Genomic DNA, 126,051 nt, shown 5'->3' on the forward strand with positions numbered 1-126,051 from the left:
TGAGCATGCGTGGGACGTGCTGGGTCGATGTGTTTATTAGTGAAATCCACAACCAATGACCGTTGCGTAGCGGCAGGCTGATCCAGGAATGGTCAGCAATTCTTCAACAACAGATGCGGTCCGTGTGCAGATGGGCAACAGCTTGCATCTGCAGAGGAGGCTATACCTCGTACTAAATGATTGGCTATAAAATCTATTTAAAACACAAAACTTGCTTCTTGTTTGTTTTTTGTTTTTTTACTATTTTAAAATTAAAGCTTGAGGAGAAATTCATTAAATGCCAGAGACCTTGATTAAAGAGGACCTACCATGCTGTTCCATATTTTTATCTTATATATACACCGCTACAGTCATGAAACGTCATGGTAAAAATGGCCAATATTTTAAATAAGGAGATCGGTTTATCTGTAATTCCCGTGAAACCTTCCAGACTTCTCTGGTGCCCATTTCTGGGAAGTTTCTTCTGTCGTCGGCTGTTTATGATGTCAGGCAGAAGACAGCCAATCAGAAGAAAGTTAGCTGGAAGGCAGGCTGGCTATAAAGGGGAAGGACCTAGATAGTAATGTCTCTGAATCACTGACTGTGCTCATGACTCAATCCCAAACTATCTCCCGGTGTCTGCACCCACACCCTACAGGATCTGTAAACTATCTGGCTCAGGGTTTCATCCCGTTTATAGTCTTTAAGCGCCAACTTGTCTATCCGGTTAATGATATGTAGGTTTGAGGGGGAAGGGGCACTTAAGCCCACCCACAAATTAGTGTGATGTGATGCCACGATCACATAAAATAATAAATGTTCAGACTACATCCCTCAGCTGCAAACTGAAATTCTTCACGAGATGTTTGGTCCCTGCTTTGAATGCTTGAATAAATTCGATTTTAAAGAAAGTACAGCAATAGAAGAAAAACATGTTTTTACTTATTATCAGCTCTCAGCAGATCTTCACTCTCTTTTCTGAACAGTTTGATGTTCCTGTCAAACGACCACGATCAGCACCGCATAGAAAGTCAGGCAGTGAGATCACGCTGCATTTGTTTACTCATTTTAATTTGTTTGACAGTTTTTCCAAAGATACGTGCCCTGTGTGATGTGGAAAACACTTGCGTTTGCTTGCAGGTGATGTACTTCAGCTCCCTCTTCCCGTACGTTGTGCTGGTTTGCTTCCTGGTTCGGTCGCTCCTCCTGAAGGGCTCCATGGATGGGATCCGTCACATGTTCACACCCAAGGTAAAGATCCTCTCAAGTGTAGGATTACCTTTTTGTTATTATGATGTTTGGACTTGATGATGCTGTATAATTAAAGTATCATATATTTAAAAATACATCATTTCGAGCTAATTTTCCCTTTAATACTACACTTCAGAATGAAAGTATTTTACTTTATACTACAAAATCACCTTTTCACACATCACAAATGTTCTTATTGACAACATTAGCTTCTTCACTAACACAATGGTGTTTAAATATTAAATGCTCCTTATTTGTGTTCCTTGACTTCAGTAGTCGTTTGACTTCTGACAGCAAACAGAAAAAGAAGTAGAAAAGAAGTTTGAAACGCAGTGTTTGGAGCAGTATGTAGTACATTTTTTTCACATGAATATGACAGAAAATAAGGAAAAATATAATAGGTCTCCTTTAATGGATCGTATGATAGAACCATATAATACTGAACAGGACTGTAGAGGATTGTTCGCATCATGAGTACTTTCATACTTTAATCCATTTAGATGATAGTACTGGCTTTATACTTAGACATGAGTTGAATAGTGCTCAGGTCAGAATGCCCTTATTTCTGCTTCTGTTTATTCACTGTTGAAATCGCTGTTGAATTAAACTGTGTCTGAACTCAAAAAGAACTCCGCACTGTGATAGGCTGGCTCCTCAGCAGCAACTGGCCAATGGCATGTCAGGCTGCAGATGAATGTCACCATGGAAACAGGAGTTACTGAGTTTTTACGTAACCATCCAAGTGCAGACACTGGCAGCAGTGCATGTCTGTGTTGCATGTCTTCTCGCCTCGTCGCTGACACTTGCGTTCTGCCACCATCTTTCATGTACCTGATACGTGTGCTCATGAATAAATATGTAAAAGGAATATTATGCAATTAATAAAACAAACACTGTTGGCTGTCAGCGAGAAGCTGTTGCGTTTGAATCGGCTGGCTTTCTGTGCAGAGATTGTGTCGTTATGGTTACATAGGTTCTCTCCAGGTGCAAAGAGGTGCATGTTTGGTTAATTGGTTATTCCAAATTGGCTGCAGCTGTTGATGTGAATGGTTAGCCCTTCAATAGACCGACAACCTCTCCAAGGATTACCTGGTCTCAGCTGAGATGGTCTCCAGCCTATCAGCAGAGTTGAAAACTTTAAAACATAACTTATGGTAGATGACAGTGATGTGGTGTTTTATGACACTCATCAGTCTGTTCTCCTCCCAGAAAAATTGCCAAAATGACTGAACATTTCTTTCACCAATATATATTATTTCCACGAGAAAGCAGTACAATCAGGTTTTTACAGAAATCACAAATATATGACTAAGAACTACATTAATCTTTCATTTACTTTGACAACATGTCAGCTATCATTGCCAGTTATTGCAAATGCTTGATTGAAGCTTCATCATTTGGTATATTTTGTGACGTTACATTGGGGATGTCATTGCACATCCATTTATATTGTAATAGGTGTTTAGAGCTAAGACTTAATTCAAATCTGTTCGTTTTCAGCTGGAGATCATGCTGGAGGCCAAGGTCTGGCGTGAGGCAGCCACGCAGGTCTTTTTCGCGCTGGGTCTCGGGTTCGGTGGCGTCATTGCCTTCTCCAGCTACAACAAGCGCGACAACAACTGCCACTTTGATGCCGTCTTGGTGTCTTTTATCAATTTCTTCACTTCTGTGCTGGCCACCCTGGTGGTGTTTGCCGTGTTGGGCTTCAAAGCCAATATCATGAACAGCAAATGTGTTGCAATGTGAGTATAAGACTCTAACACCAACAGCAACGAGTCCATTGGTCCACTTGTTTCAGACAATACTTTTTCATACTTCAGTCTTTGAATGTGGTATTTCTGAAGATTGTTCAAGGATGATTGATGTTTAGCTTTTTGACCACCGTTTAAATCTCTTGAGAATTTAACAATCAGCAACTTTTTTTCTTTTTTTTTAGGAACACCAACAAGATTTTAACATTGTTGGGGAGCGGCATCCTTGAGCAAAACCTTATTCCCCACCCCATGAACCTTACTCAGGTTAATCAAGTCAGTGGTGAGGACTACCATAAGATGATAGATCACATCAAAGGGGTTAAGCAGGATAAGTTCGAGTCACTGGGACTGGAAGCCTGCAGCATCGAAGACGAGCTGAATAAGGTACATGGGGATAAAAGTTGTAAATGACTCCGTATTCAAGTCATTCCACGTGGCCGTATGTTATTTTAAAAGTCTATAACATTTTATTGAAGATGTTTATTTTCTTTCTTGTCAAGTGTTACCCACTTTGTGAGTGTTCAGAAAGATGGGTTTATTTGAAATTACATAAGTAAATAATTTAAGCTAACGGCTGCAAACAGAGCAAGTGGTATTCTTCCCAAGCCAACCTCAAACTTGCCTTTACCCACACCTTATCAGGTATAGACTATTAGCAGTTAAACCAAGACAACATCCAAAGACTCGAGAATTGACAAGGCAAGGAGGGTAAGGGTTGCAGAAGACAAAGAGTTAGACGTCTTTTACATATGTGGAATATGTGTAAAGACTGGAAAAAGGGATTGAAATAGGGAATGACCGAAGTACTTCTGGTAAGTATACTTGAACTCCAGAATTCATAAAAGTGGCAACACTTTGGGAAAGTTATCTTGCTGAAAACATTGGTATTATTTTTTTCACCATGGACCTTATACCTACAGTATTCCAAAACCTAATGGAAAAGCCCCCTTAGATTTTTGTTGGACCTCGTGGAAACCAGGATTGTGCTAACTTTTGGATCACCTACTGTAAAAGAAAAGCACATATTTCTGGCAACTCTGGTCAGGTTGGCAGTCTGTTTAGTCTTCATTAAAGACAACAAAAAGAACAAATTCAAAGCAACGAGGCCTCTAAAAGTAGCTAGTGCTACACTAGCTAGCTAGGACTTTGGTGCTGTGTTTTAACCTTTCCTTCTTTTCTCCCTGACAGGCAGTACAAGGCACAGGCTTGGCTTTCATTGCCTTTACAGAGGCCATGACCCACTTCCCAGCCTCACCCTTCTGGTCCGTCATGTTCTTCCTAATGCTGGTTAACCTCGGCCTCGGCAGCATGTTTGGCACCATTGAGGGTATCCTCACCCCGCTGATAGACACATTCAAAGTCCGAAAGGAGTTTCTTACAGGTTAGAAAGATCACATGACCTGTGTTTTATCCTAATGACCATATTTAAATCAGTCCAGCTCTGTAAAAGGAAATGTTTAGACATGCTGTGTATGAAGGATAAATGGAGGCAGTAATTCAGTCTTGCAAAAGTGGATGGAAGACGATTGCAGAAGACCCGTGCAGACTTGTTTTACTCAGACGTACATCTTGTAGGAAGCAGACTGTGGCTGACTATAGCTTTGAGTTACAACTGTCCCAAATAAACCATTGCCATTAAAAACACATTGATTTTATAATGCTTTATGTTTTCTTTCTACGAGAGAAGAGCTGCTATTTAAAGCTAAATGAGTTTGACTTTACCCAAAACCAAGCTACACCCTCAAAAATATAGTTTCAGAGAGATAAGTAATAATGTAAAAACACAAATTCGATTAATAACACATGGTGGCAAAGTGGCTGTCACACTCTCAGTGAAAAGATGTAGGTTGCTGAGCCGGTCTTTTTGAGTCAGATAGCTTAGAATGGATCCCGTTCCACTTATATATACTCCACTCCAAACTCTTCTTGTAAACTGGGGAATGATGACAGTATTGAGTTTAAGCTCCATCACACATGTAATATTTATGGAGTTTTCATTTGAGACCTTTAATGTATGTCAGTATGCACAGTGACGAACTACCTGCGATCTCTCCTGCAGTGGGATGTTGCGTGTTGGCCTTCTCCATCGGTCTCCTCTTTGTTCAGCGCTCAGGGAACTACTTTGTGACCATGTTTGATGACTACTCGGCTACTTTGCCTCTGCTCATAGTGGTCATACTGGAAAACGTGGCGATCGCCTGGTTCTATGGGATCGATAAGTAAGTTCACAATATACATCATCTCCATGTTTCCTTAATATTTACTCACTTACTGCTTATGCAGAAAAAAGCTTTTTAATGGCTCTTTAAGCCATTCATTTATAGTTTTTTCTTAATGTATTTTTTTCTGCCTAAGGCAAATGGCTGTAACAAAGACTACCTACCTACAGGGCTACAGACTGTACTTGTTCCTTACATAACTTCCACATTGTCTATTTTTGTGACACTTTTTTGTTTTAAACATAATTGTTTGAATGCAACTTTAATGGCAAAAATAAGAACCACATATATAAAGCCATCCGGTGTATAAAGCGAAAACAGGAAACTATTGTGAATTCTTCATCTGATCTCACCTCCTGCTGCTTTGCTCTGTTTTCAGATTCTTTGAAGACTTGAAGGACATGCTGGGCTTTACGCCGTACCGTTTCTACTATTACATGTGGAAGTACATCACACCCATCCTGCTAATGGTCCTCCTGTGCTCCAGCTTCATTCAGCTGATAATGACGCCGCCCAGCTATAGTGCCTGGATCCAGGAAGAGGTGAGTTAATGTCTCCGGCTGGGCTTCTGAAATCAGGGATCAATGTGGGTGGAAGTTTTCCTAAATAGTAAACCTGGAACGAGTAAAAAGCAAATTCAAGAGTTCAAAGAAATGGCAAGAAAGTAGAAAACGAGCCAGGCTTTTTGGCTGATAAACAGAGGTTTAGATATCCTTTAATCTGAGGAAAATCAACAGGATACATGTCTGCCACATAGACCTTCAAGCACCAGTGCTATTAGCTTGAAACCGCTATAAAGTGGAGCACAGGTCATACTAGACAAAGTGCATCCACAAGTATTATTGCTTTAGTTAGAAAAATAGCCTTCTATTAAAAATTATGTTAATAGAGTATTGATTGTCTAAAAAAGTATATATTCTACCAATCTAGTATCACATTACTTACATTACTTCTTCTGCTAACTTCTTTCACTATAACTCGTTGCTTTTCTTGTGTTTGCCCTCCAGGCCATAGAGAAAACCTTGCGCTTCCCTCCGTGGGGCATTGTGGTCTGCATCTCTCTGGTGGTGATGGCCATCCTGCCCGTGCCCGTGGTCTTTGGCCTACGCTACTTCAACATCATCAGTGAGAACACGAGTGGCCTTTCCACTGTTTCTTACAAGAAAGGCCGCATCATCAAGGAGACCGCCCGGCCAGAGGAAGACGACGACGCTAGCCTTATTCATGGAAAGTCTCCCAGCGAGGCTCCCTCGCCGATGCCTGGCAACAGCATCTACCGCAAGCAGAGCGGCAGCGGCGGCACTGATGTGGACACCGCACCTAATGGCCGTTATGGTATCGGTTACCTGATGGCTGACATGCCAGATATGCCTGAGTCAGACTTATAGACTGACAGTGATAGTATGCCCTTCCGCAGCCATAACGGGGGGCCACTTCTCCCGCCTCAACTCTCTGCGTGCGTTTAGTTAGCTGTATTGTCGCTGTACATTTCTCTTGTACCGTATTTTCTTTGTATATATTGTAACTGCTCTCTTATTTGTTGTCTCTGAACCTTATCTGCCAGTTTCAGAGTTTTGAACTAAGTCTAATTCTGTACTAAAAGAACCTAAAAAAATCTCCATGGGGAAAACGTTACTCTGAGGCCAGGCTCATCTCATGTCTGTGAAACTGCACTAGTACAACTGTATCCCTTAAAAGAAGGTCTAGGAATAAACACCATCCTTGTCGAATCCTTCACCGATTTGCTTGTGTGCTTCCCAAACTCATCTCCATTTCCCTCCAGTCTTTGCTCCCTTTCTTTTTGGAGAGCCAAAGAGGCCTGCTTGAATACGAATCTCCAAGAGTCAGCCAGTTCAGGTGAGAGATGTAAGAGGTGGTCAGAAAGTACCAAGCTTAGCTGCAGTGTCAATGATGAAGTAATGTCGCGAGATTAGTTTTTCTTGGCACGAGTTTGGGTCGAAAGGATGGCCTTTGAAAGCCACTCCCTTGATTGTCTGCAAGAAAAGTGTGCCTAAGTTATTTATATTTGTTTATAGAATACACGATGGCCGTTGTATATTTAAAGTATTCTGTAAATATAATATAAATATTTTAAATATATTTATCTTGTTAGTTTGGATATCAAAACAGTGTTTTTAAGGTTCAGAAGTACTCTAATTCTTTAACCCATCTTTGTTTTTTTACTCTGTAAATATTTTCTTTTCCATCAAAAAGCTTCAATTTTAATGTCTTTTCCCTCTGATTAAAGCTTAAACATAACCACACACTAGAAATCAGTTTGTTGCTTTTATTCTTGCAGTGCAATTTGAGATTATTCCCAGTATGTACAGTATCCCACTACTCAGAAAAACACATTGTTCAATGTACAACATGCGACTGGAAAATGAGAAAAAAGTGCAAATTAACACCAAATCATTCAAATTTTCTCTACATTTCCTTCTTATAAAAAATACATTTTTCTCATCTTCTGTCTTTTTGTGAACATACTCCGTAAAGCGACACAACAAAGAGCCATCACAGTACATAAAACTGTAGTTACTTGTGTTTGGCACAATCACATTCACTTTAAACAACAGGAAATATAAATTTGAGAAAAGCAGGCAGCATTATGAGATGTTCATTTCCTGTTTACTGATGTGGCGTGATGGAGCTCAATGGTAAACATATAAAATAAATAGTCAAATGTACACTTTGAGGGCTTTTTTTCCTTCCTTTGGCTTTCTAGTTATCTATCAGGAGCAGGTTTAGTACATATGCTCTGAAAACACAAATGAAACCTTTTGTGTCCCTTCTGACAAAGTAATTAAAGGTTCTCTTCATCTGATAAAAAGTGGTGCAAATGTGCATCATCAAGAACATCGAGAAACATTTGTTGAATTAGATTCTTTTGACCAGTTCATTACAAAGTCGTCCCCTTATTAGTGCTCTTCCAGGGTCAGTGTGCTGGAAAGTTTGAATGGCTATTAGAAACTGAGGTAACGCGCCCCTTTCAGCGTGCACTGCCGAGATACTCCTGCAGTGGGAAGTTGATCCCTTTTCAACAAACATTCTGCAAAAAAAAAAAAAAAAAAAGGATTAACACAATAATCAAAACAGTTCAAAGAAAGTCTTTGAATCCTTTAAAGTGTTTCGTATTTTTGGATGACCTAAAGCATCATTAGAGATTCCAGTTAAGCCATCTGTACATCTGGTTTTTTCTTGCTTATCCAACTCTGACTGAAGGCTGTCCCAGCTGTGACAGGGCGAGAGGCGGGGCTACACCCTGGACATCTCGACAATCTGTCACAGTCTAACAGATGGACAATCATTTACACCTAGAGCCAATTCAGAAGTTTAACCTAGCATGCATGTCGCTGGGCTGTGTGAGAACACACTCAAACACCACACAGGCAAGTGGATCTGGAGCCTACACCTTGTTGCTATGAGGCCATGGTGCTAACCACCATGCTGTCCCCCGATTCTCCTGTGTGTTTGTGGGTTCTCTCTGGCATCCTCCCATAGTCCTTTTTTAATTGAGATTTTCATAAAAGTAAAAATGAAGCAATGACAGTAGCATAAAAACAAATCCATATATGAGCTGAGAAGCAGGATGTAAAAAAGTGAAAACATACAAAGTCAGTGTGCTCATTGGTGGAGCTGCTCTCTCATTTTGGCTGCGATCTGCTCTCTCTTCTCGCAGTGCTTTCTCAGGTCTTTGACCTCCACCGGGAGCATGCTGTTCCACATCGTAAGCACAGACTCTTCATCTGACAGCCGAGACAAACAAACACTTTGAACAGATGAAGAAAAAAAAACCTGCACAGCAGGATCGCCGCTTTCAAGGTCGTGTGAGAAACAATGAACCGTCGGACTCACCATTTTGATTCTTGTGCTGAGTTTGTCTTCGGCCCAACACCAGCACCACATTCTCCCTGTTAAGTGTTTCTATTAAAAAAAACAGAAAAACAGAAAACTGCAACGTTTTCACACCGACTGACACAAACAAAGAATCAATGAACTTGGTCATCAATTTTTAATTTCTTCTTTAATTCAACTCTTATTTTTTGGGGGGGCAAAATAATGTTGATGTGATATTTTTACTTTAAGCAATCTTCAATATGAACATGAAACGGCAGTGTGTGCAGGAAACACAATTTCAATCACATGTAATGTTTTAAGAGGTACTTCAACTGCCTAGTGTCCTGTTATCTGTTATCTCACAGTAACCATCAGCAGTAAGAAGATATTGGACCGCAGACGCCCTGCACATGAGCACATATCTGTGCACTGATGAGGGAGCTGTTCCACAAAATATTTTTCCACTTTTAATATACAATTTTAGACAACAACATCGAGCGACATCAGCAAGTATATAAGGTGCATAAATGTATGACGCTTCTGTTCCATTAAATGAATGCTGTGGTTGGCTTTATTATTATTACTGTAACAATACATCCACACCAACCAGGAACCGTGCGGATCTGCTAATCTGCCAGGAGAGTGGCATGAAATTAAAGGTCAAACTAAAAACAAAAAGGACCCACGTATGAGTGCAGATGCCATACAGCGGAGAGAATCACAGTGGGGCTCCATGACCTGCAGAATTTGGTGTTTGGGGAGCTCCAGTAGCAGCAGGTGGCCCCTTCTAGTGCCGATCCAGAGCATGGCGGCGCTTGGCAAGAGCAGGGCCTTCACTGTGGCCAAGGAGGGCGACGCCTCAGAGGGCAGCTCAGCTTCTCTGCCGTGCCCGCCTCTGTCACGTCTGCGGGGAACGGATGGCATTAGCATGCAGCTGCTGTTGTGTGGAAAACTATCTGAATTTTGAAAAACAGACTGACAACAGTCACCTGCAGTTTTCCTGCTCAGTTAATGTTCTTGCTAAGTGCTCGGTAATGTTTGGTGTCTTTTCAAAATCGCACGTTAATTTCAAACCGTGGGCTGCTCTGCATCATCTTTTACCTTTTGTTTCTGATCCCTGTGTTCTCATTCTCACTGTTTATTCAGTCAGTGTCTGCAGCTAATAATGCAAGAGATCTGCCTCTGCTGTTCCCTCTGGTTGGAGGGGGCCTGCTGTATGTCTGTATGCACTACATTCATACTCCAAAGACATGGAGTAGAAAAATAGTTTTATTTAGTGGAAGTTAACAGTCACTGCGACTTTGTAACTGCAGAAAAATTTCCGTATGTCAGTGTGTGTCACGTGCGAGCGTACCTAATAATCTGAGCACAGTCAATACAGTCCACCATCCTCTCGCTCCTCTTGTCCCAAACCTCAACAGTTGTTGTCCTGGCTTTGCTGAGGTACACGTATTTATCCACAACCATACGATACACACACGCCTCGCTCCCCAGTGACCGCTGCTGGCTGAAGGGCGTACGCGCACACACGAACACACAAAGACACAGAATTTTGCTGTTACGCAATCAGTTGTAAAGAAGTCCAGATGAGACATTCACATGACCATTTCCAAGTGTTTTGTGTCTTTTTAAAAGACAACTCCTGAAACATTTTGATCACACTTCATACTTTCTAATCTTCATAGCACCTTGAAAACGACACTCCATTCATATATTATGTAAATGGAGCTGGAATATATCATATATATGCATTTGTTTACAGAACGAGCTGCCTGACATTCCCACACAGACTTACTGAGAAAAGAGGTTCGGTCTTGTGTCGATGGACTTGCAGACATCATAGTCAGTGGTGAAGGAAAGGATCTTGGATCCGCAGCCGGCCCACACAGACCTGCTGTCCAGTGAATGCACCGACTGGCCCAAACACATGACCGGAGTGTTGACGTGGCCCACACTGAGCGTTTTAACCGGTTGGCCGTTCTCCTGCTAAAAAACAAGAATTCCAGCTGATAAATGTGCACAATTAGCATGTATCAGAATATCATCCGTTAAACAATCAAAAAAGGGCTTTTTCTTTATCCTTGAATACTTACCTTGAGCACAGAGTCCTCATAAATGCTAAGAATTCCATCTGCTGTCCCAACCAGCAAATAATTCTTTCTTTGACTAAAAACAAACAAATTTTAAAAAAGAGATCAACAGGGAACATATAGAAGTGGTTATAATACGACCTAAACCGGAACTGCAGCAGTTCACAGTGCACTTTTTCACATGCTTACGTGCGTCGAGGGTGTACGTGGAAGTACAGTGATGTGACGGCGTCGGTGACCCTTTGCAGGTGGTGCCAAGTCGACGTGTCTCGACTGTTGATGACCACTAAAGAGCCAGACTGGGTGCCTGCCACCAGCCAATCGCTGTCCTCGTTTGGGATTTGGACAGTCACGAGGCACAGGACGGGACTGGTGTCGACCTCGAATGAACCAGCCTGTGAATGCAAATTATAATTCCATGATAAGAGAATCAGTTTTACAGGGATTATAATGTATGAGATCTCAAAGAAGATGTAAAGAAACAAGACGCTAAATGAATTAAATTGCATCAAACGTGTGAAATCAAAAACTTTCAATTCAGTTTCATTTATATAGCACCAAATCACAGTAACAGTTGCTTCAAGGTGTTTTATATTGTTTTTGTTTCTTTTTTTCGCCTGTCCCGTTTGGTTCTTTTGCCATCAGAATTATTGTCTAAAGGCAAAGAAAGATGCCCAACGGAAAGGTGTTTTATATTGTAAAGCAAACACCCTACACTAATACAGAGAAAACCCCAACAATCAGCTGACCCTCCTTCTGAGCAAGCACTTGATAACAGTGGGAAGGAAAAACTTCTTTTTAACAAGAAGAAACCTCCAGCAGAACAAGGTTCAGGGAGGGGCAGCCCTCTGCCACATTAACATTGTGTATCAGTACCTGTGTAGCGACCGTGTTGGTGTTCAGGTCCACAGCTGTGATGGATCCCTTCTTCTGGGTCCTGCTTCCTCCACCAAGCCAGACCCGGTGGCTGGAAGAATTGCTGTCGGCGGTGCGAGAGCTCAGAATGAAGCACTCGGCACTCAAAACCCCGGGAACCACAAGCTCCCTCATAAGACACAGCATTTCACCTGAATTCAACCTGTCAAACACCTCCACCCATAACACACACACACACACACAGACACACACACAAAAGCCTCTTAATTGTGTATCACTCAAGTAGGACTAAAAATCATAATCGAGTTAAATTTAAATCTGCTGCTTGCACTTCTGCATTTCTGTTACATAGTATCCACTTTAATGCCACTAGGGGGCGGTGGCACCACCACCATCACCTTTCTCAGATAGAAAAGGTGAACAAGCTGGTTACACAGTCTGCGGGTCCTAACCTGAGCAGAAGTGGGTCGATCCTGTGGGCTCTCCCTCAGACATTCCTTTATTAGAACCTGAAAGCTGGGCCAAGGTGAGCAACCGTAGTGTTTTACTGGATCTGTAGAAGAAGTAATGCACACTTCAGTGAATTCTCTTTAACTTGTGAAATATATAAAACAACACATATAATGCAAATCCAATTCAAATATACTAGTATAGAAACTGAGTACTACTTTGCCTTCTTTTAAATTAATGTGGCTTTAATGTCAAGCATTTAGTTACTTGTACGTGGTCATTATTAGTACCATGTCTGAGGTGGCTCTCTTTTTCTTAACATTCACTGTCAGTGATTATAGGTGAACTGTCGCATTCCCACCTGGCAGCTTTCCCTGAACTGCAATTTCATCAAACTCGCTGGGAAACTTCATGCCGTCTAAAATGCGCTCGCCACGGGTCATCAGGTCGTAGAGCAGCAGGCCGAACGAGAACACGTCAGCCTGCTGATTATAAATCACATTACCTCGGGCGACCTCTGGAGCTCGGAAACCTGTAATCAGTTGATAACAGTATAACATCATAAAGCAGTCCAATCAAAGTGGACAAAAAAACAACAACACAAAGACAAATATGTCTTCAAAATCTGATTTTAAAAATAATTTAATATTCTGATCGCATGATCAATGAAATAATAATTGAAAAAAAAAAACCCCAAAAAACAGGCACTTTGGACTCTGACCTGCTGTCCCCTCAGAGCTTCTTACTCCCATGCTGCAGCAGTACTGAGCGATGCCGTAGTCTGTGATCTTGGCGATGATGTCAGAGTCGGTCTTCAGGTTGAACAGGAGGATGTTGTGAGGCTTCAGATCCCGATAGATGATCATGGCTGAGTGAAGGTACCTGATCACACAGGTTTGACAAAGAAACAGCAGGTAAGTCGATTTCTGTACTTTACACGAGCATTTAAATCTGATTTAGAGATATTTAAAGTTATTATGGTGGTTAAAATCTAAAACACAATCTTAAAATTAGTTGATGATTATGTGAAGAATTTCTTGATGCTGGGTTAAGATAACATGTCAACAGCTCTTCGTTCTACCTGAGCCCATCAGCCACCTGCAGGGCAATCCTGTGCTGGAGCTTTTGGTTGAAGCTAACGTTCTTGTTTTCGAAAAGGGAATCCAGAGAGCTGCGCAGAGCCAGCTCCATCACCAGGACCTGAGGAGTCGAGCCGGCTGCCAGCAGGGTCACCAGGCTGGGGTGACGGAGGCGGCCCAAAACGACTAATTCCTGAAAAACAGGGAGAAATGTGAATCGATGAAGGCAAAATGCATCAAAAGTTTAGCTCTGAAATGGCTGGTGACATTTGTCATTTCTTAAAGATACAAAAGACACAGAGGTCAGGTAGATGTGCAACTCTTCCTGCTGAAACAATGTATGATGTCTAATCACTGCTGAGCCACAAGGACAGTGAAAACACAGGTGTCTGGGACACAGAGATGTTAGGAAGAGGAATGTTGGGACTTTGGTAAGCAAAGTTTCAGTGGTACCTGTCTGAGGAGTCTGTAGATGTAAAGCTCAGAAGCATGCTTGTTGAATATCTTCACAGCTACGTCTTCGTTCTTATAGACGCCTCGATAGACAGTTCCAAAGCCACCGTCCCCTGTTAACAAAACCAATATGAAAGAATTAAGAAACAAAAATGAAACTAAAACAAGAAGGTTCAAAATTAAAAATGGTGCTTTTAACAATCTGCTTTTTCATAAAAAACAGAAATTATCGGGACATTACACAGCCGTACCCAGTCTGTTCTCTAAAGACAGATCTACATCCAGTTCTTCACTGTCAAGTGTTGTTCCTGCAGGCTGGTCACTCAATAACAGATCAGGGGCTGTTTGAAAGACGGGAAGAGTGCAGGGCCGATTTTCTGCGCTCGCTCGCAAGAAATCTACAATCAACAAAGTTATCATTTTAGACTTCTTGAATCCATGACAGTAATACAAAACTGACCTGACTAAGGAAACAATACAAGTGCTGATGTTTTAGTGCACACACCTGTTAAAATGTCTTCCAGGGGAATCTTCCTCCACTCCTGCCCATCCTCTGGGCTGTACAGAGCCCACTTCTTCAGCAGAGCTTCTCCACTGCCGTGCATGTCGGTGTTTAGCAGGCCGGGAAACCATTCCTCCAGCAGGGAGTCAATATGATCCACCACCTGACCCAGCAGCAGCCGGCCTGGGGGAATGCAAATGAGGGCTTACAAAGGAGTGAAAACTGTTAAGACAACAATCGCAGACACCTCCACAACTCATAGTAATAATTATCAGTACTGTAATGCATTTTCAGCCCTGGATGTCATAGTGTTGGTAATGCCGATAATGTGTGTTTTTTTAAGCCATTTTTATGAAGGTTCATTGTAACTAACCCACAAATGGAAGTTTCATTTAACTGTAACACCACCATAGAGTTACACCACCCTGAGCTCGTCCGATCTCGCCTCAGCTCTCTGTGGTCATTGTCTTTTTATTGCTTTCAAACACTGGATATTTCAGGATAATTATCATCCTTAAATACTACAGCACCTTTGCATGATGCGGGCACGGTTATTCTGACACAGCTGGAGGGATTTTCCTCCACCAGACAGTACGCCTCCTGGGACCAGTTCAGGTAAATTCCTCTCCTCCAGTAGATCCGGTTGGGTCGGACCATTTTTTCTGGATAGCACAGAGTGTGAAATGCATTCAGTTAACAATTGGCTTCTTTAAATATTGCACTGAAGAAGTCAACTGATGTACTGGTGTATGTTTAATTTACCCCTTCCACAAAGCAAGTAGGAGGATGTTTCTAGCAGGCGGCTGATCTGCCGAGACCAGTAATCCATGGGGAAGTACGGCATCTCATACAGTCGGACGATCACCTCAGAGTTCTCACAGTGAGGCAGTTCTATGACGGGTCTGTGTTTGGACAAGCTGTGGATTATGGGTTGAGTGGTTAGCGTGTGTGAAGCAGTTATTTGTTGCTTGTATTTCCACAAAGACACAGCCTACCTGCTGGGTACCAGCAGCTGGTCCTCGCCAAACGGAAGAGCAATCTGAAACTTCTCCAGCAGCTTCAAGAACTGTGTCAGGTGACTCTTCGGGAAACACTTCGTCTCAGACAGAAACTTTTCCACGACAGAGCGCTGGACCACTCCTTTAGGATGCTCCCAGTAGCCACAGCTCTTTAAGGTCAGTTTCTGCACAGAGGAAAGATAACACAAGCATCTGTGCATTCAACAATTCTCACACGGCCATCCTCCAAGTTCCAAACCTCTCTCTAACTCCTCATCATCATCATCATTGTCGTCATATTATGATGCTAGAAGGACAAATACAGAAAGTCTTTACCACCTTAAGGTTCAAGATTGAATCCCTTTATTGGGTCATATTTAGATTGTAAAGTTCTAATTAAGCTCATTTTAGGGTAATTTTCAACTGTGGTTTGTCTCTGTTCTTGCTGCTTTAACACAGTAATTTCCAACTTTTGGGATGAATAAACTATTTTCTTTTTCTCAAAAACCTAAAAAAAAAACCTAAAAAAAACAACACAAAACCAAATGCATGTGATTCATAACAAGAAGGGCTACCTGTGAGATGACACTGCATAGCCACTGTGGGTCAATAAAGTAAAGCTCCTGAAGCTCAAGTGCAGGATCATCGAAGTGCAATAGAACACCTGCAGTGACAAAGATGCAACAAAACTTGTCAGATGGAGACGCAAAGTGAAAACACACTCAAGCTGGATATCCAAGCTACTCTGCAGGATATCACTGTGTGAGTGTGAAAGTGCTGAGGCAAAGCTGCTATTTTATTTTCAAAACTAAAAATTCAGTTGAAAAGTGCTTGCTTTATTAGCCTAATTCAGACTGACCGACTTCGCTGAGGAAGTGGATGGCATGAGGGAGCTCAGCTTCCTCCAGCTGCAGCTGACTGTCTTGGATGAGCTGCAGGAGCTCATGGTGCCTGAGGACAGGGAACTCTGGAGGAACCCTGGCTCTTTCCTGAAGAATCCGGCGCTCCAGCTCCACGTAGCTGTCTGGCACCAGCTGACCCATCACAGGCTGGTCTTGTATCTATGAGGGGAACAGGATATGAATGCCTTCATTACCTCCCTTGGCACAGAATAAACTGGAGTATGTATATGAAATGAGATGAGATAATGTCATCCCACAGTTCGTAGTCAGACCATCCAGTCATTCGTGAAATCCCTTTAACATAATTGACAAAGTGGTGCAGATCATGTAAATGATAATTAGAAGTGTGTTTTTAATTTCATTGCATAACTTACTGTTGCACAGCTAAACTATGACCATTAATCTGCAGTAATAAGATCTGGTTTTTCTCAACTTGTTGCATTATTTAAAGAAATTATTAGAATATACGCTCTCTAAATGAGGATTATGAGCTTTACTGATTGAACGGAGAGTATTTAAGGTTCTGTACAATTAAGTCCATTCATTTTTTGCAGCCTTTAGGAATATTATTTAATTAGTTAGTTCAAGAGATGAATTGAGGGAATTTTACATTTCATATAGATTGTGGGGGAAATTAGTGTGAATTTGCAGGGCAATCTACTCCCTATGTGCCAGTTCACATACAAAGACCCAAGCAGTGTTTTCAATAATGACAAGTAAGAGCAGTGCAAACTTCCAGTTTAAACACTGGGTACAGCTGCTGACTGTGTGGCTTTCAAGAGACTTGAGAGACTCCAGAGGACTCTCCAGAGGAGAGTTACGCAATTACAAACTGCTCCACCATGGAAACGTGTAAAGAGCTGACCAATAGCTTATTCCAGGAAGCAGGTTTAGCTAACAACTCAGTCACCGTGAACTTCACCTGCTCCCCGGCAGGTTTTCTTCAACAAACTCTGAGTGTCTCTCTAACTGGTTCCCTCCTGCACCTGAACCAGCAGACAGACACCTCCGATTCACTTCCTCATGCTTAAAGTCACAGCTCAAAGACCTGACAAATTAATTCATTTGATGAAGCTTATGTATTGTTTTTGTCTTTTCACACACACAGAAATCCCAGTTAGGCATGAGTTTGCTATGCCTAACCTCTGCACCTTTCCCTGACCTAATGATGATTTCCATCGAGGTCAAAGAGAAGCAGTTAGGAAAGGATGATATGAGATCATCTTTTTGAATTATTCCAAAAAGATGATCTCCTTAGTCTCCTTATGTTTCCTTTTACCTTGAAGCTGGTGACCTCCCGGACAATGGCCTTGCGGAGTCTGGCGATGGCATCTGAGTCCTCACAGACTGAGACCATGTAATAATCCCTGATAATAGGGAAGCCTTGGTGGGTCAGGAGCTCCTGTCTGATTTTGCTCAGGCAGTTCTGCAGCTGTGAGTCCTCACTCACATCTGTATGGGTTCCCACTAGAATGACTGGAGACAGCGGTGCTACTGCCTGAAGAAAATAAACAAATGAATAGAAGATACATTAAAATATCCAGATGAACTGTTAACTTACAGTGGGGCAAAAAAGTATTTAGTCAGCCACCGATTGTGCAAGTTCCCCCACCTAAAATGATGACAGAGGTCAGTAATTTGTACCAGAGGTACACTTCAACTGTGAGAGACAGAATGTGAAAAAAAAAAATCCATGAATCCACATGGTAGGATTTGTAAAGAATTTATTCGTAAATCAGGGTGGAAAATAAGTATTTGGTCACCTCAAACAAGGAAAATCTCTGGCTCTCACAGACCTGTAACGTCTTCTGTAAGAAGCTTTTCTGTCCCCCACTCGTTACCTGTATGAATGGCACCTGTTTGAACTCATCATCTGTATAAAAGACAGCTGTCCACAGCCTCAAACAGTCAGACTCCAAACTCCGCCATGGCCAAGACCAAAGAGCTTTCGAAGGACACCAGGAAAAGTATTGTAGACCTGCACCAGACAGGGAAGAGTGAATCTACAATAGGCAAGCAGCTTGGTGTGAAAAAAATCAACTGTGGGAGCAATCATCAGAAAATGGAAGACATACAAGACCACTGATAATCTCCCTCGATCTGGGGCTCCACGCAAGATCTCATCCCGTGGGGTCAAAATGATCATGAGAACGGTGAGCAAAGATCCCAGAACCACACGGGGGGACCTGGTGAATGACCTGCAGAGAGCTGGGACCAAAGTAACAAAGGTCACCATCAGTAACACACTACAACAGAAGGGAATCAAATCCCGCAGTGCCAGACGTGTTCCGCTGCTGAAGCCAGTGCATGTCCAGGCCCGTCTGAAGTTTGCCAGAGAGCACATGGATGATACAGCAGAGGATTGGGAGAATGTCATGTGGTCAGATGAAACCAAAGTAGAACTTTTTGGTATAAACTCAACTCGTCGTGTTTGGAGGACGAAGAATACTGAGTTGCATCCCAAGAACACCATACCTACTGTGAAGCATGGGGGTGGAAACATCATGCTATGGGGCTGTTTTTCTGCCAAGGGGACAGGACGACTGATCCGTGTTAAGGACAGAATGAATGGGGCCATGTATCGTGAGATTTTGAGCCAAAACCTCCTTCCATCAGTGAGAACTTTGAAGATGAAACGAGGCTGGGTCTTCCAACATGACAATGATCCAAAACACACCGCCCGGGCAACAAAGGAGTGGCTCCGTAAGAAGCATTTGAAAGTCCTGGAGTGGCCTAGCCAGTCTCCAGACCTCAACCCCATAGAAAATCTGTGGCGGGAGTTGAAAGTCCGTGTTGCTCGGCGACAGCCCCAAAACATCACTGCTCTCGAGAAGATCTGCATGGAGGAATGGGCCAAAATACCAGCTACTGTGTGTGCAAACCTGGTAAAGACCTATAGTAAACGTTTGACCTCTGTTATTGCCAACAAAGGTTATGTTACAAAGTATTGAGTTGTATTTTTGTTATTGACCAAATACTTATTTTCCACCCTGATTTACGAATAAATTCTTTACAAATCCTACCATGTGGATTCATGGATTTTTTTTTTTTCATATTCTGTCTCTCACAGTTGAAGTGTACCTCTGGTGCAAATTACTGACCTCTGTGCAAGTTCCCCCACCTAAAATGATGACAATCGGTGGCTGACTAAATACTTTTTTGCCCCACTGTAAATGCTGCCCTACTGCAGACTCAGCTCAGATCAGGCCAGGAGAATGATTACAAGTTCACAGACTTTTATTTCTTATGACTAGATTTACTTTGATGTTGAAGAGCCAAGGTTTGAGAGCATCCACTTGACTAGTTCCCTTGCTGATGTTGTAAACTACCAGGTAAAGAGCTCTGGACGTCAGGAAGTGAGGGTGAGAACCACTGAACTCCTCTCCACCTGTGGGGTAAACATACGGGTAGGGCCTCAAAATCACAGCTGGTGTAATAAGATATCCAAATGTCAATTTATCTTTTCAGATTTTACAAGAGGGCCAACCTGAAAAGTCCCAGACATTCAACACCATTTTCTTCTTGTCTCTTTCCCTGACGGTCCAGTCGCGGACGTCAATGCCAAAAGACGTCTGTTTTGAGTTCAGCTGAGAGCGTTTTAGCTTCATCAGCTGCTGGATCAGGCTGGTCTTTCCACTTCCTGCGTTCCCCACCACGATGAGCTTCATCCGATAGTATGGCACCGCCTTCTTCAGCCGCTGCTGAAGGAACCTGACAGGAGAGTATATATGGTTCTTTATACAAGGTAACATAAAAAACAAACAAACAAAAACAGCAGCAGAATGTCAACCCCGCCTGACCTGACTATGTCTTTTGTCTTGCTGCCAATGAGTTTGAGATCCAGCTGCAGCTGAAGGCCATCTAGTGGCAGGTCCCACAGTCTGCTCAGTTTTCCCATTTCATCTGGGAATGAGCGCAGGTTAGTGTTATGACTCACATCCAGGGAAGTCAGGCCTTCCAGCAAGCCAATCTGGGGGGGGATCTGAATGCAAACAGCACAACCCTCAAAGACAACCCTTTACAACAATGTGTTGTTTACATTCTAGAAAGTGCTGTATACGCTCTCTTTTACCTCAGTGAGCCTATTGGCACTTAGGTGGAGTTTCTCCAGTCTGGTCCATTTGTGGATAGGTCCACTGAGATCCAGAGTCTGTATGCAGTTCTGACTGAACATCAGCTCTCTGATGATGCTGGACACCCAGGACGCCGGGCCAGGCAGGACAACGATGCTGTTGGTTCTCATATCGACTGACCGTAACCTAACAGGACGGATCGTGCAAGTAGAGAATCAGAATCTTTGAGGCTTTTTACAATTTTATTACTGATAGAACTTTTGAATTAAAATATAAGAACAGAAGGTGAGGATCTCGCTTACACTGGAAGTTCAAGTACAGCCTCGGGGATTGATGCAAAGCTATTGTTTGCAAGTTTTAGTGTCATAACCTTAGCTGGCAGACGGGACAGGGAACCTGGAGAACACAAAATAATGTTTCTACTTTAAAAAATATGATATAAATACAAATCAATCATTCTTGAATAACTCTAAATTAAAAACGTCTGATGAAACCTGTAGCATGAAGCTCTTTTTTCACAGTATGTTTAGATAGTAAAATACTACCCAGACTGAACTGATGGTGAAAGAATTAGTGTGGAATTTATCAGTCAGTTGGTAATACTCACGGAGTTTGTTCATAGAGACATTAAAGGTTTCCAGTTTGGGGCAGCTGCTCAGAAAATCTGCAGAAATATTCTCCACGCTGTTCTTGCTCACATCAAGCAACTTAATCTCAGGCAGACAAAGAGGTGTGCACAGCTCAGTGATACAGTTTCTGAAAAGAAAAGAAAAAATCGTCTTTACAATTCTGCAAATGACGTTTGTGGATCCACGATAAGATTGTTTGATGTAAAACTATCAATTTCCTTAAAAACCCTACCCTTCCATATAAAGCTCCTCCAGCGTATGCAGGTTGCGGCCCAGCTCGAAAGGGAATGTGGTGATTTTGTTGAATGAAAGGTTGAGCTGCTTCAGTGATGGACAGGTAACAGCAGGGTCAAAGGTCAGCTGGGGGCCAACGCAGTTACGAGAGGCGTTCAGCATGCTCAGCGAGGGCAGAGACAGCAGCTCCTGTGGCAGCGACTGGAGCTGATTCCCCTGCAGGTCTAGTCGAGTCAAATTCTTCAAACTCTGAGTCAAAAAACAGAAAGAAAAAAAAATGTAGCCCATATTTTTATCTTTTAGTTCTTTTTATTAGTGCAGATCGAATGCAGACCTTACCAAGCAGAGTTCAGAGGGAAACTTGAGCAGACAATTATAGCTCAGGTCCAGACGGTGGATATGCCACAGCTGCTGCTGGACAAAGCCATCGTTGAGACAGGACAGGGAGTCCAGCTCATTCCCAGATAAGTCCAGCAGGTGGATCCTCTCTTTCTCTTTCGGCAGAGCAGCAGAGTTCTCGGCAGACCCCAGCACTGACAAGGCGATAACAAGAGCAAAAGCAATAGTTTCATTACTTAGATACCTTTTATCCAATTAAAACCAATACACAAGAGCACCAGATCCACTGCAGGTATGATAGAGAGCTGGAAAAACACACTTGAAAAAAGTAGCTAGGTGTGGACCAGGAGTCATGCCTGTTGACCTGTCACAGCGCCACCATTGCACTCAGTAAGTCTTTTACAGTGTGGACAAACAAAAACACAACAGCGTGTGAAAGACAAACTGCTGCAACACAAAACATAGCAGCAGCACGCTGTGGTTTTATAGTTACAGAAATAATCTTTGGTCAGTGATGACGGGGGCAGTCCCTTCACGACATTTCGTGACTAAGACCATAAGCTCGTGGGACTGTTGCTCTTCAAGTGGTGGGTTAGAACTGATGCTATCGTTATTGCGTGTTACTGTGTTTCTCAGAACAGTGTCGAGTTTAGCAAACGTCCACAGTGTCTGAGGCTACTGTGGTAAAGCGGGCACCTAAGGACAGCGTGTATTAAGTTCAAATTAAACGGCATTCCAGGATATGGAGCCAGTTTTTACAATTCAAAGCTGCCACAGTCTTTAAGAATCTCATTTACAAAAACAAGCATTGTTAAATTTTGAATATTCCTTATTTTACGTGATGTCTTTAAGAAGGAGGTGTACATGCTTCCAGCATCCTTTCAAATGTGGATATCTTAGTGTCACAAACGGAAGTGTTATCCAAAAAAATAAGATGAATTCATGGAATAAGTTGCTGTTGTCCATGTAACAACTAGCGATATGATTTTATATCATTAAAAACAGGATCAGTTATCGAAGAAAAGAAGAGGCAAAGAAGAAAAACAAAGGAGAGACAAATATCAAAGATCACAGATCAGATTTTTCAGATACCTTTCTGACTCGAGCTATTCCGTCCATATCTTCTGCGAAGAGGCTCAGTGTGCTCAGTCTCAGTCTGACCACTCTGGACATACGAGCACAAGAAAGCTTCATATCAGAGTTATAGCAGAGACTGTTACAAAAGAAGGGACTGCTTAGGGAAGTAAATCTCAGAGTCCAAGAAAAGACATTTTTAGGATCATACTTTTTTTTTTTTTTTCTTTTTTTTTCCCTTTTTCCCTTTTATTTTCACAAATAGTACATACGGTAATTACATAACATAATACAGTGTACAATTCAAAACCAAAAAAATAAACAAACAGACAAACAAACATAAAACAAACAAACTGATAACTAAACACACACACAAAAAAAAAAAAACCCAGCTCAGTTCCATTACAGTGGTAGAACTTAAAACAAAAGAAAGGACTTATGCTGACTCCCCAACCCCAGCTTTACTACAAGAGATATCTGCAGTCAGATCAACTTTAGATAGCCTTTTTACGCAAGATGAAGAGCTTAACCTTACGTTTACTAGACAAAGATTTTATGAACATGGAAACAAACCTGGAAAATACTTGGCATGCCTTATCAAGAAAAGATCTCAAACACAATTTATTACAGTTATTTGTGATGCTCAGAATGAGCGCGTATATGATAGTAAAACTATAAATAGCATTTTTAAAGAATTTTATTGTAGACTATATACATCTGAACAATCAGTTAATGCACTGGAATTAATGGAGGATTTCTTTTCCAGGCTTAGTCTGCCTACTATAACAAATAAACAATAGACTACCCTTAATGCTCCCATTTCTAGAGAGGAAGTACTAAATGCTATAAAAACTTTAAAGAACGGCAAAGCCCCAGGACCTGATGGTTTTTGTAGTGAATTCTATAAAGAATTTAGTGAGCTGTTAATAGACCCGTTACTTAATATGTTTAATTACTCGTTCTTGCATAATAGATTACCTCAGACTCTAAGGGAAGCTAATATCTCTCTTATTTTGAAGAAGGGGAAGTGCGCAGAGTCTTGCTCCTCTTATAGACCGATAGCTCTTCTAAATGTGGACCGGAAGATACTTTCTAAAATATTAGCTACTCGACTCGAAATTCTTTTGCCTGTAATTATTAAAGAAGATCAAACAGGCTTTATAAAAGGCCGTAATTCTCGTAATAATGTCAGACGCCTTCTCAATCTAATTCAGGCTGCTCAGCAAAGGAACATAGGCGGTTTGGTGCTCTCTCTGGATGCTGAAAAGGCTTTCGACCGGATAGAATGGACCTACTTATTTTATACTTTAAATAAATTCAGTCTTGGTGATAATTTCATTAAGTGGGTAAAAATTTTGTATGATAATCCCCAGGCGTCCATCTTGTCTAATGGATTGAAATCAGATAGTTTCCCATTGTATAGAGGAACGAGGCAAGGCTGCCCACTGTCACCTCTTTTGTTTGCCATGGCTATCGAACCATTAGCCGAGGCTATAAGGACGACATCTGATGTACGGGGTTTGCAAATCGATTATGAGCATAAGATCAGTTTATATGCAGACGATGTTTTAATATTTATTTCTGATCCAGAGACATCAGTACCGGCTTTACTTAACATTATTGATACATTTAGTCAATTTTCTGGCTATAAAGTAAATTTGACTAAGTCAGAGGCTATGCCAATTGGGAGCTTTAATTCAGTGCCAACTAGACCGTTTTCTTTCCCCTTCAAATGGTCCCCCACAGGTTTTGTATACTTAGGGATATTTATAATTCCAGAATTTAAAGAAATGTATAAAGCAAATTTTTCCCCTCTGTTCGAGAAGGTAAAGCAAGATTTGGAGAGATGGAATTCCCTACCTGTTTCTTGGCTAGGACGTATAGCTTTGATTAAGATGAATATTTTACCTCGATTGTTATATCCTGTCCAAATGATTCCGGTTATATTTTCAAAGCTCTTTTATATGGAGCAAACGTAGACCAAAACTTAAGATGGCTACACTGCAGCTCCCAGGTTCAGTAGGAGGTCTAGATTTACCAAATATTAGAACATATCAATTGAGTACTCACATGAGTTATATTCATGACTGGGTCACAAATAATTCACACTCTATCTGGTTGGGGATTGAAACCTCTCTTTCAAAGTATCCATTAAGGGACCTATTGTTTTTCAAGAACTTTAAAGATATTAGATTGAGCTGTGATAATCCAGTCACACTTAATACACTTAAGGCCTGGCGGTCAGTATGTCGAATTGAGGAAAGGTTGAAGCTAACATCTATGTTTACTCCTATTGTGAGTAATCTTGACTTTCAACCGGGGATGTTTGATATAGGATTTAAGGAATGGAAGAACAAAGGAATTCAGAGACTGAGGGACTTATTCTCCGATAATGTAGTTATGCCATTTGACCAAATGGTTGAGAAATATTCTCTCCCCAAGCATGACTTTTTCCGTTACTTACAGATAAGGCATTATATTTTGCATAGTACTAACTTTAGTGAGAGTCATGAAGTCTCTCCTGTTGAAAAATTATTATTTTTAACAGACAAAGAGGTACCTGTGAAGATATTTTATAAGGCTTTATATTCTGTACTCTCAGGGACGTCACAGAGGCTTAAAGGCAAATGGGAAAAGGAATTAGGTATAGTAATTGATGATGAGGAGTGGGAAGATGTCTGGAGTTACGCCAAATCAATATCAGTTTGTAATCGTACCAAAGCAATACAGTTAAAAATTATACATAGAATGCACATATCTATGTTTCGCAGACATCAATATAATCCTACCCTTTCACCCATGTGCCTTAAATGTAAGACAGTAATTGGTACCCTAACTCGCTGTGAGTTAGGGTACCAATTACTGTCTGGTCATGTTTGAAATTGCAAGAATATTGGTCTAATGTGCTATTTGAAATGGAGAAGATTTTCGGTTGTGAATTGGAGATGGACCCTCTGTCTCTCATACTGGGCCTCCCCAGCCGGCGATTAATATCCAAGAATAATAGGAGATTGTACTGTGTTCTCACCTATGCGGCAAGGAAGAATATACTACTCCAATGGATTTATGAAAAAGTACCAACTATTAAAGGTTGGAAAAGAGTAGTGTTGGATTTAGTGCCACTGGAATATCTTACATGTATATTGCATTCAAAAACAGATCAATTCTTTAAGGTGTGGGAACCATACTTGAACTATGTGGAACCTGATGTTTCTAATATTATGTTACAAGGATTCTCTTGAGTGTTTAAACTGTAATGGAACTTTAGGATCATACTTTAAAAAGCGATTAAAAAAAACAAAAAAAAAAACGGCGATGACAAGTTAAATTTTAGGGCCAAAGCATAAAATACCAAATGTCTTTTAACAGCTCTTACCTCTGCGCTGGCATGTCTGCGGCGGCCCTGCTTCCTCCTTAAGGATTCCCCCCTCAGCTCCTCTGATGAATTGTTGTACGGCTTTGGAGAAAGAGCGCCAGACAGCGAATCGCTTCCTATAAAAAAAGATACACGCAGTAAAACATGAGTGCTTATTCAATACACTTGCAGTATATTTGAACCCTAATCGTTTTTACAGGGTACCAATCGTCATGCGATATGAAATTGTTGCCAACTAGAAGCCGTATTCTCTTGCTGCTGTCACCAAGGAGGTTGTGTTTTTGGTCGGGTTTGTGTCTCGTTCTGTCTGCAGACACTGTAGCTCAAAAAAGGTTTCTAAGAAACTGTAATTCTTACAAGTGTGGTGTGCATTTTACTGTATTAGTATTGTATAAATATCCAAAATATAATGTCACATTTGACCTCTGACCTCTCCTTCAAGGTCGATAGATTGATCTGAAGGTTAAAGTAACAATAATGCTATACAGAGCTGTTTCTGTGTGCTGCCCCTGAATCACATGAAAGATTGAAATTGTTTGACTGAACCATATTAGCTTGTTGCATCTTAAACTGTCAGGGAACAAAGCAGCACACTCCATGCATTCATTAAACATGCCCATGTGCTCATAGTGTGAGACACTGGTGATCATTTACAGATGTGCTTTTAATGTGTAGTTCTTAATCGAGTCCATGTGAGACCTCCTTTTGAGGCAAAAGGTCACTGCAAACTGAACGAATGGGTCACTGAGACACCGCCACTTCACTACAAATAGGCCGAGTCTAATCGCAAGTAAAAACATACATGTACAATGAATTACTCTGGCAGTGGAAAATGAAGGATTTCCATGTACAGAATGTTCAGCTGTAGTTCTGAGAAAACAACAACGCTGCTGGAGAACAATGCCACTACAGTGCAACCGATTACTGCTACTTAGAGCAATGTTAGAATTATACAGTCTCTCTGAACAGCATGCAAATCTAATAATCAAGTGTCAGTTACGTGTCTTGTTTGTTGCCCGTGCTGGAAGTTATCTAAAAGAGAAGTACAAGTAGTGCTCCAAGTCCGTTTTAGATAATATTAGGATAATATTTTCTACTCTTGGCTCTGTATAATGTTACTGGAATAGATAACCCAGGCACAAAACTCTGGCTGTGAGCACAGCAGCCCACACACAATGTTGTTGACAACTCTGGTTTATGAGGAGCACTAATCAGACAAAACTAGGTTATGGGCAGTGGGAATGGGAGAAGCTACAGTGTTATATAGCTACAGAGTTCAAGAATATGAAGCTGAAATGCCCTCTTTAAGAAAGGCAGGTGAAAATCAGCATCCCTTTACCATCACTCTCCATGTCATCGTTGAAAAACAGGCCGTCTTCCAAAGAGGTAAAGCTGAAGCTGGAGTCGTCGCTCTCATCAGAAATGTAGCCAGAGGTCAAACATGGGTCAGTCACTGACCGAGGGGGACAGCTCACACTTTTGGACCTCTGGAGAAACTGGATGTACTTTGCCAGACTCGTGCCCTTAGCTTGAAGACACAAAGATATTCAAATTAGAGCTGCTAATTGAATCGATTTCCTCTGCAGCTTTTTTCCCATCATCCAATAAAATCCTCATCAGAGTTTCCAAGAACAGAGAGCATCCTTAGTGTGTCAGATATGTTGTTATGGTTCTGTTATGGTTCTGTGCGAGTGCTGCTACTTTTCACTTTATACTTATTCCCTTAGGTAGTAATATTTAAAAAAAACACTGCAAATATTTCTCTTGCTGTGGATTATGCACAGCTACATGGAATCACATGACATCTGGATAACCTGCGAGCATATCCAGGCTTTTATGTCGTCAAGATAAGTGATCTTATCATAGTGGAATGAAAAAGCATCAAAACCAGTGTCTCTAAGCAGACAGCGCGGGGGTGGTCTTTGTTGGGATTTGGCTCTATATAAATGATTACATTCAAACTCCTTGTTTTATCTAAAAAACAAACAAACATAAAATTGTGATATAAAATTTAAAAACTCAGCAGTTCTTCCTCACTGTTGTTGTAGCGTAGACTGGAAGTTCTGCTTCTTTCGGCCAGCAGGGGGCTCAGACAGGCAGCATCCAGACGGCCTAGCCTGAAGCCGCCCAGGCACAGGGCATTGTTGTTGAGGTCCAGACCCAGACGGCCAAGTAACTGGATGACTGTGGGCCCGTCACCCCTCTTCACGCTCACGGCCAGAGCCCTGCGGAGGTGCTGCTCGTGGCAGCCTCGGCTTAACAAGAGTTCCACCAGTTCCAGAGGTCCACCTCTCTCACAGACCTGAAAAAGACAGGCCATGATCGAGACTGAACTGATTGTCTTATTACAGATTATTCGAGCATGACTGGGAATTGAAAAACACATGAGTGCTAGTATTATTAGTAATGAAGCTTAACTATCATCAAACACTGTACCAAAAAATTCTTTAGTAACTCCAGTCTTATCCATGTCTCAACCCCTTACTCTAAGAATGATATCACGAATGCAAGTCACCGAAAAAAGTTTCCTCCATAAGATCAGCTCAGCCTTTTAGAAAGGGCGACGAGCCTGGACATCCAGAAGGAGCTCACAGTGGACTTCCTGCTCCTTTGTGTTAAAATGAGCTAATTGAAAAGGTTCAGGCACACAGACAGGATTCCTCCTGGGCACCTCCCTTTGTAGGTTTTGTAGGAATATCCGACTGAAAGGAGAACCTGATGGTTGCCCCACAGATTGCTGGAGAGATTACAGAGATTACATCCTGTCATGCCTGGGAACACCTAGCGTTCCAACATGGGACAAGCACCGCTAAGGAGAAGGACAGAATATCCTGCTACTGTGACGTGTCTTTGGAGAAACAGAAGAGGATTAATGGATGGATGGATGGATGGATGGATGGATGGATGGATGGATGGACGGACGTACATAATATGTAGTGCTGAACAAAAAAGTAAAGCTGAGGCCTGTCAGAAAAATCAGGGTACTCCTTATGTACGACGTCGATCATGATTGGGACATACACATGTGGGGTTCATCCTCTGGGGAAAATGAATGTCTCCTCTAGGTTCAAAGTCACAGTTATTAATCTTTAAAGCAATGGAAGAGCCACTGTCTATTGAGACAAAATTAAATGGGGACCACTGAGGCTCAGGCAGAGCGGGTCACTACCAATGAGACGGTCTGTGCATCAATCCCTCGGCTCTTATGGTCCATGTGTCGAAGTATCCTTGGACAAAATGCATCCATAGGAGAGTAAGTGTGCATGTGTGAATGTCAGATAAAAGTGCTTAGTCATGGGTAAAAGCACTGTATGCCTGTGTGTGACTGAGTGAACGAGTCAAATCACTCTGAAACCATCGTGACCTCTGACCTGGTAAATGAGAGACTCATTTTTGGTCTTCTTGTTGATGTCAGCTCCCAGCTCAATCAGACACTCAGTCATTGTTGTATCTCCATCCATGCAGGCCTTTTCCAGCATGCTGTAGTGCAGCTCTGAGTCGCACCACATTTTAGACAGAGCCAGGCACACCGACTTCCGCAGCTGATCGCAGACAGACAGAGAGACTAGGAGTCAGAAAGGGCAGCAAGTCTGCTTTCTAGGAAAGCATGTCACAGGAAATATTAAACCAGCAGACAATGGCTTAAACGATTAACGTAATGCGTGGTCATTTGTGTTCACAGAGTAGCCTGTGTTTCAACACAACTGCTTCCTGATATTGGGATAGAGACTATTACCCTTGATCTTGCAACACAGGAAATAATAATCATGAGTAAGGAAGTAATTTTTTTCAAATTACTGGTCAAGTTTAAGTGTCTAAATAAAAAAGGTCAGATATTTGGAATCAATATCTGTATCTGATGATGCCTAGTAGAAAACATTTATGATCAAACTGATCACAAGGATGTGAACAGGTGTGTTGAATTTTAAAGAAATTCATTCAGTTGTTGTTGCTGCGGTGGTCTAACTTACTGGGCTGATGCTCTGGTCAGTCTCTTCTCTAAGGCACTGGAAGATGTGCCTGTCAAAGTCTTCTTTCTGCAGTTCAGCAGCTGCTCCTGAACAGGCGTCCAGCATCCTCAATGCCACCTGTAAACACTGCAAACCAGACAGGAGGAGAAAGTTTACGAGGGCAACACTGTCAGTACTGCCTTTAACAAGACACACAGGGTAGAAATTAGCCTCAAAGGGCACAGCATCCTGCCTTTGAAGGCTTGATTTAAGATCAGATCTACAATTCTGTGACTGTATCACTGTATCCAGACGGCTAGCAACCAATTACATCATAGCATGTGTAATGGCTATTAGCTGAGCTGTCATCCAAATGTGAAAAGTAGGGATTTAAATATACATAAAAATTGGTTATTAGCGTTTTTTTTTTTTAAATTGGTTATGTCTTTAATCGTATAGGATAGGATGAGATAACATTATGAAAAGAAGAACTCCGTAATTTACATTCTGTTCAAATGGGAGCTCTAAGATTTTTTTCTTCAACCCAATAATGTAATTTTTTTATTTTTAATGAAACTACAGGGCGGGTTTATTACGTCATGGCGTTATATCAGAGTAGTAACACTTGGGTCACCTTTAGCAGCATCTCAGAGTCTTCTCTGTACTGAATGAGAGCGGTAACCACAACGGAGGCCAGTACAGGTACGATCATCCTCGAGAGCTTCTTCTTGGACACAACGTAGGTAAGCAGGGTCAGCCCCCAGTAGTGTATCTCTGGAGAGGGCAGGAAATTTAGTGCGAGTGTAGTTATTTGCCTTTAATAAAGTTCTGTTGAGAAAAAGCTTTGTGTTTTTTTTTTTTTTTTCTTCAGGCAGCTAAAGGCAGTAAACACAGATTTAATGAAGTGAACAAAGGGATTAGTTCAGCTATTCCTAAGTGAAAAACTACACCCCGGATCTCCCTGCAAATCATGTTAAGAGAAAGTTTGGCATTTTTTACAGTAACAAATGTGTACCTCGTTCCTGCGGGAACATTTGTAGTGTATGCAGCACTGTGTCTATCGCCCCCTGCTGGCACAGAAGATCCACTGCACCAGAGCAGTCAGCCAGAGCAGACAGCACCTTCAAACCACATGTTTGAATGGCTGAGCTGCTGATGAACTGTACGCACGTGCATGCATAGAAAGGGAAGAGAGACCAAAATGAATTACAGATAATGCTGCATTAAGTGTTTCTCAAGTGTTGCACACATCTGCATCAGCAGAACGTTAGTAACAAATATAAATGTGGTTATGTACTACTGGCATGGATGAAACATTAATTAGAATAAAAGTTAATGGATATATATCATTTTAGCACACCGTGTAATATATAATGACATAAAACAACTTTCATTAATCTGAGCTTTACTCTTATTCTCTTTTGTCCTTTAGAGTACACTGAAATGCTCAACAGCAGACAGGTTCATGATCTGGGACTCAGTCTACTAAGACTAAGAGAAGTTTCTTGGGTTGTAAAACAAATAAAAATCACATTATCCTTAACATATTTGTCTCAAACGTGAAAGAGCCCCAGTTTGTGAAGAGGAATAGACACAAATCCAGCCTAAGCCATAATCTAGTGTACTTTCTGCGCATCCTAAACACAGACAAATAGGAGGCTTGTGTCAGGAAGCACATCCAGCATAAAAACCGTCATAAATCCAATATACGGATAAAGCCACTGTGGTGACCCCTTGGAAATAAAACAACAGCCAAAAGTGCCCTGTTTGAATGCTCATTTTGAATGATTATGCCTTCTTTAGCACTCTGGGTTTCAAATGCACAAATTATTACGTTAAATAAACTGCTATTCAGACATTATTCTGCCACAGATGTCACGGCCTTTGGCAACAGAGTTTTTGCTGTTTGTGTTCTTTTAAAACATAATGAAGCACAAAAAACGTATTCAGTTATTAGTCATTGTGTGAAGTCGCGACTTCTTTATCATAAAATACTAAATATGAGACAAATGACTGTTTAGACTTGACAGACGTTCACTTCCTCGATGACATGTGGTGTCTTTTTTCTGGTTTTTACTCTTTTCCGAGGCTGATTCAGTCAGTGTTTATCATCCACACTCAAGCATAAAGACGGACATTTTCAACGTCCATACCAATATGAAAACTGAGAACAGTGTGTGAATGTGAGAGTGAGTGAATAGTGGCTTTGGGTGCCTTGAAAAGTGCTATATAAATCCAATCTATTATTGTTATTAAATCTTTTCAGAAATGCAATCACAATCCTTCTGATCTTCTAGTTGCAGAACAGGCTACGATGCAGTTTATAAAACGAATGGGTGAACTGTCGTTTCATTCAGGCGCTCTGCAGCCTGAATAATTTTCTCTTTATTGAAAAAAAATCTCTTAAAAATAAAACCCGATTAGAATCTCCAATTGGGCATTTCAAAACAAAACCAAAATGCTCAAAATGTTGAAAAAGTGTGTGTTGCCCATACCCTGTTGAGAGCTTCCAGGTAGAGGATGTGAGCTCCTTCCACCACACACTGGTTTTTCAGGACCTTCAGAGACACGTCGGCCATGTCGGGATCTGCGACTGAGTTGCCGTGCTCCCTTAAACTCCTGTCTGAGAAGGAAACGAGTGAGGACAAGGACATGAGTAAACACGGACCCTCAGACACAACCGAAAGAGTTTGTTTTTTTTTAAATATCACAGGGCATAAGGATTACAAAGAATCTGTCTATTGTTTTTTCTCGTATTCATACAAACTGAGCCAGGCTACTTGCCAAAAAGGACTTACAATAGATACACACTTGTTTGCCAAGCAATCAAATACAATGAACCATGCACGTTCGTCATATAAAGGTCTTACCGCCTTTGCATAACTGCAATGTGAAACCAAAATGAACTGGATCAGATATACACAAGAGAACAAAAACAGGAACCGTGGTTTAGACTCTCAGATGTGAAAAGTCCCTTAAATTAAAGAGCACATGTAGCAAAATTCCATAACAAAAATAGCTGATATGCTCTGAGGGCTGCAAAATTAGCGAATAGATGCGATTTCCTCATTATGAGCAGCTCATTTCACATTACACTGTGACTTAGTACTAGTCAAAATAATACTCATAAATTATATTCTCCATCTTCCTCTGGGACGAAGCTTAGTGCGGTAAATAAGCTGCCCTGTTGGAGAAGATGGGAAAAAAAACTTTACTTGTGCGACCATTAACTTTTGTTTGGCAGGTCACCTCTGCGCACAAACACCACACAAAGAACACGTAGCTGCTGGGAACGGAAGTGAGAAAAGAAAACAAGAGCGTACCCGGGCAAAGGAAGACCAAGCTGGCTTGCAGAGCCTCCAGCTGAACCTCGGGATTAAAGTTATGAAACTTCATGGTGCTGAGGATCTGGTTCATGGCCATGGTCAACTCATCCAGACTGGCGGCCCTACAAATACAGGGAGACTAGTTTCAAAGCTTGTGAGAAACACTAAATGCTCTCCTCAGTGTGTCTGAATTTTTTCATCGTAGAATGTGAACCGTCTTCGTTCGCACCTTCCCTGGAACAGCAGGTTTAACAGTTTGCAGGCACTGATGGAAACCTCGGCTGAGTCTGAATGTCTCTTCATCATCTCCACCAAATTCACATGAAGGCCACTTGACAGCAGCAAAGAGCGCATCTTACCTGCAAACAAAGCAAGCCGGTTACCGTGGCAACAGCCAAAACAGCAGTGTTTTTATATTATATAGAGATATATACATAGCATCTGTAGCATAAGCTTTTATTACAGGCTGCAGGCGGCAGTTTCAGCACAGACAAACAAACAGATGTTGATCATAACTGCATCTCTGCACACCGTGTGGAAACGTGAGACTCACTGTTGTTTGCGATGAGTGTGGCGATGGCGCTGGTAGCAGCGTTAAACACATTGGGAGACGCAAAGTGAAGCAGCATGGCCGCCATCAGCTGTCTATAAACAGGAGTCCTGTGGAGCAAATACCCAAACGCCATCATTACATTCAGTTCTCGCACAGATCCAACGGCTATGAACGCACGTGTGGAGATGTCACTGTGTCACCTTTCATCCTGCTCTTCTTCTAGATGGTTCAGTGCAGCTCCGTGCAGAAACAGACTGTGAATGGCCCAGCACGCAGCTTCCTGAGACGGTACAAGTGATTTTTAAATAAGTTCAAGTCTTCAGGAGTACCATGTAAAACTCGAAAGCCAAACGTTAGACAGACCTGAACATCTGGCTCATCTGCGTGGAGCTCCAGTGCAGTAAAGCATTCCCTCATCCAGCTCAGCTCCATGTCCTCCACCTGCCCGTTACCCCTGTTCTCCTCCTCCTCTCCTTCCTCCAGACCCTGCTCGGCCACCGCCTTGTTCTGCACGATGGTTGCAGCTAACAAAAAGGACAAAGTCTGTGTCAATCACTGTGTCATTTTTGCAGAATGGAGAAAGGTCAAGAGACAGTTGCATTTTAGTATCATCTGGTTTTTACCACAAAGCTTGGCAACTGCTTTGGGTTATTCGTCTGCGTCTACATCTGCTTAAAAACAGATGCAGGGCTTGAAGACTTTAGTGAAATAACTAAGCAAACATCACGGTTATATGGAAAATGTGCTGCTTCTGAACTCCAATATTTCAAAAAATGTGCAACATCACTATATATTGATGTTGAGTTTAAGACCATCACACGTCCATTAAATATAGTTTGTGAATGTGGGTCCTCACTGAGGTTAGCCAGGCAGGACAGAGCAGCGGCTTGCAGCTTGGGGTTGTTAGGGAAAGTCTGACAGGCTCTGACTGCGACTCTGTGGACACCATTCCTCACCAGGATGTCGTTGTAACTCTCTGCAAGACACCATAAGCCGAGCACCCAGAATTAATACTCTGATTACTTTGATAACTCTCCTCAATCTTCATCTGTCATCTGAAAAAACACGTTAGTTTATCCGAACGAATGAAATCCAAACACTGCTGTGTTGACAGTGAGGATTCAACAAACAGTGTTATCATTACTAGTGTTATTCATGAGTTATTTATTAACTGTACATCTGAGAGCTGGACCCATTTAACACTGTTTTTTGAATTTTATTTAGTTTGTATAGTTAACAACAATGATACTTAATAATGTTCACTGTTGGCTCAGAAATTGAGATAGATAGATAGATAGATAGATAGATAGATAGATAGATAGATAGATAGATAGATAGATAGATAGATAGATAGATAGATAGATAGATAGATAGATAGATAGATAGATAGATAGATAGATAGATAGATAGATAGATAGATAGATAGATAGATAGATAGATAGATAGATAGATAGATAGATAGATAGATAGATAGATAGATAGATAATGTTTCTACAGTCGGCAGGTGGGACAGTGGAAGTTCCAGATGCTTGAGTTACCACTCTGTTTAGTTCTGCTCTCACTCTTCATTTACTTTTACTTTCACTTTCGTCAGCTGTGCCATTTAATTGAGGCACAAAAACTGCTGATAAAACAACAGCAAACAAAACAGTGAGTGGGAGAATGAGCTCAGCGATCACTGAGAAATGTTACTGAAAGACTAATTTACCTAATTAACCAGTATATAATATAGTATGTAAAATGTCTACGTGGATGTAATTCAAAAGTCTTATGAGTCTAATTCAATAGCTCTTATCAGCTATGATAATACACAAATTAATATTCTGCATTTGAAGTGAAACACAAAAGTGCACAAAACAAATCTGCATCCACAAAAACAATGTCAGTACTAAATTACATTAGAGGAAGAAGAAGGCCATAAAAATATGATTAAAATATGATTCTTCTCCTTTTCCACTCGCTCTGACCTGAAGTAAACCTTTTGAACAGGCAGCAGGCCTTCTCCTGCAGCTCCTCCACCTCAGGGAAAGCATCCATGGCAGCGATGATGGTGCTGTAGCACCGAGTGCCCCCTGACATCAACACCTCCACGTTACTGCCTGCAAAAGACAAGTACGCAACTCCACCTGAGTCTTTGAGTACTGCTGAATTACAAATAGCACAAAACTGTAATGAGTAGTATAAGACACTTACATACTAGCTATAAATAAGATTTACATACTCGACCAACAACAAAATTATTTAAATTTTTTTTACATATTCCATACAGAAATCATTCAGATCTGAATCAGCTCAAAATTAGATTATGCATAAAAGTAACGCACCATCTTCTGTACAGTCCTGCGTATTTCAGAGAACATCTCTGAAGTGCGATCGGTTCATTTCTCTCTCAAAAATATTAACTGCAGCTTCTCAATACAAGCCAAGAATAACTGAAATGGCTGAGATGGGAGCATAGCTGATCCATCTTCCACTTCACTCTAAGAGTAGTAGATGGAGTAGCTTAAAGTACATCTACTTATAAGTCATATTTATAAAAGGTACTGAATGAGTTACGGCCCTTCCAGGCTCATTTGTGATGTTGCCTAATCTCCCCTGCCTTACAGCAGGTACGACAATTTGCAGCTGACTCCACTTAATCAGGTTAAGGATTATTTAAGTTTAATCATTAATATATATTTTGTTCCTATTTTCAGCTCTCTGTCCTTTTTTTTGACTCACTCGGACTGTTACTGGTACTTTCCACCATTCTCCTGGACTTCCTGGCAGCATAACAAAAGTCTCTTTTAAACAGTGTTATCTTTGCAGAACTTGCTCTCCAGGCAGCAGTGAGTGCCTGCTTTTAAAGAGTGCAACCTCTGGGTTTATTGCAATGACCAAAATAAAAGGAATCCCAATTAGAAGCTACTGTTAATGTTAAGTGCTTTTTAAGTTGAAGATAAAGTAAAATATCTCATCAATATCAGAGAAAATACCAAAATAGTGATCAACTTTAAAATCCTTTGGTAAATTGTCATTGATGATCGTTTTCATTTTAAATTAAATATATCGACTTCCCGTATAAGACACAATACATGATCGTTAATTCTTGGTGTTACAGATTAAACAGATAAGGGGCCGTAATAAAGTTGGACAGCAAATGCCCTCGATCTGTTCTGGCCTCCTAACTCACACCATTTTAAATTATGGATAACTCTTTGGAAGATGCCATAAGAAATAACAATAATAATAATAATGCAATCTTTGTAATCCTAAAAACAGGATTCGGACTTCCCACATCCTGATAATTAAAATACATTTCATGGAACTGTAGGAAGTCTCCAATTCAATTATCTGCTGCATTCGTAACATGTTTGACTGGGAAATATACTTCAGAGAGTCTTCACTGAATGAGCTGCTATGTTTTCTCACAATGACAATTTGATGTTTTTCTTTCCAAACATGCACGGCTATCCTGTCCCACAAGTTCTCAGAAGGACACTTATTTTACTCCTATTTAATGGCATTAGAGGGATAATGGAAATTAAATCAAGAGTCCCTAAAAAGCATTGCAGTGACATCACGGTCTGATGGTCCATCTACAAATGGACCATGCGAGGTTTTATGAGCTTGTTTCATAACCTGTGTTTGTTACCACTGTGACTTCAGCAAAGCAAAAAGAAGATGACATTAGCCGAGGGAAACCACACAGCCACACACAAAGGACAACTACACCAAATCTCTCTATTCAAACTAAGACTCAGCTACACAGATCAGGCATAACGTTTTATAAGAACCAACACACAGCACTTTTTTTGGATTGTGCAGTAAGAATAACACGGGTTTTTTTTTCTTTACTCTATGGCCATCATAAAGATCACTGTGATGTCATCAGGACTTACCAGGGTGAGTCAGAGGAAGCAGCACTTTTAAAGCCTGCAGCTGCATCTCCCAGTAGTCCGGAAACCTCTGGAGAGCTGCCAGAACCACAGCGTGATCCTGGTTCTCCACAAACTCCACAAGGTGCTCATCGCTGACTGCAAACACAGACGCAGTAAAGATATACGGCTGCTGTTCACCAACACACAGAAGAAAATGTTAATGTGAAGCTAACAAAAAGCTCAATTAGACATGCTGCATCGATGACTATATGCCAAAAGTTGTGTTCCAAATGTACACAAGCTAATCTTCAGTAACATTCGACATTAAAATAGAAGTACATAGATGTATCTGTATGTTCTTTTTCTTTTTTTGTTAACTTTATTCAAGGTTTTATTCTTCTGTGCACCATGTTTCTCTTTTGTCATGTCTCCATTAATATGTATAAACAAGCTAACATGTCAACATCCTCACATTAGCACATTAGTAATTGAATACGGTGACATTATGTGATTGAAACTGCAGGATGTGTGCTCTTCTGCATTGATTATTAGATTAATAAGTAGCTGAACAGGTGTACCTTAAGAAGTGTAGACTGACTAAAAGTAAACAAATTCTGGTAAGAATTCAGAAAAAGTCATTACAGACTGGAAACACTGCAAGAAATACACACAAATGCAAAATCACAGTGAGATTTATGAAAGGTGTGTCCCAAAAAGCAGTGACGATGATGATGTAAGAGAGAAGCCTGCATCACTAAGGCAAATAAGAACGAGAAAGTCCAACTGAAGAAACGTAAGCAGGAAGACAGGAAAGGCACAACTTTACAAAGTGTTTCCTCGAGAATTTAACGGGTTAAAATAGCAAATGTTAAATACCATTCCCCCCAGGACTCTCGCTGCGGCTCTTTATTTCACTTTTCTTTAGGCATTCACATTCCGACTTGGAACCACCCTCAGGTCACAAAGACAATGACTGCACGCTGTATTTAACAAGCATTACACTCGCATGACGTAGAGCATAGTTGTTAAATTAGTTTAATCTCTTTTCTAAAATAAAAGTCAGGCAGTGTCACTGATCAGTGTAAGACACATACCAAGCTAGAAACACAAAGACAGTGTAGACTACACATTTAAGTTCATAATAAATCCACACGCTACGAGGTTGGAGTGTGTATCTACCCACCTTCCTCCAGAAGCAGCTGCAGAGCTGTGCAGCCTTGGAGTTGCACTTCTTCGCTTGTAGGAAACGCCTTCATGGCGTACACCACAAGGCCAAACACGTCCTCCTCCTCATCCAGTAGCAGCAGAGGAATCTTGGCTATGTATGAGAGATAAAATGTCAAGTACAATGAATATCTGTTTGCAGCCAGTCACCAAACTGAGATTATTTTCTGCTTCGATTATCTTATCCGAGCCTCTCGTTAAACTCCCCGTCTTGTTTTATACCCAACCAGCTCAAACAAAAAGCAAAAACCCTAAACCTGCAGATTAAAAACATTTCAGAATTTTTACTCTATTGACCGCTCCTCTTATTACAATGTATGGGTTAGCTATGTTATCAGAAAATGTTTTTTTTCATGAATGCATGTTGGATAAGTGGTGAAATTCTTCTGACAAGCACAGATATTATTATTAGATTATACAAACATTTTTAGAAGCAGGAAATATTTGTTCCATTGTTGCTGGGTATGCAAATGCTTGAATTAGCTGAAACTCTGCATTTCTAAGAAGCCTCAAATCACTCAGCTACACATCAGAGTAGAAAGGAGTGTGACCGTGCAGGCAAACAAATCACTGAAAGAAAAACAAGGTGGTTAACTTGCTCACATTAAAGAGTCTTAAATGACAAATAAGGCTTTTGCAGTGCCATCTGTAGCAGGAAGGATCTTCGGTGTATTCATACCTGATCTGAGCAGCAGGGCCAAGGCTCTGAGTGCAACCATGGCCACTCGACAATCTGCGCTGTACTGAGATAGCACCTTAAGGATCTGCCTGAAAAACATACAACAAGCAAAAACTTCACCAAAGCTGTCGCCAAATAGATTTGGTCATTTTTTTCATCTCCATTGAAAGACCAAACCTTTGCAAAAATTAACTGAATTAAAACTTATTTTATGATATATATTGTTTTAACTACTTCACCCTAAATACTAACTTGATCATTTGATTATTAAATGAAAAATGGCTGTCTGTTGTGTTATTCTAAAATTGTGTAAGCATTGCCGCTAACACAAATGCCTGACATGGAGAATTAATTAATTAATAGAAATTGGCACGTGTAAATAGGGTCATAGCAGCTAAAGCTGGTGTCAAATAATCTGAATCAAATTCTATAAACTTGATTCTATAAACCTAAAAGGAAATGTGCCTCAGATTCAAAGAAATTCAATTCAGTATGGTCCACATTCATTTTTCTAAAATCAGAATTGAGAATTTTACTAAAGTGGAGTAAAAATTGAAGGGGTTAGTCTCCTTTTTGCCTCGAGATTTACCATGACTCGAATCTCCTATTCGACCACATCCCAGAGGAGCCCTACCAGACTGAGAACTGGTGACTGTGGAGGTCATTTAAAGGTCAGCATAGGCATTGTCATGTTCAAGAAACCAGATTGGGATGATGATCTTATACATGGTGCACAGTTGTGTTAAAAATGATGGATACACTGGTCATAAAGGGATGAACATGATCAGCAACTATACTCTGTTACGCTGTGGCTTTTTAATGACGTTTAAGTGGTTCTGTTGGTACCATTTCGTCACTATCAGCCTGAACACTTGCTACAAGGCAGGATGGATCCATGCATTCATGCAGTTTATCCCAAACTCTGACCCTCACATTTGAACATCACAACAGAAATCAAGCCACATGAGAGCAGGTAACGTTTTTCCAGTTTTTCTGTCGTCCAATTTTGACGAGACTGTTTGAACCGTAGCATTAGTTTCCTGTTCTTGGTTGACAGGAGTGACACCCAGTGTGGTCTGCTGCCCCTGTAGCTGTTTCAATGATCAACATGTTGTGCATCTCTGCTGTGCATATCAGAGGAACATTCAGAGATGTTCTACTGCAAAACTTGATAGTGACAAGTGGTTATTGGAGTTACTGTTGCCTTACTATAAAGTCTGACTATTGTCCTCTGACCTCTGGTATCAACAAGGGGTTTTTGCCCACAGAACTGCCGTTCACTGGACATTTTCTCTTTGAACCACACTCTGTAAACCCTAGAGATTGTTCTGAGGGGAAAAACCCAGCAGTTTATGAATTACTCAGCCCAGCCCATCTGGAACCAACAGCAACAACATGCAACGTTCAAAGTCACTCCAATCACCTTTCCTCCCAAAATTAATGCTTGGTTTGAACTTGAGCAGGTTGTCTTGACCACGCCTATATATTTCATGTACCTTCGTGTGGCATGAGCCATCATGATAGTCATTCATTTAAATGAGTGGTGCTGCATAAAGCCCACAGCTGCCAGAGAGTCTTCACTTACTGGTGCACTCCCTCTACCTCCCACTCTTGGGCTTCATCCAAAGGTCTGGTTAGCTGGTCCAGTGTAGTGGGGCATATTTCAATCAGCTGACACAGCAATGACCAGCCAACCTGTGAAAAGGAAGAACAAACAATTTATTAAAATGACGGGAATGAGTCATTACAATAAACCAATGAAAAGTAATGATTCTGATCTCAAGCATACACATTACAGTACTGAGAAAATATGAATCTTACAATCTCACTTTCAGTTTGCTTCAATATGTAGTCTTACCTCTGATAATTAGCATTACACAGCAGTCACAAGACATGCTAGATTTTGTGTAGGCGCGTCAGTCCACAGATGATTTTGTCAACAACAAAGAGCGAGTGATGCTGCTGAACACACCTCACCTTACCTCACACAGATAGCACCACCTGCCATTATAATGGCTAATTTTCGTTGTGTCATTCATTACCTGCTGGACTCCTCTGCTGCTGATGTGGGTAGACAGAACCAGCACGAGGGGCACGTGGACATCTTTGTCTTCAAACAGTTCAGCTGCTGCAGCATGGAACAAGAGATAAGAAGACACGATGAGTCCCATTAGTTTTGAATAAAGTGACTGGGTCTTTTACCCTCATTCCTGTTTTTAAATGTGCATAACAAGGCAGCATTACAGCAGGACTTTACTGTGCAGGTACAAGTCTGTGCTTAAAATCTACTAATCTAAGTAAATCTCATTTTAAATTTGATTTCAGGTAACTTGAATGTGTTTTCACGCCTAGTCTTAAGTAAACTATAATGGCCTTAGTATGACCCCAAAGACATTATGTTTTGTATTTAAGATAAGATATGCTTTATTTATCGCCAAAACTGGGAAATTACTCTGTAAAAACAGCTAAATCATTAACCTGCTCTATAACAAACCTTAAAGTAGGACATATGAACAAAGAAATACAGCATCAATAGACTAGAAGATGGAAGGATGGAAGGGAAAAAATGCACAAAAGGAGCAGAGTTTGTTTGTTTTTGTTTTTTTTAAAGAGCTCAGTGAATTACATTGTGGTCTGAAATAAATAAAACCATAAAAACGATCATGCAAAATTATTGAATGCCATATCACATTTCACACTGGGCAAATACTACTTGATTTTTTTTAATCTGACCTAATTCTCATAAGGCAATGCAAAAATGCCAAAAGGAAATGATGGCTGTTTATGAGCAGCGTGATGATGCACACGCTGAAACAATGTGCTTCCTACCATAGTCGGTGTGCGCCAGGAAAAGCAGATCCTGGATGATTTGAATCAGCGTGCACAGTTGCCTGTCTTCCTGGGGAGTTTTCAGCCTCACCAAAAGTTTTTTCAGCCTTTCTTCCAGCTCCTCTTTGTTAACCATGGTCTTTAAAGCGCCCTGTTCCAGCTGACGACGACTTGACGTGCATTGAAATCAATCACTGCGCTCTCTCTGAACCGACAACGGCCTTCGAGCGGCCACACTGAGCGCAGCGTTAGCGTATAAATAACTCACTGAAAATCCACTGTAGTTACTCATGTCTTTACAAATCATTACTGAATTGCTGTGTTGCATAATAATACAGTAGCTACAGAAAGCTATAAGTGGCTGTTGCTACAAGGGAAGCGGTCAGTGTCGCGGAGTTTCGGTTCCGACATCACAGTCCTCGGCTAACTTTCCTGTGGCAGAGAATAAGTTCCTCTTTGCGGAGTCGGTGACTTTATGTTGCTTGGATGTGAAAACGAAGCGAGTCCTCTCTGAAAGGCGTGTTCCTGCTTTCCTACGATCGCATCATATGACTGCAGGCAGTAAAAACTCCCCGCTTACAGAAGAGGAAGCTGAAAATAGAGTCAGAGAGAATCCGACTTTCTCTCTGACAGGGGAAGCGAGTCAGACAGAGAGCCAAGTCAACGGCACTTACGTTACCCCCCAACGGGTTTTTTGTTGTTTACTTCAAGCTACACTTTTACAAGCTAACGAGTGGCTTGAGTTAGCCCTCCCACTCTGCGTCTAATGCCAGTTGCTGATTTACAGATTTACAACAATGCAGCTTGACCTGGTACTGACATTTGCTGTGTATGATGGAGGAAAATTCCCACACTAAAGCAAACTCTAAAATAGTTTTTAAATTATTTCAGTTAATCTCTAAATTAGGTGTCCTCCCAAAGTAATCACCCCTGTATACTAGAAGTGGCGGATCGATACCAAAGCTTGTATTGGTATTGAATCGATGATAGGTAATATGATCGATATTTTGTTTTTCTAATGCTGTGTTCCTGAATAAGTCGGAAGTTCCGAGCTCCCGGTCAGAAATATTTTGTGGAATGCCCCCCCTCAACTCAAAAATCCCACCACAGCAGCAGCCTCACATAGAATTAACAATACTAGATGGCATCACTGAACGTAAACAACAGTAAAACTGTGTACTTTTAATCTGTACTGCCACTGTTGTCTAGTTGTGACTCAATAAAGTCATAGTAGAGAAATTCCTACAGGCATTGCTGTTTGCAGTGTTTTCATTTACAGCTATAAATATCTGGACACCAGGTGCACCTAAGTCATGTGACTCCACAGCAACAAACCACAGGGAGGAGGAGGTGAGGGTGGAGCAAAGGGTGGCTGAAAGGACCGGTGTTTGCACAGACGTGGCTGCTTTTTCATGAAACAGGAGCAATATCAATGCTGGGATCAGTACTTTCAATATTTGTATCAATGCACACATCCCCACTTGTTAGAGTTACACTGTATTGCTGGTTTTTTTGCAATATGATTTGGCTTCCAAAGTAAAAACTTTCTCAGTGTTGCTTTGTACCTAATGTGCAAAATTGGAAACAGTTTGGTCAGAATATTTTAGCATCCGCTTGGCTTGCTGCCTATAAGTTGGAGTTTTTCCTGGGTTTGTTCCCTGCACCTTTGAATTGGAGAATGGGTCCTGGCTGTCGTCTGCGCCCGTGCACCAAACGATGGTTCAGAGTACCTGGCCTTCTTGGAGCCTCTAGGTGGTGTACCTGAGGATGCTGTCGTCTTACTGGGAGACTTCAACGCTCATGTGAGCAACAACAGTGAGACCCGCAGGCGCGTGATTGGGAGGAACAGCCTGCCAGATGTGAACCAAAGCAATGTTCTATTACTAGACTTCTGTGCAAACCACAAATTGTCCATAACAAACACCATGTTCAAACAAAAGGGCGTCTATAATTGCACATGGCAATAAGAGACCCTAGGCTGCAGGTCGATGATCAATTTTGTATCATCAGATCTGCGGCCATATGTTCTGGATACTTGTGTGAAGAGAGGTGCTGAGCTCTCAACTGATCACCTGATCCAAGTCATGTGGCGGGGTTGGATGCTGGACAGACTTGGGGCGCCTAAAGGTATAGTAAGGCGGCGACCTCCAGCTCGCACTGTAGCAGTTCGCAGCTGAGTGTAAAGTGGCAGGAATGAGAATCGGCTCCAAGTCTGAGGCCATGGTCCTCAGCTGGAAAAGGATGTTGTGCCCACTCCGGGTCAGGGATGAGTTACGGTCCCAAGTGGAGGAGTTTAAGCAGCTCAGAGTCTTGTTGATGACTGCTGGGTGTGGAAGATAAACAGACAGATTTATGCTGTGGCTACAATGATGCGGTTGCTGCTGAGTGTAAAAGCAAAGTTCTTGATTTAGCTGGTTGAGCTACGTCCTTACTCTCACCTATGGTCCTGAGCTTTGGGTAGTGACCAAAAGATTGAGATCACAGATACAAGAGGCAGAAATTAGCTTTCTCTGAAGGGTGGCTGGCCTGCGAATGCCTTGGTGTTCCTTGGGATAAGCTGGAGGAGAAGGCTGGTGAGAGGGAAGTCAAGGCTTCTCTCCTTAGGCTGCTGCCCCTGCAACCTGGCCCCAAATAAGGAGAAGAAGATGGATGGATGGGTAGACTGATGGATGGATATGGGATCATTTCAACAGGTTGCTCTCCAGTGAATTCTATTGAAAATGTAGCTGCATGGAACAGACTGCAGCATTGTAAATAATAATTTCTTTATGCAGTTTAACTTACCAATGCAAATGATATTGTGGGATTAGTTTCTGATCATGATAATATAATAATAAAAGCAGCTATGAAAAATATATAGATATATAGTGTTAGGGAAAATATTCTAAAACACTTCTTCAGTAAAGACTCAGAGAAGAGAAACACACAGAACTTCTTGCTAGCAAGGGCAGCCTCCAGACTGAGACTCGCACTAAGAAACTGCCCCGGTCTTTATTTATACTTCAGTGTGTGTGTGTGTGTGTGTGTGTGTGTGTGTGTGTGTGTGTGTGTGTGTGTGTGTGTGTGTGTGTGTCCTGCTGATCAAAGGGTCATAAAACATGAAAGCACAAAAGGTACATCCTTGGTCATAAAGAGGGTAGTCTCCCCCACCCTAGATGGCACGGTGAGGAAGTCCAGCAGTTAAGGCACTTAGACTAAAACAGACATAGCTACGTTAAAACAATAAAACAAGGTACGACCTCTCCCATGCTCCCAGGATGTGGGGGTGAACCAAGCCTGCTAAAAATCACACATCCTGTCACTACCAAATAACTACAAACAGCATCCTACCATAAGCAAACTTATATCACTAAAAGATTATACTGACTACTAAATACAATTTTCCATTGACATATAGAATAAAATATATATTGTTTACCATACTATGCTGTCTACCTTTGCACTTTTTTTGAGATATTGGGTGGACCCTTTTCTCCCACAGAGAGGAAAGTAAATGAGTGTGAGGCTTAAAACAAGAAATCATTGAAAACTATGTTGTTTAAGTTGTATAGCATAAGTACAAAGTATGTTATAGTGTAGGTACTTCCAGTGTCCCTAGAAGCTGTGGTTCAGGTCCAGCTGTTCCCTGGCAAGGAGAGCACCATCTGATTTGAGGATTGGATGACAGTCGGTGAGCACAGAATATCAGCTTGACATAGTGGTCATATCTTATTTTTCCTGTATTCAGCATTGGGTACAACCCCCCAACCACCAGTGATATGCCTAAATATCTTCACTTTTCAGCCGTTTTTTTTTTTTTAATCATTCAGAACTATTCCTGAAGACTACTTAAATAAAGAAAGAAAAAAAAACTCCGGTTTACTTGTTGTTTAAAGATTGTAGTCATGGAATTTTATTTTAGGACACAAGAATGCTTTATGCGTTTTAAAGTATACATTAGACCACGGTTTAGATGGGTTTTGCTTTTTGGCCTGTATTTGTATAGCGCTTTACTAGTCCCTAAGGACACCGGGCACACTGGCGCCACCGGGCCCTCTGACCACCACCAGTAGGGAACAGGTGAAGTGTCTTGCCCAAGGACACAATGACCGAGACTGTCCGAGCCGGGGCTCGAACCGGTAACCTTCCGATTACAAGGCGAACGCCCAACTCTTGAGCCACGATCACCCAACTTTGCACAATTTATATGTAGGAAAGCCCAGTGGAAAACGTGTCTTTATCTGTCAAGTGTCTGTTTGATTAAAAAAAGAATGTTAATCATATTTTGGGGGGTAAAAATAAACAAAAACGAAAGTAGCTAAGCAACAGTTAATATTTACCTTCGCGAAACGTATCCATCTAAATCTGCCCAAACTTACTGATAGCGCATAAAAAAGTGCTCACAGTTGAAATCTTTGCCATGTTTTGTGGCCAGTGCAAATTCCTGCTGTGTTGGCTCATTAATCACGACTACCATAAAAAGAACCAGTTGGGTTACATTTTACAGTTCAAATGGGCGTGTTTACTTTTTTTTTTTCAGGGATAATATCATATGATCCACATAACAGACTTCCTGTTTGTTGAAGAACACATCCACAGCAGCACTGTGCGCTGGAGGAAAGCAGCCTTTTTAGAGGTATGGGTTTTTTTTTTCACAGATAGTTAAGGTGACCTGACAGGCTAAAGTCCAGTAATGCGACTTATTTGACTTTATTGCAAACAGATGACTTATGGGGACAAGGGGCATAAGGGTCACTTACCATTCCGTACTTTTAGCATTATAAGAATAAATGAAGTAGAAGTTACATTCGGAAATACTCATGAAAATAATGAAAAATAGATGGGGTAAAGTGATCTGAATGAAAATTGTTCACTCACATCTCTGCCGAATTTTCGAGTAGACAATACATGTGCTGTCAACTCTGGTTTTACGTGCACAAAAGTCTCCGCTGAGCACAAATTCGTTAAAAATGACATTTTGGATGGAGTTTGGCACGGTGCTGTAGGAAGATCGTAAACTCTCTGTTTGAAAAAAAAAGAAACAACATTGTTTTTGTAGCCGGGTGGGCACGTGACCTCACGCACAAACATGGCTGCACGCAGAGCAAAGCAGTAGCGCTGTCAGTGGTGAACAAAACATCTAAAGTCAGCTTAAAGTCATCAACCTACACTGTTTAAGCAGCTTTCCCACGACGCGACTCCGAAATATGCGACACAGCAGAATCTGGCGCTCGGTTAACCACAGGAATTAGTCACGACATGTCGTCATCAAAGTTAGCTAGTATAGCTGCTAAAATCACGACGTGGTGCTTTCTTTCCTGTTGCTTTTTCGAGCTGGACACCTAAAAACACACCCAAGGTTTGGAATTTAACTTAGAGGTTAGCTGAACGTCTTGCACTGAAAATACTGCTATTATTTTGTTGAGGGGAAAACGACAACAACAAAAAATGATTATGATTTGTAATCTGCTTTAATGGGACATGACTGCATCCATGTACACGTCACCGCCACTTCCTCACAGAAGTATCTCACCTGGCTGATTTAATAAAGTGGTGACCTGCAACCCCTGGTTAGCTTAACCTCTGGTTTCTCCTATGTCCAGCAGCTATGATGAGTACAGCTTGGAGCACATGAGCAACCTCATGGCCAGCAGGAGACAGAAAGCCGGGGACGATGGAGAGCGGAGTCTCATAGGACCTCCATCTAGGCATGTGGATGAGAATCTCCCAGACCGGGATGCCCCCAAGCCGCTTTTTGTCTATTTGTTGGCGTTTTTCTCTGCCTTGGGGGGATTCCTCTTTGGGTATGACACTGGAGTGGTTTCTGGAGCCATGATTCTCCTCAAGAAGGAGATGAACCTGAATGCTCTGTGGCAGGAGCTGCTGGTTTCCAGTACTGTGGGAGCTGCGGCGCTCTCTGCCCTGAGTGGAGGCTACCTGAACGGGTGGCTGGGCCGCAGGATCTGTATCCTTGTGGCCAGCTTTATCTTCACTGTCGGTGGCATCATCTTGAGTCTTGCCCCAGACAAGGTGGTCCTCCTTGTTGGCAGAATTACAGTTGGTTTGGGCATAGGTAAGTTATTTTTATTTAACACTACAGCTTGTATCAAGGTAAAGTCACCATTATGATTTTGCTCCTTATAAGGAACCCTTTGTTTGACTCTCATTATTCAATATTTGCCTTATTCAAACACAGAGCTCTGAATTATACGGCAGAGTTAGGATGTAATATGAATTGTCTGTGGGAATGCATCTGTTGTGCATTAGCATGAAACTGTTCCTCTCCTTGCCTTTAGGCATTGCTTCCATGACTGTTCCTGTGTACATCGCAGAAGTTTCCCCTCCTCACCTGCGAGGTCAGCTGGTCACTATCAATTCCCTTTTTATCACTGGTGGCCAGTTCATTGCCAGTGTGATTGATGGGGCTTTCAGCTACGTGAGACAAGACGGCTGGAGGTACGCAGCTTTGATGCTCTCTCACCTGTGCTAAGGGCTTTAGTTTAGTTTGGTTAAATTTGATTTATCCCTTTTTTACCATTATTTGGATCTTTGCCGTGAATGCCAATAAGGGCACCAGAGTTTTCAGATTCCAAGAAGCTGCATCTTCTCCATGCTTTAGGTACATGTTGGGCCTTTCCTGCCTTCCTTCTGTGCTGCAGTTCTTCGGCTTTATTTTTCTGCCCGAGAGCCCCCGTTGGCTCCTCCAAAAAGGCCGAAGCCTAGAGGCTCATCAGGTTCTCAGCCAGATCAGAGGAGGCCAGAACATTGATGAGGAGTATGACACCATCAGAGCCAGCATTGAGGAAGAAGAGAAAGATTTAAATGGAGGTAAACGATGTCTAGGAAAAGGGAAACATAGCAGGTGTTATGTGCGCGTGCTTAATCACACTGTGTTTTCTTTTTTTTCCCTGGTTATTTTTAGGTGGGCCTGTTATTTTCCGTATCCTCAGGCACTCGCCGACTCGTAGGGCTCTCATCGTTGGTTGTGGGCTCCAGATGTTTCAGCAGTTGTCTGGGATAAACACCGTCATGTAGGCCGACTTTTTGTTTTGTTCAGTTTCAGACCGCATGACAATGCTAACCATTGCTGTAAAACCTCAAGCGCTACATCAGAGCAAGTGTGTTTTCTGTAAATCTGTCCTGTGCTGTATCCTAGGTACTACAGTGCAACCATTGTGCAGATGGCTGGGGTGCGTGATGATAAACAGGCAATATGGTTGGCCGCAGCAACTTCAGCTACCAACTTCGTGTTCACCTTGTTGGGAGTCTGGCTTGTTGAGAAAGTGGGTCGCAGGAAGCTGACCCTGGGCAGTCTTTTAGGTTTGTAATTATAGAGATTACTTGATTGATAGATGCATTTTTTTTTTAAGTTTGGGGGGGGTGTTTGTGTTAAGTTAATTTAACACAATTTGTCACAAATCAAAAATAAAAATATAGAAATGTGTTCTTACTGTAGCTAAGGCCAAAAGTGTTTACAGTGGGCAGGACTGGGATCATTTTCATGTAAACATCTCTGGGACTTTTGCAACCAGACTGACTTCTAAAGTAAAACTAATGTGTTTTTATGGTAATAGTATTATATTTGGTCAATGATATTATTCAGGTATATGAAAATGAACTGCTTGTTTCTGCAGACACCCCTGCCGTCTTTCTCAGTGTGTTTGTCTCATTATGTTTCCGATGCAGGAACTGGTCTGAGTCTGGCTCTGTTGGCAGTTGGGTTCTTGTTATCTGCCCAGAACTCTCCTCCTATAACCCTCCACCCATTAGACCCCCAAAACTCAACCTGCAGGACATATGGGTAAGAAGAAAAAAAAAATCACACTGCACTAATTTTTATTTGTTTTTGTATTGCAACATAGCATGCAGGCAGTTCGACTTCCTGTCAGTTTACACTATGTTGTCGTTCAACATTTGGTTGTATTATGTATTTTGTGGCTCAGTGGTGATGCTTATCTTGGTATTTCTTCACTGTTGTGACAATGATTTCGCTAACTTTCATTCTTGGAGTGCGTGTATGCATCCTCTGGTGATTTTTAACCCCTCACTCTTCCTCCTACCTCCAACAATAGCTGTATTTGCTTAATCTTTAAAGGCCTGATCTCTGCCGCTCAGTAGATTTGGTGGTGTCTTTTGTGAAAGCTTTTGCATTCATCTCTGTCCTGCAGGTCTTGTGAAGGCTGCATGCTGGATCCAGATTGTGGATTTTGTTTCCTTGAAAATGGCACCAACGTGTACGACTCTTCCTGTGTTCCTGTCAATCAGTCATCCACGGATCATGCAGCCTGGGGAAGGTCAGATATTTGGGGTCTTTTGTTTTTGTATAAAGGGAAGGTGTATGCATTAGCTCACAAAAAATGTAAAGGTCCGAAAAGATGTTCCAGTGATTTCTTTCTTGGATATGACTGCTAAGTGGATGGATGGAAATATGGATGATATCAAAAGTGCATAAAGAAGTAGTGAAATAATAGTGCTAACAAACTCATGGAAAACCTGCATAATATCATCTCAACTTATTCACTAATGCAATCATTTTCAAGGTAAAAAACCACAGGGATGTCTTGCAATGCCATCAACAGACATCTTTTACATATATAATGTTAACAAAACACAGAACAGATGCAGATAAAACTCTCCATTATTAACTTGAATGATCCTCTTTGTTGTAAGACAATTGTTAGAAGGAACAGAAGGGTGGAGTTTTATAGCTTCCTGTCTGTGTCACATTAACAGGATCCAGTGTTACGTCATAGGTGTGGTGATGTGTTGTGTGTTTTAAGCTTGAGTTGCGTATCTGAGAGTGTGAGAGCACGTCTCTTCCTGACCTTCCGTTCATGTGTCTGTGAACATTATTTGAAGGTCCAGTTTTAAAATACTACTAAAAGTAGTGCTTGAAATATTACAATGCTGTCTATGACCTGCACTGTAATAGATTGTTTTTCAAATACTTTTAAGCTAATCTGTGTTATTTACCCCCAAAGTTGAGATGATTAGCTCAATAAAAGGAAAATGAAACAAGTATTCAATCCCAAAATTTAGTAAATCAAAGAAGCAAAATAAGTAAAAATCTAAATGCAATGCAATGAAAATAAAATAAGTAAAACATTTGATAACATTATGTTTAATTAAATAAAGTCTAAATGTAAAACAGTAGGGTGGCTTTATGAAGTACAATATGGTTTCTGTTTTTTATTATTATTATTTTTGTTTTTAATCCAGGTGTTCCAATGGAACAGAAGCAAGCGACAATCCAATTTGGGCGTACAACTACTGTCCTTCGTCTTACTCCTGGATTGTTCTTTTTGGCCTCATCCTCTACCTTGCGTTCTTTGCTCCAGGTTTAAAATTAATTTCTTCTTGTTTTTTTTTGTATTTGTTTTTATTTTGTTGTTTAAATTATTATTTCTCAGTTCATAGCCATCCCCATCTTATTGCAGCTGAACCTAAACGTGCTGAGTCTATTCCCCTAATTTAGTTTGACTGTGAGGTAACTTGGACAGTATAAATGATGGATATGGCTACTGTGTGACAGTCAGTGAAGTGGCATTATAAAGCTGAGGAGTGAGCACTAGGCCTGACTGTTGCATTGCTGTCTTATTGGCTGAAAACTTGTGATGAACAGCCTGTCGTTCGAATAATAAACCATCTACCGATGAGTCGCCCCATCTGAAAATGACTTTTCTGAAAACACATGATCTCATTTAAAAGTTGCCTTATAAATTCCTTCCTTATAAAAGGCGCTTCCACCTTAGCATCACTTTTCAAACAGTCTGGGTCCATCTTTTATACCAAATCATGTCTATTCAAACATTTGCAAATTCGAAAACAAAATCATCACTTTTTAATGCGTTGTAATGTGACACTAAGAAACGAGTTATGGAAATAGAACAAATTTTCAAGATGTAGGAAAATGCTTCTTCATACTCAACCTCTTTGAATGTTATCAGTGTTATCCTAATCATGAAGGCTAACCAACAGCTAATATGTCGTTGACACATGTCTAATGTGATAAAATAATGCATACAATACACGTTACAGGTATGGGCCCCATGCCTTGGACAGTGAACTCTGAGATCTACCCACTTTGGGCGCGCAGTACTGGCAACGCCTGTTCAGCTGGAGTGAACTGGATCTTCAATGTCTTGGTGTCTCTGACGTTTCTCCATGTTGCAGAGTTTCTTACTTATTATGGTAAGACGGCATTAAGATAGCAGCTAAAGTGTTTTAGGGTATTAAGTAACTGGAAACGCTAAAAGTATAAAACTTGGCAAAAAAAAGAAAGGGACAGACATTTTTATTGCTGGTTGAGTTGTGGTTAATTGGGTTAAATACTTCTTTAAAAAAAGTTAAAGGATCAGACCTCCAAGGAAAAAATGATATGGACTGGGTAATGTGTTTGGAACGTAAGCATCCCGAGTTGTTTGATGGAAATGAAAATTATTCAAAGACACCTCCTGAAAAAGTGAAAAAAATGATGCGGCAGCCTGGTCCATTTTCCCGATCTTCATTCCAGCTATTTCGCCTGCAGTGTGAAAGTAGCCTTAGACTCCATGGTACCAGACAGTGAGCACAGCGCCCACTAGAGGACATTGGGCCTTCAGGCCACCCTCATAAGGTCTGTTTCTGGTTGTTTGGTCAGACATTTACACCAGTGATTGGCTGGTGGTCATTTTGTAGCTCTGGCAGTTTCCATCCCGCCAGGAACAAATAGTGGTCCTGCTGATGGGTCCTACTGAAGGACCTTCTCAGCCTTGTCCAGCTCTTTTAGAGTAACTGCCTGACTCCTGGAATCTCCTCTGTGCTCTCGAGACTGCTGTGAGACACAGCAAACCTTCCGCATTAGCACGTATTGATTTGCCATCCTAGAGGAGCTAGACTACCTCTTGCAACCTCTATAGGGTCCAGATATGATCTCATGCTGCCAGTAGTGATGCTGACCCTGGCCAAATGCAAAACAAGTGAAAAAACAGTCAGAAAAGATGAGGAGGGAAAATGTCAGTGGTCTCTACTTGTAAAACCATTCCTGTTTTGGGGGTAGTCTCATTGTTGCCCCTCTAGTGCACCTGATGTTAATTTTATTAACCCCAAAGAAGCTGAAACTGATGAATAACCCCCTCTGCTACTTAACTGACCACATCAATATCCTGCAAGCTTAACTTGATGCTGTGTTGAAGTTTTCTGAGCAGTGTGCATAGCTTTTTAAGGTTATTTTAAGGTTATTTAGAGGAATTGAATTTGTTTATTAGGTGTTTTTTCCTATTTAAATATTTAAATAAACAATTCACACAACTTTATCAAGTTTAATTTACAGCCAAGAACTTCATAGTTTTGAGCCTAATTTCCAAAATCCCTGTATTCCAGGTGCGTTCTTCTTGTACACGGGCCTGGCCATGCTGGGTCTCATCTTTGTACTGGGCTGCCTCCCAGAGACAAAGGGCCTACAGCTGGAAGAGATTGAGAACCTGTTCGCAGGTCAGCTCTGCTCCTGTGGAGAGCCTTCACCCAACAGCAATCGTCATGTCCAATACATCCGGGTAAAAGGCAGCAACTACCTCCCCTCTGACAACGACGCCTCAGATGTAGAGTAGACTGGGATGATTTCGCTTTCCACTCTGTCCTTTGGTTTTCCTGGGATGGCTGCTCTTGCGGGGAGGAAAAGGTATTCACGGTTCCCTCTGGTGGGTGTGATCGAATGGGACCAAACGCAGGCTAGAGCTCCCCTGGGGTTGACTTTAACTGGTGCTTTCTTTCATTTAAGCAACTTTTTCAAATTTCTTTTTAGTTCTGCCTTTATCTCACCTGGAAATCGTGTTGCTTTGCATTTCTTACTTTTGAATATCCTCCTTATTTCTCATCGTCATTTATGCACTAATAAAAAGGGAATACTGACTGGTGTCTACGCAGTATTGCTGTGGGCACAGTTAATCTGTGACAGTGTTGCTGGGATCAGAAAATCCTTGTTTTACAAACTGATCAGACCACAATGAAAATGAGTGAAATATTTCCATTTTCTTGTTGAGAAACCTTTTAGAAACAAGCCTTTTGTTGTTGTTGTTTTAACCACACAGTTGGTTGCTGACTCATCGTTTACCCTCACATATTTAATTCCATTAAGTTGCGTGATTTCCGTCTGACCATCCATCTTTTATAAACTACAAAAACGAGATACGGGCAGAAATCTGATTGTGGTGAAATGATAAGGATTTGAGAATTTGAAGATCTGTGAAACTGCTTTCACTGATTTCTGCCATACTTGGACGTTTGCACATCTTTTCGAAATCATTAACATGGGGTTAGTCCTCCAATCAAAGCTGGTGTCAAAAATACTAATCACGTGTTTCTGTTGTCAACTAGAAAGTGGGTGAGTTTGCACTTTAAAGTCTTTTATTTTTTCAATAAATAATAAAATTAAGTGATAAATAAAATGTTTCCTACGTGCCAGATTGCTATAGCAAGTTGTTGTTTTTTTAGCATGATTTGGAATTCAGCCAAGCAAACTATGGAGCCGTGGAGTCAGACAGTGCCATAGCCTATATAACTGTAAGTAATGCATCGAGGTATTAAAGTGCTACAAACTTTGATGTTATGTTACTGTACAAAGAAAAATGCCTTTTTGATGTTCAAAATGTTCAATTTCATATCTTTGTTGTTGCAGCTGAGATAATGGTGACCAAGAACAACGTCCCACAGAGGGCTTTTGTACAGAATGTCCTTTTTACACTGGGATACTTTGATAAGTACCAGTTTGCTTTATTGGCACTGCTGGCATTTACAAATATTGATTTTTCATTAAATATTTTTCATGCGGCCTTATTTTTATTTTTTTTTGTACATCAAGCACAGGCTAAGATGTATTTGGAAATTGTACAAAACCTCCACATGGAAACATGAAAGTGCTTGATACCTAAAACTACGTGATCTGTAGTTACAGGTCCATTCTGCTTTTGTTTGAAATGAATGGATTTCCCTCTTGTGCTGGGGGAAAAGAATAGACTCATGACACTACCACCTTTATATGAGACAGAGTTTTTCCTCAGGTGAACAGAGCTGATTGTCTTGACAGCTTCGAGGGGAAAGCATTTCAGGTTAAAAGGCCATAAATGAATTTTATGGATAAATGGATCAGCATTTTGTATATGAAAAGTTAACTGTTTGCAAAGTTACAATATATGTGTGTTTTGTTTTCTTTTCACCAATGTCATATTTGATAAATAAACTTGTCAAAAGAGCCTGATCTGTGAAGTCAGTCAGTTTTTGTGTGAAAAGGTCATTTGAGTGTTGCTCAAATGTAATTGAAGATGGTAACATGACATCATTTCTAAGAGTCTAAGACGGCATGAAAAATTGTTGAAGTGCTCACAACACTGAAACAAAGAATAACAGAGACTTTCCCAAAGATCCTGAGGAAGAACATCTCCCAGAGGCTGTTGGTGTCCTACTGCTGCTCCACAGAGTATTTTAATATATTACTTCTGTGTGTGGTTTTCCTCTTGTACAGTGGCACAAAACAAGGCGCTCCCGAGGGTGGCCCAGAAAACCATGGGATGCCCCCTACCTACTCTAGAGGACCTACATAGTTAAAGCTAATAATATAAAAGATCCTTCTGACTGTCCATGTCCACATGAATGTGCTCTGTGTAATTTGGGAGAGTGGGGAAAGGCAGCTTTGGTCTTTTTATGTGTTTCTTGTACGGTTTTATATAGTTTATAGTTTTTATTACTGTTGTGAGTGATCTTTGAACTGTTCAGAGTCCATTTGACATTAGTGTACACGTTGCATTATGTCATATGGTCCCCTGCTCATCCCAGTGAACTAAACCGGCACCCACAGTCTTAAAGTGTGTGTGCACTCCTGCTTTAAATCTCAGGCCACTTTAATGTTGGCAAAGGAGAATCACATATGATTTTTAACATAATAACAGTGGTTGATTTCTAGCCCATTTTTAGGTGAAATACTTAATGCAAAGTTGGGATGGTGTTTTGGTGTTTTTGGTCACAAGGAGACCCTGATCATGAAACTGCTGGTAAATGTTGAGTTGATGGAAAAAATCAGTAGTCACTGGGTCATTTCTGTTTTGTGGCAAACCAGGTGATGAACATTCAGGATGTTTTGTATTTAATTGGTTGTGTTAAAAGTCTTCACTTATCCCAGGTAAACTAAAACATTTGGAACAATCCAGATTTTGGTCGGGTAAAGACAATTTTTCGTTATGGCATGAGAAAGGGATAAAAACTAGAACATGTTGTAGATAAGATGGGAAGTTTATTTCAATTAAAGAACTTGTAAATATATAAATATAAAATATGTAATAGAGTAACTATATAATACTTTTACAGGTGTTTGTGGGGTGGGAAGGTGGCATTAAATTCATTAGGATGAGTTTTTGTAAACAATCTGACACTGTAGAAAAAATAAAAATGTATGAAAAAAAAGACTTGCATATGATCCAAAATCTAACAATGCAGCCACGGGATATCGAATCCTGACCTGGTCTTAAGGTTTGCTGAGTCACAGTTTTGGCTCTGTAGACGTCAGGTTATGTTTATATTAGAGAAGGGGTGCAAATTACACATCAGGTCAGTTATTTCTGTGCAGTCGTAGGATTTGATTTCCATTGTGACCAGATGTGTTCCACTCTTTCTAAGAAACATAAATGCAGTGTTGGCCCCTACAGTTCCTTCGTGTGGCACTGTGATTATCCAATCCACAAGATGGCAGTAAAAAACAACTAAAGAGAATAAATAGTCGCGATGAACGTTAGCAGGGAGCAAAAGAAAAACAAAAGAAAAAAACAACAAAAAACCCTTTATTTTATATGTGAGCTTAAAAAATAGATTATCTGCCAGTGCAATTTTAGTGACTTTTTTATATTTATTGCTACTGGGAACATGGATTCATATATTTGTTATCTGTAAACTAAATGATTGCTTTTTTTTTTTAATGGGATGATTACAGAGTATATTAAATAATAAACAATAGAATATTGCCATTTATTTATTTGGTAATTTAAATGATATTGTAAAATTGCTTAAAACAAACGTTTTGATATGGTATTAAATTGAATTCGAAATATGTACTGATGTCATTTAGGATTTCTTATAGATACTCGTGTTTGCCCATCTTTTGTAGTCACATGAAAGTCCAACTATCTACCTGCTAAGCTATCGAAACTTTCATTTGTGTAAAAGAAGCTTGTGGTAGTCCAAGGTTACTGCTATCAGAAGGCTGCTGGTAGATTCTCTGCCGTTGCTGACATGACTTCATGCCTGAAAGCCAAATGGCTGATGCTGTAAAGCGGTTCATGGTGCTGTGATTTCTCTAAGACGCACAGAAAAAAAATGTTTTAAAATTAAATTAATATTGTCCCAACATTTTCTATCATAAAACGATGATAACTGTCTGGAAAATGTACATTTTGGGCTACAGATTCATTCTGGACTGTGTCACGAGCGCTTTTTATTAATGTGGAAATGCAGATTTTGGTACTCCTCCAATATACTGGGGGGAAAAATAATACAGTGATTCTTACTATCGCCTCACTCCCCGGAGAGGGCGTGGCTTGCTGACGCACTGCGGATCCCTCCCAGTGTCTAAACGGAGCGGAGAGAGGAACGGCGAGGCACCGAGGGGCGCGCGCACATGTGCGAGTGTGTTTGAACCAATGAACGCGTACGCGCGCGCCATTGGCTCACCAGCAGCCGGAGTGGCAGTGTGCAGACGGGCTCGAGTCGGAGCATCAGGGCCAAGTTGCGCAGAGATGCAGCGTACGTAGACGCAGCACGCGGGCACACCACCGCGGCTCTTCCCCGATATCATGGTTTAAACACCGTTAAGATAGGTTGTTGTGGGTTTTATTTTTTAATGGCGGCGCTGAAGTCGAGGTGATCCGCTCGCCAGCGGGAGTATAGTGCGCACTCCTTTTTTTTGCCGGGGCTAGTAGCCAACGCAGATAAATCCGCACTATTATTATTATTTTTTCTTCTACCTGCTGTTGCATAAGGAATCATGACAACGGGACAGGATGAAAGCTCTGTCCGTGTGGCATTGAGGTAAGGCGACTATTTAAATGTTTCCATTAACTCCCAAATGCGTAGCAACATTAATTGCCCGGTGCCACCTGTCAGTCAGTGCAGCCGGCCTCGCAAACACCTGCAGGTCATCAGCATCATCTTGTGTTCACCAAACACTCTTTGACCTGGAAAATATTCCGCGTCGTGACGTTGCTGTCACCGGCTTTCAGGACATGTTTGCGGCGCAATTGTTTCTCACCTCAGTTTGAATGAGCAGGTTTTGTGTTGGGGGCTCACAAACATAGAGCATCACGCCCATTGCACAGGTACGCGCACGCGCGCACACATTCACGGGCCATCCTCTGTAGCGTGCATGCTGGGAGGAGTGACGATATCTTTTTGCAGCGGCTCTCTCTATCATAGAAAAGGAAACAGATGGAGAAGGTGGGAGAGAGCCAGTCGGCCTGTCTTCGTCCAACGGTCTGGCGTCTCATCAAAGCCTCCTGCAGAGACAGTGGATCGATGAAAGAAGAGCTTCACTGACAGTCAGGTTCCAAGGAAAAGGGCAGTGGGCCTATAACGCTGTCAAGCCTGCTCTTTGTTTGTAGACATTCAGTGGACAGCTCAGTCACGGCTCTCAGCGATTCAGTACTGTTCCAATCAATTCACCAAACGGACAGGCTGCTTCACCTCTAATTTCATGCACTTGATGTGGGCGGCTGTATTCATGCTGAAGAAGGCCGCTCACACCCAGATGGTGAAGTGGCACTGACAGTGACATAATGGGGAAACCAATCTCTTTCTCTCCCCTCCAGTCTGTCCGTATCCATAGTAATTATAAAAATGACTCATAATGGCAGTATAGTTTCTCATATCTGTTTTTTCTTTTTTTTTTTGGTATCCTCATATTCAGCTGCTCGCCTGTGTTCCTTGTTCAACCTTAAAGACACACAAGTGCCTCGTCATTATTTGTGATGATTATGTTTGTGCTGAGCTTCCGGATACCATTCCCCAGTATCCCATTTATGAGGGGAATAATTTATTTTATGCTGTTGCTACTCCATGTAAAACAGGGGTTGAATTGGTCTCAAGTGTTGGTTTCGAACACAGTTTTTATGGTAGGACATTTTCCAACAGAAACTAGTGATTCTGGAGATGTTCTGTTTTGTACCGCCTGTTATTTGTTGCCAAATAACTCCTGAAAAATTTGCCTTTGCAAAGATAGACATTTAGTGGTTTTAATGGAAGGATGAAAGCAAAACAGGCAACTGCCTGGACCTGCCCAGTTAATTACAAAACAGTTCCCAGAACAAGCAGCATGTTGCCGTCCCAGTCTAAGTGGATCGAGTGCCACTTCTCCCCTGTGGAGCCTGTAATGCGGTCAGTTGTCTCTCCCCACCTGGAGTCTACTCTGCTGGGGCTTTCCTGTTTGTCCCTCTGGGGTTGCACAGTTGGTTGCACTAAGTAATATAACGGCCCTGCGCTGCCTTACTGTAAAGTTTTGCTGTTTGTCTCGATTCTGTGGTGTGATTTGTAGTGTTGTTTTGCTGCAGGCACTTTGGGTTTTTGTTAAGAGTTTTAGAAATGTTTTGATTACCTTTGATGTTTGCAGGGATGTAAGGTTAGGAATGGAGCAGCTCCTATAATGCTACCACTATAATGACAGTATGGTTATACAGTGATACGTTGTGAGACTGTGTGATGCAATAGCCAAACAGTCCTGAAGAAATCAAAAGTCCGGAAATATGCATCTAGGAATGAACGAACTGTGGTGTCAGTTGTGTGCGTGTCAGTTAGGTCAAAGGTCAGTGGAGGTAATGGTCATCATTAATCAATTTTAATAATGCATTTCTTTTAAATCTGATTAGCTTTTTTCCGCTGAACACTATTTTACCTCTTAAGAGTGTTTAATATTCTTCTCTGCAAGTTGGTTAACTTCTGTTCACCCTACACTCTTTCAGTTAATTATCACCATCACAAATCATAAAGTAGCGACTGTTTTTTTTGCCAAATTGTTATCCGAACCATAATCTACTTTGATGATGACAATAAATTACCCCACAAGATGAAATGGAGGGGGTCTACATAGAATAGAAAACCCTTTCTCCTATTAGCGTACACATGAAGTCAACGTATCTGATTACAAAAAATCACCTGTCTAATGTAATAATTCATATTGATTCACACCTCATACATGAGTGTAAGGTAGCAGAATTATGATATGCCAGTTTCATATGAAAGTAAAACGCACGCCTGTCCAAATTGGATGCAAGTGTATTTTTAAAATGATTTGCATTGTCAGAGAGAGTCGCTATAGGAGCATGCAAATTGCAGTGAAAGTGTAGACAACCATTCACTTAGGAAGAGGTGAATGTTTTGTGTTGTGGTTCCACCAGCTAAAATTACAGCTCTGATCTTAGTAAACTGTACTTCAGTTTGCCATATGTGAGACTGGTTATTTGGTAAATGTACCCTGAAAAGCATAATTGAGCTTTCTCATAATGATGCCTCTAAATGTAATTCTGTTACCACAGAGTTTTAGTGAAGATCAGTTTTCATCTGTAATGGGTTTTCTAGTGACAAATGCATGTGCATAGATGCTTCAAATTGGGCATGACGGTTTCGTTTTTGTTTTTTCTCTCTGCTAAACCCAACAAGCCTATGGATATTTGGTTAGGTGTGTGTCAACAAAAACGCCTCATATGTAGACATCATGGAAAAATAGCTGAACTCATCTTGCAGACCAACAGTTTTCATGGTTCTGTTTTATACAGGGTTGGTTTTAAGGACTAAAAGGACTTCTTAAGGTCATTTAACAGTTTAAGGCCAAAACTTTATGTTTATATAAAAAAGGCCATCTTGCTCTGTCAGACTTCTACAAAGGAACTCAAAGCCGAGAACATTTGCTTGTCAGTGTTTACTCGTGCAGAAAAATGGTGGCAGTAGAGGGTGTATTGTGAAACAGTTGCACAGTCGTATCCCTCCCTGACTACATTATATTAATTGTACTGTACCTGGTTTATTTGAACAGCCCATTATGTCATAACAGTCTGTTTTAAATGGTAGGTGTGCATTGATGGGAGGGGCCGAAAGGCTTGCAGTGAGGACTTGCTGAACCTGCCTGCTGTGGTTGTTATTAGTGTATGTAGCAGAATCATTGTTTTTAATGTGCTGACAGCTTAGCACTGGGGATCAAAGTGAGAGAGAAGTATCTTTGACTTTGTTTATATCTGCTGTAAGAGCTTAGCTTGTGCATTAACCACTTAATAACATAAAGTGGAGGAGCTTGCAAAATCAAAAGCCATGCCACATCTCACCTTGAAATTTACCTCCTCATTTCCCCTGTAAAGACTTGTTGTCTCTGATGCTCAGCTGAAGGCCATAACAATGACGATAATGAAATTAAATGGGTCCCTAAACCTCTTAAGACTTAAGTTACAGCCATGCTTTAATGTAATCAAGTGTAGGCATGCAGCAACTGGTATAAGTGGGTAAGGCTAAGCCTCAGGTTGTGGCTCACAAGCCAGCTGTAGAGACAGGACTAACTGTGGTGGAACAATCTTGTTAAAATGAGCTGCACGATTAGAGCAGATATCTTATATTATTGACCAGAATGGGCTTCAGCTCAGCTGACAAAAGCTGTGTGAGCCGAGGTTTACAATGCAAATAGAGATTAGTGTCTTTCATCGGAGAGGGGGGGAAAAGGGCTCAGTCGAAAAATTGTAAAAAAAAAACAACAAAGGGGGAAAAGCATGTAGCTACATGTAAAATATCAATTTGTGTCTGTTGTTAAACAGTTAGCTGAAGCATTAGTTGGCTAACCTTAACATACCTATTTTCTGTGTTTAAAAGCAACTCATGTTTTTGTATGCTACATAAAAGCTAAAGGTTTATCTGTCCAAAAGTTTATAGTTGAAGTGCAAAGACATGAATTTTTTGAGTGAAGTTTTAACAGGTTTTTGGACACTGTAACAAGGGCAGGGCCAGTAGGTTACTGGCAGAGGACCAGTTGGCGCTCAGGACATTTAGATTCGTGTTCGTCGCCCATGGCAGCACCAACTAAACACAGCCCCTCAGTTTAAAGCCTCTGCAGACCTCGCGCTTTGTTCACATCCACTGAACTGTGAGAGTCTGTCAGGATGTAGCTGTTGACCCACAGTCGTTTAGATGTGTTTGTGTGTGGGTTTAAGAGTGTGTTGGTCTTTACCTGCGTTCTTTTTTTCTCCCATTCTAGTAAATTGTCCAGTGTAACTTTTTTTTTTTTTTTAACCCATCACTGCTGGTTAAGTTTCAAATGTTAACCCTGGGACTGGGTGATCAGTACAGATCTTAAGTCCAATGGAAGTTTTATAGCTTTTGAGCTACAATCTCAAAAGCACAATTTCCCTCCGTCTCTAACCTGGACTGAGGTTCTATGAACAGCATTAATCAGTTCACCTCAGAGACACTGTAATTACGTACAGATTTAAAAGTTAAAAAAAATAGGAAACCATCTGACCATGATGAGCTCTGAAAGCTATTACCTAAAACTTTAAATTGAACTTTAAAATTTATGAGGGAGCCTGTACAAACATTTTAATTTCATCTTTAAATTAAATGTATGTATTTTATTCTGCAGATGATTAAAAACCAGTTTGACAATGTGTTTATTAAAATTTTAAACCAAAAGTATCACCTACATTTCTCCCATTTGTAAGATCATAAAAGGGTATGAACTGTGATACATATAAAACTAGAATTGATCCTCTGCTATAACTATAATAGTAGCTTAACTTTAAGTAAAAGTGGCAGTATATTTGTCTTGTGCATTAATAGACTGACTCAGAAAGAGAAAGCAATTCGAAGCCACTGCCTCAGGCTTCAGGGAAGTGTGAGGGAAATATTTATTCATGGCCATTCTTTTTGTCTTGTTGTTGTTGTTGTTGTTGTTGTTGTTTTCATTTTCAAAAATGTTAAAAATGACTTTACTAAACAACTTATTCAGTAGACTGTGAAACTGAGAATGGTGGCAAAATGAAAGTTTGCCTCAATATTTTACTGTTGCTGAATAACCATTGCAAGCCGAATATTGAGCTGTATCACTGAATGAAGCAGTCCTGATGCACACTTCTTGCTGCACTCCGTTTACATCAGAAGTTGGATGTCGGAGATACAAGTGACATCACTCCTGAAGTGACCATGTTGCAGTAACAGTATTAATACCCCCAAAACAGGTTTTCTACCTTGCTAGGGAGAAATTCATCAATCACCTTTTTCCCTTCACTTAAACACAGTTGCAGCACATCCACAGGTCAGTGCTCTGTGTATAGGTTAGTAATTAGTAAATGCACAATAGTGGTGTTACATCTTACAAGATTTAAAGCTTTACTATTGTTTATGTGCACTGCTACCAGGTTGGAATGTGAAGTTGGGGTCTGGTGGGTAATCTGAGTTGAGGAGGCATTCCAGTGGAAGATTCCGACTCAGGATTTCTGACTTTCAACTGAAAACGGAATACAGCAAGAACCTTTTCATATTACTTGATTTAACAAAACACAAAATGTCAGTAACATTTACAACAGGCACATGTCATAGAAAACAGTATTTCTTGGTACAGTGATGTGATTCAATTTGTTATTTACACAGTATTCCACAAACAAGGGAAGAATAGTGTTTATTGCTGAGATTAACAACTGTAGGAGATTAATATCCGTCTGGAGGACCTGGTTTACTTTTTTGGCTCTGTCTAGATCAAAGAGTTCTTCTTTTGCCTTGTGTGGATTCCGCACACTTTTTCATTGTCATTCTATTTAAATGCTTTTATTAAAGAAAGGGCTTGATGGAGGCTTTCATAGGACTGTATTACATCTCTGCACATGCCTCTTGTCTTTTTAAGCAGTAGCCAAAATGTGTAAATACTGGCCAAGTTACGCTATGAATAACACCTACTTGGCCTGCAGCATTAGATGGGAAGAGGTATGTGATCCCAACAAGAGACAGAGGCAAGCTTTGGATAGACTCAATTCATTATCATGTAACATAAGTGACCTTCATCATTTGTACTTCATGATCTTACTGTATAAAAATTACTCGAGCTGACAGCCTGCATGACTTTATAGTGGTGCCATTTAGGTTATCACAAAGCACTTAATCCTGTGTGATAAAGTGCTGTGATAACAGACTGTTAAAAGTGCTGCACTTCACTAAGATTATAGTCCTTGGTTAGTATCTACAATGTCAAAAAATAATGACAAAATGCCTTCTGCAAGTTCCAAACTAGAAGTGATATATTTGGTATGCTGTGTCAAAAAACTATTTGAGTATTTTAGCTTCACAAATGTCAGTAAATGTTTTGTATTGTAAGTTTGTAAATTGAATATCTTAGGATTTTGGTTGGAGAAACGAGCAGTTTGAAGACATAGAATTAGATTTTAAGGCACATTTTACTTAAAATACATAGCTCTATGTATTTGTTAGGAAAAGTTCCACAGCAGGCCTTACATGCTCACTGCAGCAGGACCACAATATCAGGAAGTCAAATTATCTTTAGTAACTGACTTTGTCGTGGTGACGGACTGCCCTGTATCACACTAATTTGAGTGTAGCCCAGATAACACTTCCAGTGTTTGGCCATCATGACCTCCTTCTAGACAGAAGGCTCTTCCATTCCAAGGCTATGCTAAGCATAGCCTACACTTAAGCTCAACTTGCCTCAAAATAGATTCCTGACTGGCCGCAGCACTCCTGGAAGACCTCAGTTATCTATATCACAACCTCAGGAGTCAGCACATTTCTGCCAGATGCATCTGCACCGATGCAAAGAGCCTTGTGCTGTGCAGTCTGCATGCACCACATGTCAACATGTTTTTTTTTTTTTGTTTGTTTTTTTTAAACAAGAACCGGATTTCCCAAATTCTCCTTCTCCTCCTCCATTATACAGCATAAAAATTAGATGGTTACACAGAATAAATTGGATGTAATCATAGAGTAGCTTACATGCAAACCACACCCTTAGAAAAATGTTATTGGCTCAGTTGTTGGCACTGTCTTGCTCTGGCGCACTTTGCATTGCTCCTTTTTTTTCCCCCCTAGGTAGTTTTCTTTCCCAGTCCTTTAATTTTACCAGCAGTGTACCACTGCTTGATATGTATGCCTTTTCCTGTTCACTGTACAGATCTGTCCAGTTAAGGACTCAGCCAAAAATGAATGAAGTCTAAATGTAGAACAGAAGCCACAAATAGGATGTGGATGTAACTTAACTTCTATCATCCAACTGCCTGCATAATCACAAATAGGACTCAGACAGTCACAAATAGCTCTGTTTGCATAGCAAGCTGCCACCTTATTTATGTCAAGAGACTCTCTATAGTTAATGGGGACAGATGTTTTTTCTATGAAGTGATCTGTTTTTATTTGTGAATCAGATTTTGTTTTAAGGTTATGTTGAAATGTATAGATGTTGCTGTGCTGATATGGAAGATGCATGTTTAGCTTGCAGTCACCACGTTAGGGACCCATGACTATGTTAGCACTGGAATCCATTCATCTGGCACTTCATGTTTGTTTGTTTTTTCTCTAATCTAAAAAGTGTGACGCATGTTTTAATATTATAGTTAGAGAGACATTAAGGATGGTGATTTTCAGTTTTACTTCACTTTACATGTCAGCTTAGCAGGGGTGTTTTTTTTTTTGTTTGTTTTTTTACCTAAACCAAAGTGAGGTTTGTGTATTCCACCACAGTAATGTGATGGCATTGAATTTGGGTCGCAGTGTTATCTTTGGTTACAACACTGCAACTGAAGATAGGGTTATTTGCCCTTAACGTACAATACCACATTTGGTGAAAGCCAAACATGACACATATTAGCTTATCAAAGACCTCATACCGTCTGTGGTGAAGGAGTGGTAATTTGGTCTCGTTTTGGAGCCACTAGACATGGACACTTAGTCTCTGAACTCTGCTTTATACCTATAACTACTGACAGTTATTGATGAGAATTGGCTCATGCAACAGGACAGTGATCCTACACACAGCAAATCTATAACAGAATCGCTGAAAAAGAAAGGAATGAGGGTGTTGCAATGGTCCAAAGGTACATTATCAATCGTTGTTCAGCTTTGGATTGGATAGTCTTTATTTTCGCTGGAAGCAATTTTGATAACAAACTGTCATCAGCTATGCCAGTACATACCACAAATAGTTGCCTTTGAAGCAAAATACATGATACTCGAATGAGTATTTGTTGAAAAATAACCGTTAGCTTTATACATTTTCATTAAATCCTTTGAGGATGTCATTATGTACCCTTACCCTATCCTATCTGATTAATCGCAAAAAAATGCATCAGCAGATGAAAATGCAAAACAAAAAACTGAAAAACTGAAATTCTAGCTGTTATGATATCTAATTGCTGGAGGAGTAGTGGCTCACCTCTGCATCACATCTTCAATTTGGATGAGGAGTAGCAGGCAGTTACTTGAACAATAAAACAGCTTCTTTGCTTGTCAAACACCCCTCCTGTGTTTAGATGTCTTGCACCTAAAGTGCAGCCTTGGATTAAATCCTGCTGAAGGCACCAAAGTGCAAATGAAGTTCCACCACCTGCTGGCATCATATGGCAGCTGTTTGACTCAATCTGCATATTCATGAGGTGTTAGTCTTTCACTTTTTTTTGCTGCAGATTTAAACACTAAACGTGGACAATGCCTTTGTTAAATCTTTCTGTGTTGATTGGTCACCCACTGTGAAATAAAGTCTTGTATTTGAGAGCTGTAAATAGTTAAGTGCAGAGTCAAAGTGCCTTCCACTCTGTATTGAATGGTGTGTTTACCTAACCTGTTATCTTCTATCTGGCCTAAAAACTGCAGATGGTGGCTGGCTGTAACACACACAGTTTTTAGGGCTAGCCTTTGTGTCGCTGACCCATGTTTGACACAGAAATGAGATTCCTATGTCAACAACACATGGTTCAGTGACACTGCAGTCTAGGCCTAACTCTGCCTCTATCACAGAGGAGTGTGCTATCTCAGGGTACATTTTCTCCTTATTTTGTTGGTTAATTGGACGAAATCATATCTTTTGTTTTTCTTCTATGCACTGCAAAAAAGACAAAGATGTTTTCATAAAGGCTTTTAACAATGTCTGCAATATTTATTTGTTGTTGTTTGGGAAGTTGCATATAGGAAAACAAAGAAATAGACCTGCAGCCACATTAATAAAAAAAGGGGGCAAACACTGGGCAGAAAACACATGCATTAAAAAACAAGAAGCACTTTGTGAGCACAAACTTTCACCAAGTTAGCTTACTCTCTGGGCAGTTTTTACTTTTGAGTGAATTATATTGTATTTTTTAAATATTCATTTTGTTTTTATTTATTTTTGAAGATATTTAAAATGTTTGTAGTGAAGTAAAAACAAGTGTAAAGTACATGCTTTTGTTATTTTCCTGTTGAAACACATTTAATATATTTGACATAATTATGAGTGCAGTGATAATTGTTTTGTTTTTTTAAATTTATGTGGCTCTAATTCATGTGTAGCATTCATTTCAACGTTTGAGTTTAAAATTTTTAGATTTTTTTTTTTTTTTTGGGGGGGGTAAAACATTTTTAATCACAAGTTTTTGTTTAACAAAAAATACAAAAAAATTATTGTGTGTTTAAACCTGTTTTAACAGACTCGTATTAAAATAATGTGATGTGTAGAATCCTTGTCTGCTTTCCCTGTATGCTGATATGTTGTCAGTACAAACAATGGCAACAATAACATGGGCCTGGATTCTGGAGCATGGACCTTAGATTCCATATTTAATATTTAATTAGCGTAATTTCGTCTTCTGATTGTAAGTTATCTTTTTTAGAATCTGTTATGAGATGTTTGCGGTCATTACTTAACCAGACCCACATTAATGATGTCAGAGTTTATTTGCTGTGTGTGATGATCCACATTGAATTAGACACCTCGTATTAGATTCAGCATGTCTGTTGTGTCAGTGTTTCCAGTCCTGAAAAGGATGACTCATTCAAAGCAACACCGGAATATCTACAAATAAAGCCTGACAACCAGATTAGAAGAAGAGGCTTTAAAATTACTCCTGTGCCATCATTTCTTTTTTTAAATTAAAGCAGTAATTAAAAGGGAACATTTCTCTGGCTATGCTCTCACCACATATAGTTTGACACATTTTGCACTTCAGTAAGATCTGTCGTGGTAGGTGTGAATGGAGCAATTCAAAAGTATCAGCAGAGAGGAGAGGTGACTGAAGATTTTGTGCCTTGGCCCTTGGACCAGTGATTAGTTTTTGGAAAATCTGTGTTATGCTAGATGCCGGTGATGTGTATAACATAATTCTCCATAATCTTTGGCTAACTTTGGCTAAAATTTGCTGGAAATTCACTGAAATTAGTCTAAAGGTTGTTAGATGGAACTGAGAGTTAAATTACTTTACAATATATTTAACCATTGCAATTCCCTAGCTGAGGCCTTCTGTTTCCTAACCTTTCCCTCTGGTTACGATGGGGCAGTCTGCTGTCTGACCCTTGACCTGCAGGAAGCAGCAAAGTTGTTATCAGCATGCCACAGGGATTTGGCATGCCCTCATTTGTTTTCATAAGCACGGTTTCTGAAAAATGAGTGGGATATCAACACATATCCAAAACCTTATTAGAGGAATCATGATAATAAAGGAAAATTGGGAGCAGGGCAAGGTCAGATTTCACACGTCACGCAGACTGTAAACCAGTCAATGTGCCCCGACAGAGGCATGGGCGTGTGCCTTGTTTTTGCAAGTGCTGACCTTGTGCAAAGTATGTGGTGAATTTGTTTTTTCTTGCTTTACAGCATGCTTAAAAGTGTATCAACACAAGCCAGCAGCTTCATTATAAATATCGTAAACATTTCAAAATTAGATCAGTTGTATGTTTTGTGAATCACTATGGCAAAGAGCTTTATATTTTTTTATTCCTCATAGTCCTAAGATGGCATTTGCAGCAGTTGGTATCAAAAGCATTGTTTGTGTATGTTTGTGCATTTATCTATAATTTCAGTCCAGAATCAATCCAATTCTATCTTTTTATTAAAGTTTTTAGCATTTGTGCAAAAGATTTGTGAAGCTGGAAGCTGGGGTGTGATCATTCTCATGTCTCTTTTACCTGTTCCAGGATTAAGTTGCACCATGAGGTGAGAAGTCTGTTGCCAAAATAAGCTTTGTTTATGTTGAAGTGATTAGGAAAAAATTAAGGGCTTTTCCACGGGTTGTGAGAACCTTGCCCTTCCTTTAGGGTTTGTGCAGCCCTACCTCTAAATAAACAATGTGAAAAAGTTGGATGTGCACTTACTCTTTATTGGAATTCATATGATCATTTCAGTATCAAACAAATATTGAGATGTGCGCATATTAGCATCTCTTTCTTCTCTTTGAATAGATCTGTGATCCTAAATAACCAAATATTGAAATGAAGAAACTAATTTGTTTTCATTAGAAGAGATCAAAAGCTCAGATACTAAGCGTTTGGTGTTTGTTAAAATTGTCTTACATTGTGATTTAATCTTTCTTCTGTAAGTGTTTCTTATGCCTGATTTTATTGTGATGGCAAGTTTCATTTATCTGTAAAAATTCCTTCCTTTCCTAAATTGAGAAATGTGTTTTACTGATTACCAAAGCTATTAGTACTTAAACTGAATCTAGAAAAGATGTATGTAGAGGTGTGGAAAAACTTGTTTCAAATTGTTATATTGAATGTTCATTTGCTCTGACTGATATGTAACCGGTCTGTATAAGAATACATTTATGTAGAGTTTGTAAATATTTTTTTATGTGTGCAAGTATCAGTGAAGCACATGGTACTAAGATAAACCTGGTAGTACTTTACCTGTTTGAACTACATCACAGTGGATTGTATTGGAAATAGTTGGGCCTTTTTTATAGTATGTCTGTATAGTGTGTGTGGGTATGACTTTGGAAACATGGTGGAGGACAAGGGAGTCCTCCACCATGGGACTCTTCAAAAAACGTTACAATTATCGTACTACTGTAGTACGATAATTGTAACGCTTTTTGAAAAATGAAAATTCCTTATTTTATTATTTTCTGTTTTTATCCTCATAAACATATTTAGATAAAATGTAGGAGTCAGGCCAGTAAATTTAAACAGAAGCCAGCCTTTTGTCTCAACTTAGCTTTGGGCTAATTCATGCATCACACCATAATAAAATACACTTAATTTCCCATCAGCAACTCCTTGTGGAATTAATGCTTTCTTACTTTGGGCTTGGCTGAGTTTTAAAAGTTGAAATAGGGAAAATGATCCCAGTGGTCGGTAGACTGGTATTTCTCATGCTTGGGCTACAGTGGTGAGGATGAATAGGACTTAACTAATGTGTCACAAAATCAAGAAAACTCAAATGTACCAATTTGTAATTTCTTAATATCTTTCTAAAAATAATTTTTTGCTTTTCTAGTTTTACCCCTTTCAGTGTAACAGTACATTTTAAATGTATTTGGTAGCATTAAAGATAAAAATATATTTTAGTATGAAAAATATAATTCCATTTAAAGAGCTTGCATATACTGGTGGATTAACAATTACAGGTATGTATGTATGTATGTATGTATAATTTTTTTTTTTTTTTTTAAATTAACAGTACTGTTAAATTAGGGCAGTTGTGTCATAAACCTTATATTTGGTGGTGGCCTAATAAATTTCTTGAGCACTGTAGACAGAGAAAATATTCTTGCCTAATTTCTTGGGCCGGTAGCAATTTAACCTCATCCTCAAGTCTTTGATGACTGCCACGAGATGCTGAGTCTCTTTCTGTTGCCCCTCCTCCTGGCATCTTTCGGTCGACCAGACCAGCATTATATCCTGCTGTGATCGGATTATGACTTTAATTCTTTGCCTCTATTACTGGTCACCATGGCAACCCCCACCACCCACCAGCCCTTTATTGTCATGCGTAGTCCAGAATGTATATGTGAGTGTGTGTGTGTATATATATATAAAAATAACATTGCTAGTGATGGATTTGTGTCTTGCTGTAAGATGTCAAAAATTTATATATATATATATATATATATATATATATATATATATATATATATATATATATATATATCGGAGCACTAGGTGCGGTGACTCCCAAGCTAGGCGAGTGGCTCCAGCAGATCCCGGGAATAACATCGGAGATCTCTGTCCAGAAGAGCGCAGTCCTGGGAACAGCTAAGATACTGCGCAGGACCCTCAAGCTCCCAGGCCTCTGGTAGAGGACCCGAGCTTGAAGGATAAACCGCCCGCAGGGGCGTGCTGGGTGTTTTTTATATATAAATAAAATTTTTTTAATTTTTTCCCCCTCCTCTCTGGCCTAGTATTATGTCTAAAGTAGATGCTGCTCTCAGCTCTTTGTCTGGTGCTGTAGGTGGTCCCGTCAGGCTGAATGGGCAGAGCATGAAAGCACTTCTGGAGTTTTTTGATGGTAAAAATGCACTTTCTCATTGTACTGTGGGACTCTTTAAAACGATTCTCCAAATAGAAGCTGCCCAGGACCTTTTTCAAGCATTTATCGTGCATTGTTACGGTAGTTTTCTTTAAATGCTTTGTTTGGTTACCACCTCCTTCATTTGAGGTGGTAAGTCAACATGCCTACAGTAGGCATAAAGTGAAAAAGATGGAATGTAACATCCACTGCTGCCTACCAATGTCTCATTTCTGCAGTGAAGTCTCTCTCGCAGGTTTTTAATTTTGGTGAAGGCCAGATATAATTGCTGCTCCAGCTGCGTTAAAAATATCTTTAAATATGTAGTCAGCCTCTCAATTTCCCTGCACAAACCAGCAGAGCTTTAGCTTTAATCCCTGTACTGCAGAGTTGATTACTTGCATGTAAGTGTAATAATATGCAACCTCTGCCAGCATGCAGCATGTTTACACGGAGAAAATGCTTGTAGCTAACTCAAATGGTAAGATTTAATTGATAACAACGTCATTGTGGATTGGTTCATTTGTTTAGCTGTCCATGTGCAAAAAGTTAGGCCTACACAGGTTTTCAGCATCATCATCTTTTAGTTTACACACAATATAGAAACGGTTAACTGATGAACTTTAAAATTGCTGGTAGGCTTTTTGAATTGTACAAAATATCTGGTTTGGTAAGAGCTTCACCATGAAACCCTTTTCTATAAAGTAGAAGGAAAGTAACATAAATCTGCACAAGCACGAAACAAAGAGCTTTACACACATCTCCACCTAAAGCAAGACAATGCATGAAAGGTAGTGTATTTGCAGATTTTGAGAATTACCTGGTTTGCTTTAAATCTTTGGGTTCAGGTGATTTTTGCTATTGTCATAGAAAGGCCTACACACATACAAGTGTATTTCTAAATGACAGCAAAGAGCTTCAAAGGAATTCAATTTGTGTTCCTGTTATTTTCAACTTGCCTGGCTAGTTCTGAGCTTGCTTAGAGAAGGTGAACCCCACCCTGGTGGTGCAGGAGTGATATTTCAGAGCTGATAAAGGAAGCTAATGAAAACTGTCTCAAAGCAATTCAATGTTAAACTAACCAGTGCTTCATTACTCTGTTTACAACCATAAGAAGGCATGTAGCCACCAGCCTGCAGCGGCTTGAAGCAATCAAAGTGTGTGACAAAGACAGTCTCCCCCCCCCGCTACCACTTTTGTCCTCTGCACGTCCTGCTTTTCCCAGCCATTCACACAGGCATAATTGTCTCCTCTGTGAAGGACATGGAAGCTTTGACGAGCCCAGTTGCAGGTGACATCATCTGAAGCAGCTACGCTGCTGTCCTCAGCAAATCTCCATATAAAATTCTGGCCTGTTCACTCACCCATCTACAACAACCATTGTGAGGGTGTTTTAGTTTTATCTTAGCTTTGACCTTTGTCTGTGTTTGAATTACTAAGGATTACTGTGTTTTTCCTCAAAAACTAAGATGGAGTGTGCATTTGAGAAATAAGATTACTAAAAGGAAATGGGACCATTAAAAAATGACCACTAATCCTTGCATAAAGTTGTGCAGGAATTGCATGAATTTAATACCATTTATCTCATTTAAACTTTTTTTTTCAGACAGCCAAAATTAAAACTTAAGGTTTTGGTGAAAGTGAAATGACTTTGTGGAGTCCTACACAGGCAGACAATTACACATTTATGCACTCCATCCCTCCTTTTAAAGAAAGGTGATATGCAGCACCTTTAATGATTTATTAAGTAGCAGTGAAAATGTGATTTGGTGGCAGTTCCAGGGATTCGGGGTGTGGTAGCAGGTTTGGGCGTGATCCAGTATTCATAGCTGAATGCTGGCAGCGTGTGAATGTGTGGAAGTATAAATGTAATCATTCAGTCATACAGTTCAGTATACGTTAGTGAAGCTGTCTTTCAGGTGGATCCAACTGTCATATTGAAGTCTAATACTTGCCAAATAAACTCATATGATCTAAGAATTTAATCAAACTGTTTGCCAGAGAGAGTGTGATTTGTATGTGATCCTTGAATTAGAATAACTTATAAGGCATACTTTTATGTTTGTGGCTGATCTCAAGCCACATACATAAAACACGTTTAGGTAAAATGACAGTCCCCATCCTGGCCACTGTATTCAAGACAGTGGTCTAGGTGAGTGACATGGCAGCTTCCACAAACCAGTGCCTGCTCCTGTATATTTTTAAAGGATGAATGTGTAATCAGTGCTTAGTGTATATTTATTAGTCCAACATTTTTTTTCTATTAAATATCCTCAGAAATTAATGCAGAAGCATGGTGTGAAAAACTAAATACAGACTGTGATTCAGTAGCTTGCAGGACCTTTAGCAGCAATAATATGATGTAAATTGCTGTAAGACTATCAGTCTGTTATCTGTGGAGGCCTTTTGGGCCACTCATCTTTATATCTTCAGATCTCAGCTGCAGGCATTCTTTTATGCTCAGCTCTCAAGGTCTATAGTAGTTTAGTTGGGTTTTTAAGTGGACCTTTGAAAAACCTTGGTGGTCACCGCAACGATTGGGGGACATGTGACTACAAAATAAGTTCAAATCATCACCCTTCTACCACTGTGCTTGATATGTTGGTGGGTATGAGGTGTTTGTGCTGATGTGCTGTGTTTGGTTTTCTCTAAATGTCCCGCTGTGCATCATGGTCAAACATCGCCACTTTGGTGTCTTTTATCCGAAGGACAAATTTCCAAAAGTCTTGGGGTTTAAGGTGCAACTTTGCAAACTGCAGCTGACTTTTCTCCAAGCAATATTTCCAAAAAAGCAATACTTGTTCAGTCTTTTGTAAATTGTACTCTCTCCAACTTTAACATTTTAAATGTTAACTGAAGTCTGAAGAATCTGATCTGGAGCTCTTGGGTTTTTGGTCATTCTGTGAGCACTGAGCTTATGATGATTTTCCTGGGACACCTCTCCTGAATATTTACCGCTTTTAAATCCTCTTTCTTGCTGCAGAATAATAGACTTCAGATTGGTGGAAATGGCTTTAATAACTATTCCCAGATTTATGGGCAGCAACAGAAGCATCTTTAAGATCATTGCTGGTGTCTTGTGATTAGGGTTGCAAAGGGGCGTAAAATTTCCGGTAAATTTCCGAAAAGTTTCTGGTAAATTTCCATGGTAAGTTAAGCTTGGGAATTTTGGAAATATTCCATATTGGAAACTTTCCATGGAAATAATGGGAATTATGGAAATTAATGGGAATTTAGGAGAACTAACTGGGAATATATTATTTCCAAGCATAAATATAAACAGAAATCATAAGAAAACCTCCATGCAAAATGTTTTCAACAGATATTTCAACAGATTTATTTGTAAGTACAGTAGAATAGAACACGTTTCAATAACTTGTTTCATGGATGAATAAAAACAGAAATGTTGAGTTCAATATTACCATCCCCTAACCCCGCTCATTCAAAAATGCCCCCTGTCCAAAAATCTCCGCAAAGTCCCATACAAAAGGTTAAATGAAAAATGTCACTTATCCTCCAAAACGTTCCATTAAACATGCAAATCTTCCTTCAAGCAATCCTCTTTTCTCATTTTTGCTCAGTCAATAGACTCTTCCTGGACCTCATCATCATCCAACAACATGTCCACTTCCTCAGCATCCAACTCTGAGTCTTCCTCTTCAGTGTCACTTTCCAGCCTTGTTGAGGATGGCTCTGTGTCAGGCTCAAAGAGCCGTAGGTTTGCCCGAATGCCGACCAGCTTTTCCACTCTCACATTTGTGAGCCTGTTGCGAACCTTTGTGTGGGTGTTGCCAAACAGTGACCAGTTGCGCTCGGAGGCAGCTGATGATGGTGGGATTTGGAAGAGGATGGAGGCTACAGGTGCAAGGGCCTCAGATTCACATAGTCCCTTCCACCAGGTGGCTGCAGATATGTGCTGGCATGACTGCCATATTCCATCCCCTTTCCAAAGGCCTTGCTTTGTTCGATACTTTGCCAAACTGCCTAGAACTTTGCCTTTATCGAGACCCAGGTGGTCAGACATGGCTGTAATGACCGCATAGGCACCGTTGATCTCTTCCCCAGAAAGTATGCCCTTGTCATATTTGGGGTCCAGCATGTATGCTGCTGCATGCACTGGCTGCATGAAGCCAGTGCATGCTCCCTCCGCTGTTCCAATGACTTGACCACAGCCGTTTCCTCTGCTTTCAGTAGTGGGGAAGTGGGCAGAATTGTCTGGATTTCCTCTGAGTTCTGCAAAAAGGCACTGGACATCTGACAAGATGGCACCATCCCCATCTATCTTCGCTATTGCTGCTGCAATAGGTTTGAGGATTTTCCGACTGCTAGATACTCATTCCCAGAACACATCATCCAAGATGACCTTCTTGATGTCACTGTCGATGCCTACAGACTGGGATATGGCCATCTCTTGCAGAGATTCCTTTCCCTCCAGAAGGCTGTCAAACATGATAACAACACCACCCCATCGCGTTATGCTGGGAAGCTTCAGTGTAGTACTCTTGTTCTTTTCCTTTTGCTTTGACAGAAATGTAGCGGATGTTACTTGCTTGCCTTTAACATATTTCAGAACTTGCTTCACTCTCTTATTCAGAGTGTCCATTGTTTTTAGTGCCATTATGTCTTTTAGGAGAAGGTTTAGTGTATGGGCAGCACAGCCAATAGTAGTTATATGAGGGTAGGTCTCCTCCACATGTGCCCAGGCAACCTTCATGTTGGCTGCGTTGTCAGTGACCAGTGCAAAAACCTTATCTAGTCCAAGGTCATTGATGATCACTTTTAGCTCATCTGCAATGTATTGGCTTGTGTGTCTGTTTTCCTTTGTGTCTACACTCTTGTAGAACACAGGCTGAGGAGTGGTGATTATGTAGTTAATAATTCCTTGTCCCCTGATATTGGACCATCCATCAGAGATGACTGAAATACAGTCAGCTTGGTCAATGGTCTGTTTCACCTTTGCTTGAGCTCGACTGAACTCTTCCTCCAGTAGATGAGTAGACAATGCATGTCTGGTTGGGGGAATGTATGCTGGTCGGAGAACATTCAAAAATCTCTTCCAGTACACATTGGATGTCAGCATCAGGGGTGAGCCAGCTGCATAGACTGCACGAGCGAAACACTCATCTGCGTTTTTCTGGCTAGTGTCATCCATAAAATCAAAGAATCCTCCGATGCCAGAGGGACCAGGAGCTGATGAGTGGGTATCTGACTCTGATACAGCTGAAACAGATTCATTTTCCCCTTGAGTGGAACTCCTGGCTGCTGCATGTGTTGGGCCTTGAGGAATTTTTTTGCACTTTGCAATGTGCTGCTGCATTTTTGTGGCATTCTTCACGTACGTCTTATCACAATACTTACACATATATACAGATTTCCCTTGTACATTAGCTGGTGTAAAATGTCTCCACACATCAGATAGCGCACGTGGCATTTTTCTGTAAAATAAAACAAGAGCTTGTAAAAATGCTAATGCAATGCAAGAGATCGTAATAATACAATTGCAATATGATAATAAACAGATATAAATAGTAAGGCTAGCTAAACAACTGGAATGATCTTCAAAACAAAACAGCCAAATGAGGAAGCTAGCATCTTCTTTATGTTATACTAGCTATGGCTTATTTAGCATCTAACAGATGCTAGCATTTTATTTAGCATCTTATCAGATTGCTATCTACCAGATTAATACATTTTATGTGATATTCACAATTTAAACATTTAATGAATATATTTTCCCATAATATCATCAAAACTTACCTCACTTGTTAAGTCCACAGGCTCAAATGTGTGCCTTCAATACTCTTTGTCCTTCAGGCTCAAAAGTGTGGTCCATGTGTACATGTGATGGAGGCATGCACAGTGCCAGTAGGTGGTCTCAATAGCCATGCAGCAAGCTTGTGCTCTGTACATGTGATTAAGGAATGGCATGGATATTCAAGTGTATTTGAATTGCATTTGTTTGTTTTTGTCAATATTATGCTAAAATATACTTTGCTCAACTATATTTAAGTTCCCTAAGAAGAGCCATCCTTCAATTTTGAAAATTCCCAGTTTATTCCCATAAATTCCCGTTAATTCCCGTTTATTCCCATGGAAAATTTCCATCTTTGAAAATTCCGGGAATTTTGCAACCCTACTTGTGATAACATGCAACCGAGTGCTCCACACGAGCAAACTGCCAAAACATCTGCTTTCACAGAAGAGGTCACACTTGCTGATCTCTTGATTAAGTGCGTTTAATGAGAAACAATCTAGAGCTACCCTCTTAACTCCTATTGAAGCAGTAAGGTTAATAAGTTCTTAATGTCAAATTCACCTACACAAAAATAGCACAATCACAGTAATATACTGTATATCTGGGACTATAAGCAGTAAAACAACAAAAAAGTTCTTTTTTTGTTTTAATTACCTGTTATTGCTAAGATGGTGGCTAGTTATTTGTTCTAATACACAAGTTTGAATATAATTCTGAAAAAAAATTGAACATAACTGTGTATAATATTAATGCTGAAATCCTGATGGCGCAGATGAAATGCAGAGTTAATTTAGGAAATGTCATCAGATTCCCAGGGTATTCAGAGAGACAGGATTACACACCCAATTAGTGAGTTAAATTATCTGCAACAAAGATACCCCCCACCCACCCCGTGTGGCCTTGGAAACATGTAATTGGTTAAATACGGTAAATTTGACACGGAATTTAATCGATTTTCTGACTAGGATTACATATTGTGCATTAAGACAGCAACATGACATGAATACAATAGAGCACGAGCTTTAACTCTGAAAGGTAGCATGGGCTGGTGCACTCTTGCTTACACAGGGTTTGTATTTTGAGCATGGATGACATGCAGCAACACCAGCTTCTGTATCTCAGTTGCTCTTCTGAGGCAGATTTTTAAAAACATATTTACACTTAGGCTAACTGGGACAATTACATATCTATAGAGTAAATAGGATTTGCAACTTTCAGGCTACGTTACAGTTACTTACTATGTGGATCCATGACAGTTCTGTTTTAACCGCTTGGGTTTGTGACGTACAATGGATCCTCCTCTACTGCGTCAAATGGTGACCAGAGGAGAAGACAAAGTGCAGCCAAAACTGTCTGCTGAGGCTTTTTTGGTGTTCCCAAAATACCTCTGCACGTCAGTGCACTCTCAGCAGACACACAATGGCACGTGTCACAAAACGGTGAATGTGACACTGATCTGAGGCACCACACTCAGGCTTGACTGTTGTGGACTCTTCCACAAAAACGCTGTTTGGTCTGTGGGTTGTAGAAGGAGCATTTTTCATGCAGCTTATTGAAATTCAGAGTACTCACAGATTTTTTTTAAGTCTTTTTTCATGTATTTCAGTGCTATGCACTAGGATCTCAAAAAAATTCTGTGGCTACAAACAAAATCAGTCGCCTGAAAACTGATGCAGTAAGAAATCTGAGAACCTGAGAAGCTTTAATCAACAGTCAAATGAAAAAGCGTCCCAGCAAGCGAAGCATCTTTTGCCTGTGTACACATCTGTGACCATTTTGTTCATTATTCACCAACATTGCATGACCTTCTTACAGGACATTACCTCTCCTCCCTCGCCTCCATCTGGCCGTGTAATCCTGCAGCCGTGGCGTTGGTGTCAGTGCTGGGATCCACTGTCACACAGGCGGACACAATGGTTGCACTGTAGTCCCTTCACAGTATTGTTTTCCCCCAAACTCAGAGGCACAATAAGGCCCTTATCCACTCAGGACTGGCAAGCCTGCTGTCAGGTGCTTTTCTCCCAAGCTTGTTCGTGAGCTGAACCCATGAAGAGAATTTGTCTAAAGAACCGCTTGGAAAAAGTGTCTCTTTTGGTCCATATTGAACATGCGCAGAACATAGACTGAAATTACTTGGGTTTTTTTATGTTGTAGAAGCTGAAACCTTACATAAGAACATCAGATTCTGACTGATAAGCCCAGAAATTATTTAGTGAAAAATATGAGCATGTTAAAAGGAGACGTCTGGTAGAGCCTTACTCATATAATGTGAAACGTGTGTATATATGAAACATAAACAGGTTTGCCAAACATTTCAACTTTCATTTCTCATGTATTTATTTACTCTTGCAGTTGAAGAGCATTTCCCTTAAACCTTCTTCTTTTCTTTTTACATTTTTATTATCAGCCATTAAAAAGTTGTCTGAAATGGAAAAATGGCAAACATATCAGATTTAGGGATCACATTTGGAGGGTTGTCTTTAATCCTATTTTCATCTATCTATCATTTATCCACAAAACATTTCACTGCATGTTGTATGTGTGTGTAATCATTGTGTATGTGACGAATAAAGCTTGGTTGTTGTTGTTTTTAATTCATAATTATAGTTATTTTTTTCAGTAAAATAGCCCTATTTCTTAGAATTGTCTCAAAACCAATGGAAGAAAGTTTCTCCAAGATTAGATGGTCAAGATCAGTACTTATTCTATGTTGGGCTGTAAGTAACAGTTTCCCACTACGATGGTTTAAAAGAGAAATTCCTCTCTCGCCTTGCGAGGCGGTTTTTATCCTTCAAGCTCGGGTCCTCTACCCAGAGGCCTCGGAGCTTGAGGGTCCTGTGCAGTATCTTTGCGATTCCTAGAACTGCCACTTGCCCTGCTCAGGTCCTCCACTGCACCGAGGGCTCCGAATACCGCTTGGACCACGGTTGCCTTCACCTTCCACATCTTGAGTTCTTCTCTCAGCCCTTGACATTTCTTTAGCTTCTCCTGTTCGTTCTTCTTGATGTTGCTGTCATTCGGTATAGCTTCTTTGCTTAGCATTTTAACAGCGCCCTGTTATCAATCAACCGACCTGCCTGCCTACATACCAAACTGACTGACTGACCAACCATTAAATAAGTGCTGCCGTTTGTGTTTGTCCTTGAATTCACGCCCTCTGTGGATATGTGGTGTGTGTGCTGTACTGTTCTTTCAACAAAGAAAGAAATGCTCATTTTAAATGCACAATGAGCACACACAGTGCTACTGTCTACCTTGTCTTACTCCTCCACACTCGCATTACTCTAGTTGATCCCTGCCAGATTTCAGTTGGCCAAAACCACAGCAGTTCTGTCATGCGCTCACACAGACACACTAAAGCACAGATTCACCCAGCTGGCATATTTTACAGATCAAAATACTGGGTCACAATAGGATCCAGAGTGTTGACCCTGTCCCTGCAGATCCACACATCTATCGCTGATGTGATTATGTTTAATCCACTATGTCCCTGTGATCTACCTATTGAAAAAGAACAACGTGTGGCTTGTGCACAGATTTAAGATGAATTTTGGTTAAGATGAACAGTTTGAACCACAGCTTTTGCATGCCTTTTTTTAATGTCATGCAGATGTATGTTGTTAATGAGAAGGTGCCATAATATCCCTGTACAGCACTTTGATCTTCTGTTTACTTTCTTGTGTAGCATGATTGTGCTAACCTATGCAGAAGTGCAGAACTAATTACTCTCTTCAACCTCAAGTGGTCTTGGCAGATGGCTGCCCTGAGGCTGGTTCTGCATAAAGGAGAGATGGTTTTCTGGAGACATCTCTCCTTCTGGAGATTTGTGATGAATGTTTTTCTAATTGGTCATATTACAGTGACCTGCAACCCAGGTGAGACATGGTGCTGAAAGAATCCTGGCCTAGAAGGGTCAGAATTTGTGTGACGATGTAATGCATCCCTTTCACATTTCTGATGGCTTTTTTTTTCTCTTTGTATTAACTGAAAGGAGCATTTTGCCTGAGTCATATAGAACTTTTAGCACTATTGTACACAGAAACAAGGAAACCTGGCAGAGCCTAATCACTGTTTCTGGATTTTCTGCAGGATTCGTCCTCAGCTGGCCAGGGAGAAGATTGAGGGATGTCACATCTGTACGTATGTGATGCCTGGAGAGCCTCAGGTGATCCTGGGGAAAGACAAGGCCTTCACCTATGACTTTGTGTTTGACATGGACTCGCAGCAGGAGACCATCTACGGTACCTGCACAGAGAAGCTGATCGAAGGCTGTTTCGAGGGCTACAATGCCACTGTGTTTGCATATGGACAGGCAAGTCTTTGTCCTTGGTGTCAAAACTGCAGCACTGCTGGTGTTCCTGGTCCCTGGTCTTTTATGCACAATACTCTCTTGTTAACTAATATATTTGGCTGTTAAAATCTGCATTTGAAATCATGTGAGCTCCTCTGACCCTCTTTATCTGACTTATAATCTTGCAAGTTGATACTCAGAAAAAAAAAAAGGCCTGTTTCCACTGCTCAAAAACTGATTTGTGCTCATTTGTGCGTCTGCATCATAACTGGAAAAAGTGCAGTAAAATAGACATTTTTCTATGATTTGCAGTTAAAAAAAAAATCTTATTCATCTTATACTGGTTCTTTACGCTGGTCTTTTTATTTAAAGATTTGGCCATGTTTACTGTTTACATTCATCACAAATGACAAACTAAGAAAAAGAAAAGCAGAATATTTCCATTGCATTGAGTATTTGCCACTGATGTTTACATAATCACTGCCAGCGATACTGCCATTATAAAGCTTTGTAAGGTATTGATAACTTTGTTTTATTCCTTAGCCATAAAAGGCTGATGGGGGTATTGTTGTCACCCCGCTGGCAGGCAGGTGGCAGGGACACCCAAATTTGCAAAGTGCAATAACTGGAGAATCTGCGAATATGGGATTTTGAAATTGATACCATAGGAGCATCTGCTAAAAGTGTTGGACAAGATTAAATCCCAGTGGCCTTGACAACAAGGTCAAATATCAAGTTTTCTGAAAATCTTGTGAATGCAATAAAACGAGAACATGGTGACGAAGGATTTTGAAATTGATGCCATGGGTATATGTGCTAGGAGGCTGAGTGGTAGCACCGACGGCAACCAGTTGCATCGTCAGCTGTAAAATCAAACACTGAAAAAAAATTAGTGGTGATGGCTATGTATTCTTGTCGTTAAATCTATCCACAAAGTACCAAGAAATCTAACCCGAAAAGTCACAATTTGGCTAGTTACTTTTTAACAAAGGAAGCTTTACGCACAATAAATTGAAATTTTGTAGACAAAGCTTGATGTTTTGATGTTGTTTTTTTTCCTTGTCTTTTTAAACGGTTACATAAAGCACAATCATTTTTAACTTTGTGCCAAATATTTGTTGTCTACCTCAAAACCTTTCAGATATTAGATTGTTGTTGGACTTTTTATTTTAACATGCTGGGGTTGGTGAAATTGTTTTTGTAAATTTTTACTGTTTTAAAAATTTATTTTTAAAATTTTACCTGAAGTAAGTAGTTCTCACTTTCACTCATTTTCAATATCATGTTTAATTAATACTAAAAACGAGTTCCAGCCTTTTAAAAATGTTTTTCTTTTTCAGCATTTCCATTACATGGAAATAACCTGTAGTTTCTGGTCCCCCTTCATCCCCCCTACAACTCGGGTTTCTTTAGCAGCAGAGCTCCTGCTGCATACGATTCAGTAGAGAAGTGAAGCGCACACACCTTGTAGACAGATATACATCTTTAATGTGTGTCCATATTAACCTGGATCTCCCTAGTAACAGCTTCTCTCAATGTTGGCCTACTTCTCAAAGCACATCCACACATTAAGCGCACACAGCGGTTGGTTTGTCCCAGATCAGATCTGCTTGCCTCTTAGGCTTTAGAGGCACTAATCTAGATTTAGACCGACCCACTCGGCTGCATCACAAGAACTCAGCTAGACTGGGTTACAGAAATAAACAGACGGCATTGATGTTGAGGAAAGAGAATAAATCAGTGATATTTAAAGCACTTTTGAATCTTCAGTGCCCTGGCTTAGTTTTAAGAAACTGTGTGAAATACAGCAGAATGTTTTATGTTTTTGTCAGTAGGATTGTAAAACTCACTGAGCAAATGCAGCCACAAGATGGCACTTTTCAGAGTTGCAAAGTTTACTTGGACTAGAACCTGCTTCATTTATAGCTCCAATGTAAATACACTGCTCATTTTGTAGTGTAAAACGTAATGGATTTTTTCCAGTGCTTTCAGAATTAGTTAACAGACACTGTGCAAACTGAGCTCTGCTAACACTGAATCTTTGCAAGCATCTACAGAGGCACCATGCTAATGCAAAGCCAAAAAGGTTTCTATTGTTAACTGATAATTATGCTGCAGTGCAATTCAGGTCATTTTACAGAGTGACAGGTTACTTTAAATAAAGAACTGAGTAATGTGTAATACATTAGTTTTTGAGGGCCATCCTTACCATGGTTACCACTTATGATGATTTGGTCCTCAGAGGTTTAAAAATATGAACAGAGCAAGATTTCTTTTCTTATTTGTTTTTGTTTTTTCGAGTTTCTTTTTTTTTCTTTTTTTTCATTGGGCTCATCCATTATCGATGCTCACACTTGAATATTTAATGTTAATTTCAGCATTCTGGTAAATGTCCAGAAAGAGGAAACACCAGTGGAAAACATGACATGTGCACAAAAAAGCTCCCTACTGTTTAAAGAAATCAGCCAAAGTGCTCTGTGAGCTCAAAGTAAAAACTGCTAAACAGATATGTGAAGTTAACAGTTATTGGAGATGCTTTACTTCTGCTTTACTAAGTAGCAAGTAGTAACAGCTCTTTATCACACAACATAATACGTTACTACTAGCAGTACAGAAGGAAAATGAAACTGATCGCAGCTGACAGCTTTACAAGTTTAAAACAGGACACACTGTAATAAAATAAAAGCGATAAATCAGTCTAGTAAAAATGTTTCTCAGAACTAAAAGTTCTGCAAATTTTGACGTTTGAAAGCTTTCCGTGGTCATCAGGAAGGCCAGTCTGAATGCCATGTGTGCGGTTATTATATTTATTCTTCCCTTTCCATCCAGACTGGTTCAGGGAAGACGTACACCATGGGGACTGGCTTCGATGTCAACATAGCAGACGAAGAGCTGGGTATCATCCCCCGTGCTGTCCACCACCTCTTCAAGGGCATTGAAGAGCGCCGGCGGACCGCTCAGGAGCAGGGACGTCCTGTACCAGAGTTTAAAATCAACGCACAGTTCCTCGAGGTACACACCCACTTTCCAGCTTTTTTTTTTTTTTTTTTTAACCTGTTTTTTGTTGTTGTCAAAATTTAACCCAGTAAATGAAAACACACATTTCTTAAACTTTCCAGTGTCATGGGTCAGGCTAATATTGTTGACACCGCTGGTTTAACAGGCTTTGACATGGTGCTCAGTCATTTGAAAATATCCACACTGCCACTGCAGCAGCTGTCGTCGGTGGGATTAGGAGGTGTTATGGGGCAGGTAGGGGGTGATAGAAGGTCTGTCTCTGGATAGAGAGAGTTAATAGGGATGATGTGACTTGACAGTTGTGCTAGGCCATCAGGCTCATCTTGAGCTGGGGAGGCAGTATAATGGTGATGGTCACACATGGCAAATAAGATGTCGTTTTAGATCTAAGGCTTCAAAAGTTACTAGATGGTGCAGATTACCTTAAAACTACTGGTAGCTGCTTTAAGTTTAACAAAAAAGAGAGAGAATGAAAGCTCCAAGCTGTTTGGCAGTGGATGAGATGTCTATATATCATTTAGACCCAATATTGTGAAACGTATACTGCTTTTTTTCTCAGTCGTTTAGTGGTTCAAGAGATATTTTCTAAAAACGTTTTAATATGTAGCTAATGAAACGCTCTGTTTTACTGCCATAATCAAAATGAGAGCAGAGTTGATTTAAAATAGCTGATTCTGTTATTTGACTCACCTTCAGTGATCACAGTGTGCTAAAAGCAGTGACCTTAATGAGCAGTGAGTCTTTCACTGTACACTCATTGCTTTCACCTCTCAGGGCTGTTTACTGTACGGGCTGCTGTAACTTATTGTTTGGCCTGTACACAGTATGAAAGACATAACACCCACTGGCATTTTTGCAATTTGTAAGTTATTCAACTTTTCCGTTCTGATTTTTACATAATGAGACGCTTGATCTCAGAATCTCTTCAAGAGATCTGAGAACAGCAAACATTGATAATAATATAGGGTAGTAGACAGAAACGACACAGCAATCACAGAATAATCTTTTGTTCCTACTAGTTTGAAATATTTTCTTGCGTCTTCCTGCAGCTTTACAACGAGGAAGTTCTGGACCTCTTTGACTCAACTCGAGACATGAAGCAGAAATCTCACATTAAGATCCATGAAGATGCCAACGGTGGAATCTACACAGTGGGAGTGACCACACGGACGGTGTCCTCCGAGGCTGAGGTAACACAGATTATGTGTTGCACTGTTATGCAGGTGTTCAGCGCGACATCATTGATTTCCCTTTAAGCATCAGTTTATTCTAAAACAAAACATCCCCAAGACAAAATGTGTGTAGGTTGGTATCAAAGATTTACTCAGTACTCTTGGGTATAAACCTTTGCACTGCTACAAGCGTTACTGGAGTAAAGCTTCATATATTCAGTATAAATATATTTTTAGCACTGCACTTTGTTTTGTGACTTTGCTGTTGTTTTTTGCACCAAATGTTTCAAAGTGGGTTCAACCATTGTATTAATATTTAATGCTCTGCCTGACTCTGTAGATGATGCAGTGCCTGAAACTGGGGGCTCTGTCTCGCACCACAGCCAGCACTCAGATGAACGTCCAAAGCTCCCGATCTCATGCCATCTTCACCATCCACCTGTGCCAAGTCCGCGTCTGTGCCTCTGACAATGTACGTCAATAAATCACTGCAAATCATGTCTGTTAGATCTTATCAATAATATCATTTCTTTCCTTTTTTTTTCTCCTTTTTATTATCAATGATTGTTGGGGGTAAAAAAATCTGTGTGTACATGCTGCTGTCACTGAGTGCATTTACATGCATGATTTTTACACAGCAAGAAAATGACACTGATAATCGAGTCACCAACGGTAACTCTGAGATGGACGAGTATGAGACACTGACGGCCAAGTTTCACTTTGTGGACTTGGCCGGTTCGGAGCGGCTGAAAAGAACCGGAGCGACGGGTGATCGAGCCAAAGAGGGCATCTCCATTAACTGTGGACTGGTGAGTCTGCCTGTTCTTGCACCAGGATTTGTGAGGCAGCAAAGACTTCAAAGTCTAATGATATACTGCCATCTGGTGGCAGACTTTACAAATATACTTAAATTCAAAAATGAATGCATTATGAAGTATTTCCAGCTGAACAAAGTCAGCACAGTTAGAGTGACCAGGGATCCCACGTTGTTCCACACAAACATGCTGTTTCTGGGATGTGGCCACCCAAATCGCAACTAAAAAAAAAGTAGTGCTAAAAGTGTTAACTGTAACTCTACAAATGGACTGATAGCAAATTGTTGCCCCTCTATGACATCCTGTCTCCCTTTGTCTCCTGTCTTTTTGACCAGCTCGCCCTGGGGAATGTAATCAGTGCTCTGGGTGACCGGAGCAAGCGGGCCTCACATGTGCCTTACAGAGACTCCAAACTCACCCGACTCCTGCAGGACTCATTAGGAGGAAACAGGTCAGAGGACCACAGATTTTTAGCTTTTTCCTCATAAAAACATTTTGTCTTGATTTGTTTCTGATACGGCAACGATTTCAACCGAATATCATCAAACAACAGTATAAGATGATGAGAACCAGTGCTGTTACAGTATATTTAATTAAAACTGAACTAAAAGTAGATGTGGGGGAAAAGCAATTAAAATAAAAGCTAGACTTGTTTAAAAGAATTGAAACTACCTGGAACAATTTTGAGAACTTGGAAATAAAAATAAAGATATAGAGAAAATATCATTAGTTTTAGTGTTTGTTAGTTTGGAAAAAAAATTCTTAGAGCTTGCCTGAGTCAGTGATGAATGTGTGCATGCAATAATGATTAAAGCCACTAAAAACTAACACTGAAACAAATAAAAACTAAACTAAAACAAGATAATCCACCATGGAAACTAACTAAAACTAAATTGAAGATGAAAAGTCAAAATGGAAAAAAACCCACCCCAGCTAATTAGATGGATACAAAACTGTTAACTGTGGGAGATGCCTGGGTGTGGATACCCACACACTAGATTTTTCTGCATAATTTCCTTCTCTGACCTCACCAAACAATTTCCATTAGTGAGAACATCTCAAACATTTTATCTCTTATGTTAATGTAAGAAATAACTACTAGGTGCAGTGTCCCACAGTGTCATAATTCCAATACTGTGTGGAGATCATGTGTGAAAATAAATTATGAAATGTCACTTTCTTCTTTCTCAGCCAAACAGTGATGATTGCATGCATCAGTCCATCTGACCGTGACTTCATGGAAACTTTGAACACATTAAAGTACGCGAACAGAGCGCGGAACATCAAGAACAAGGTGATGGTGAACCAGGACAAGGCCAGCCAGCAGATCAGCGCTCTGAGGACGGAAATAGCTCGACTGCAGATGGAGCTCATGGAGTACAAGACGGTGAGAAGACGGGAGGAATTTAAAGGACAGGGATGAGCCTTATGTAAAATGGAAGGAGAAAAAACCCACGTGGCATGTCAAAAAAATTAAACTTTTTACAACAAACTATATTGTTTTTGCCCCCCCTGCAGGGTAAACGTTTGGTGGGTGAGGACGGTGTGGAAAGCTTGAGTGACATGTTCCACGAAAACTCCATGCTGCAGACAGAGAACAGCAACCTGAGGGTGAGGGTGAAGGCCATGCAGGAGACCATCGATGCCCAGCGGGCACGACTCACCCAGCTGCTCAGTGACCAGGCCAACCAGACCCTCGCCCGTGCAGGTATGCATCAAACTTATGAATTAGTTTAAGCAGAGAGTTGTTGGGTTTTTGTTTTTATATTGTGCCGCTCTAGTCAGAGTTAATGCATGATGTGCCTTTTTTCCCTTCATTACTCTTATCATGTTTCTCTTACAGGTGAAGGAGGCACAGAGGAAATTGGAAACATGATTCAGAGTTACATTAAAGAGATTGAAGACCTTCGGTAAACGAATTCCGATTTATTCCCTTGTTCATTTTTGACCTTTTCCTGTATGTTTTCGCCTCCTGTACTCATAAACATTAAGACTACCTCATTCTTTTAACAGTCACTACCCTGAAATGTTTGATGACATGTGAGATCACAGTTCAAGTGTTTTGGTCTGGACTTTTGATCCCAGTCAATATAACACCTGTGAAACCTTCCCAGGATCTCAGTGCGGACCAAACTCCAGAGCTTTTTCTGATCTCAGTCTGGATGAAACTAAACCGTCATTTCTTTTTCTGCAACAAAAACAGACTTGGGATGGTTCAAACATTTAGACTAAATACTAAAATACAGTAGACACGGATAAAATGAAAAGGTAGAGATGAAATTAGCACGGGAGAAGAGAACTTTTTATTGAAATATTTTGTAACGATGTTATAAATAGTAGGCTGGAAAAAATAGAATTAGCCACACTGGTGACACGGTATCTTCAGAGGGGAAAGCAATGTTGTCTGAAACTGCAGCAGTGCACAAACGGTGCACACAGTTGTAATAAAATCATTCTGTTCATTGATTTAAATGGCGATAAAAATACTTCTTTAAACAACCTGTTTAAAAAGATTCAACCTGATTATATGAAATATGAAGTGTTTTAGTGGACTTTCATAATTGGCAATGAGACTGAACATTGTTATTTCGGCTGCTCTCTTTAGGGGGCACCACAGTGGGGTTGAATATCTACAGTGTTAAACACAAGCCTTGTTTTAAGCCTTTAAACACATTTATATTACAGATGAAATTCATTTGTGAGGGACCAAATCTAGAGACACAGTGAAGGCTCTGTATTACAATCTGTCGGTGTCTTGATGCTATCCTCAGGGCAAAACTCCTGGAGAGCGAGGCTGTCAGTGAGAATTTGAGGAAGAATCTGTCCCGTGCCTCCAACCGTCAGTCGTTCTTTGGAGGGTCCAGCTCCTTTTCCTCCACTCTTCTGGCCCCCGAGAAGGAGACTGCTGACATTATCGAACTCGCTAAGAAAGATCTGGAGAAACTGAAGAAACGAGAAAAGAAGAAGAAGAAAAGGTAACTGTGACAGTGAACAGAGCGAAGTTCTTGTTGTTTTTAAATGGTTTTGAGGATTGGCTCTGTTGAATGTTTTACTACAGTCGTGCATATATTTGAGTGAGTTTCATACTGGAATGGCATTTTTATTTATCCTAAACCATTCATAATTTTCCAAAGGCATGATTGCTTTACCCAGAGGTCAGTTTGACTTGTTTCAAAGGTTCGTCTTTGTATATTGGAACGAGGACACTTAAAAGCCACAAATAACTTATTGAATAATTTATAAACATTTGACTTCATTTATACACATAAACACATCAGCTTTATGTTTTCAGTCGTTAGTTCTCTGGTAGTGCTGTACTGTCGCTGCACTGTAAATTTCAGTGCAAGCAAACACAGCAGATTGATCGCAGGCTCAGGTTTTATTTTATTTTTTTAACTCAGAGCTGCCCCGGGGGCACTTTGGGGGCTGAAAGGTGGATTAAAGGTGTGGTTTTCAGTGCAGAGCTTCCTCTGACCAGTCTTCCCTCCATTCTTCCTTTGTTCATCTCTTGCTTCCTTCTCTCGTTTGACCCTTTGACCCTCCCTGAAGACTCCAGCTGCTGTTGGAGGAGAGAGAGAGGGAGGAAAGGGAGGAGGTGGTGGTGGAAGAGGTTGAGGATGCCAGGTTTGTCAGAGCTTCCACCCTCCTGTTGCCATTCCCATGCTTCCCCATAATTCAGCACTTTATTTTAATTTTATTGTTTATGTTTGGGCAGGTATTTCCCTGCTCTGACGTGAAACATACTACTGTCAAAGCACATCACCTCCCTGAAACACAGTTTTGCCACTTAATAAGCTTTAATCTCCTATTTTCAAACAATCTAAGGCTGGATGACAAAAAATCTGTATTAATCTTTTATTTTCTTTTTGATCACTTTACCCAGGTGTTTTTTGTGTGAAATGCTACCTTAGCATTGCTAACCCCCCGAGTTTGGATAAAATATTTATCCAACAGATCTGCTTCATGAATTTGGTTAAAACATTTATTTTTCGTACTGCATTTTCCTTCCATGCTTCTTTACTTTGCCAGTTTTGACCAGCCTGATGAGATGCCTCCCTTCTTTTGTTTAAAAATACTGTCTTTTGCACAATCAAGCTTATAAAATTGGAGCAATCCCAACTTATATTTTGTGGTCTTATCTAAGTCTCACTGTGTAAGACTTGTTTATGTTTTCTCACAGAGACGAGTGTCTGCAGCAATCGAGTCATTGGAAACTAAACCTTGCATTGTGGTGAAACCAGTCAAAAAGCTTCTTTGCCAAAAAGACAGTGTTTTCCCTGATGTTAAAGATGCCATGCACAGATATGTTACTTACTACTGCGTTTATCCAGAAAATGAACGTTTCTTTATTGCCAGCAGATTAACGTGCAATCCACTTCCTGCAGAAAAAGCTTCCAAGTTCTCTTCTTACATTACAAATGGAAAACTGATTACAACGTCTTTTAAATCTTTCAGCGTCAACAAAGAAGAAGTTCCTGACAATGAGCAAGAAAAGGGTACAGAGAAGGAAATGACAGAGAGGGCCAGTGAGGACACGGAAATGGTATGACGGACTTCATTATGTTCCTCCATTATTTATATAATCAACCTCGTATATACAGTGTACTAACTAGTACTTTGAAATAAAAAGGTATTTGTTTTATGCTGTAGGAGGTCCAGGATGGCAGTGACCATGAGGAGGGAGAGGAAGAGGAAGAAGAGGAGGAGGAAGAGATGGATGTAGAGGAGAGCTCTGATGACTCTGACTCAGAGTCAGATGAAAAAGGTATCCTGCATGAATTTTTCTTTTTATTGATTTAATGAAACTGTCTTTAAAGTGTCACTTGTAAGCTTCGACCCCCTTTTTCCCCCCATTCAGATGGAAGATTTTGAGCCAGCTGGTTACACGAGATCTCGTTTAAATTCAGTACATTAGCAACTGAAAACAGACATGTTATGAACCCTGTTTAAATGTGTTTGAAGTTCTCTTTATACTTGTGACCCTCACTCATAGGCCGGCCATCTAAATCATTAAACCTTTGAGAACCCACTGTTCATGTGATAGTTTTCTTCTGAGTGACCTGAGAATTTTCTCTCATTCTGTTCATTCTCATTGAGGTGCTTATTACCTTTACCAAGAAAGTGACGTTTTTGGTGGCATTTGCACGTGCCTATACACACAGTAGCTCAAGGTTTTGAATGAATTTTGATCAAACTTTGTTGGGATAGAGTAGGGTCATGTTAACTATCCACTGAAACTTGCCTTACATCCACCAAGGTCTTTAAAGTCAGCTTAGGGCTGTGCGATATGACCAAAATCTTATATCCCAATATAAGAATTCTATCATCCCGATAACGATACAAATCACAAAAATGTAAAATTTTCTGTAAATTCTGTGAATCTCAGAAAGTGTGTACATTATTGTACTTTATTGAGCCCCGTGGGGAAATTGCTCTCTGCATTTAACCCATTCACTCAGTGAAGCAGTGGGCAGCCATTGGGCGCCCGGGGAGCAGTGTGTAGGGACGGTACCTTGCTCAGGGGTACCTCAGGGTAGCTGTTAAGGGGAATCGAACCCCCGACCTTCTGATCAGGCAGCTCGTCTTGCAGGAAGTGTTTCCAGCTGCGAGTCATGTAGCTGGACTCCAGTGTTTTAACAGATGCATGAAACTATACATTTTTAGACATAAGTTGTAAAGGCCGCCGTTTTCTCTGTGAGTATTTATTACACGGCGTGCTGCGGGGAAAAGCCTGTTCTAATGTTTGAGTCTAAGGTTTATTTTTTACCACCTGGCGGCTCTTTTTTAATTCTCATCCGTAAATAATCTGCTCTTTCACGTGATTCCGTTTATTTTGAAAAGTCTCAACAGGATCTTGAGCTTTATTGTGAAAGGTTTATGTGAAACATAAACAAGCAGACACGCGATGCTGTTACCATCGCTGTTGCCAACCACAACGCATAAAAACAGGCGCTTGTCCGTCGGTAGTGTGGTTATATTAAATATAAGAGAAAGAGAGAACTTTAAGAAATTAATAAAGCCACTACAGTGACCATCACATCGATGAAAAAATATTGCCGTGAACAGTTTATTTTGCGACACCACGAAACAAACGATAGCGTAAAATGAAACGATAGACGTTTTTATATCGTCATCCGATATATATCGTTATATCGAACAGCCCTAAGTCAGCTTAATGATTTGTTGGCCTTACAAAGTGTGTTTTTACAGGCGTGATCTGTATTGTGAACATACAAAATGTACTGTATAAAGATTTAAAATATCATGCCACATTTGACCTCTGACCTCTCTTTCAAGGTCAATCATTTATTTTAAAATCATAGTGATAATAATGCTACATAGAGCTGTGTAAAACTCTTTCATACTGTCATTGTTTGTATTGACAACATAAAGGAATATTGGGAAGAACATCTGGGAATTCTAAATCTCGCGTTATAGTTTGTATCCAAATATCATGTCACATTTGACCTCTGACCTCACTTTTACATTACACATCTGCTTTTCTTTCAAGTTGAAGAAAGTATTTCCAAGTCAATGAATCCATGTAAATGAAAAATTGTACTGAGAATTATGTCAGGTTTATTAAAGTGAGCTTCAACAGGACAAATACCATTTTAAAAAGGCTGCACTTTGTAGTGCAGTAAAAACAGCTGCAAACTTTTTAATCTATGTTTAAAAAGAACAAACCAAATTGAATATAAAGAAAATACAATGCTATTCCCTTAAAAGTAAACATTGTGCAGACAATGAACTGCCTTGGTGGGGGTTTGTGCTCACAGTGCTTCTTGTAAGGAGCATTTTTTGTTTTTAGGCTTCCAAACAGATACAAATTGTAATATTAGACAGTGTAAAAATTCAAGTACAAACTCCTGGTTACGTCCTGTTTTTCTGGGTTTTACATGGCTCATTATAGAATATACTGCCCTTCATGCATATACTCACTCCCAGACTTTGAGGGGTATATGCATGAAGGGCAGTGAGCAAAACAAAAATGTCTGCTTACATAAATTAAGACCCAATTACTCAATTAACAAAACTGGTTTACAAAAACATAATTTGATGTAATTGCTTGTGATGGTCTTTAGGCTCTGCCTAAAACTTTTTTAGGTTTAGCATTTCATGTTTTCAGGTGGGCAAAAACACCTTTTCTAAGATAAAATATGAAGTAGTACAAATTAATTTTCTTTCACTTCTTTTCAGTTTTCAAGTTGAACTTGGGACTAAACAAATGAAACCTGACTATGTGTAATCCAAGATTATTTAAATGGATCTTCTAACAACAATATACAAGAACTGCTTGAGATTTATGCCTGTACCTGTGGATGTCGATACTTAATCAGCTCGTCGGTGTCTCACAGAGAATTACCAGGCAGATCTGGCCAACATCACCTGTGAGATTGCCATCAAGCAGAAGCTGATTGATGAACTGGAGAACAGCCAGCGGCGTCTACACACACTGAAACAGCAGTACGAACAGAAGCTGATGATGCTGCAGTGCAAGATCCGAGACACCCAGCTGGAGAGAGACCGCGTCCTCCAAAACATGAGTAAGACGGCGAGGGAAGTGGGAGGTCACATATCAGTCAGAGGGGAGAGCACTGCAGTGTGTGACATAATTTATTTACATGTGCTCTGACAGTTTGGATAAAATCATCCACCAGGAGGCACTTGTGGGTTTGGTTCATCATATCTCTGCCTCTGATCATCTTATTTCAATCTCAAACAGAAAGTATATACTTATTTGATCTGAGCCTTTGTTTTTCTTTAGTAATGAAAAACCTGTTTATGAACGTGTGCTGGCAGATGGGGACAGTTAATACATCAACGTTTGTCTGAGACGGATTTTAAAAGTATGGATTTTAAAGCCAGACTTATTAGTTTTGTTAAAAAGCACACGCGCACACACACACACACACACTAGTTGACCAACTGTGTGTAAAACATGTTGTCTGCAAAGTTAAAGTGTGATTCTGTTCACGAACACTTTCTCCAGGTAGGTTTCCACGAAACAAAATCTGTTTTGTATTTTTAATTAATTAATTTTTATTTTTAGTAGCCTAATGTTGAGATTTCAGTTAGTCCACCTGCAGATAGCCAGGCACACACAGCTGGGGGAGCATGTCCCACAGCAGTGTTGGATTTAAAAAATGTTATAGTATTATATTTTTTCTGAATATTTTCAGGTTCAGTAGAAACTGGTACAGAGGATAAGGCTCGCAAAATCAAGGCTGAATATGAGAAGAAGCTGAGCATCATGAACAAGGAGCTTCAAAAGCTCCAGTCGGCCCAGAAGGAGCATGCCCGCCTACTCAAGAACCAATCACAGTACGAGAAACAGCTGAAGAAGCTTCAGATGGATGTGGCAGAAATGAAGAGGACTAAGGTATGGACTAAGGAGATATTTCAATCTTTTAAATCACGGCTTAAAACATATCTGTTTGAACTTGCTTTTTCTACCAGTTAAATCCTGGCCTTGTTTGCAGTGAGTTATTCTATTAATTTTTCTGTTTGTCTTGCGTTGTCTATGTTCTCTATCACTGTGTTGATGGTACAGCTTTACTTTGCTATAGCTATGTGCTATAGTTTACTCTTATTAGTGGTTTTTACCTGTGAACATAATTCCACACTTATATGACTCTGATGTTATAGTGTTAATTGTTTTATTCTTTTATGTAAAGCACTTTGGCATGCCCTTGGCTTTTAAATGTGCTCTATAAATAAAGATTGTTGTTGTATATAACTGTACCAGATATGACACTCATGTAATCTGGAGATGCGGGCTCTCTAGTTTACATGTGTGCTGTTACTAAGCCCAATATTGTTTAATATGATCTATCCAGGTCCGTCTTATGAAGCAGATGAAGGAGCAACAGGAGAAGAACAGGATGAACGAGTCTCGCAGAAACCGAGAAATAGCTTCTTTGAAGAAGGACCAGCGCAAGCAGGAGGTTAGTAACAGTCAGTTTATAAACTTCTGCAGTTATATCACGCTCTGTGCCACGAGTTTCATTACTTTCTTTGATGATACTATATTCATGTTTCCTCCTCAGCATCAGCTGAAGTTATTGGAAGCTCAGAAAAGACAGCAGGAACTTATTCTGAGGAGGAAGACTGAGGAGGTGAGAGGCATCAAAAAATATTTCTGACAGAGGAAGCAGATTGAACTTTTTTAATTGTACTTGTGAGACTGTAGATGCAAGCATATGTCCGGTATATGTTGTGTTTACACACTTTTTGGTGTGACAAGTAAGCTCTGTGTGTCAGGTGACAGCTCTGAGGAGGCAGGTCAGGCCTACCTCGGGTAAGGTGATCCGAAAGGTCAATCTTCCAGAACCAGTCCAGGACTCCTCACACAGACCCCCCTCTGGACGCATGTACTCCTCCAGCAACAGTGCTCCCAATGGCACTTGGTGAGTCTGTGTGCACGCAAATGTTTGCTTGAGTGCATAATTTTTTACTTTTTTAAAGAGGCCGGCTGGAAGGAAGGTTCTGAGATGTACACATTGCAGAAATTTTCAGGAAATAGTGAACACCCTACCTGCCTCATTTCATAAAATGAAACCTAAATCTCTTCTTCAGTTATTTGCATCTGTGATTAGTACCCCAGGAGATTGCTGCAGGGAAAGATCATCTAATCTAAACAAGACTTTAAACTTCAAAAATGTCCCTGGATGGCACGACCGTGCTGCCCAAAGATCTAGGCAAAACTGTGGCTAGCAGTTGAAATTCTTATTAACAGTATAGCTTTAGAGTTGAATTGGTGGATAAAAGTATGGATAAACGGTTACAAGTATAAGCTGACCGCATGAAATGAAAGATAAACAGATGAATGTTATTAGGTAAAACATACGGTTAGTAGTTTAAAGTATTAACACACGGATGGCTATTATGTAAAACTTTTAGCTGTCAGAATGAATAAAAAAATCTATATATTTGATAAATTCTTAAAATGTGTACTAATTAAATATCCTAAAAGGATAAATAGTTGAAACACTTCACTAATCCTAAATTATGTTAAGCTAAAAGTCCAAATCCACTTTAAAATGCACACAATGTGAACATTTGAGTTGTTGTCGATGGAGGGTTTCTTAATCACTTTCTACATTCTCCCTGGATTTGTACATTTAGGTGTTAAATAAGTGGCTGTATTAATCGGACAGTTTACTGATGAGTGATGCTGCATGTACAGGTCTTCTTACAGGCGCACAGGAAGTGTTTACAGCACCAGAATGGCTCGCAACAAATGGCAGTCCCTGGAGCGGCGTATCTCTGATGTCATCATGCAGAGGATGACCATCTCTAACATGGAAACCGACATGAACCGCCTTCTCAAGGTAAAAACCTAAAGCAGGACAGTTGTATAGATTTTGAATGTTAGCAGATCAGGAGAAAGACCTAAAAGATATCTTGCTAGACGCCTGGAAGACATTAAATTGTTCTTTTATTTTCAGTAGGGAAATTTTAAAATCTATGACCTTGTGGCTGTTGTTAAGCGTAATGCAGCAAAAACAGTTGTTTCATTTAATATTGCTCTGCATCCTTGTGTGTTTCCTTATCAATGAGCTTCAAAGAACATGTCATTGCTTTAGGTTAATTTAATCATCGTCTGTGACTTTTCCCATATTCAGAAATGACTCAGTGATTGAAAATATATAAGAATTTGTTTCATTTTTAACACACAGCAAAGGGAGGAGCTCACCAAGCGCAAGGAGAAGGTCCTCAGGAAGAGGGACCGGCTGCTCAGAGAGGGGCCAGAGGCAGAGAAGACTGTTCTTCCCATCAATGAGGAAGTGGAAGCATTGACAGCCAACATTGATTATATTAATGACAGTATTGCAGATTGTCAGGCCAACATCATGCAGATGGAGGAAACCAAGGTGAGAGAGCCTGCTGATTCTGGAAATTGGCAGCCAGATATTGAAAACCTCAGACGGGTTGTTTAGCTTGTTTTAAGCCTTTTTTTCCTGAACTGAGATGTTTTCAGGCCTGCTTCCAGAATAAAACGACCGGGTGTGAATCAGCAGTTAGTGATGGTGATCTCTGCCTATACAGATTAATAGGACGACCCTCGGGAAAAACCTGGAAACTGTTCAAACTGGTCGTCAAATTGCATCTTTGTTGATTATATAGTGAGGTGTCAAAACTTGGGCAGAGGGGAGGTCGCCAGATACCATCTATATAAAAGAAATGGATAGACTGTGGAACGTGAATGACCTTCATTATGTCACAATCAGCTGAAATTCAGCGTTCTTAGCACTTGCTGACTGAAGAGTAAATTTGAAAGAATATATCTTTGATTTAAAATAGTTTCTTCTTTTGTATTTCTTCTTTTTTAAGCTGTATAAAGGGTGTTTCACTCTAACTCAGGAGAGCCCATACACATTTTTACTGTCAGGAAAACTATGAGAGAGTCAATACTGAAACTGTAACAACAACTTCATAGCACAAACACAGTGCCTGAAGTACCGTGGACTCCAGTTCCAAGAGAAAAAGTTGGCTTTCTCTGATTATTTTGCTAAAAATATGCGTTGTAGCACATAATAAACAACATATGGGCATGTTAACAAGGTTGGAAATTAAATTTCATTTCTGTTAACTATGGTCTTCAAATGTTACTTTTTCTTTCTCCCAGGAGGAGGGTGATTCTGTGGACGTCTCTGCTGTGATTGGTTCTTGTACACTGACAGAGGCTCGTTTTCTCCTTGATCACTTCATGTCAATGGCAATTAACAAGGTACCCTCCTTCAGAAAGAGAAATCACACCTGTTCAGTGAAAACATCACCATTTCCTCTCCTTATGAATAACATACAACAAACATGATTATACATAGATGTTATTTAGCTTACGTGTCTTTTATGTGCAAAATAGTAGAAACCTCTGTATGTAGAAAGAAATGCAGTTGTATAGTAACAGAAACTGTAGGACACCAGTTGACTGTAGGTGGGTTGTAAGCGACCAGGGGGAGAAGATGATGATAATAATAATAATAATTATACATTTTATTTGAAATGCGCCTTTCAAAACACTCAAGGTCGCTGTACACAGTAGAATAAAAGCAACATAAAAGCAAGAAGTTTACAGAATCATAAAAGCATAAGACATAAACAAATAAAAATAGGAGAGTGGAAAGGTTATGTGGGATAAGCTATTTTGTACAAGTGGGTTTTGAGTTTGGACTTAAAGAGAGAGAAGGAAGAGATGTTTCTTAAATCAGGAGGTAGGGAATTCCAGAGTCATGGAGCAGAGCAGCTGAAAGCCTTGCTCCCCATGGTTGCAAGACGGGGGGAAGGGACGGAGAGTGAAAGGGAAGAAGATCTGAGACAACATCTCATGTTGTTGTTGTTTGTTGTTCCTTCACTGTTGATCTTTTATTTAACCAGAATTCAACTTGGATAATTTTTTTTATTAATAACTGATAAAAATTGCCACTGCTGTACAGTAGTCATACAGCCCAAGTATCAGCAATATGACATGCAAGCTCATTTGCATATGTGCACGATATTAAGTTGTAGCATCTGTTCCATGCTTTAACTCAGAAACTTCCAACTCTAACCAAAAAATGAAATGAAATGCAGATGAAATGGCCTGACACTGTGGTCTGACCTCTTCAGGGCCTGCAGGCAGCTCAGAGGGAGTCTCAGGTGAAGGTGATGGAGGGCAGATTGAAGCAGACTGAAATTACCAGCGCCACACAGAACCAGCTGCTCTTTCACATGCTGAAGGAGAAGGCAGAGTTTAACCCAGAGCTGGACGCGCTGCTGGGGAATGCTTTGCAAGGTAGAATAAAAAAAATGAAAAGATACAATAAAATAAAAACGTATCCAGTTTGGACCAGGCCCTGCCCACCCACTGAAAGTGTCACTGATATCATGCTAGGCAAAGCTGAGATTAGAATTTAATTCTGGGATGTTTTAGATCTATTTCTCTCCCTGAGTGTACGTGTTTAAATTTAGCAGCATAAATGTTGCTTTCATACTCTTGTTAGAAATGATTTTGCTGTCAGGAGGTGCACTGGGTAACTGGTCAGTTGCATGATTGGGCCTTTTGAGGTGATATTGCTTGTTGCCTTCTGCCGAATAGAAGCTGGCGTCCCTGTTGTACAACCGACAGTTAATTCCATGGTTACATTTTGGTGCTGTGTACACAAGTATATACGATCACATTAGTATAATACTGTTTCTATTTACATGCTTGTAATTAAAGCTGATTACTTCTTTTTGTTTTGATATTGAATTTGCCAGCCTCTGTTCGGTAGGATGCTCTGACAGTTGGTGCATTTTATTTTATTTTTATATCTTTTTTTTATCGATTTATTCATTTATTTATTTATTTATTTCGAATTTTGGGGGATGGTTTTTGATTTGTGCGTTGCCTTTTTCTGTTCCCCCATCTTTTCTTTTCCCTTTTTTTGTTTTCTTATGTGTTTACAGAGCTAGGTAACATCCCGCCTGGTAAGTGAAACCCTATTGGACTCTAATCGGTTATGAATGCATGGTTCCTTCCCTTTGCACTTTGAGAACTAACTGAACATAACATAAACAGGTGCATGAGGTGCAGTGCAACCAGGCTCCCCTCCATGTGTTGGCTGAAGCTTTCCCCTCTCCTTATCTGGATACACTCCTCCTACCCTCTGTCCTCCCCCTCCTCCTTGCAGCTCACATGTGCTACAGCCTCCATGTTTTAGCACCTGCTAACCCCAGACTCTTCTACAGGAACCATATAACGTGGATATTTTGCTCTGTTAGACCTTGTAGGTCAGCTGACCCATCAGGACCAGCAGACTAATGATTTCTTGCACTCGTCCACCCTGTTATCTCATGTTGGTTCTTTTACATTCATATCAGCTCCCTTACATGTCTCTTTAAAATCTTCCCAATATGACCTCTCTCTGACTTTGAACCTCATCTGTTTTTGAGCCATCTGGTATTAATGAGCTCGGCGAGGGCCAGGTTTATCAATTAAACAGCATGGCGCTGTGCTGACATCACCCCTCATCTGCTTCATCTGTTCATTTTTCTACATGTTATACAAAAGAAATCAAAATTGCAAAGGTTAAAATAAAGAAGTTAAATTATTTAAGTCTCTAGCAAAGTATACCTACTAAGAACCATTTTAGCTGACCAGTCATCTCAGCTAAATCACTCCATCTAATATTCTCTGTTCACGGATCTCATCTGACAGAAAACGGGGACGATAGCAGCAGTGACGAATCTGCCCAGAGCCCCTCTGCAGAGGGAAAGTAAGTCTGTTATAGTGCTTAAAAAGTACTATAACAATGTATTTGTAGATTTAAAATATTATCTTGTGGCATATTTTGTCACATTTATGTTAAGTTGCTTCAGTAGTTCATGAATTGTTATATTATTGCATTATATACATATGATGTTTTATTGTATCTTTTAATGAAATTGCATTTTGTCTTTTATGTTCACATTAATGTTTATACTATTCTTATAATTAACTTGTTAATTATGAGAAGTATTGTTTAATTATACTGCAAAGCAGTAAAGCAGAGAGGAGCAGTGTAGTCCAAGCACATTCTATAATGAGTGTTTGCATTAAAAAACTTGTCTGTATTTCCTCCAGCACTCTGGCTACAGATTTCATGAAACTTTGTGGAGAGACCAAAACAAGAAATAAGGTATTGTAGAGTTTGTTGCACATGTTTGATGCCTTATCCTAAAACCATTTCTGTATTTTTAATTGTTCACTTATCTGTGCTGTACAGGCTCGCAGGAGGACGACCACTCAGATGGAGTTGCTCTACGCTAACAGTGACTCTGCCCCTGATGCACCTACTGTCGACTTTTCTAGTCCGATGTTGCCGTTAGCTGAAACACCCGATGCGGGCGGAGACATGGACTTGTCAGGCTCAGTCAGGGACTACGCAGCTCTCTCCCCTGGCTTTTCCTCTAAAATGGGCAGCATGTAAGTTCAGGCCCTGCACTCTTACTAACAGATTCATTCCTCCTTCTCTTTTTCCTGCATGTTGTTGCTGCGCTTCTTTGCTTTATTTGGTTATATATTGTTTACAAGCACCTTCACATTTTGCTATACCTTACAGCAATTGATGAATCTATTTGAGAAAAGCATGTAGAGACGAGCAAATATTTTGTATTGCTTGATTATTACTGTGCCCTGCAAAAGTCTCCCTTGCCGTTCCTCATTCCAGGTCAGTTGCACACTAATAAAAGAAATACTAACCAGGCTGCATTAAATGTCTCGTGACAAGCAGTGCTTTAAAATGGAGCCAGTTGCTTTATGTAAGAATAAACCTTAGCTGATAATAATCCATCAAAAATGATACAGTTAGAATTATATTTGTGGATGTGCAGCACACACTGCACTCATTGTTAAACATGAGCTTGACGAAGAACCATCACTGTTTTGGAACTGTAACATCAGGTAACTGTATTTCTGTGTGTACTGCATGCTCATCTCGTCATTGTTGCCATTATTTTGTATTGGTTTCATTTCCATTTGTTTTAAAAATCTTTTTTTTGTTATATTATCTGTGTTGTTTGTGGATAAATCGGTAAAACTGAACATTCAGTTCTGGCTCCAGAAATCTGCCAGGCGTGGAAAAGCGAGCTCCTGAGCCTTCCCCGCTCTCGCGCAGGAAGACCTATGACAAGGCACAAGCAGCGGCTGAAAGGGCAAAGGTCAAGGACATTAAACAGTAAGAGCTTGATGCCATCATCCTGGCTACAGAGCTTAAAGACAAAACTACTTCACTTTGACCCTACTAATACTCCTCCTTCTGGTTTCCTGGTTTGGAAAAGCATGTGGTGTCACCTACATAATGCTCTGCATCTTGTTTGATGACCGTCACATGCCAAGCTCTATGCTTCATTTGAAGTAATTTTTTCCCAACTTAAATAACACGTATCTTCTCTGAGCTCTAATGTTGAAAGCTGGTGATTACTGTATTTTTGATAGTTTGGGATCAAATTCATTGTTTGCTTGCTAATTGATTCGCTTGCTCCTGATGTCCTGTTCAGAAATCGCTCTCTTTACTTTTCTTTATCTCACCAGTAAGTTTTCCAGCGTAAGATTCAAATAGAAAGATTGAACAGTGAGCAAACAGTTATTATAAAACTGGCTGTGCATCAACTGAAAAATACTGACAGCAGTTTTTGATTATATCTTAAGAATTCTTCTTCATTGCCTGTCGTCCTGTTTTAGAATATGAGCAACTTCAAAAATATTAGTGCTGTGAAAGTGGTCAAGATGTATTTGTAGTACAGACTTGCAGATTAAATCTAAGTGGTTTGTCAAAGTAATGAAAAATAACAATTGCATTAACTATTTAGGAATCATAATTATTACATGTGAGCATTATGTCAGTATCTGTAATTATACCCAAGAGTCTTGATTGCAGTGGTTTTGAGGGTTACTGTTTAAAGGTAGTGTATAAAAGCTCATGACTAGATGTCAGTAGATTGCAGTCAACTGAATTCTATTCTTACCCTTCCTAATTTTAAGCACCTAGTCCTAGATACAGTGGTCTGTTAAGGACAAACAATGCTGGCCGTCGAGTGTAGACTGCCAATCTGCCGTTTACCTCATCAGTATGCTGCTTGTTTACATCCATTTAATCTGGAGGAGGCTGTAAACCTTCTGAGTCTGATACGAGTTTATGAATCAGTGAAGCTCACTGATGTCTAATGACAATACTGAGGTTAGTTGTTGAGTTTTAGTGGATTTTGTTGCACTTAGCTACTCTTAGCTGGTGTCACTGAAACTTTCTTTGCAGTCGCTGTAACGTTGTTGGACTCGGACACTTGGTGAATAAACTCAGAGGGAAAGTGAGATTTTTATTTTTTTATTTTATTTTTTAAAAACATTTGAGTCCAACATTAGTTGGAATAATGTTAGCTTATAACCAGCAAGGCTCTGGTTTAGTTTTATTGTCTAATCTGCTGACAATAAGTAATTGTGACAATATTCAAAATAATTAAACATGTTTATGCGCATTTTTGTTTATTAGAGCCCTGATATCATTTCAGGAGGTGACGCTTGAGGTGAGGAGGATAAGGTGGAAATGAAGAAGAGAGAGATAAAAATATACATGTACAAATATTAAATTGTTTGTGGTCTTTTACAAGTTTATGGATGCGTTTTTATGACATGGCAGGAAAATGCCAGCAACAAGCCGCCTTGTATGGGAAGCATCCTGGGTTGCTGCATTTAAATTGTTTGTGTTTTGACCATTAGGCAAGGACACCCAACAGGATAAACTCTCTAGGCTACAGCATGGCATTTACTCTGCCACCACCCTCAGGCTAAACATGACATTTTTGTTAAAACGAGTCTCTTCATTTTTCTCCTTCTTTTTTTCATCCACCATCCACCAATTTCTTTCTGGTGTGCAGTGTAGTCACACACATGCTCAGCTATTGTTAGATTTAAGCAGTCATTAAAAGCTGTTTTGACACAAGATGAATCATTTTTCTTTAAATATATTCCAAAAATTACAGTGTTCAGATTTTTCTCCCAGAGCTCTAATTTGACCTCATTAAAGATGGATTTGGGGGGAAAAGTGTTGCGTATGCTGGGAAGATGGTAAAACCTGTTGAACTGGGGGATTTAGGACTGCATATAAATAAGGTTTTCAGTGAAACAAGGATAATAAATGCCTGAGGTCTGCCAGGCTTTTTGTGTAAAAAGAGAATAAATTGTTGCTCTAAAACAGGAACTTTAATGGCATGATGATTTGTTGACAGAATGATAGTTGCTTACACTGTCAACCAACTGGTAATCTTAAGACACCAGACTGAGCAGCAAACATTTCAGTAATCCTTATTAGCTTCAGATGAGTGTGAACAAGTGACAACGCCTTACTGCCAAAACCATCCTGCTGGTGGCTTCGATGACATAAATGCAGCATGTGCATCTGCTCTCTTCATGCAGTCCTGCCACACTCCTGCCAGCAGTGTTTTAACAGCTTAGTCCACAGTTTAATTATGCAGTAGCTTAATTGGAAGTGATTCTGCCTACCTTCAGAAACCTGAAGAGCTGCCTGCCATTTCCTGTCTCTCCCCTACTGCTTTTCTCAATAGCCACTTAAGCCGTATGACAGGTTACCTAAGGCATACTGCAAATGTTGTGCAGGATCAGATGGGCTTTCTGAAATGTTATTTTGTTAAATGCTGGCCAAATGCTTACTCTGTCCCAAGTAACTGCAATGATGTTTTGGTTAATACATGTGGATTTTGTACATAAATATAATAAAAGACAATGTCAGACATTCAAAGTTTATAAAAGCATATTGTACCATTGTAAAGTGGAGCCTGTATGCGTGCAGAAACATTTAAGACCATATTGTTTTTGATTCTTTGGCTAAAAGACTGCAGAAGAGATAGGTAGCCACTGTGACATCTATTTAGTTTCAGATTTTGTATTTTAAAGGCTCAAACTTTTAGTCCAGCAATGTTTGTAGCCCAGAGACATTGACATCTCTCAATTAGTGCGAACGCTTAAAATACATGGTATAAAACATAGTCGTGGCTTCTGTAATGGAAAAAAGAAGCCAGTGTGAAAATACCTTAAATCTATACGCTGAAAGCTGTGAGGTGTTGTTTACAAAATATGTCTGGTGCTACTGAAGTCTCTGGGAAAATGGCTTTGATTTGACCTCTGTAAACACTGTCCTGTTGAGTTTATAGGCTCAGTCACTCATTAAAAAAAAAAAGTCTGTTTCCAAAGAGATTTATCTGTGGTATTAAAACCACATGCTCATTGGATAGCTTGTCACTCACTAATTATTGGCAAGTTTTAGAGTCAGAACTGCACCACCTCATCACATCAAGCTTTTTTCAACCAAGATGGCTGTGATGGAAACACTCAGGTCGAGGACTCAAAATGCACAAGCTCCTTAGACCATATCGATAGCAAACAGAAAATGTTTGTCATCTGATTCCTCTGAACTGGAGAGATCCACTTCAGTGACTTCAGTTAGCTGAGATGAGGCAGAGAAGAGGCCTTTCAGCCACAGTTGTCACACTTATTAATCAAAGTTGCAGCTCCTCTAACAAACTAATAAAGCGCTTACAAATTCTAAAAGGCACTCCTACTTCTCCATCCACAATCCATAGTCATGTTATATTAGCTGCTACACTCTGCTTAATGGAAAGTACATTCTCAGTGTGTGTGCAACGTCATTATGTATGTGAAGACATAATTTATCAGATTTGGAAGTAAAAGCTTTGGAAAACTATTACTAAATCGCTTTGGTAAAAATCTGTATAATTCCAATCGCTTTATGGAAGGTAGAAGTAATTGATGGGTATGGAAAATATAGATGCTCAGTATATTACACTAAAATGTATTCCTCCCATGTGTTATGTTTTTAAAATGCCTTTTTATTCATGGGTACACACTCACACTACAATTAGCTCTTCTCGAGGTTGCACTGCAGATAACAACTCAGGAATAGGAAGCAGTTAGTTTTATAATCAGTAGCTAATCAGCCCCCAGGAATATCAGAATATCATCCCCTCAGGGATGCCTGCACCTGTCCTTCAGCTTCCTCCTACAGTAGCTTTGCTCCACTCTCTGATTTCAAACAAGTATGAATACTTTATTTTTGGGCTGTTGCTGATTTGCCATACCTATCCATCTGTTTTCTTCCCCTTAGCCAGTTCATGGTGAGAGTCTGGCTGGAGCTTGTTCCTGGAGCATGCCAGTCTGTTGCAGGCTGCAGGGCTGTTCTTTGGTTTTGTTCTCTCTGGGGTTTCTTCCCCCACTGCTTTGGCAACTTTGTGCGAGAGTTACCCAGGAAAAAAACAAACATGTTAAAACATGATTAAAATCAATGAATGGATGTCTTCTCCAAGACCATAAGATAATTGGAACAAAGCCAAACAGCGTCACTGTGTTTAGTGCATTGTTGGTATTGAACCTGAACCCTCTGCAGTCCTCTCCTGTGACTTCTGTGGAAGACTACAAAGCTCTCCAGAAATATGAAAAAGAGAAAACAGAAAAACAGATGTTTTTTCTCACATCTGTGAAGTTTTTCAGGCTTCAAGCCTGAAGAACAAAAACCTACTAATGATAAGTGTCATCGTTTGGATAGCTCATGCTGCAGATTCGCTGGTTATGAAATTTTACAATTACACTATCACAGCCAGCCAATTAGTGATCAACCAGGCTTACTGAGATGCTGCAGAATTCTCAGTCCCCGATAAGAAGACTCCATGGGTTTCCAGTGATCACCTGTCTTCGGCTCTTTGGGTGTTTCAATCAATTATAGGCTGCAAAAGAAATCATCTCGATTATTTATAGGTTCTTGGCTTGTCTTTCCTTTCTTTCAACACAAGGGTGACTCCTTTCACAGCTGTCTCATCATTTTTCTCTTATTTTCATCTCTTTCTATTTTTGGTTTGCATCACTGAGAGAGCTGCATGAGTCTGTTGTGTGAATTTGTTGGAGTTTTTTTTCTTCTTTTTTTACTTTGCCATGTGTGATGCTGCCCTTTATGATGGTGGTTTGTTTGTTTTCCAGGGGCGTCATTAACCCGGTCCCACCCACCAAGAGCAGCCGGTCGTCGACATTACAGTGTGTTCATGTGGCGGAGGGACACAGTAAAGCTGTTTTATGTGTTGACTGCACTGACGACCTGCTGTTCACAGGATCCAAAGGTTAATGCTCACAATCCTCCCTCCTTCCTTCCTTCTTTCACCTCCTGACTCTAATCTTACACCTCTAATCAGTATTCTTCAGATGCCTTCTTGTTACAGCTATGGTAATTTATTACACTTGGACATGGTGTTGTGTTATTATATAACAGCATAACACCACATATAAAAGCCAATAAGGATTAATTAGGATTGTCATATGGTGGATAAATGAGGTGATGGAACATAAATGACATTGTCCAAGCCACAACATTGTTATGGTGATGGAGCTTTTAAGCATAACAAATGGATTTTAATGTGCAGGAAATCGGCTAGAGTGCCAATTTATCCCAGCAGGATTAATTGTGCATTCCAAGTGCAAGAAGGTGCTGTCCAGCTCTGTTTAGTTTTGCTGTCAGTTAAAATGGATTTTGTTTTGTATCCCTTGCACCGTGATAAATTTTATCCAATCAGTTTTGTTGTGGCGCTCTTCAGTTTTGACATCCCGTTCTCAGAAATGTTCTCTGTATTTTAATATTGTCATAAATCACAGTGAAAATGACAAAATGGTGTTTTAATTTGCAGACCGGACCTGTAAGGTGTGGAATCTGGTGACGGGTCAGGAGATAATGTCTCTAGCGGGTCACCCCAACAATGTTGTGTCAGTCCGTTATAGCTCTAGTTTGGTCTTTACCGTCTCTACCTCCTACATCAAAGTCTGGGACATTCGGGACTCGGCCAAATGCATCCGCACACTAACGTGAGTAAGACTATTTATTATGGACTGATGAACATTATGTTCACTTTCCTGGCACACACTTTCTGTATAGTTTCTATATAGCAAACTTACAACCCCGTCAGTTGGTATAGTTAAGCTTTATGTACTTAATATGGATAAAATAATAAGCACTTTAGTTTTCACACTTTTCTCTTGTTTCCCAAATATTTTTCTTTCCAAATCATTGAAAATGTTAAGTTGTACAGTCTATGGATTTGTTATTGTTTTAGCAGTATTTCTTTAGCTTTAAAGAAAATGAACATCAATTTGAGTTATACCCTTTAAAGCAGGAGTCCTGCAGGTTTTAGATATCACCCTGGCTCAGCACACCTGAATCAAATGATTAGTTCATTACCAGGCCTCCGGAGAACTTCAAGACATCTTGAGGTGGTAGCTGCCATTTAAATCAGCTCTGTCTGTGAATCGCTACCTTATCGTGGTGGAGGGGTTTGTGTATCCCTTCGGATATGTTGTCTGGGGGCTTTTGCCCCCAGGAAGGAGCCTGAGTTAGTGCGTGAGGTTGAGAGGTACCAGCTAGATATTGTCGGGCTCACCTCTACGCATAGCTTGGGCTCTGGAACCAGTCTCCTGGAGAGGGGCTGGACTCTGTCTCAGTCTGGAGTTGCCCCTGGTGAGAGGCGGCGGGCTGGGGTGGGTATTCTAATATCCCCTCGGCTTGCTGGCGGTACGTTGGGGTTTTTCCCGGTGGATGAGAGGGTTTGTTCCCTGCGCCTTAGGGTCGGGGAACGGGTCCTGACTGTCATCTGCGCTTATGCGCCGAGTGGCAGATCAGAGTACCCAGCCTTCTTAGAGTCCCTGGGTGGGGTGCTGGAAAGTGCTCCACCTGGAGACTCTGTTGTCCTGCTGGGAGACTTCAGTGCTCACGTGGGTAACGACAGTGAGACCCGGAGGGGCGTGATTGGGAGGAACGGCCTTCCTGATCTGAACCTGAGCGGTGTTTTGTTATTGGACTTCTGTGCAAATCACAGTTTAGCCATAACGAACACCTTGTTCGAACATAAGAGTGTCCATAAGTGCACGTGGCACCAGGACGCTCTAGGCCACAGGTCGATGATCGATTTTGTAATCGTATCACCAGACCTGTGACCATATGTTCTAGACACTCAGGTAAAGAGAGGGGCTGAGCTGTCAACTGATCACCACCTGGTGGTGAGTTGGATCAGGCGGCGGGAGAGGATGCTGGACAGACCCGGTGCACCTAAACACGTAGTGAGGGTGTGCTGGGGACGTCTAGCAGAGGCCCCAGTCGGCAAGATCTTCAACGCACACCTCCGGCAGAGCTTCAACAGCATTCCGAGGGAGACTGGGGACATTGAGTCCGAATGGACCATGTTCAGCGTCTCCATTGCCGAAGCTGCTGCATTGAGCTGCGTCCGCAAGGTGGTTGGTGCCTGCTGTGGTGGTAAGCTCCGAACCAAATGGTGGACACCAGAGGTGAAAGGAGCCACCAGGCTGAAGGAGTCCTATCGGGCTTGGTTACCCTGTGGGACTCCGGAGGCAGCTGACAGGTATTGACAGGCCAAGCGAAATGTGGCTTGGGCAGTGGCTGAAGCAAAAACTCGGGTGTGGGAGGAGTTTGGAGAGGCTATGGAAAAAGACTTTCGGACTGCCTCGAAGAGCTTCTGGCAAACCGTCAGACGTCTCAGGAGGGGAAAGCGGTGCTCTACCTGCACTGTGTATAGTGCTGGCGGAGCGCTGCTGACGTCGACTGAGAAAATTGTCAGGCGGTGGAAGGAATACTTCGAGGACCTCCTTAATCCCACTGACACGTCTTCCAAGGAGGAAGCAGAGTCTGGGGATGAGGGGAATGACCCGCCAATTTCCGGAGGCGCGGTCACTGAGGCAGTTAAACAACTCCTTGGTGGCAGAGCCCCTGGTGTTGATGAGGTCCGCCCCGAGTTCCTGAAGGCTCTGGACGTTGTAGGGCTGTCCTGGTTGACACGCCTCTGCAATGTTGCATGGAGATCAGGGGCAGTACCCCTGGACTGGCAGACCGGAGTGGTGGGCCTCATCTTTAAGAAGGGGGACCGCAGGGTGTGTTCCAACTACAGGGGGATCACACTCCTAAGCCTCCCTGGGAAAGTCTATGCCAGGGTGCTGGAAAGGAGAGTTCGTCCGCTAGTCGAACCTCGGATACAGGAGGAACAATGCGGTTTTCGTCCTGGTCGCGGAACACTGGACCAGCTCTTTATCCTCTCCAGGATACTTGAGGGTGCATGGGAGTTTGCCCAACCAGTCTACATGTGTTTTGTGGACTTGGAGAAGGCATTCGACCGTGTCCCTCGGGGTGTCCTGTGGGAGGTGCTGCGGGAGTATGGGGTGTCTGGCCCATTGCTACGGGCCATTCGATCCCTATACAACCGTTGCAAGAGCTTGGTTCGCATTGCCGGCAATAAGTCGGACTCGTTCCTGGTGGGTGATGGGCTCCGCTAGGGCTGCCCTTTGTCACCAATTCTGTTCATAATTTTCATGGACAGGATTTCTAGGCGCAGCCAAGTGGCGGAGGGCTTTCGCTTTGGTGGCCTCAGAATCTCATCTCTGCTTTTCACGGATGATGTGGTTCTGTTGGCTTCATCGGGTGGGGGCCTCCAGCTCGCACTGGAACGGTTCGCAGCCAGTGTGAAGCAGCGGGAATAAAGATCAGCACCTCCAAATCTGAGGCCATGGTTCTCAGCCAGAAAAGGGTGGAGTGCCCACTCCGGGTCGGGGATGAGTTCCTGCCCCAAGTGGAGGAGTTCAAGTATCTCGGGGTCTTGTTCGCGAGTGATGGGAGAAGGGAGCCGGAGATCGACAGACGGATTGGTGCTGCAGCTGCAGTAATGCAGACGCTGCACCGGTCCGTCGTGGTGAAGAGGGAGCTGAGTGTAAAAGCGAAGCTCTCAATTTACCGGTCGATCTACGTCCCTACCCTCACCTATGGCCACGAGCTGTGGGTAGTGACCGAAAGAACAAGATCGCGGATACAAGCGGCGGAAATTAGCTTCCTCCAAGGGTGGCTGGCCTCTCCCTTAGGGTGAGAAGTTTGGCCATCTGGGAGGCGCTCAGAGTAGAGCCGCTGCTCCTCCACATTGAAAGGAGCCAGCTGAGGTGGTTCAGGAATCTGACAAGGATGCCTCCTGGGTGCCTCCTGGGTGAGGTGTTCCAGGCATGTCCCACCGGGAGGAGGCCATGGGGCAGACACAGGACACGCTGGAGAGATTATATCTCTTGGCTGGCCTGGGAACGCCTCGGTGTTCCCCCGGATAAGCTGGAGGAGGTGGCTGGGGAGAGGGAGGTCTGGGCTTCTCTGCTTAGGCTGCTTCCCCCGCGACCCGGCCCTGGATAAAGCGGATGAAGATGGATGGATGGTGTTGGATCAAGGACACGTCTAAAACCTGCAGGACACCGGCCCTTGAGGCCTGGAGTTGGACACTCCTGTTTTTAAAGTTACACCTCCTGTAATGCTAATTATGCCTAATTGTTGCATATTTGTACATATTTTATTCATATATCTTCAGGTCTTCTGGTCAAGTTAATGTTGGGGATGTCTGTGCGTCCAACACCAGCCGGACAGTCACCATCCCTGCAGGAGAGAATCAGATCAACCAGATTGCGCTCAACCCCAATGGCACAGTCCTGTACGCTGCTGCTGGAAACTCTGTCAGGGTCTGGGACCTGAGAAGGTAAGCAGAGATACTCAAAATGAATGCAAAAGTAATATCCAGACAGTGGGTTAGCAGGGTGGCAGTCAGTCTGATTTAACAATCTGAGGGATTTTTCTTAAGTGAAATATCGTACTTTTTGTGTGGATTGTTTGGAGTTTGGTACAGATTATCGTGACACTTCGTTTTTATTTCCCTCTGCCAGCACAGTTGTTTTTGTTAACCTTATTTTGCTTGTCATTCTGTCTGTAAATATAACGTCACACAACAGCTTGAAAAGTTTTAAATGAATACTGATAAAAGTTAAAACCCCATTCTACACCACTACAATCTCTAAAATATGTCTTACATCCACCAATGTCTTCAAAATTGACTTAATGAATTATTATAAACTATGTGCATTACAGTAAGAAGTTATAACTCTCATAATTATAACTCATAACAAAAAACATTTCAGTAGATGCAGAAAGTTCCTCAATATGCTTTTTATTTTGTTAAAAAAAAACAACCTTCGATCAAAAATGGGCACTGCCTTAATTTGTTTTTATATTTTAACTAACCAAGATTCAAACATTTTTGGATGTATCTGGTCTTGATTTCAAAATGCAAAACGGCATGGTGGAAGTGGGTCAACAGACCAATTTTCAGATAAATGGTCTTTAAAGTATTTCCTTAAAAAGGTAACATCAGTAACAGCAGTTTGTATGCATGTAAGGTTTTTAGGCAAAGTGAAGATTGTTGAGGAGAAAAGGTTTTGAGAGGGAGATGTGACCCAGCTGAGAAATGGTCAGACCCTTGTGTAACAGGAGCATTTGAAGAAGTCTAGAGTTTTAAAAGGAGGACGCCAAATTCACGTCTGGGATTTACTTTTTATAGGCGTAGATGAAAGTTTGATCAAAACCTTTTTCCTTTATTTTTTTTTTCTAAAACGTGTTGTATGGAGGTATTGATAAACACATGCACATCAATAACACTGACCGTGTGTTTATGATTTCCCCTGACATTTTCAGATGCATGACATGCACACTTCATTAGATAGTACAAACTCCAATTTCATTGTGTTGCCTTGGAACTTAATTGTGTATGAAAACCTGACAAGCATCCATTTCAAAGCTGTCACGCCTTTTTGACAGCTGCCTGATATTAGCTGTGATGAATTGCCTCTTTGTTCATCTTACGAACGTAACAGTCAGTAAGTGGTACTTTGGATGATTAAACTAACTGTGAATCAATATTCTGTATAAGAACGGTCCCATTTTCTCTGAGACAGAACTCAGCAAACCTCATTTTTACATATTTTCACGAGTGATATATTAAGTATATCATTACTTTAGTAATATCTTCTCTTTGTACTTTGATTTGATACATGTATTTAAGTTTTATTTTGGCATTTCCCCTGTGGTATTGGCTTGACAGTTTAACAAAAGACTCATTAACATTTCCTTTCCTGCATTAGGTTTGCCTCTACTGGAAAGCTTACTGGTCACCTTGGTCCAGTTATGTGCTTGACTGTGGATCAGTCTGGAAACAGCCAAGACCTGGTTATCACTGGCTCCAAGGACCATTACATTAAGGTGTGTTTCAGGCTTTCAAACTGCTGCTCTTCACATCTCTGTTGTTCACTTGTTTCTTGAGGCAGATGATAAAGTGAGATTCTTTGTGCAGCTGAGTCATCCAGTAATGCAATATAAGGACAGCTTAGGTTAGACATGCTACATAACCCATGTTTAACTGATTTTATTTATCTTTTGTTATAATAATCCTTATGTTCAGATGCATATCATCCCTTTTAACATGTATTGTTTTTGCTGTTGCAGCTGTTTGACGTGACTGAAGGCTCTCTGGGAAGCATCAGCCCTACACACAACTTTGAACCACCACATTACGACGGTATCGAGTCTCTGGTAATCCAAGGGGACATTTTCTTCAGCGGCTCCCGAGACAATGGCATCAAAAAGTGGGACCTAGACCGTAAAGACCTACTGCAGGTACTGGATGATCAATGCAAAAAGAAATATGGATAGGAGACATTCAGATGTTTGTTCCATTTGATGCAATATAGATTTTTTTTTTTTCATTTTGATTTTATAACTGTCAAAAGTAGCCTAAAATATTTTTATTTCCTCTTTTTTTATCACCATTATTGTCTTTCCAGAGATTTTTCTCCTGGAAAACCTGCTGTAAATCAATGTGCAGAAAACTGCCCTTTCTGTCACATTCTTTGTCACATAATGGCCGATAGTAAAGTAAAAGTACAGTTTTCACATGACTGTACATTAAGAAAAAGATGTCTTTCCATATGATACCCTCAAGTTACTGTAGCGATTGCATCATTATGATCATAATCTTTCAGTAAGTTACAAAAACATCAACCATTCATGACATTCTCACTATTAACCATACTGCTATACATCTCTGTGCTCAGCAAGTCCCAAATGCTCACCGTGACTGGGTTTGTGCACTTGGTGTCGTCCCCGGATCACCAACCTTGCTGAGTGGATGCAGAGGCGGGGTGCTCAAGCTGTGGCACACAGACACTCTAGGGACACTGGGGGAGCTCAAGGGTCACGAGAGCCCCATCAACAGCATCTCTGCCAACAGCAGCCACCTGTTCACCGCCTCAGAGTGAGTTTTCCACACACACTGACACACATGCTTAGGCTCTCTGTTTGTCTCCAGAGAGGGAGACAAACAACTGTTTGTTTGTGTCTCTCTGGATATGAGGGAAAACAACTTCACCTGAGGCTCATATACACATGGGTAACAAATTAAAGTAAAAACATGAGCATTGACCCTGTGGTGAGTGGGTTCCATTGGGTCTGTTACGCTGCGAGCGACATTCTGCCAGCAGAGTTTAGATCCACTTGTCCTTATAAAGCAGGGTTTCCCAGAGTTTTGATGACTGAGTGACACTTTAGGGAGTGAGATGGATTCAGAGTTGTACAAGGAAAAATGAATACAAATGTCATGTACCATTATTGTTTCGAGGGAGGGAGATGAGGCTTTATGTTGATGATAACCCTTATTTTGCTCTTTCCCCCCCCCCCTTAAACTATCAGTGAATTGGCTGTTAAATTTTTTCTTCTTGGCTGTATTAGTTTATATTAGGTTTGGTCTGGTCTGCTAAGACAACCAAGAACAGAAGTCAAACTGGAGAGAAATGCTTCATTGGTCTTTGTTCTGTTAAATCATAGTATGACAAAACTGTAGTGCAATCTTTAGGTAAATGGTAATGGTAAATGGCCTGTATTTGTATAGCGCTTTTACTAGTCCCGCCTAGGGACCCCAAAGTGCTTTACACATCCAGTCGTCCACCCATTCACACACACATTCACACACTGGTGGAGGCAAGCTACAGTTGTAGCCACAGCTGTCCTGGGGCGCACTGACAGAAGCGAGGCTGCCATATCGCGCCATCGGCCCTTCTGGCCAACACAATTAGGCGGTAGGTGAAGTGTCTTTCCCAACGACACAACGACCGAGACTGTCCGAGCCGGGGCTCGAACTTTCCGATTACAAGGCGAACTCTCAACTCTTGAGCCACGATCGCCCTAGGTAACACACAAATGTTAAAAACACCTCCAGCTCATGTTTCATGCTGTGAGAGAGCTGGCCTTAGGAAAGGGTTGCTGCAAATTCACACACATTTTCTCTTCTGGGTGATCTTTTGTCCTCTGATGAAACATTTCTTTCTGATCGGAGTGTTCTTTTCCTAGATGACAGATTTCCATCCAACCAGTAGTTTCAGTGAGCCTTTCTAGTGGCTCATAATGGATCAGGAGTTCACTGAAATACCTTATATTGGCTTTCCCCTTTAATTTGGCACCCCTCTACACGTATTTATGTATGTGATCAGCAAATTACATATACATATTGGTAATTTTATACGTAAATTCCAAGTAAAAAGTCTTCAAATCAGTGAAAATGTAAAGACATTAAGAGGATATGGAATATATTATAACTTTTGTGTCTTTGTGTCTTGCAGTGATCGGACTGTGAAGATCTGGCGTGCACGTGGTGGACTGGATGGCACCTTGGAAGTGGTTGACAGTGTAGACGAGGTTGCAAGTAACTGAACACGGTACCACTTGCCTGGTTTGACTCTAGAAGGACGTAAAGGCACTCCTGCCCTGCACTTTGACCCCTTAACTATCAAGCCTAAACGACGCACCTTCCATATCATGTGACGTTCATGACTGAGCCAACAGGAAACGGTAATCTCATCACAGTGGAAGCTAACGCATTAGTTCTTTTCTTTGACTCTGTATGCTTAGAGGATTTTGCTAATCAGGATTTAGTTAACTGTATTGTTAATGACTTCTATTTCTCTCTTCTTGCGCTTTAGACGGTTTGTCATTATTGTCATTGTTATAAGAACTTATATTCACAAGATACTATAGGATGTGGTGAACACACAGTAGACACTATCAGTGCAGCTCGGCTTACACGCAGCACAGTGCAACGATACAACACAGGCAACCCTGCCAAAAAAGGAAGTGGTGTTTTGTTGTCAGAGTACAGAAATACATACGTGCAGCAGAGCTAATGGGTTGGTAGCTGGTCTTCACAACCCACTTCTCTACTTTGTTGAGATTGTTTCTCTGCACTTGAAACAGAAGTGTTATTCCATCAGTCCTGTTTCCAAGAGCAAGAAAAGTGGCTGTGTGAGAAAGAAATCATTCTACCCCTTAACATCCTGCTCTAGCTTCTGTGCTCCCTTCAGTTTCTGCAGCAGCTTTAGATCAGTGACCAAAAATGTGTAACGTGTTCTTATTGCTGTCCTCAGCTGGACTTGTAAACAGAACACACTTTAGAGTAGCTAAAGTTTGACATTTAGGGAAATAAGCTCACTTGCTTTATACACTGCATGTCTTTTGACTGTGGGAGGAATCCAGAGTACCTGGGTTTTCAGATACAACCCAGAGCTTGAACGGCAGTTTAGTGAAGGAGTCTTCAGTGTCAAGTTAAGAAGCATGATCATCATTACCCTTCAGTCATAAAAGGCGGATGGGGTACTGTTGTCACCCTGTCAGAGGGGCACCATGGACAGCCATTATAACTTCAGAACAAGATGACATAGGATTTCAAATTGATACCATACGTGTAGCTACTAAAAATCTCAGATGAGTTGAAATCTAGTTGACAAGGATTTTGAAATTTATACAATAGGTGCATCTACTGGACGTCTGTAGGGTAGTTTTATTCTGCATTCACTGGGCTGTGCGCGCCAAGAATTCATCTTCTGGGGGTCAGGCTGTACATCCTGAAGGGTCTGAGGACCAAGATTGAGTAGAAATGAACCAAACTTAAAGAATCTTTGCTCAACAACTCAACAACTCCCATACTCACAAGGTTTAAAGCTTATAATGCTAAGATTTTGACATAGTGGAGGCAGTGCACCACAGGTGTGCAAGTGGTCAGGAAAGGTTTTATAATAATGACAGCCATTTGAAGACCTATGAGGGACAATTGAGCAAATACAGTAAAAATCTTGAATTTATCTGGTAAGTGGTACAGTGGTTAACACAGGCCCCTCACAGGAATCTGGAAGCTGACCGAGGCCTCTGTGTCCCTGTTCCTGTGTGGATTGTTTCTGGGTTTCTGCACCCTCCCACAGCTTAAAGACATGCACGATGAATGAAATTGGGGAATCTAAATTTTCCAAAGGCATAAATGTGAGAAAATTAATTGATGAAGAATTTGCCTGGTGCAGTTTTTGTTTTTTAATTGGTGGAACTTTATCATAGGATCTCATATACCTTTAACCGCTGAGCACATGTAAAAAAACCAAACAAAAATCAACACAATTAGTCTCTGAGATTCACTTAATCCTTAAATGTGAGCAGGTTGAGCACTGATATAAGTCTGCACTTGTTGTCCATGTTTCATTGTGTGCACAAATATATCTTCACTCTTCACACATGCTGGTAACACTCACTAAACCTACACTGCTAAGTTGTGGTCTAATTCCCATGCTGCTAAGACACGTTCACCTTCCCAACCCTATAAGAGGGCTTCTTGTCGTGGGCTCCAGGTGAGGTCCACTCAGTACCGTAGTTGTGTATGTGTGTATATAAGTGTAACGCTATCTCTTTGTTGTTGAGAGGAGAGGCCTTCTGACGCAACCAGTGTTATTTTCCTGACTATTGACTCAACATCTGTCTCTGTTCTGATCTTCGTGGGGCCTTCCTGGAGGCACTCGTGGTCTCTGCAGTTTAACTGACCTGCCTGTCATGATTGTGCTGTCATTTATGAATGTTTGGTGAAACAGCAGCTGTAGGAATTATTCAACTACATATGAAATGTATGTAAACAATGTCTGTTCAAAACGAAAAACTAATCTGACTGAATGTTAGTTTTGTGGGACCACCGATCTGAACGTAGTCTCACACTAGAGCCCAGAGGACCGTGAATGGCACAAAGACTGACGAGTGCATCAGTAATGCTTTGGACTGAGCTTATCCTTCATACAGGTGGCAGGTCACGTTTAGTGGCCTTTGGTTAGTTTCTTTTCTTTGTTTTGTTTGTTATGCCCTTCTTCTTCCCTGTACCCATGACGCACCCCCTCCTGTTTTAGGAGCCATTCCCCAATGGCGGACTCTGTAGCGATTCTAATGTCAGATGCCTGGTCAGAATAAATGCCATCTGTCAAAAACAACCATCTGTGTGTGATTTTCTTGGTTCTGTATTCTTACATACTATATATTATTTTTTACTATTAATATATCTGTAGGCTGATTTATTCAAGCAAACAAACTACCTCTAAATGTGTCTTTGGTTTTTACAAATAAGTTTGATAACTCAATATTTTATTTTTTATTTTTCTCCTGGACATCCTTAATTTTTCATCTTCTTAAAAAGTGGAATGCTAACCTGCTTCATTGCTGTGTTCAAGCTATCAGCTGGCCTGTGGGAACCAGGCTACGATATGACATTTGGCTACAAGAGGGCAATAGTTCATAGCCAGTGATAAACTGGGGAGAAGAATCAAGGTTAGGATGCTTCATCCTCTGAGTAATAAATGACAAACCAGAAGGAATTGATCTGAGGTGGAAGACTATCTGAGATCTCTGCAGAGGTGTACACTGGTGTGCCCACGGTAGCCCAACAAACCCTCCTTACCTGGAGACTCCTCCAGGAGGAAACAGTTCTTCATTTTATTGATTTGGCAGCACTTCACCTTAAGGGTCCCTTTATTTACTATTTATAGTCATTTCTTCCTCAACTCCCTCAGACTGGACCTCCTCCTCTCCTTTTCCTTCACATAACACTCTTATTATTTACACTTTTACTTAGTGGTTAAGTGGTTTTAACAGAAACTAACCCCATGTTGTGGACTTTCAAGCCAACTTTAACAATATTATGTGCAATACTATCATTTTCGTTTTTTGTGCATTTATTGCTATTTTGGAGCTCTTAGAAATGTTAATCTTTCCCCAAATCTTCAAGTTGGAGAGATTTAAGGTTCCTCCTAAGATGATCTTTCCAAACTTTCTATAGATGTTTTGTTTTTTTTCCTTTCTGCACACTGTAAAGCTACACTCTACAGAGCGGATGGCCATCTGACTGCTTTCAGAAATTAAACTGGTGAAAACTGGGCACAAGATGGCAGTAGTGGGTAACACATGCAAAACTGAACAGTGACAGTCAATGTAAGGACTACAATGATCCTCTGCCTCCACAGATGCAGTTTACAAAACTCCAAGGCAGTTGTCTAATATTCCACATTGTCCTACTTGAAGATGCCAGTTCAAACCAGGTCTCTGGAAATCCCTGTGTGGTTTCAATTAAAACTGATCCTTTACACCCTGTAGATGTAATTGTCCTCTTTAGTTTCAGTACACCTTCATCTTGTTTTACTGTATTTGAGCATTGTAAATCCGTCATATTTTAGAGTTTTCATTTAATCCAGTTTCACTCCTGAGATCATGAGAAAAACGTGAGACGGACGTCAGACAGCAGATCAGACGACCATAAATCGAAGCAAATGGATGGAAAATTTTGTTTAAAGCCAGCCTCTGTAAAACTGACGGCGTTTTTATAGGAGACTTCTTTACAATACATTTATTAGTAACTGTTTCCTCTGAGCTGAGTCCTACATTTTCAGTGCACTATGTACTAATAAAGGACTGTGTACTAATAATTAACAATTTTCTCCTGCATATGCATTTTTATTATTACTACTACAACGGTAATTACTTGATTATCACTTGGAGCATTATTAATTTGATTATCTTTGTGTAGCAAGTAAGCTGCTCCTTCCTCGGGCAGATTTCAGTTTCTACCTGCAAATGTTTTACAGCAAACAGCTGTTTGCTGTGTTTACGCTTGTGTTGTTGAATAAAGATTCAGAGGAAAAACCTGAGCCTTTAGTAACAAGCAAGTACTGCTAATTAGTTTATGCTCATTGTTGATGATAAATTAAAAAAAAAAGACTGTTTGTACAGATGAGTCTAATTTTAGAAAGTGATAACAGTGGACTTATTACGTAAGTCTTATTTTTTAACTAATGACTCAAAATTGAAATTGATTATTTTAATAAGTGTTGATGTTAAATTAAAAAAAAAAAACTAAAAGAGCCTGGGCAGTTTTGGGGGAAACAGAAAAAAGTCTCTGGTCAGATGAAAGAAATATTAACTTGTACCAAAATGCTGGGAAAAGTATGGGGGAAAATGTGCGGACAATCCCCGTCAGTATAGCACAGTACTTGAGTGAGCTGGAGAAGACTTCTAGATGCTGACCGCAATGATCCCATTAGTGTGACACATCATTAATTGTGTATTCTGGGTTTATAGGTTGTTTCATCCATTTGTCACAAGACGCTCTGCCGATCACAGAATGATTCTGTGAGCTGAGGTAAGCTCACCGCAGAATGATCAGAGTGTGTGTCGCATGGTGCACAGGTTACTTGGAAGCCCGCACGTTCTCCTTCCACTACAACCACTGACTGCTTCTTTCAGCTACAATGGTGAGCTGTGTGATTACATCGGTTACACTGGTTGTATCCTTTTGTAAGATAGGTGGTTGGTAGGAATCGTATCATCTAAAGCAAATGACAACAAATTTGTTTAGAAGATGTTTAATTATAGGCTTTGCTATTGTCTAATGAACACTCAAATGTTTGCACATGACTGTGGAGGGGCCCGACGGTGGGAAGCACTGATGCCCGGGGAAATAACACTGAATAAAAATGACAAGAATTACTCACCTCCCAACAGCATTTTACTCCTGTAACTGTAACATGATGAATAAATAATAGCTTCTGCTTCCACCACTATAGAAGTACAAATACACTCTGATACTACATAGATAAGGCTGTAGGACACTGTATAACATAACTGGAAAACCCTACATTTGGACTGCTTAAATAAAGGTGACTTGACTGACATCAATCTGAACCAGCGCCTAACATATCAAATCATAACACATCTGCAGCACTGTCTGACAGGCAGCACCAATCTGCAAACACCTGATGTGAATGTCAGAGCTGTGTGTGTGTGGCTGTTGCTGGGGTTAGGTGTCAAAGACTTAATCCTGTTTGAGAATGAAAGAGTTTCCTAAGCATCCAAACAGAGCCATGTGGCATTACAAAGAGTGGGATGAGTAATTTTGATATCTGCCGTGTGGACAGCCATCAGTCTATCAGCACATAAGATGACATTTACCAATGCTATTGGCTGATTTGTATCTGTTACATCACATCAAATGTTCAAGGATGGTGATTTATCTAAATAATAATGAATTATTTTTTTCCCTTGCAAAAAAAAAAAAAAAAATGGGGAAAGGAGAACCTTTTAGTTGAACCATTAACCATGAGTTCTAAAGTTATCCCTACTCATAACTTCATTTTAAGTGTTTGATTTTTAGGCTGTTTGAGAGTTTGGGCTGTGTGCTTGAGTTTAAAATAAAGTTCTGCAGGGTGAACAGAGGTGTGAGGAGGCTCGTGCAGCCACCGCAGCAAGACTCTGGCGAATTAAGAGAAAGGGAGAATGAGGAGACAGTAATTAGGGAGCAGCCAAGGCTTCTTCACACTCTGGTAATTTCAGCTCTATTTGTGGCACAAGGCACGAGTATATTGCAATTCTGTAGAACCAGATCCACTGACAACTTCAAGCAAAAAAAAACTATCACAAAAAAAAAAACACTTGCAGCTTTAAGGATTAAAAGCAAAATTGTGTAATAGAAGTATTTTGATTAAGGTTAACAAGGAATCTCAGAACACAACTTTTTGCATTCCCGAAAGCTTCTCTGAAGCATTTAGACTTCAAATTCAGTTCAGATTTTATGACCAATTTTAATTTCCAAAGACTTAATATTAAAAGAAATGGAGAATAAGATCTAAAATTAATTCAGAGGAGGTTCAAGGGATAATAAAAAAGTTCCCCGATAATAAAGCTCATTTGTCATGCAGGTACGGCGAGGAGTTTGAAATAACACTCTCTAAATCACCATCCTCTTTTTTTAATACAAACTTCATGGATCACACCCTTGGCGACTGTATAAAGCTGATATTGCACTCGAACTGAACAATGGCTGAGGATGAATTAGACCCTTCATTCTGCATGACCCTACATCATGGCTCCTGGAAACTGCCTAAAACAAGACTTGAGTCTTCAGCTAAGTTAGCACCACTGCAGTTCTTCAAAAGCTAAATTCTGCTTTGTCACATGCTCACAACTAAGCACTGTCAGCCTATTGGCCACAACATTAAAAGCCCCCATGAAGTGTACAACATTCAAGAAAACTCTGACCCTTGTCTGCGTGTTATTTAACACAAACTACACCTGGGTGCACCACAATGGCAACAACATACTGCAGTGGCAGCTACCTCGTGATAATAATGATAATAATGGATTGCATTTATATAGCGCTTTTATGAGACCCTCAAAGCACTTTACAATTCCACTATTCAGTCACTCTCACATTCACACACTGGTGGAGGCAGCTACAGTTGTAGCCACAGCTGCCCAGGGGCAGACTGACAGAAGCAAGGCTGCCATATCGCACCATCGGCCCCTCTGGCCAACACCAGTAGGTGAAGTGTCTTGCCCAAGGACACAACGACCGAGACAGAAAGAGCTGGGGATCGAACCGGTAACCTTCCGGTTACAAGATGAGCTTCTCAACCCCCTGAGCCACGGTCACCCCCATAGTGCTTTCCACCACACTGTGAAAACTGCATAAGAACAGCTGTTCGAACTTGACGGAGCACGAGGTGTTGACCAAGTATGCAGATTCTCCAGATCACAATCAGCAGAAGTAGGAACTGTATTCAATTCAGTTTTATTCATATGCCGCCAAATCATTTTATATTGTAAGGTAAAGACTGTACAAAAGTAAAGAGAAAACCTCAACAATCAGATAACGCCCTATAAGCAAGGACAGTGGGAAGGAAAAACTCTCTTAACAGGAAGAAACATTCAGTAGAACTAGGCTCAGGAAGTGGTGGCAATCTGTCACGACCAGTCGGACTCTATGAGGTATACGGACATAGTCCCAAGGGTTGGAAAGGGAAATTTCCTGATTTTAAAATAGAAAATAGCATAAATGATGAATAGGGGAGATCACTGTTTACAAATGGATGTGTGACTGTGTAAAAATCCCGGAGAAAATGAACTGCAATGAGCTGACTCTACTGACTCACTTGATTTACGACCTCAATTAACACTTTTGCAATGAATTGATGGTCTTTATCACACGTCTTATTTAATGCAGCATGATGTTTGTTTTTATGTTGCTCCAGTTTAGAGGAAAGTGGATGACAGGGCAGGGTGTGTGTTAGGGCGTGGCTTCGTTTGACTGACAGGTCACTACAACTACCATTACTTTGTAGTGTCCTCAGTTTCATAGTCAGACTCAACGCTGACTCATAACATTTGATTTCAAAACCACAATATGGCAAAGAGCTGGTTTCAAGAGGGGCTCGTCCATCCGTTAACAATGTTGGCTCTTTCTCTAGGTTGCCACTTTGTACAGAGCCAAAGCAGCTGTGCTTAAATGTTTAGAAATATTACAAACAAAAGGTATACACTGATCATTGCAAGACCTCATCCAGAACTCAGTGTACCTGTCAGCAAGTGCAATCTGCAAAAACAGTCATTAAATGTGCGAAGCTGAGACTTCGCACTTGATTAGGATTTTTGAATGTTGTTCTATTCCTGGCTGGAAGCAGAATCAGCAGGTGCATTAATTGTTTGAGGCAAGGTGCTTCCAACACTCTCGATGCTTTACCTGGATAGAGTCTGGATAAGGCCGTCTGTGATGTAACCACAGGACAACAGTCTAAGTATGACTAGCTCACCATTAAAAAAAGGCCATTTCTCACTCAGTTATTTTTTAATGTCATGGACAATGGCTGTAAGATCATCTTTTGGTCATGCATATGTTCTACAAATGTCAGGTGCTGACTGCAGATGGAGATGAGCAGGCTGTAGAGCAACAAACTCAGGCCAGATAATTAGAGAGAATTTGGAAGCCACATTGAAAACTAACATGCAGAGAGATTGGGGTTTAGCTGATACTGAAAACATTAAAGGCAGAAAACAGCCTGTTATATTTGATCTAGGAGAGGTAATGGATGATTCCCATTGTGCAATTACAGCGACTTTAGTTTATTCTGTCTCACCTAGACCTATCAGTTCATCTCATGGACCTCGGGAAATGATTAGGTGAAAACTTCTGTTAAGTTTATCTGATGTTGAAAGCTTGTGGGGTTTTTTTTTTTTTCATTTTTAGGTATTGATTTTAGAAGTTTAGTCCTCATAACTAAATTTCAGGACTTTTACAGTTCCTTTTTTTCACCAGATTTACTTGAAAAGTATGTTAAAAATCCAAGAAACTCTTAGGATCATTTGCCATTGTCATTCAACCCATGTCTGGGGTTGTTCAATCTAGAAAAAAGTCATTAAGTTTAAAATGATCGCTCGGGGTTTATGGGATATTTTGTACAAACAAACAAAAGCAAAAAGCGAGCCCTTTATTGAGCTGATGAACAAACTAGCAATAGGCAAAGTACAAAACTTACTGAACATGACAAACCCTTGACAAACACTTGAGAACAACGACAGGGGAACTGAGCAGTACACTCAAGGGGCGACATCATGAATAATGAGACAAGGGAATTTAGACTCGACACAACGGACACTCGACCAGGGACTAAGGCAATAAAACAGGAAACACAACATAAGACTGTGACTAGGACTTGCCGACTTGACACAGGGATCAAAGTTAGGCACGGAGACAAAACACAGGTCAGAGATCCGTGGTCTGACTGTGGGAAACAAAGGAATTGCAAAACTAAATATTACAAAACCCAGAAGAAAAAACAGAATGTAAATGGGGCTACAAGGGACATAATAAATATGTATACAAGACAGAGGTAGCCACTCTGACATCACCATTGTTGACGACCAGCTGTGTAAGTGTGAGCACTCATTGTAGCCTAAAAGCAATGAGGTTGTGTTCCCTATTTGGTGTAAATGCGTTATAAAGGGACATCACAATATTTTGACTTCAGGCAAATTAAATGAATGTGCAGTAACTAAAGCTGTGCACACTTATTTTTGATATTAGATTAGATTAGATTAGATTAGATTAGATAGAACTTTATTAATCCCTCGGGTGGGTTCCTCTGGGAAATTCGATTTCCAAAAAAGCACAGCACCGACAGAAGTTACAGAGTTACAGAATATTATATATATATATATATATACACACACACACACATATATATCAATACAGAGACAATATAAATAAAATATACGAAGGGGATAAATAGAATAAATAGGAATAAAAATAAAAATACAAGTGAATTGCACATTTCAAGTATTGAAAGTATTATCATAAGTATTATCATAAATGCATCATGGACAGAATACTGACACTTGACAATTTTTAAATATCAGGGTTTTTGTGAACACACAATTATCATGATACTCTTACACTTAGACAAATGAAAGTAGTTTG

The 126,051-nt window shown here is 40.6% G+C and overlaps 4 protein-coding genes across 18 annotated transcripts in view; 3 read left to right on the top strand and 1 right to left on the bottom strand.

The window, feature by feature from the left end:
* Positions 1-6,938, top strand: part of slc6a15 (solute carrier family 6 member 15) — a 16,762-nt gene extending 9,824 nt beyond the window's left edge. The window contains exons 6-12 of the mRNA XM_026175030.1: positions 1,120-1,230; positions 2,731-2,972; positions 3,167-3,368; positions 4,173-4,365; positions 5,044-5,203; positions 5,583-5,745; positions 6,211-6,938. Of these exons, the coding sequence (XP_026030815.1) occupies positions 1,120-1,230; positions 2,731-2,972; positions 3,167-3,368; positions 4,173-4,365; positions 5,044-5,203; positions 5,583-5,745; positions 6,211-6,591 (1,452 nt within the window). The 3' untranslated portion in view covers positions 6,592-6,938. The remainder of the gene's footprint in view (positions 1-1,119; positions 1,231-2,730; positions 2,973-3,166; positions 3,369-4,172; positions 4,366-5,043; positions 5,204-5,582; positions 5,746-6,210) is intronic.
* Positions 6,939-7,476: 538 nt separating this feature from the next.
* lrrk2 (leucine-rich repeat kinase 2) lies at positions 7,477-43,656 on the bottom strand. 4 transcript variants are annotated; one of them, XM_026175027.1, is made up of 52 exons: positions 42,537-43,655; positions 41,750-41,832; positions 41,293-41,402; positions 39,708-39,796; positions 38,988-39,122; positions 37,826-37,960; positions 35,912-36,043; positions 34,801-34,920; positions 34,308-34,468; positions 34,145-34,224; positions 33,945-34,051; positions 33,621-33,750; positions 33,389-33,513; positions 32,561-32,688; positions 31,081-31,225; positions 30,700-30,839; positions 30,087-30,212; positions 29,487-29,657; positions 28,153-28,417; positions 27,455-27,643; positions 26,116-26,231; positions 22,758-22,830; positions 21,666-21,859; positions 21,325-21,575; positions 21,071-21,219; positions 20,766-20,859; positions 20,463-20,649; positions 20,191-20,372; positions 19,878-20,101; positions 19,651-19,778; positions 17,670-17,888; positions 16,348-16,549; positions 16,064-16,152; positions 15,486-15,673; positions 15,253-15,407; positions 15,021-15,152; positions 14,494-14,673; positions 14,240-14,386; positions 13,989-14,101; positions 13,538-13,728; positions 13,178-13,338; positions 12,818-12,988; positions 12,459-12,559; positions 12,007-12,219; positions 11,320-11,525; positions 11,134-11,206; positions 10,836-11,026; positions 10,395-10,547; positions 9,727-9,944; positions 9,059-9,127; positions 8,815-8,949; positions 7,477-8,252 (listed from the first exon to the last, which is right to left on the bottom strand). In XM_026175027.1, exons 1-51 carry the CDS (start codon positions 42,670-42,672, stop codon positions 8,828-8,830), a joined length of 7,599 nt encoding a protein of 2,532 aa, XP_026030812.1. In that variant the 5' UTR covers positions 42,673-43,655; the 3' UTR covers positions 7,477-8,252; positions 8,815-8,827. The 4 variants fall into 4 exon arrangements, 3 of the variants coding, with proteins under 3 accessions (XP_026030812.1, XP_026030811.1, XP_026030814.1); XM_026175026.1 differs by having other exon boundaries at positions 41,750-41,835; XR_003272907.1 differs by lacking the exons at positions 7,477-8,252; positions 8,815-8,949; positions 9,059-9,127 and adding an exon at positions 10,142-10,269 and having other exon boundaries at positions 9,882-9,944; positions 41,750-41,835; positions 42,537-43,656.
* Positions 43,657-46,969: 3,313 nt separating this feature from the next.
* Positions 46,970-55,749, top strand: LOC113026351 (proton myo-inositol cotransporter-like). Of its 8 annotated transcripts, XM_026175037.1 has the most exons (13): positions 46,970-47,151; positions 48,119-48,588; positions 48,812-48,971; positions 49,135-49,343; positions 49,438-49,546; positions 49,672-49,835; positions 50,202-50,316; positions 50,684-50,809; positions 51,735-51,853; positions 52,554-52,706; positions 53,877-54,049; positions 54,987-55,055; positions 55,171-55,749. In XM_026175037.1, the coding sequence occupies exons 2-13, from the start codon at positions 48,147-48,149 to the stop codon at positions 55,177-55,179; spliced, it is 1,848 nt and encodes a 615-aa protein (XP_026030822.1). In that variant the 5' UTR covers positions 46,970-47,151; positions 48,119-48,146; the 3' UTR covers positions 55,180-55,749. The 8 variants fall into 8 exon arrangements, with proteins under 8 accessions (XP_026030822.1, XP_026030816.1, XP_026030818.1 ...); XM_026175031.1 differs by having other exon boundaries at positions 54,987-55,749; XM_026175033.1 differs by having other exon boundaries at positions 46,971-47,151; positions 48,122-48,588; positions 54,987-55,749.
* Positions 55,750-58,127: 2,378 nt separating this feature from the next.
* kif21a (kinesin family member 21A) lies at positions 58,128-118,744 on the top strand. 5 transcript variants are annotated; one of them, XM_026175044.1, is made up of 35 exons: positions 58,128-58,565; positions 81,821-82,043; positions 84,852-85,034; positions 86,090-86,230; positions 86,553-86,684; positions 86,851-87,021; positions 87,363-87,478; positions 88,219-88,414; positions 88,546-88,735; positions 88,871-88,937; positions 89,799-90,002; positions 90,577-90,651; positions 91,483-91,570; positions 91,678-91,792; positions 94,386-94,574; positions 95,211-95,410; positions 95,868-95,975; positions 96,078-96,146; positions 96,292-96,437; positions 97,217-97,361; positions 97,710-97,904; positions 98,660-98,761; positions 99,640-99,805; positions 100,459-100,479; positions 101,210-101,267; positions 101,615-101,669; positions 101,757-101,956; positions 102,582-102,707; positions 107,534-107,670; positions 108,232-108,406; positions 111,943-112,107; positions 113,543-113,660; positions 113,904-114,074; positions 114,512-114,711; positions 116,072-118,744. In XM_026175044.1, the coding sequence occupies exons 1-35, from the start codon at positions 58,522-58,524 to the stop codon at positions 116,160-116,162; spliced, it is 4,782 nt and encodes a 1,593-aa protein (XP_026030829.1). In that variant the 5' UTR covers positions 58,128-58,521; the 3' UTR covers positions 116,163-118,744. The 5 variants fall into 5 exon arrangements, with proteins under 5 accessions (XP_026030829.1, XP_026030824.1, XP_026030825.1 ...); XM_026175039.1 differs by lacking the exon at positions 90,577-90,651 and having other exon boundaries at positions 58,129-58,565; XM_026175040.1 differs by lacking the exon at positions 90,577-90,651 and having other exon boundaries at positions 58,129-58,565; positions 102,594-102,707.
* The last annotated feature ends 7,307 nt before the right edge of the window (positions 118,745-126,051 follow it).

This window comes from Astatotilapia calliptera, chromosome 7 (assembly GCF_900246225.1).
Source record: "Astatotilapia calliptera chromosome 7, fAstCal1.2, whole genome shotgun sequence".
In the NCBI taxonomy this organism is placed as follows: Eukaryota; Metazoa; Chordata; class Actinopteri; order Cichliformes; family Cichlidae; genus Astatotilapia; species Astatotilapia calliptera.

Excerpts from the sequence above, each read along its gene's own strand:
- lrrk2 (XM_026175026.1), bottom strand. The coding sequence starts at position 42,672 with ATGGTTAACAAAGAGGAGCTGGAAGAAAGGCTGAAAAAACTTTTGGTG. Across the intron at positions 14,387-14,493 it reads CCTGGAAGACATTTTAACAG|ATTTCTTGCGAGCGAGCGCA; the intron begins GTGTGTGCACTA and ends TGTTGATTGTAG. Across the intron at positions 9,128-9,726 it reads TATGGCATCTGCACTCATAC|AAACACTTAACAGGGAGAAT; the intron begins GTGGGTCCTTTT and ends TTTTTTTAATAG.
- kif21a (XM_026175044.1), top strand. The coding sequence starts at position 58,522 with ATGACAACGGGACAGGATGAAAGCTCTGTCCGTGTGGCATTGAG. Across the intron at positions 91,571-91,677 it reads CCAGTGAGGACACGGAAATG|GAGGTCCAGGATGGCAGTGA; the intron begins GTATGACGGACT and ends TTTATGCTGTAG. Across the intron at positions 107,671-108,231 it reads GCTGTTCACAGGATCCAAAG|ACCGGACCTGTAAGGTGTGG; the intron begins GTTAATGCTCAC and ends TTTAATTTGCAG.
- LOC113026351 (XM_026175031.1), top strand. The coding sequence starts at position 48,147 with ATGAGCAACCTCATGGCCAGCAGGAGACAGAAAGCCGGGGACGATGGA. Across the intron at positions 49,547-49,671 it reads TCTGGGATAAACACCGTCAT|GTACTACAGTGCAACCATTG; the intron begins GTAGGCCGACTT and ends GCTGTATCCTAG. Across the intron at positions 54,050-54,986 it reads GTCATGTCCAATACATCCGG|CATGATTTGGAATTCAGCCA; the intron begins GTAAAAGGCAGC and ends TTGTTTTTTTAG.